Source organism: Nomascus leucogenys, chromosome 2 (assembly GCF_006542625.1).
Source record: "Nomascus leucogenys isolate Asia chromosome 2, Asia_NLE_v1, whole genome shotgun sequence".
Classification (NCBI taxonomy): domain Eukaryota; kingdom Metazoa; phylum Chordata; class Mammalia; order Primates; family Hylobatidae; genus Nomascus; species Nomascus leucogenys.
The window spans coordinates 154,956,086-155,062,193 of NC_044382.1; the positions used below are offsets into that span (position 1 = coordinate 154,956,086).

Sequence of the window (106,108 nt, forward strand, 5' to 3'; positions counted from 1 at the left end):
CACAGAGCAACCGCTACTGGCACCGGGCCCAGCCTTGTAGAAACTGTGCACCCAGTGACCCCACTTGGGAGGACCAGACCAGTTCCACTCTTAAAGACGAAGTGCTGGAGGCTCAGAGAGGCTGAGAGATTTACCCAACCACCGGCCCAATGGTGCTCAGCAGCAGAGCCAGGACTGGAAGCCGCATGTGACTATACACAGCTAGGGGTGAGGCGACAAGAAACCAGGCCAGGCAGGGCTCCCATCCCACCGCCTCCCTTGCTCTGCAGGCCCCAAGCCCAGCAGGCAGGGAGGAGCACACAGCTTTCCTGACTGGGGGCTCGGCTCCCCACCGCTCACGCAGCTGCTGGGCTCAGGGGCCACACGCGCCCAAGCCTGAACCTCAGCAGGGCCACTCTACAAGTGCCCTGTGACAGTGTCCAGCAGAGGTCCCAAGCTAGCCATGGGGGTCCCCCTCAGCCCACAGTCAGGGCAGGGCCATAGGGAGGTGCCAGGTGGGACAAGGTTGCAGTGGTGACACTAGTGGAGCCGACGTCCAGATGCACGTCCACCTGCAGCCCCAGGCCCTCCTGAGACTCTGGGCATGGCTGTCAGAATGACCATCCCTGGTGCCACTGATTCCCCAGATCCAGCACCTATGTCCAGCACTAAAGTCCAAGTCTGTGTCCAGGCTGGGAAGGGGGGCCCAAAATCCCAGACGTCTCACGGCAGCGAGTGGCTGGGGGTTGGGACAGCTGAGTGGCCTCCTGTGGCTTAGCCACCAGCTCGGAATATACTTTCTTTTTTTTTTTTTTTTTTTTTTTTTTGAGACGGAGTCTTGCTCTGTTGCCCAGGCTGGAGTGCAGTGGCGCAGTCTCGGCTCACTGCAAGCTCCGCCTCCCGGGTTCACGCCATTCTCCTGCCTCAGCCTCTCCGAGTAGCTGGGACTACAGGCGCCCGCCACCACGCCCGGCTAATTTTTTGTGTTTTTAGTAGAGACGGAGTTTCACCGTGGTCTTGATCTCCTGACCTCGTGATCCGCCTGCCTCGGCCTCCCAAAGTGCTGGGATTACAAGCGTGAGCCACCGTGCCCGGCCTCGGAATATACTTTCCACGTGGACATGAGGCCCAGGTGCCAATAACCAACAGCCACGCTGGAGGTGAGGGCCCTGGGAGCCTACTGGCCCCTGCTCACGCTGCCCTGCAGGCCCCAGACCACTGGCAGGTGGCAGAGGGCATGGCTTCCTCCCTCATAAAAAGGCCCGTGCCCGGCAGGGCACAGTGGCTCACACCTGTAATCCCAGCACTTTGGGAGGCCGAGGCAAGCGGATCATGAGGTCAATAGATCAAGACCTTCCTGGACAACATGGTAAAACCCCGTCTCTACTAAAAATACAAAAATTAGCCAGGCGTGATGGCGGGTGCCTGTAATCTCAGCTACTCGGGAGGCCGAGGCAGGAGAATCGCTTGAACCCGGGAGGTGAAGGTTCCAGTGAGCTGAGATCGCACCACTGCACTCCAGCCTGGCCAAAGAGTGAGACTCGGTCAAAAAAAAAAAAAAAAGGCCTGTGCCCCCTCCTCCCTGTTCTCTGAGGGGATGCCCGTAGCAGCCCTGGCTCAGTCTTCATGTCACCCCCTTGCAAATGTGCGAGCTCCTGAGGCCGCAGGCTGGGGTGGGCCATGGCAGGCCAGCCTCCCCTCCAAACGCCCACGGGACACGTGAGTGGAGGCACATGGCTTCCAGCTGGCCCCAGGGGTGCCTGGAAGACTGTGTGAGCCTCTGGAATGTGAGGCGGCCTGTCTGTCCACCCAGAAGCTTCTGGCACTCCAGGGAGCTCGAGCTCGCTGTGCTCTGGAGGCAGCAATTACTCCTCCATCTGTCACCAGCGGTTCCAGCCAGCCCTCAGGTCCACGTGCCTCCTTCCTCCTGGGTCTCATTGATTCAGGCTGAGCCTCCCCCTCTGGCCCCCTAGTAACTCCTGGCCTCAAGCCCGGGCCCTCACTCAGCGGATCTGAGCAGAGGGGAGGCCTGAGACAGGACAGCCCTCCAAAAGTAGGGAGCCAACGAGGGACCCCCTGAATAGAAACCGCAGAGGAGGTCTGCCCACCCGGCATGGGGGCCAGGGAGAACGTGGGCAGGGAGAGGGGCCTTGCCCGAGACCAGAGGTGGCCGGAGGCCGAGGGTCGGCAGGAAGCCAGGCAATGGGTGCAGCGCAGACTCTGCCTCCACGTGGCCCTGCACGGCCCGGCCTCACTAGGGGAAGGGTAAAGACAGCGGCTGGCGCTTCCCCCCCAGAAAAACCCGGGGGCTCAAGGCCACCCCTGACGTCTCCAGACTTCTAGGGACAGGGCCTGATAGGGAAAAGGCTGACAGGTAGGTAGGGGGAGTGGACAGCAGCTACCTATTGGGGGAGAGGGATCCAGCCACCCTGCACCCGGGGTCCTCCTGGGTGGTCTTAGGAAGAGGGTCACTCGACCCCAGCCCCCCAGTGCAGGACCCCACCAGAGCTTGCTCTGGGCACTTCTGGCCCTGCTGAAAGTCCCCTCAAGTGCCACCATCCCTGACCACCAACACCTCCCTGCAGGTCCCCCGAGTCCCTTCAGCACCGCAAGCCTCCTCCCCCCAACACTGCTGACCTTCAGAGATTGGGGCCCCTCCGGGCCTCCCTCTCCTCTGGCTGGGAAGGTCTGTGCCCAGTGATAAGCTCTGGGACGCAGCTCCCAGCACAGCAGGAACCAGTCGCCAGGCAGGGCTGGGTGGGCGTGGCCTGAGCCTCGAAGCGCATCACTGTCACCTCCTCCTGGCCTCTGCCTGCGCCCCCTTCCCACCCACAGGATGGCGACGCCCAGTGACTCCCTGACCAGCCTGTAATAATATAAACTGGAGGTCTAGCCTGGTGATACATGCCTGTAATCCCAGCTACTCAGGAGGCTGAGGCACGAGAATCGCTTGAACCCAGGAGGCGGAGTTTGCAGTGAGCCGAGATCGTGCCACTGCACTCCAGCTTGGGCGACAGAGCGAGACTCTGTCTCAATAAGTAAATAAATAAAAATAATAATATAAACTGGAGAAAGACACCCATGGGTGCTGAAGGGGAAAACAGGCCCCAGCTGTGATAGCCAGGACAGATTGGGGTCAAGCAGACTCACTCCTGGGCTCCAGAGTCCCAAGCAGCGGCCCGGGCACCTCTGTACACCGCGTGGAGGAGAAACGGGTGGGCATCGGTGGCCCAGCTGCAGGTCTGAGCGGGGGTCCCGGGAAGCCTGAAAAGGAAGCCGGCAATCCCGCGCTGACCCCATGAAGAAGGGCCGAACAGACAAGGACAAGGCCCAAGGGCAAAGGGACCGCTTGTCTCATGCCACAGTGGCTGGGGAGAGCACTCTTGGGGTACATGGGGCTCCCTGGAGGATTCCACAAGAAACACGGCACCCTGGATCCAGCTGCGCAGGAGCGAACGGTGCCCACACGGTCTAAGATACTTCAGCACAGTCTCTTGGGCACCGAAACCACCCAGGCATTCCGAGACGGTAATGCAAGGCCTGGGAATTAATCCCAGGGGAACCACTCAAAGGAAGGAAAAACAGGCGCAAAGATAGTCGCTACATGACGACAGGGCGGTGCTGGGAGGCCGGCTCACTCTGCACGGACCCAAAGGCACCCACTCAATCCAGCAGACACCCAGGGAGGCCCCGGCCCAGACAGTGAAGATGACAGAGTTCCCAGCCATACCCGTGACACCCAGGACATAAGTGAGTGAGGGGCAGGGGCTCCGGAGCATGGCACAGGGGCCGTCCCTGACCCCGACAGGACGCAGGCCCTGGGGAGAGGCCTGGCTCCTGGAAGGTGAGCAGGAGTGCCTGGCACAGGCTAGAGCAGGAGGCAGAGGCACCCGCACGGGACACAGAGGACGCCAGGCCAGACCCAGCGGCCAGGAGCCAGGCAGAACAAGGCCCAGCGCAGGCTGGATGCCGCGGCCGCCCACGCAGGCAGAGGACGTTCAGTGGCAGGTGGAGCCCCTGACCAGAGCCCCACAATAGCATCCAGGCTTCATCTGAATGAATGCCTGCTCTTAAAAACACATGGCAGGGGCCCGGCACGGTGGCTCACGCCTGTAATCCCAGCACTTTAGGTAGCCAAGGCGGACGGATCGCCTGAGGTCAGGAGTTCGAGACCAGCCTGGCCAAAATGGTGAAACTCCGTCTCTACTAACAATACAAAAATTAGCCAGGTGTGGTGCTGGGCACCTGTAATCCCAGCTACTTGGGAAGCTAAGGCAGGAGAATCACTTGAACCAGAGAGGCAGGGGGTGCAGTGAGCCAAGATCTTGCCACTGCACTCCAGCCTGGGTGACAGAGTAAGACTGTCAAAAAAAAAAAAAAGAAAAGACAAGACACGGCGAAGGGCAGGACAGGAGTGGCAGCCATGGCAGGGAGAGTGCATGCAGGAGGCTGGCTGATGGCACCAACAGGTCAAAAGACAAAAGACCCCATCGTTTAAACAGCTGGGAGACTTGAGGAGACTCCTCAGAAGAAGGCAATGCACACGCAGAGGCAAAGACCCTCGTTAGCGCCCAGGTCATGCAGATTAAAGCCACAGGAAGCATCAGCCAGAGCCGAAGCCTGGCTCCAGCACGTACAGCACAGGCCGTGGGGCAGTCGGGGCCTCCGAGCCAGGCCCACAGGGTACCAGCTGGGGAGCGCAGAGATAGTTTCCTTTCAGGTTAAACACGTGCCACCCAGGACCCGAGATCCCACACCATGGTGCATAGGAGGGACGAGATGAGGCCAGGCGCGGTGGCTCACGCCTGTAATCCCAGCACTTTGGGAGACCAAGGTGGGTGGATCACGAGGTCAGGAGATCAAGACCATCCTGGCTAACATGGTGAAACCCCGTCTCTACTAAAAATACAAGAAATTAGCCCAGCGTGGTGGCGGGCGCCTGTAGTCCCAGCTACTCGGGAGGCTGAGGCAGGAGAATGGCGTGAACCCGGGAGGCGGAGCTTGCAGTGAGCAGAGATCGTGCCACTGCACTCCAGCCTGGGGGAAAAAGCGAGATTCCGTCTCAAAAAAAAAGGGATGACATGCAGGGCCAGGACTGGTGGCTCAGTTAGGGCATTGCCCGGGGCCCAGCTTCCCTTGGAGAGGCCCTGCTGGCTGCCCAGCCTTTGAGCAGCTCCTGTGTGCACATCTGGGAGGAGAGGAAGGGGAGAGGGTGTGTGCTCAGGGGAGGCGAAGCCATGGGAGGTTAGCAGGGAATGAACACAGGAGGGAACTGGGGGGCCACACACCAGGGGCAGAGCAGGGGATTTAGCAGACGGGATTGACTGCGGATGGGCCAGGGCTTGGGGACAGGACTGTGGGGCTGGACCCTGGCTCACAGCGGGCCAGTCCAGTGCTGATACCCTCTCTGCCACCCACGGCCCCTGAGCCTGCAAGTCCTCGTGTGTGCAACAGGACTGCTGCTGCTGTCTGTCCCGAGAGAGGAATGTGTGTGCTCATTCCCCGCCAGGCAGGAGATCTGAGCCCCATTCAGTTCTTGGCAAGGACTAGAGGGAGGGAAGGGCCCGCACCAGGGTGAAGCATCGGGATTTTCTTCTTCTTCTTCTTTTCTGAGATGGAGTTTCACTCTTGTTACCCAGGCTGGAGTGCAACGGTGTGATCTTGGCTCACTGCAACCTCCGCCTCCCGGATTCAAGTGATTCTCCTGCCTCAGCCTCCCGAGTAGCTGGGATTACAGATGCCTGTCACCACACCCAGCTAATTTTTGTATTTTCAGTAGAGACAGGGTTTTGCCATGTTGGCCAGGCTGGTCTCGTACTCCTGGCCTCGGGATCCGCCCGTCTCGGCCTCCCAAAGTGCTGGGATTACCAGCGTGAGCCACCGCGCCCAGCAGACCTGCTCTTTTAGGAAAAGCACAAAGGCGCACCTACCAAGGAGGGAGAAAGTGAAGGCAGCGGAGGCTGGGGCAGAGCCTTGCAGGCCACCCGTCGCGGGGTCCTCGTTGTCACTGGCCCACAGACAGGAAAGGAAAGGCAAATCCCTGTTGCGGCACGGGCAGTGGGATGGACGATGGCTTCCCTTTTCCAAACTCCCTTTCATGTTGCTTTAATGATGTGTTGTTTTAAACGGTACTTTAACCATAAACAGAAATCAAGTAAATGAGGGAGCAAGGGCCGCTTGGTGGCTGAGCTGCGTAGAGGCAGACAGTGGGGGTCCCAGGCGACAGATTGCAAACTGCAGGCCTTAGGGGGTCCAGGAGGTGAGTGACACCAAGACCAGACCTGGGGTCCTTGAGGCTCCTCCCGGGCAGGAGGCCCCAAACCCACATCCGTCCCCTCCTTTGAGGCCCCTCCTGGGCAGGCGGCCTCCCCAAACCCGCGTCTGTCCCTCCCGCATGGCCCTCCAGGTTTGGCCACAGCCGCAGGCCTCCGGGAGCTCCTGCGGGGCTGGGAATCTGTTTAAGTCACGGTTGAGTTTCATTGTTTTCCCCGAGGCTAGAGGCTTCTAGACACACAGGAGGGAGGGTGGACAAACACACCCGGGCACTGCGGGGGTCCAGGACTCCCCTGCCTGAGGCCGCTCCCGGACCGGTGTGGCTCACAGATGGGCATGGCCCGAGCCCCCTTCCTTCTTTTGGGGGTAGAGCTGTGGCACCCAGAGCCGGCCTTGTTCTTGACTCTTCCTGGGCCCATTTTAGCCGCCCATCCACAGGCAAAGGAAACCACAGGGGGTGGCTGAGGCGGCTGCTGTCCCTCTTTAGCCTGAACCTAAGGAAGGAGAAGCGGCCCCAGCTATATATATACACAGAAAAATAGTGTGCAGATTGGAGCCTGGTAAACAGCCGGCAGCCAAACCCTGCCGGCCCGTCAGAGGGAGCCTGAAATACTCCCTGTAATTATGCTATTAAAACACACCCGAAAAATTGATCCACCCCACTCGGCAAAGGCTCCTGAGACAACGGCGAGGAATCGGGTGGCCACGCACGTCGGCCTAAGGGGCCCTGGCAGCACCCAGCAGGACAGCTGTCCACTGCACGCCTCAGAGACGGCACCCGGGACGGTCAGCGTCCCCATAGGCCCGGTGCCAGCAGCTGCTCAGATCCTCACCTGCACACAGGAAGGGTCCCTGCAACCCAGCGTCCACCGTGGAGAAACACGAACGTGAGCAAAAATACGGCCTGCGGTGGGTGTGCGACCCCACACAGAAGGGCGAGAGGCTTGTGTGCCATCCCACACACTGGGAGCCACCCACACACTCAGGCATCCAGCAGCCACCGAGGCACAAGGCTGTGGCCCAGGGAAGGCACCTGGGGAGGCGGCTGTTCCAGCTGGGAGACAGACCCAGAGAGCGGGGGCAGGTGGGGTTCATGGCGTGTTCACCAGAGGCCTCCCACTGGAAACAGGGGAGGACAGAGGTTCAAAGGGTTAAAAAGGGAATTTAATCTGATTTACGACTTGACTTTTTTTTTTTTTGAGACGGAGTCTCACTGCCCCCCAGGCTGGAGTGCAGTGGCACGATCTTGGCTCACTGCAACCTCTACCTCCTGGGTTCAAGTGATACTCCTGTCTCACCTCCCCGGCTGGGAATACAGGTGCCCGCCACCATGCCCAGCTAATTTTTGTATTTTTAGCTGAGATGGGGTTTTGCCATGTTGGTCAGGCTGGTCTCAAACTCCTGACCTCAGGTGATCCACCTGCTCGGCCTCCCAAAGTGCTGAGATTACAGGTGTGAGCCACCATGCCTGGCAAGGGACCCCATTTTGGATGGCGTCAGGGGGAGCCCCATTTTCCTGGCACTTGTCACACTTTTCTTTCCCCGCCTGTGCTCAGCATTGTGCTTTGTGAATAAACAGCAACGGTGCATCCAGAACCATGTAGGGCCCCCCAGCCTCCTTTCCTGGGTAGCTTGGGAGGGAGAGCAGGGAGCTCCAGCCCCACCCCAACACCCACCTCTACTGGCCCTGAACCAGAAGTTGGACTTCTGGCTGCTGCCCAGAGCTCTGTCCCACAGGACCTGCGTGAGAGGATGCACGAATGCATGTGAGTGGTCAGGAATCTGCAGTGGGGTGGGCTGGCTGCAGACACCCCTGGGGACAAGCTGTGTGCGCAGCATGAGGGATGCCGACAGCCCCACAGGTCCCGAGGAGCCTGTCTGCCCCACGACTGGGTGGTGAGTGGCCCCTTCCCCTCAGCTCCATGGAGGCCCGACGGACCCCCGGCCACCGCGGCATGCAGTGCAGCTGGGAAAGCACGTGTTCCGGGTCTCCTGGCCCCATGACTGTGCGAGGAATTCTGAGCCTTCCAGAGGGACGGCTGTCCCACCCCTGCCCCCACCCAGCCTGGGTGCGAGATCCAAAGCCCGACAGACCTGAGACTTGGAAGCGGCTGTGAAGCTTTTACGGTGTCACTTACAGGGGAGGAAATCCAGACCCAGAGAAGGGGGTGAGGGCTCCGCACATTCAGAGCAAGACAGGGTCTGCTGCTGCCCAAGAGCCGCCACCAGGTTGGCCATACCTCTGCCTGCCCACGTCCTCCCAGTGACCCTGTATCGGAAGTCCTCTTCAGGTGCCTCGGCCAGCAGGTGTGGGACTCAACCGCCAAGGAGAGGAGAAGCGTTCACCCTGGGCCTGTCCCTTCCCACCAGTGTGATCTTGGGTGTGTGAATTAACTTCCCTCACCCCAGAGTCCTAATCCAAAATACAGGCTCAAAAGCCGCACCCTGAAGCCGGCAGAGGAGCTCAAAGGTCAAGGGCAGGACAGAAGGCAGATGCAGAGGATGTGGATGGGGGTGGGGGAAGGGGGGTCCCGCCTCACAGTCACCCAGGAAACTCAGGCCTCAAGGCAGGCTAAGGCAGAGAGGGGCAGTGGCTGGCTGGGAACAGCTTGCCTTTCAGAAGAACACAGGACAGACACCCAGCAATGGTCCGTCCGTGCCAGATGTGTGTGTGGGATGCTGTGCTGGCTTCTGAACTGCTCTGTGAGCTAGGATTCTCCACCACAAGGAAGGGCAAACTTGCTTTTGGAACCAGAAGAAAAAGCATATATAAACAAAGAAGCAAAAACCTAACTGTAAGCCAGGTGCAGTGGCTCATGCCTGTAACCCCAGCACTTTCGGAGGCTGAGGTGGGCAGATCGCTTAAGGTCAGGAGTTCAAGGCCAGCCTGGCCAAAGGGCTGAAACCCCGTCTCCACTAAAAATACAAAAATTAGCTATGGTGCTACACACCTGTAATCTCAGCTACTCAGGAGGCTGAGGCAGGCGGATGGCTTCAGCCCTGGAGGCCGAAGTTGCAGTGAGCCAAAATCATGCCACTACACTCCAGCCTGGGTGACAGAGTGAGCCTCTGTCTTGACGGAAAAAAAAAAAGTCTAATTGTCTACTTCTAAAATAGCTAAAGAGAAGACTAACATTTGGTTCAACTGAAAAGGGGATTTCTGAGGCCAGAGAGGCCAGGAATGGCTTCCTGCAAGACGCGGCTCTCACAGGACTCTGGAGACTGTGGTGGCCCCGTCTCAGGAGCGGGCTGCAGAGGGCAGACGAGGCCGTCAAGGCCCACGGTGGTTCCCCTTCATCTTTGAGCACTGAAAGCAAATGCACTGCCGAGTCAGCACAGGAGAGACACCGCCCAGGAAGCTGCCTTGGGGCCAGGATCAGAGACTGTGCACCCCCACCTGCCCCCAGAGGACACTTCCTCTCTATGGGACCCTGGCAGCTGGGGCTGGAGCTCCCTGTGTCCTGGGCACCAGTGACCCACTGTGGGACGACCACCCGCTGTGACCCATCCTCAGCTCCTGCGCAGTCCCCGGCCCCTTCCCCAAACACGCACACATGTGCACACTCACACCTGCAGCCCTTGGTGCCGTAAGGCAGGCCCCCACACTCTCCTGCTGACTCATCCAACCTCCAGGCCCAGCATGGAGACACGGTGCGCCCCTCTGCCACACAAGAGAGCTGATGCTCAGAAGAGGCCCCCAAGCCACAGAGGAAAGCAGCTCCCACCCTACTCTGCCACGGCCATGCTCTTCCCAGCACCCTCGGATGGGACAGGCCAGGGTTCTGTGCAGGTCCTGAGACCCCGGCACAGGCCTCCGAAGGGTGGCTCTGCCATGCTGGGCTCGGCGGGTCTGCACTGCTGAGCAACTGTGAGCCAAGCGCCTGCTGTTCCCCAGCTTCTCGGCTGCCTCCCAGGGGTGCTGAGACTCTGATGGTGACAATGGTCTGAAAAAGGAGGAAGCATCCCTCATGCTAGCTGGTGACACTTCTCAGTGACAATTAGCCTGAAGGAAGTGACGCCCAGATTGCCGGCCGTGGGTGTGCCCCTAGGCTGTGCCACGAGGCACCCTGAAAAGCAGAAGCCATATTGTCAGCCCACGTGGGTGTCCCCCAGTCAGTGACACAGTCCTGCAGCCCGGTCTAGATTTCCCGCTGATAGAACTGGAGGTGTGGTCCTGTATTATCAGAATCACAAATGCCGTTTTTTTCTTTCTTTTTTTTTTTTTTGAGACAGGGTCTGTCACCCAGGCTGGAGCGCAGTGATGCAATCATGGCTCACTGTAGCCTCCACCTCCTGGACTCAAACGATCATCCCACCTTGGCCTCCTGAGCACCTGGGACTACAGATGCACCACCACCATGCCCAGTTACTTTTTATACATTTTTCGTAGAGATGGGGCTCTCTACGTTGCCCAGGCTGCTCTTGAACGGCTAGGCTCAAGCAATCCTCCCACCTTGGCCTCCTGAAGCTCTGGGATTGCAGGTGTGAGCCGTCGCGCCCAGCCCTGTCCTGACATCTCTCTAGAAGAGATGGGCCCTGATCCCCCAAGGCTCTAGGAACACTAGGTGAGGCTGCTGAAGGAGGCCCCTGCTCCCTGTGGGCAGGGTAGCTCCCTGCCAGATTTTTGGGTAATGATCCTGCAATGGAGGGGGAGGGCGTGGGAGCCAGGGGCACCCCAGGATGACTCAAACCCTCACCAGGCACTGTCTGAGCCAGCAAAGGCACACAGTGACTAATGCCTTCTGAAGGCCTCATTCATTTCCAAAACACCGTAGAAGTGCTTCCAGCCAAAGCTCGCCAGAGAGGGAGGGGGCACTCCAAAGAGCAAAGCCAGTGTCCCACCTCCGGCCAGGCCAGCTGAAGCTGCACATCGAGGGTCCGTCTGGAGCTGCCCACACCCCAGGGCCAGAGAGCCTGACTCAGGAGTCCCGGCCAGCAGGCAGGCAGGGTTCTTGGCCGGCTCCACTTCCACCTCCCCCAGGCGACTGAGAGAAAACACTGAGACCCAGGCCCCATGCCCCATCCCCAGACAGAATCAGTGTGGGGTATGGCCTGGGCTTCAGCATCTTTCACATTAAGAGACTTTATTTGGGGCCAGTTTTAGGTTGATGGAAAGTGCTATACAGTCAGTCAGTCATCATTATTCTTTAAAAGTTTCATAGAAGACTGACACGTGGCCTGGGGTGAGCACCCCTGGGCTACCTCCCCATCCTCCCCAAGGAGGCCAAAAGCAAGAAGAACAGTGATCCCTCCCCCAGATCCCCCACGCGGATAGCAATCGAGGAGGCAGAACCCAGGCCCCCTGACCAACGCCCAGGGGGCAGCAAACCACATGTGCCACAAAATCTGGCTCAACACCTGTTTAGGTACAGCCCATGAACTCAGGATGGCTTTTACATTCAATGGCTGGAAAAATACCAGAAGAAGATTTTGTGACATGAAAATATTTACCATCTGGTCACTTAAAGAAAAACATTGCCAACTCCACCCAAGGAGCAGCCGCCGTCTGAGAGGGGGGCATTCCCTGCAGGGAGGACCCCCGCTCCCACTCAGACACAAGAGGAAATGGAACGATCGGTGTGAACGGGACGTTTCAGAAGCTTTCCTGTTTCCCTCTCTAAGGCCTGTCAGCTCTAGACTCTGCCTCTGTGCCAGGCCGTCCTGCTTGTTTTTAAGGCACAGGAAGGAACACAGCCGGGCCCTGTTTACGGCCCATCTGACCCTGCACTGGGAGCAGGTCCCAGGCTGCCCAGTCCACACAGGGCTGACCACACTGAAGACAGTTGCTCAAAACCTCTCCTCTCCGGCCTCAATGGTTTTCATTGATTCCTGTCTAGAAAATCTTCCCCAAGTTCCACCACCTTTCTGTGCGACCGATCAAAACGCAGTCTGTCTGGGAGCCTCAGGCAGGCGGCTCTAGATCCCCAAAGCTAGCGCTGCGCAAGCTCCCACCTGGAGCAAGGACTGTGGAAGGGCTTTTAGAATCAAAACGCCCCACCTGCCGTGTCCATGGCGGACTCCCAATGCAAACCATCCCACTTGTCCGTGAGTTAGTTTCATCTGACTGCTTCCCAGCTCAGTCACACGTGGGGAGCCCCCGGGCAGAGGGCGCGGGCCCTGGGTCCCGGGTAGGCCAGGGTCAGGGAAGGGATAGGGGTGCCAGGCCGTGGAGCACCGAGCCACCTGGGTGTGCTTCGCGAAAGGGCACCACTGCCCAGCAAGTAGGGGACACAGATGCCAGGACTGGGACCCCAGCCCCGGCCTGACACCAGGCCACAGCCTCCGAGGGTGTCCCCTCCCCCAGACCAGGGCACAGGCCAGCCCACGCCCCTGCGAAACTGAGCCCGGTAGGGCAAGGGAGGAACCCACACTATTTTTTTCCAAAGTGTGGGACCGCCTCAGTCCGGCAGACGGGGGTGCAGTGGTGAGCGGGGCTGGGCCCTGGGCACGGACGTTCGTTGGGCTCGGGAAGCTCCAAATTAAACAGCTCCAGGCAGGAAGCCCGCCTTCTCCCAGATTGTCAGGAAGTCCTGATGCAACTTTGCGCTTTTTTTTTTTAAACCCGAAAGAGAAAAAGAGATTCGTGCTCCCCCAACCACCGCTCCGGCCCTTCCCACCCGGACAAACACCGCCTCCCCCGGCGGCCCCCTCTCCGCAGCACCCCGGCGGAGACGCCAGCAGCGCTATCCCCGGCGCTCGCTCGACCGCCCCCGTGGGCACGCGGTGCCGTCTCCCCCACCCGCCGCCGCCCTTCCAGCCCGGCCCTGGGACAGGAGCCCCGCCGCCGCCTGGCGCGCTCATGCTAAAGGAATGCGGGCACCCGGGTCGCGCGTCCCTGGGAATCTCCGCGCCCGCTCGCCCACAGCCCTTACCCCGGCCGGCGTCGTCCGGTGTCCAGGCCATGGGGAGCCGAGACGCAGCCCCCTCCCGTCGCCCCCAGGCGCCCGCCCCCCACTCACCAGCCAGCAGCCCGCAGGGCAGCAGCAGCCAGTACAGGACCGCGCCGAGCACGTGCGGCTCCATGGCTGGAGGGCCCAGGGCCCGGCCCGGACCGAGCGGACGCCGCGGCGCTATGGGGCGGTGCGGGGGCCCCGGGGCCGGCGCGCCATGGCTGACCCGCGGGGACCCGCGCGCCGCCTTCTCTTCCTCCTTCTCCTCCGGCCGCGCCGCCGGTGCCGACGTCCCAGGCCCGCGCTCGCTCAGGCGTCCGCCCTGCCCCTCGGCGGAGCGCAGCGTTCAGCTCACTGGGGCCGAGCTGGGCCGGACGGCGGCTCCCGCCCTCCTCCGCCCGCGGGCCTTTATAAGCTCGGCCCCCGCCCGCCCTCCCCGGCGTGCCCGCCTCCGCGCTTCCCCGACGGCCCGGCGCGCCCAGGCACCCCCTCCGCTGTCCGGCGCGGCCCGTCCCGCCTCCGGCCTGCCCTGGTGCGTTGAAGCCTGGAGACCCCCGACCGGCGCTGGCCCGGAGCGGACCCCTCCCCTCCTCTCCCCTCCCCTCCCGCAGCCTTGGCCCCGCGGTTCCGAGCGTGCGCGGCGGTGGGCAGGGGCGCTTCTCGCTGGGTGGGCCGGGGCTGGGGCCCGGGCGCTACATAAGGGGTCCCGGGGCCTCTGGCTCCCCCAGAAAGCGCCCCACGCGCAACTGCACCCGGCGTGTCCGAGCGACTTTCGCTTTGCTCCCCGAGGCACGAGCACGCAGCGCCCCCTGGGGACCGTGGGGAGGCTCGGAGTTTCCGCGGCGGCCGGGCCTAGTGGTCCCGGAGGGAGCACGCGGGATGCTCGGGTCCCAGCAGTGCCGCGTTGCGCGTTGGTCTGACGGGGGCTCGGGGGCTGCTCCCAGCCAGGCTGGCCACCGCGCGCGGCTTTGCCCGGGTCGCTCTGGCGTGAGACGGTGAGAGTGACAGCCACGGCCTGTGCACCTGCTGCCGCGGCGCCCTGCCACGGAGAGGCAGGGTCTGAATCCAGGGTGTTCAGGACCCTCACCCAGGCCACGCCAGTTTGGCCTTCGTCTGCCCTTGAGGTGGGCGCAGAAAGAAAGAGGGAGAAGGGCCCTACACCGTTTAATTGGGCTCAGTCCATGGCTCCCAGACTCACCTGCGTAAGGCAGTGAGTGGGGCTGGGGGGACTGTGGCCACTGAGCCTCAAGGCACTGGCAACTCATGAGACCCCAGCACAAGCCCACACCCTCCAGCTCAAAAAAAAAAAGATGGCGGGATAGTGGCTCAGGCCTGTAATCCCAGCACTTTGGGGGGCTGAGGCAAGGCGGTAGGAGGTGGGGGGATCGCTTGAGGTCAGGTGTTCGGGAACAGCCTGGCCAACATGGTGAAACCCCATCTCTACTAAAAATACAAAAATTAGCCGGGCGTGGTGGCACGCGCCTGTAGTCCCAGCTACTCAAGAGGCTGAGGCAGGAAAATCGCTTGAACCTGGGAGGCGGAGGTTGCCGTGAGCCGAGATCATGCCACTGCACTCCAGCCTCAGTGACAAGAGCCAAACTCCATTAAAAAAAAAAAAAAAAGCAGGAATGGAGATTTTCATGGGAAGTCTAGTGTTTAAAGGCTGATATAGGCCGGGTGCGGTGGCTCACCCCTGTAATCCCAGCACTTTGGGAGGCCGAGGCGGGTGGATCACGAGGTCAGGAGATCGAGACCATCCTGGCTAACACAGTCAAACCCCATCTCTACCAAAAATACAAAAAAATTAGCCGGCCATGGTGGTGGGCCCCTGTAGTCCCAGCTACTCGGGAGGCTGAGGCAGGAGAATGGCGTGAACGCTGAAGACGGAGCTTGCAGTGAGCCGAGATCGCCCTACTGCACTCCAGCCTGGATAACAGAATGAGACTCTGTCTCAAAGAAGAAAAAAAGAGGCTGATTTACTTTCTCTGCAAGTCTCGCCCTCTGGTCAGGCTTTGAAAAGTTGCTGCAGAGGTGGGGAAGTCTGGGAGCTTGCCCTGCAGATGGACTTGCAAAGGTGGAGGATGTATGTGTCCTAGAATTGTTAAAGTAGCAAAAAGCAGAAAAACTCTCCACCCAGAAAAGCCTGTCAAATAAATGATAGTGTGTCTCACAGTGGAGTGCTACGCAGCAGGTAAAAAAGAGAATCTGGCTACGTGTTTTGTATCAACATGAAGCTAAGATACAAAGTTACCATGCAGCAGCAGTTAGAGAGAATCCTGCAATTGCCCTGTTATCCAGGAGGAACAATTGCTAAGTTACAGTGTTACAATTGGGAAAAGCAAGCAGGTACACTCAGGGCCACGCTCACCCACTTGGGGTGGGAGGGAGACCTGGTCTTCACCTATACCCTTTGGTGCTGCTTTAATATTTTGCTTCATGTATAATTCACTTATTCACAAAATACAATTAGCAAAATGGAGACAAATACTCTGAAAAAGATCTCTGCTTGCCAACCAGGGAGAGGTGGGGCGGGCAAGGGCAGGGGAGCCCACCTGTGCCCAGTCCACTGCCCGTTCAGGAATTTGGACCGTGTTCTAACTCAACCCCTGTTGCAGAAGAGGATGCTAACGGCCAGAGCGGGATAACCATTTGCCAAAGGAATAAGACCGGCCTTTGCACCCAGCTTTCCAGATTCCACGTCCAAAGCCACTCCTGTCCCACTGCCCCACAGCTGGGAGCCCTTTCTCAGCTTGCTGTTGCTTTTTATTTTTGTCGCTGTTTAAAACAGTGATTTTTTATTTTATTGTATTTTCTTGAGACAAAGTCTCCCACTGTTGTCCAGGCTGGAGTGCAGTGGAGCAATCTCGGCTCACTGCACCCTCTGCCTCCAGAGTTCAAGTGATTCTCCTGCCTCAACCTCCCACGTAGCTGAGATTACAGGCGTGTGCCACCACACCTGGCCAACTTTTGTATTTTTGGTAGCGATGGGATTTCAAAATGTTGGCCAGGTCTTGAACTCCTGACCTCAAATGATCCAACTGCCTCGACCTCCCAAACTGCTGGGATTACAGGCGTGAGCCACCGCGCCCGGCCAGTGACTTCGTCTTGGGAGAGCAACAATGGTCAGGTCCCCTTGGGAGAGAGGAATAGCCAGGGCAGGAGGGGTCAGAGGGACTTTAAGCTTTATCACGCAGGTTGTAACTCTTTCCCCAGTGATATAATATAGTCATCATTAGTTGTCTATACTTAAAAATTAATTTCAGGCTGGGTGTGGTGGCTCACGCTTGTAATCCCAACACTTTGGGGGGCTAAGGCAGGAGGATGGCTTGTGGCCAGGAGTTGGAGACCAGCCTGGACAACACAGCAAGACCCCATCTATACAAAAAGTAAAAATTAGCCAGGCATGCCAGCCAGGCACGGTGGCTCATGCCTGTAATCCCAGCACTTTGGGAAGCTGAGGCGGGTGGATCACAAGGTCAGGAGTTTGAGACCAGCCTGGCCAACATGTGAAACCCTGTCTCTACTAAAAATACAAAAATTAGCCAGGTGTGGCAGCAGGCACCTGTAATCCCAGCTACTCGGGAGCTGAGGCAGGAGAATTGCTTGAACCTGGGAGGCAGAGGTTGCAGTGAGCCAAGACCACGCCATTGCACTCCAGCCTGGGCGACAGAGCGAGGCTCCGTCTCAAAAAAAAAAAAAAATTTTGCCAGATGTGGTGGTGCCTGCCTGTGGTTCCAGCTACTTAGGAGGCTGAGGTGGGAGGATCTCTAGAGCCGAGGAGGCGGAGGCTACAGTGAGTAGTGATGGTGCCACTGCACTCCGGCCTGGGCAACAGAGCAAGACCCTGTCTCAAAAATAATAATAATTTTGGCCGGGCACTGTGGCTCACACCTGCAACACCAGCACTTTGGGAGGCTGAGGTGGATGGATCATTTGAGGTTAGGGGTTCAAGACCAGCCTGGCCAACATGGTGAAACCCCGTCTCTACTAAAATTACAAAAATCAGCCGGGCATGGTAGTGCATGCCTGCAGTTCCAGCTACTCAGAAGGCTGAGGCAGGAGAATCACTTGATCCCAGGAGGTGGAGATTGCAGTGAGCTGAGATCATGCCACTGCACTCCTGCCTGGGTGAAAGAGCAAGATCCTGTCTCAAAAAAAAATAAAGTAAATAATAATTTTAAGAGGAAACAACCCCAGAGTCTGTTAACGGAGCGTAGAAACAAAATGTGGTCTGTTCATACAATCTGATATCATTTGTCCATAAAAAGAAATGAAACTCTGATGTACGCTACAACAGGGATGAACTTGTGTGTGTGTGTGTGTGTGACAGGGTCCCACTCTGTCACCCAGGCTACCAGGCTAGATTGCAGTGGTGCAATCATGGCTCCCTGTAACCTGGACCTCAGACTCAAGGAAGCCTCCCACCTCAGCCTCCCAAGTAACTGGAACTACAGGCATGCACTGCCACACCCAGCTAATTTTTTTTTCCCATAGAGATGGGGTCTTGCTGTGTTGCCCAGGCTGGTCTCAAACTCCCAGGCTCAAGCAATCCTCCTGCCTTGGCCTCCCCAGGTGCTGGGATCACAGGTGTAAGCCACCACGCCAGCATGGGGCTGGACCTTGAGCACAGGACATGGAGGGAAGGGGGCCAGGCACAGAAGGAAGGCACCGTGTGGCTCTGTGAACTCTGAGAGCAGAGGGTAGTTACCAGGCCAGAGGGGGAAGTGGGCAGCTGTTGTTTAACAGTGGCAGAGTTTCTCTTTGGGGTGATGAAAAGATTCTGGAAATAGTAGTGTTTATACAACATTGTAAATGTGCTTAATGCCTCCAAATTGGACACTTAAAAATGATTTAAAAGGTACATTTATATTATGTATTTTTATCATGATAGAAAATTTTAAGAAATATGTACATAGTTAAAACAATTTTCAGGCTGGGTGCAGTGCCTTGTGCCTGTAATCCCAGCACTTTGGGAGGCTGAGGTGGGAGGATCACCTGGTATGGCGAGTTCGAGACCAGCCTGGCCAACATGGCAAAACCTCGTCTTAAATAAAACTACAAAATTAGCTGGGCATAGTGGCGCATGCCTGTAATCCCAGCTACTCGGGAGGCTGAGGCAGGAGAATCGCTTGAACCCAGGAGGCGGAGGTTGCAGTGAGTTGAGATCGTGCCATTGCACTCCAGCCTGGGTGACAAGAGTGAACTCCGTCTCAAAAATAAACACAAACGAGAAACAATCTTCATGCAGTGGACACTATGCCTCCCTCGCAGCCAAGATCCCTCCCCAGAGGCAACCACAGTCTCTGTGTCTTCCGCATACTGCTTTCCTGACTCCTTGTCAGGGACTGTGAGATTCGGGGACTTCTTGTTTTATTTCCCTGAGTGAATTCCCATTGGGTTCCCCAGTCTCCCTTTCCTGGAAACCAAGAACAGGAACTGATCAGCGGGGCACAAACTCCCACCTGCTCCTGCCGAGGGACCTGGGTTCTTCTAAGGGGTGGTCCCAGCCGAGGCACCGAGCTGGGGGCTCTGCAGACCAAACAGGCAAAAGGCCGTTTCTTCACAGGCAGCAGACAAGTTCCCACTGCCCGTACATCTGATTCCCCACCCCCGCCCCCGCTCTTTTGCAGCCCAGCCGAGGGAGGAAGCCTGCGGTCACTGCTATCGCTGCCTGCCTCTGTGGGAGCCAGGCCCGGTCCTCAGGGAAGCTCTGAAGCTGGGCAGCGTGTGCCCAAGCCATGCCTCTCACTGCCTTGAGGTCTTGGACAAGCTACAGAGCCCCAGGAGCCTCGACCCCCTCCTCGCCTGTAAAGCGAGGGTCCTGCCTGCTGCTGCTTGGAGGAGGGTTGAGTGAGACGCCCGTGTGGAACACACCTGGGAAACAGCATGTGCTCTCCTGCCTTTTGGGAGGACACAAACTTCAGGTACTTCACAGACATCGAACATACCAGCTGTGATATGCCATGATATCCCACAGGGAGGAGAGGGGAGTGGAGGGGGGGAGGGGAGGGGAGGAGAGGGGAGGGGAGGGGGCATAGGGGAGGGGAGGGGAGGGGAGGCCTCACTCTCATCCTCCATGGCTGGCCTCAGTAACCATCCTCCTCTCCCACCCACCTGCCCACCGGGAGCTGACCTGTGGGCCCCTGCCACCCGCCTGCCTGAAGCTGGCATTCGGCTCCATCCATGCTCAGGGTGCTACCTTGCTGACGTCAGCAATGGACCTGCCTGGGCACCTGTGGCTTGAAGTCCGGCCTGGAACCTGCCTGCTGGCCTCAGCGGCCAGCTGAGGGTTAGAAGGTTGGCATTAGGACCCTGGAATGTGGCCAGGAGCCCTGTGACAAACCCCTACCAGCAGCGAAGGGGGCACTGAGGCCCCTAAGCTGTGGCGAGGAAGCTGGGATGAAGACACCGATCTGTCCCTGGCTCTCACCATCCCCACCTCACCCGTAAAACCAGAGCCCAGCTGGATGCGCTGATGGGAAGGACACGGCCAACACTGACCTGCAGACCAAGGGCCCAGGCCGGAGCGCAGACACTGCCCTGAGTGAAGATGAACCACGCACTCTCCTGCAGCCACCCATGTGGTCTTGTGGCCCCGCGTGGTCTCGTGGAGTAAGTGCAGTGCTCGGGGCTTCAGAGACAGGCACAGATGGGCTGGAACCACGATCCGCCCTGCCTTCCAAGCTCGGCCCCCAGTGGGGTCTCTGAGGAGCAGAGGTGGCTGCTTGGGCCCTGCTCGGGAGGGTACAAAATTGCTCACTGCTCCGGGCAGCAGTGGGGATGAGCTGAGCATCACCTGGGTGAAGAGAAGGAAGTCCTGGAACCAGCCTAGGCCCCAGCTCAGTACTCGCGGGTGCCTCTGCCCTGCTGACTCAGCCACCCCCGCTCCTGGCCCACCCAATGGCTGGCTTTCCTGGGGGCCTGGTCAGAGCTGAAAGAGGAGCGACCGGCCCCCTGCCGCCTGCCATGTCCTGCCCACACTTCTGGGTCCAGACCCTCCGGGCCACTTGAGGGTGGAGCAGGTGACACGTGGCCCTCGGAGTCCTGGCTTTCAGGCAGTACCCAGGACAGAGGAGGTTTTCCCAGAGAGCCTTTCCTCCTCCAGCCTGAACACTCTGAGGCTCCCACGCACATTTGGCTCTGGTGACTCTGGCCCCATGCCGATGCCGCAGATGGAGGTCACAGTGAGGCGCAGAGCCCTGTGTGGGTGGCGTCCTGTCATGCCCTGGGGCTCTGGTTGGGAGCAACAAAGGGAGAAAGGAGGTCTGGGGGCATTCAGGCCCCAGGCAGCAGGACAGGGACCTCCTGTCTTCAGTCCCCTCCTCTCGGCTCAACACAGCGGCCACACCCCCTCCTTACTGCTCAGTCCCCCCACTGCACCGACCACACAGGGCCACGGAATCCCCCAGGGCCATTGTCCTCAGTCCTGCCTCCCCTTGGAATGCTGTCCCCCACCTGGCGAATTCCTCCTCCACCTTCCAGCAGTCCCTGCCTCTGAGCCCTTCCAGACTGCCTGGAGCTCACCTCACTCCGCTTTGATCCCCTGAGGCTCCCCTAGCATGTCCTTGGGGTGTAACCATCTGTGGCCCTGGGGCTCCCTGGAGCTATGTCTCAGGTGACTGTATCCCTAGGGCCACAAGGAGGTTCACTCCGTGCCTGACGAGTGACCATGAAGTCAGTGGCCACTGCAGATGACTGACCCCTCACCACAGCCACTGAGCCACAGCTCGGCATGTCCACAGGCAGCGACGTCACATGGGCCCTGGCCGAGCCCTTCCCCTGCCCACTTCTGCCCGTGCCTTCTGCTCAGAGCTTGTGTTGCCAGGGAGGCCGAGATACCCAGGACCCACCCACACCCATGGGCGCCATCCAGAGGGGAGCACAGCTGACCCTCTGTCAATGAGAGCTGGTGCAGAAACGCTTCTCCTCCTCCCCTGCACAGCACGACGTGCGTTCCACCCGCTGCCTGGAGGACCCCCATGTGTGACTGCGTGGTCGGGTGCACGCGCCGTCCATGGGCTCCTGTCCATCCTGCGTCACTCTCCCTGCCGCTCATGCCGCTCTGGGCTTGCCCACCCCAGCAGGAAGCCTCTGCCTCGGGCTCTGCATTCCGGGCATTCGGGGTTGAGAGAGCCCCCATCAAGAAAGCGTGTGTTTCCAGGGCACTCCCAGCAGCAGCTGGTCTGAGGACAGCGCAGACCCCACAGCCGGGGCCCCTGGACAGAGATAAGGCCCCCCACACCCCCAGAGGGCAGCTCTCCCCATACACATGTTCGCCACATGGGCCAACCACCCTCACGTCCACTGGGAACCTCCCTCTCGGGTTCCTGTGGGCTTCCCGGCCTGACCTGCTGACCTCGGCCCCAAGCTGGCAGTTACTGGGGTGGAGCTCAGCCCGGGGAACACTCCACACCTGCAGCAGGGCCACATTTCCCACCGACAAGCCTCGAACCCGGGGTGTAAAGCCGTGACAGTCCATGGGGGGTTTTACCTGGGAAGTCTCCTGGTCCCATTAAAGAAAGCAAGCAAGCAACCCAGGCCTCCTTATATTCCCACCAATTCCCTACGCCCCCTATATTCCCATCCATTGCCGCTTGAATTGCTCCTTTACAAGGAGAGTCATTGCCCCAGGGGCGTGAGTTATATCACCTGGGGCTAGGATCATATCACCTGGGGCTTGGGTTGTATTATCTGGAGGTAAGATTATATTTTATTTTATTTTATTGATTTTTGAGATGGAGTCTCACTCCATTGCCCAAGCTGGAGTGCAGTGGTGCTATCTTGGCTCACTGTAACCTCCACTTCCCAGGTTCAAGCAATTCTCCTGCCTCAGCCTCCTGAGTATCTGGGAGGCGCCTGCCCCCACACCTGGCTAATTTTTGTATTTTTAGTAGAGACGGGGTTTCACTATGTTGGCCAGGCTGGTCTTGAACTCCTGGCCTCAACCAATCTACCCTCCTTGGCCTCCCAAAGTGCTGGGATTACAGGCAGGAGCCGCTGTGCCCAGCCTGCCCCCGCCTGCTTTGTTTTTTTTTTTTTTATAGGCAGGGTCTTTCTTTGTTGCCCAGGCTGGAGTGCAGTGGCACAATCACCACTCACTGCAGGCTCAGCCTCCCGTACTCAAGCAGTCCTCCCACCTCAGCCTCCCAACTATCTGGGACCATAGGTGCATGCCGCCTCTCCTGGCTAATTCTTTTTTTTTTTTTTTTTTTTTGAGACACAGTTTTACTCTTTCCCCTAGGCTGGAACACAGTAGCATAATCTCAGCTAGTACAGCCTCCGCCTTCCGGGTTCAAGCAATCCTCCCCTTCAGCCTCCTGAGTAGCTGGGATTACAGGTGTGCGCCGCCATGCCCAGCTATTTTTTGTATTTTTAGTAGAGACAGGTTTTTGCCATGTTGGCCATGCTGGTCTCGAACTCCTAGCATCAAGCAATCCACCTGCCTCAGCCTCCCAAACTGCTGGGATTACAGGCATGAGCCACCGTGCCTGGCCTTCTTGTTGGGATTACAGGTGTGGGCCACCATGCCTGGCCCTCTGCCACCTTTGCTAACCATCAGTGGTTTCCTGTTTCTTTTTTTTTAAGAGGAAGTCTTGCTCTGTCACCCAGCCTGGAGTGCAGTGGCATGATCTTGGCTCACTGCAACCTCCACCTCCCAGGTTCAAGCGATTCTCATGCCTCAGCCTCCTGAGTAGCTAGAATTACAGGCATGTGCCACTATACCTGGCTATTTTTTTTTGTATTTTTAGTAAAGATGGGGTTTCACCATATTGGCTAGATTGGTCTCGAACTCCTGACCTCAAGGATCTGCACGCCTTGGCCTCCCAAAGTGTTGGGATTACAGGCCTGAGCCACCACACCCGGCCTGGCTTCCTGTATCTTGAGGGCTGCCTATGAGGCAGGCACACTGCAGGTGTGCCCCATGAACCCTTATGACAGCTTCCTGGGCAGACACGACGGTCTCCTAAGTGGGACCAGGTCATGGGCCCACACCATATGTGAACGTCCCTAGAGAAGCCAGCATCTGCCCTCATCTGGAGTCCATTCACTCCCTCATCTGAACACCATGGGCCTTTGCCCAGGTCGCCCAGCTCATTCAGGCTCCTCCTCAGACACAGAAATGTTAAAACAAGAAACCTAGTCTTGCAGGGTGCAGACTGTGGGCTCATGCCCATAATCCCAGCACCTTGGGAGGCTGAGGCAGGAGGATCATCTGAGGCCAGGCATTTGAGACCCTTCTGGGAAACAGAGAGAGAGCATGTCTCTACAAAAAAATGTTTTAAAAGTCCAGGCATGTTGGCTCATGCCGATAGTCCCAGCATTTTGGGAGGCCAAGGCAGGAGGATCTCTTGAGCCGAAGAGTTCAAGACCAACATGGGCAACATGGCCAAAGTATAAAAATTTGGCCAAGTGTGGTGGCTCACGCCTGTAATCCCAGCACTTTGGGAAGCCAAGGTGGGACGAGCATCTGAAGTCAGGAGTTTGAGAGCAGCCTGGCCAGCCTGAGGAACCCTTGTCTCGACTAGCAGAACGTGGTGGTGCACGCCTGTAATCCCAGCTTCTTTGGAGGCTGAGTTATGAGAATGGCTTGATCCTAACAGACATAAGTTTCAGTGAGCCAAGACTGTGTCACTGCATTCCAGCCTGGGAGAGAGTGATCTGTCTCAAAATAAAAAAACAAAATACAATTAGCTGGGCATGGTGGCTCTTGCATGTAGTCCCAGCTACTTGGGAGGCTGAGGCAGGAGGACCGCTTAAGCACAGCACTACGAGGGTCAACTATGATTGCACTCCAGCCTGGGTGACAAACACAGTGAGACCTTCCTGGGTAAAAAATAATAATAATAAAAAGACCTGGTCTTGCGTGTCTTGAGTGTAAGACTCCATTCCCCTTAGGGGAAGACCAAGTGTTCCCTGAGGTTGAAACCCCTGAAACAGCCTTTCCTATCTGCACCTCTTCCTCACTGCCCAAACCCAGGAACCAGCCTAGCCCCCTACTGCCAGGAACAGCCTCTCCCCCAGGCTGACAGCTGCCTGCCTGCAGCTTCAGGCCCCGGGGGAAGTTAAGTTCACAGTTCTCTGGAGAGGCGTAAACCAGCCTGTTTGAGGTGCGCTGCCCCGCTGGAAGCTCACCATGACTCCCCGGGCTCCCAGCACAGTGCCTGGCACATAGGAGGTGTTCAATTCATGTTCTTCAATGAATGATCATCTTCCTCCAGCCTGAGTCCTCGAGCACTAAGCTAACCTTCATGTCTGCCAGGAGAGGAGTCCTCAGTGCAGGGCCACATCTTATTCACCCTGGACTTTTGGAGGCATCGGCTGCCCCTGGTTTATAGTAGGGCCTTCAAAGTTGTGAAATCAAGGAACATCTACGAAGCCCCTCAAATGCAGACCACCTAGGGGTGCCTGTTGGAGGCAGGTCAGATGCCCACCCTCACCTGTGGGTGCAGGGGAAGGAAGCCCTGGGTGCGCGTTTGCTTCGCACATGCTGGGAAGCAGCTGGAGCTTCCTCCTGGGGTAAGCACTGCAGCTCTAGAGGGTAAGCTGAGGGCGCCACCCACGCGTTATTTTTTGTTATTTATACAGTTACAGCATTCTGCTTAAAGTGCCTTTTTTTCTTTTTCCGACGAAGTCTCGCTCTGTCGCCCAGGCTGGAGTGCAGTGGCGCGATCTCGGCTCACTGCAAGCTCCGCCTCCTGGGTTCATGCCATTCTCTTGCCTCACCCTCTCCGAGTAGCTGGGACTATAGGCGTCCGCCACCACGCCCGGCTAATTTTTTCTATTTTTTTTTTAGTAGAGACGGGGTTTCACCGTGGTCTTGATCTCCTGACCTCATGATCCGCCCGCCTTGGCCTCCGAAAGTGCTGGGATTACAAGCGTGAGCCACCGCGCCCGGCCCCTTTTTTTCTTTTGGACAGGGTCTTGCTGTGTCTCTGTCCTGGGCTGGAGCAGAGCGGCACCATCATAGCTCATTGCAGTTTTTACTCCTGGACTCAAGTGATCCTCCCACCTTGACCTCCCAAAGTGCTGGGATTACAGGCATGAGCCACCATACCCAGCCGTGAATAACTTTTTTTTTTTTTTTTTTTTTTGAGACGGAGACTTGCTCTGTCGCCCAGGCTGGAGTGCAGTGATGTGATCTTGACTCACTGCAAGCTCCGCCTCCCCGGTTCAAGTGATTCTCCTGCCTCAGCCTCCCGAGTAGCTGGGATTACAGGCACACGCCACCACGCCCGGCTAATTTTTGTAGTTTTAGTAGAGATGGGGTTTCACCATGTTGGCCAGGATGGTCTTGAACTCCTGACCTCAGGTGATCCGCCCACCTTGGCCTCCCAAAGTGCTGGAATTACAGGCATGAGCCACTGTACCCGGCCTAATTCTACTTTAATTACTTTTAAACGCTATTTGATTATTGAAAAACTTTTTAGCATACTTAGAACAAGTTGAGTGTGTCAATCCACTTTTCAAGATGTGAATTTTATGAAATCTACATCAAAGATCAAATAGGCCAGGCGCGGTGGCTCACGCCTGTAATCCCAGCACTTTGGGAGGCCGAAGTGGGCAGATCACCTGAGGTCAAGAGTTCATGACCAGCCTGTCCAACATGGTGAAACCCTGTCTCTACTAAAAATAGAAAAATTAGCCGGGCGTGTTGGTGGGCGTTGTAATTCCAGCTACTTGGGAGGCTGAGGCAAGAGAATCGCTTGAACCCAGGAGGCAGAGGTTGCAGTGAGCTGAGACCATGCCATTGCACTCCAGCCTGGGCGACAAGAGCAAAACTCTGTATGAAAAAAAAAAAAGGATCGTATAATTCCATGATAATGTAGCTTCCTGGAAACTGAGGTGTGCTGTAAGTGTAAAATACACACTAGATTTCAAAGATTGGTATTTAGAATTTGTGATTATACTTAGAGATTATGTCATTGATGGTGTGATAATGGTGGTCATGGTGATGATAACGAAGGTGGTCATGATGGTGATGGTTGTGATAATGGTGAGATGGCACGATTGTGGTGATGATGGTGATGATGGTGATGGTGGTGATGGTGAGGATGATGGTGATGATGACAGTGATGGTGGTGGTGATGATGGTGAAGGTGGTGATGATGGTGATGATAATGGTGGTGATGATGATGATGGTGATGATGGTGATGATGATGATGGTGGTGATGACAGTGATGGTGGTGATGGTGATGATGATGGTGATGATGGTGGTGATGGTGATGATGGTGATGATGATGGTGGTGATGACAGTGATGGTGGTGATGGTGATCATGGTGATGATGGTGATGATGGTGGTGATGGTGATGATGGTGATGATGATGGTGATGATGGTGGTGATGGTGGTGGTGACTGATGGTGGTAATGATGGTGATGGCAATGTTGGTGAAGGTGGTGGTGATAATGGTGATGGTGATAATGGTGATGATGGTGGTGATGGTGATGATGATGGTGATGGTGGTGATGATGGTGATGGCAATGTTGGTGAAGGTGGTGGTGATAATGGTGATGGTGATGATGGTGGTGATGGTGATGATGACGGTGATGGTGGTGATGATGATGCTGATGGTGAGGGTGGTAATGGTGGTCCTGGTGATGATGATGTTGAAGGTGGTGATGGTGATACTGGTGATGATGAGGAAGATGACGGTGATAATTATGATGGTGACGAGAAAAACAGTGTGAAATATCTCATTAATAAATTTTGGCTGGGCATGGTGACTCACACCTGTAATCCCAGCACTTTGGGAGGCCGAGGCGGGTGGATCACCTGAGGTCAAGAGTTTGAGACGAGCCTGGCCAACATGGGGAAACCCTGTCTCTACTAAAAATACAAAAATTAGCCGGGCGTGGTGGTGGGTGCCTGTAATCCCAGCTACTCGGGAGGCTGAGGTGGGAGAATCGCTTGCACCCCGGGGCGGCCAGGCTCTTGGCAGGCACTCGTGAATACCAGCTGATCAAATGGATGGAGGCACAGACCCTGGTCTCCAGGTTTCTCCAGGGTAAATGTCCACAGACAGGGGTTCTGGCACCTTGGCCATGATGGCTGTCTCTCCTGAAGGCACTTGAGCAGGCTAAGTCCTCTTGGCATCCCACACCCATAAGCCAACATGGCCTGTCTGGTGGAGCCTGGATGGAACAGAGCAGAAAAAGGCCTTCACCTCCCTTACACTAGACCTATATTTCTACTAATGCAGCCTCATATCAATCAACCCTTGTGACCATGCTTTAATTACAGCATCTTGGGTTAGAAGAGCTAGAAACCCACTCAGAGGCACTTCAGGGAAAAGAGGCAAATATATGGGAAGGAATAGGCTACTTCATTAAAATCTAGGGCAGCCTGGAGGGCTGGCAGGCCTCCCGAGAGACAACATTGGAAACTCTTTAAAGCCATCTGGGCTGGCTGCTGTGTCTGGCTGGCTCTGTCTTCACACCACAATGAGAGGCAGCCAATAGGTTATTACTCCTTGAAGCTCCAGTCCCAGGACAAGATCTGATTGGCTCAGCTGTGCACCCCTAGCCCAATCGTGACTGGGAGGCGGGGCTATACAGCATAAATGTGCGGCTGAATGAACTCCATCACTGCAGGTGAGCAAGGCAATTTTCCAAGGACCCCTCCAAGGCAGAAGTCATCCCGAACGGCCTACTCTCCAGGGGTGACATTGAAAACACTGAGCAGTTGCCATGGCTGGATCCTGAGCCACCATAATTGACAGGGGCCATGGCACTCAGGCCGGGCATGGCCCCCAAGGCACTGGGTGCCCTCTTCCAACCTGTTGGTCGTTGAGTCGTGAACACCGACCCCACCCTCAGCCTCCCAGCTCCTGACACTTCTGAAGCCTGGCCCCTTGCCCCACACAGGGCCAGACCCAGGCTACATTTATGCCTGCACTCTTACCAGCCCCCTGTGCATTGTACTTCCGGGTGCAGCTCATTCCAGAGCCTGCTTCTGCCCCGGGCCGGAGCCCCAGGACTGGACACGACGACAGCAACTGCCACGGCCACTTCCCTCCCAGGAGGCTCCGGAGCCACCTCTTGAGGTGAGTGGTGACAGGTGCTGCTGTGCTGAAGTCAGGAAGGGAGCCCCCATCCTGAGGTGGTCTCTGGGAGCACCTCATGACCATGGGCCTAACCTTGGCCCCTGGCATGGCTCCAGTCCAGCGCAGTACCCTGTGATTCTGGCTGGTGGGTGGGCAGGTGGCAGGAGAGAAGCAATGCTGGACTCGGCTTGTCATTTGGAAGGCCTTTGAGAGGCCGCTGGCAGCATCCCGTCCATCAGCTTATCTATGGAAGGCAGGGACCGGGCCAAACGGTTGCACCAGCAGCCAGATGGGGAGCAGTTGCTTGTGGTTAAGTGCAGCTAACGCTGCTTCTCTGAGACCAGCTGTTTCTTTATTCTCAATGTGAGACAAAGTGGGGAGCCGCCATGTCACCAGGGGAGGTGACAGCTCCCTCCTACCTGATGAACGGTTATGATGCCAAGGATTTATAAGGTGCCCTTACTGCAGTTGGTCCTAAGGAGAGGATGTGTCTATATTTATGCTCCCGTTATAGCTCTAACATTTTACATGTTTTCCCTCTTTCATACGTAGCCGACTTCTATTTGGTTTGTGTTCCACTATGACTCCCAGATCACTTTCTGCCCCCTTTGAGAAAAGCCAGGATCCCCATCTTGATTAGAATGGAATGGAATATTACAGCTGAAGAGAGTCACAAGCAAGGGTCGCCACGCAGAGCTGTGCAAGCTAAGGCATGCGCAGGGGTTCCTGGTCAAGACGGCAGCGGGGCCTGAGATCCCTATGGCTCCACTTGTCAAGCTGTTTTTCACAAAGGTGCCTTATGAGCTAACTATCCTGCTGGAGGTTGTCTGGTCCCAGGGTCCTTCAAACTCGTTTGTCCAAAACCCACAATGCGAAATACGCCTTTTCAAGACATTCTATTTTCAAAAATTTCAAACATCCGGAGAAGTTGAATCTCATTTACCCCTCAGACTCTATCTTAATGTTCTACACTGTTCTTTTTGTTATTGTTGTTGAGATGGAGTCTCGCTCTGTCGCCCAGGCTGCAGTGCAGTGGCACAATCTCAGTTCACTACAACCTCCACCTCCCGGGTTCAAGCGATTCTCCTGCCTCAGCCTCCTGACTAGCTGGGATTACAGATGCCCGCCACCACACCCAGCTAATTTTTGTATGTTTAGTAGAGATGGGGTTTTTTTGTTTTTTTTTGAGACGGAGTCTCGCTCTGTCGCCCAGGCTGGAGTGCAGTGGCGCAATCTTGGCTCACTGCAAGATCCGCCTCCCAGGTTCACGCCATTCTCCTGCCTTAGCCTCTCCGAGTAGCTGGGACTACAGGCGCCCGCCACCACGCCCGGCTAAGTTTTTGTATTTTTAGTAGAGACGGGGTTTCACCGTGGTCTCGATCTCCTGATCTCGTGATCCGCCCGCCTCGGCCTCCCAAGGTGCTGGGATTACAAGCGTGAGCCACCGCGCCCGGCCGAGATGGGGTTTTACCATGTTGGTCAGGCTGGTCTCGAACTCCTGACCTCAGATGATCCACCCGCCTCGGCCTCCCAAAGTGTTGGGATTACAGGTGTGAGTCATTGCACCCAGCCTGTCCATCTTATTTGATGCATTTTAAAGTGTCAGACACCTGTTTTTCCTAAACACTTCTGTATGCATGTCACTGACTAGAGTTCAATATTTGCTGATAATTTGGCTTTTAGATAAATTTACATACCATAAAATACACAAATCTTAAGGTACCCTCAGATTTTGATAAATTCATACTTATGTGACCCAAACCCATCATGATATAGACCATTTCTATTACCCTAGAAAATTCCCTTGTGCTCCTTCCAAGTCAGTTCCTGTTCCAAACTGCAACCAGTTTTGACTGAAGAAATACATGATATTTGTTTAATGTGTGGTGTGGTGTGGCCAGGTGTGGTGAATCACGCCTGGTAGACCCAGCTACTTGGGAGGCCAAGGCAGGAGGATCGCTTCAGTCCAGGAGTTCAAGACCAGCCTGGGCAACATGGTGAGATGCCGTCTCTAGAAAAAAACAAAAACAAAAAACAAATATTTAGCCACGCGTGGTGGCTCACGCCTGTAGCCCCAGCTACTTAGGAGGCCAAGGCAGGGGGATCCTTTAAGCCCAGGAGTGGAGGCTGCAGTGAGCTATGATCGTGCCACTGCACTCCAGCCTGGGTGATCAAAAAAAAAAAAAAAAGTTATATTTTGCATGGTGGCCCAGAGCACGTTTACCAAAACAAAACTTTTTAACAAAACGTAGCTTTAAAAAATGTGGGTCTCAGTATTCCATATTTATTTCTTGACCCAATAAAATTTGCTACCAGCTGTTTGCAAAACACAGGTCTAGGTGCTGATCCCCTAAATACAGATGGAAAACAAAGGCCTCACTACGCCCCCACCCCCCTTTATGAACCTCCTCACTTTTGAGGTGTTTTGTTTTGGAGATGGAGTCTCGCCCTCTTGCCCAGGCTGCTGGAGTGTAGTGGTGGGATCTTGAGCAGCAGAGATTACAGGTGCCTGCCATCACGTCCAGCTAATTTTTGTATTTATTGTAGAGAAGGGGTTTTGCCATGTTGGCCGGGCTGGTCTTCAACTCCTGACCTCAAGTGATCCGCCTACCTCGACTTCCCAAAGTGCTGGGATTACAGGCGTGAGCCACCGTGCGGGCCACTTTTGAGGTATTTTGCAAGCACCAGTTGCATCATCAAACCGGTTTCTATTCCTTTAATTAAAAAAAAAAAAATAGGCACAATTCATGCTTTTTACAGAAAACTTGGAAAATGGGAAAACAGAAACCCTCCTCTCAGCCCTGGCCTCCGCCACCCGCGTCCCCTTCCCTCCCAGTACTCCAGGCCCCGGTGGCCCGCATTGCTTTGCAGGGGACTTCCGCGGGGCTGCGCCTGGCCCTGCTTATTGGCGTCTGTGGAAGGAGTAGCTGCGGCTCGGGGTCTCCAGATAACCCGCGCTCTAGGCCGTTTCCCAGATAAGAGCGCTATAGGATTTAAGAACTAAAAGTTTAAAATCTCAGCCATGCTAAAGGCAGTTTCTTTTCTTTCCTTTTTTTTTTTGTTTTTTGAGACGGAGTCTCGCTCTTTCGCTCAGGCTGAAGTGCAGTGGCGCCATTTCGGCTCACTGCAACCTTCGCCTCCCGGGTTCAAGCGATTCTCCTGCCTCAGCCCCCCCAAGTAGTTGGAATTACAGGCGCCCGCCACTACGCCTGGCTAATTTTTGTATTTTTAGTAGAGAGGGAGTTTTACCATGTTGGTCAGGCTGGTTTCGAACTCCTGACCTCAGGTGATCCGCCTGCCTCGGCCTTTCAAAGTGCTGGGATTACAGGCGTGAACCACCGCGCCGGGCCCCTTTTCTTTGCTTCCATGTAATAGCTTGATTGAGAAATAACTCACATTATCAAATCCACCCTTTCAAAGAGCGAGCAACGCGGGGCGCGGAAGCCACGCCTGTGATCGCAGCGCTTTGGGAGGCGGCAGTTCCAGGAAGGCGGATCACTGAGCCGGGGAGTTCGAGACCACCCGGCAACGTAAACTCCGCGTCGATAGAAATAATTTTAAAAAAAGAAATAAAGAGCGTGCGGCCCGCGGGGGCAGCGCCTTTACCAGCCCGAGCCTGCAGCCCCGCTAGGCCGCGCCGTCCTCTGCTCCCCCGGGCGGCGCCGGGGTTTTGTCAGGCGCGCGTTGCTGTTTGCCTGGACTCTGACCCTGAAGCCAGCGGCCCCACTGACACGCCCTGAAAAGTGCGAGCCACACCCGAGATCCGGAGACCGCGCTAAAGCCCCACGCACCACGGCGCCCCCCGGCGCGTCCCCCCCCTCCCCCCGCACGTCAGCGCATGCGCGCGGCCAAGCCGGTCCTCGCGCCCACCAGCGCGCATGCGCGCCCCGTCCCGTTTCCACCGCCCCCCCCCGTGCTCTACCCCGATGGTTCGGTCCGCGCCGGGGGCGGGGCCAGGGCGCCCGCGGGAAATTTGGCGGGAACCGCGCCCGCCCCTTCCTCCCTTCCTTCTTTCTGTGCTTTCGCCGCGCGCTGTGCCGCCATGGAGCAGCGCCGCGTCACCGACTTCTTCGCGCGCCGCCGCCCCGGGCCCCGCATCGCGCCGCCCAAGCTGGCCTGCTGCACCCCCAGCCCCGCCAGGCCCGCACTCCGCTCCCCGGACTCCGCCACCAGCGGCAGCCGCAAGCGCGCCCGCCCGCCCGCCGCACCCGGGCGCGACCAGGCCGGGCCACCGGCCCGCAGGAGGCTGCGGCTGTCGGCGGACGAGGTGAGGAGCGTGGGGAGACTGAGGCCGGGGGGTTGGGGGCGGGGAAACTGAGGCCCGGGGAGCGGGTCCCGGAGAGACTGAGACCGGGGCTCCGGGGCGGGGAAACTGAGGCCCGGGGGGCAGGGCTCGGGGAGACTGAGGCCGGGGAGTTGGGGGCGGGGAGACTGAGGCCCGGGGGGCAGCTCTCGGGGAAACTGAGGCTGAGGGACGGGGGCAGGGAAACTGAGGCGCGGAGGACGGGACGGGGCGGAGAGCAGGGAACTCTGGGACAGGTCGGGGGATCCTGGGGGCGCCCTGCCACCACTGGGGACTTGGCTGGCTCCTGAGATGAGCAGGAGGCACTGGGGGGCATGCACCGGGATCTGATGATGGGGCTGGAAGTCCAGCTTCTCTGCGAGGCCAGGGTAGGGGTCCGACCTGGAAACGGCCCCGGAAGACGAGAACAAGGCTGTGTCCCCGGCCAGTTTTAGCACAGACCACCTTCTACGGGAAGCCCTAAGCCCCCCAGCCATGCCCATCCCAGTTAACTCAGAGCGGCTTCTGATCCTTTGGGGTCCTCTGCAGAGCCAGGAGCACCAGGTCTTGTCATGAGTTCACCCTTGGGGTCCCTCCCACCAGGTTCCCAGCCCCAGTACCCCCGAGGCTCCTGACTCCCCCGACGCCCCAGACATCCCAGCCTGCCCTTCTCTGGGCCAGAAGATAAAGAAATCCACCCCCGCAGCAGGTCAGCCGCCCCACTTGACATCCCCGCAAGACCAGGTGAGGGGCGGAGCCTGGGGCAGATGCTGGAGGGCTGAGTGGTACCGGCCTGCCTGCCTGCCTGATGGCATCATGTCCCCTGATCCCCCTGAAGGACACCATCTCTGAGCTTGCGTCATGCCTGCAACGGGCCCGGGAGCTGGGGGCAAGAGTCCGGGCGCTGAAGGCCAGTGCCCAGGATGCTGTGGAGTCCTGCACCCCAGAGGCTGAGGGCCACCCTGAGGAGCCATGGTGAGTGCTGGGTGAGCGGCCACGAGGCCCCGGCAGAGGACGGGTTGGTGGGAGGCGTGGCCGGGCGAGCCTGTCAGAGGCCCAGGTCTGCTCCTTCCAGGGAGGGTGGTGGTGAGGTCACCAGGGCGTGGAGCCAGACCCCTGAGAAAAAGGTCCCGGACACTGCTGGCCCTGTGCCCTCGGTCCCTCCTGTGGGGGGCAGCTCCTGCCTTGGGGACTCTGGCGGATTTCAAATGCTTCTGATGCACTGTTATGTTGTCTGCCTCTGCCCCTGAGAGCCGACGAAACTGGGCTGGGGAAGAGGGCAGAGCTTCCCCGGGGGAGCCGCATGGACACAGCAGAGCTGGGGTGTGGAGCCGGGCTTTCCCGTCACCAGTGCTACCCTTAACGGTGCCAGTGCTGGTGGGTGTGCAAGGGCCGCGAAAGCCGTCCTGTGTGGCGTGGCAGGCCCCATCGGAGGGTCTCCCTGGCCGAGGGGCCTGCTGTGGCGTTGGAGGGGTAGGGCCTACTGCTTCTCATGAGGCTCCTCCCTCCCTGACAGTGGCGAGAAGGCGCCCGCCTACCAGCGCTTCCATGCCCTGGCCCAGCCTGGCCTGCCGGGGCTCGTGCTGCCCTACAAGTACCAGGTGCTGGCAGAGATGTTCCGCAGCCTGGACACCATCGTGGGCATGCTCCACAACCGCTGCGAGACGCCCACCTTTGCCAAGGTCCAGCGGGGCGTCCAGGACATGATACGTAGGTGAGTGGCCGCGGGTGGGCTGGGGCTGTCCTGGAGCTGGGGATGGGCCCAGACCTGCCTCCTGAGCCGGCCCCTCCTCCCATAGGCGTTTTGAGGAGCGCAATGTTGGCCAGATCAAAACCGTGTACCCGGCCTCCTACCGCTTCCGCCAGGAGCGCAGCGTCCCCACCTTCAAGGATGGTGTCAAGAGGTCAGATTACCAGCTCACCATCGAGCCACTGCTGGAGCAGGGTGAGTGCTGGGTGCGGGACCTCGGTTTCCCTATCTGTGACCTGCACGCTTTCCAGGGTGGGTGTGAGGCGCTGGGCACCTGGCCCAGGACTGGTCATGGGTGGGTGGCCTGGTGGGCACTTAGGCCTGGACTTGTCCCACAGAGGCTGACGGAGCAGCCCCCCAGCTCACGGCCTCGCGCCTCCTGCAGCGACGGCAGATCTTCAGCCAGAAGCTGGTGGAGCATGTTAAGGAGCACCACAAGGTGAGCGGCCCCCGGCCCTGCTGTGTGAAGGTGGTGGCGCCAGCACTGCCTCAGCACCTAACCCTGTGCTCGGAGCATCCCTGCTACCCACAGCTTCTCCCGGGATGGAACTGGGCTGGGTTCACCCTGAGCTGAGGGCTGGTGTGCTTCGGGTGCAGCCGCAGGCACTGAGGAGGTCCCCAAGGCGTTCAGCGAGTGTGGACCATGGGAGGCCTTGTGCTCTCCCTCCAAGGTGAGCACTGGGCAGAGGCTAAGTGACTTGCCCGAGGGGGCCCGGCTGGGACGTAAGCATAGACAGGCCTACCTCACACAGTCTGCCCTCGTCTCAGATGTGCCCAGGGTCACCCATCTACTCCTTCTCCCCAGGCCTTCCTGGCCTCCCTGAGCCCCCCCATGGTGGTGCCGGAGGACCAGCTGACCCGCTGGCACCCGCGCTTCAATGTGGATGAAGTGCCGGACATCGAGCCGGCTGCGCTGCCCCAGCCACCTGCCACGGAGAAACTCACCACTGCCCAGGAGGTGCTGGCCCGGGCCCGCAACCTGATTTCACCCAGGGTGAGGCTGCGAGGCTTGGGCAGCCCATTTCTCCCGGGTGGGTGGGCCAGCCTGACCCCAGGCGTAAGAGGTGGAGCCTTGGCGATGAGCTTGACGCCTCATCTGGCTTCCTCCTTGGCTGGGGGATCCAGAGAGTTGGTGGCATTTGCCCTCTGTCCCCAGCTACAGCCTCTAAGCCTGGCTCTGCCACTAGCCCCATGTGGGGAGTTGGCCTGGGCAGGCGATGCTGCACACTGGGACACTGCATTGACCAGCAGAGACCACCCAGTGTGCTGGGTGAACTTGTGCCTTGAGAGATACCGGGGACTCCTGGGCAGAGAGCCTGGGGCACGTTGCATCTTGTGACCTCTCCGCTCCAACCTGTCCCTCCCGCAGATGGAGAAGGCCTTGAGTCAATTGGCCCTGCGCTCTGCTGCACCCAGCAGCCCCAGGTCTCCCAGGCCAGCACTGCCAGCTACCCCACCAGCCACCCCGCCTGCAGCCTCTCCCAGCGCTCTGAAGGGCGTGTCCCAGGATCTGCTGGAGCGGGTGAGTCGTCCCCAGTGATGGCGAGTGGGGGCCTGGTGACCTGCTGCCCACTAACCAGGTTCCGGTACCTGCTGCAGATCCGAGCCAAGGAGGCACAGAAGCAGCTGGCACAGATGACGCGGTGCCCGGAGCAGGAGCAGCGGCTGCAGCGCTTAGAACGGCTGCCTGAGCTGGCCCGCGTGCTGCGCAGCGTCTTCGTGTCCGAACGCAAGCCTGCACTCAGCATGGAGGTGGCCTGTGCCAGGATGGTGGGCAGCTGTCGCACTGTCATGAGCGCCGGTATGTGCAGGGCGGGGTGAGGGGTGTGTACGGTGGAACTGCCTGGTGCTGCAGCCGTCTCCCCAGGTTTCTGACCAGGGGTGTCTGTCACTGATCTGTTCAGATGTGCAGTGGGCGCTGGCCTCTTGCACTGGTGTGTCCTGGGTGTTCTGCCCTCCTCGGAGCCACCGCTGAGCCTCCGCTCGGCCCCTCCACACCTGCAGCCTCTGGAGGCAGCTTCCCCCTCACAGCTTTGGCCCGTTTCCCTGACTGCCTGCAGTCCTTGGTCAAAAGGGGCCCCACATGCACCCTTCACTGCCTCCCAGGCCTCTGATCACCAGGCCCTGAGCACATGGGGGTCCCGACGCTACAGGGCACCCCCTGCCTCAGGGCTTTCATGGGCTGGCGGCCTCCATGCTCGGTGCGTCCTCACAGGGCCTCAACTGCAGGCCTGGCTCCCTCCGGTCACTGTTCACACCACCCAGACCTGGGCCTCTGATCAGAACCACCTCTGCCCTAAGGCCTGGTGATGGGGCTCTGAGGGCGACCAGGCAGGCACAGAGGTTAGATGGTTAGGCTGGTTTAAAGTGCTGCCCGTGTGGGGCTGGGGCCCAGCACCAGCCTTAGTGTCTTCCTTTCCTCCCACAGGGGAGATGGAGAAGCACCTGCTGCTCCTCTCTGAGCTGCTGCCGGACTGGCTCAGCCTCCACCGCATCCGCACCGACACCTACGTCAAGCTGGACAAGGCTGCGGACCTGACCCATATTACTGCACGCCTGGCCCACCAGGCACGAGCTGAGGAGGGGCTGTGAGCCTGGGGGCCACTGTGGACAGACGTGGGCTTCAGGTTCGCTGGCCTGGGCCCACCAGCATTTTCTTTTATGAACATGATGCACTTTGGTTTTCCTTTCCCCAGTGCCCCTGAGGGCCAGAGGCCGATGTGGGCTACAGGCTGCACAGCCCGAGGGTCTCTGGCTGTGGGTGGTGGGCCCCTTCATGGGGCTCACCTGGTGGATTCACATTAAACCGGTTTCTGTGGGCACCTCCGTCCTTGCTGCTGGTAGGGAAGGGAAGCCAGATCCCAGCGCCCCCTGGGGGGCCGTCGGGAGTGTGGCTGGGGGTGACGGGGGCTCTGTGGCAATACGGGGTTGGGTAGTGTGGGTGGCAGGAGGCCATCCCTTCTAATCCCAGAACCTCTGAATATGGGGCCTCCCACAGCAAAGGGTGACTTTTGTCATTAAGAATTTCAAGACTAGGCCGGGCATAGTGGCTCACGCCTGTAATCCCAGCACTTTGGGATGCCAAGGCGGGCAGATCACGAGGTCAGGAGATCGAGACCATCCTGGCTAACATGGTGAAACCCCGTCTCTACTAAAAGTAAAAAAAATTAGCCGGTGTGGTGCTGCCTGTAGTCCCAGCTACTGGATGCAGGAGGATGGCCAGGAGACAGAGCGTGAACCGAGGAGGCCGGAGCATTGGAGCGACGGATCAGGAGATCGAGACCATCCTGGCTAACAGGTGAAACCCCGTCTCTACTAAAAATACAAAAAATTAGCCGGCGTGTTGGGCGCCTGTAGTCCCAGCTACTCGGGAGGCTGAGGCAGGAGAATGGCGTGAACCCCGGGAGGCGGAGCTTGAAGTGAGCCGAGATCGCGCCACTGCACTCCAGCCTGGGGGACAGAGCAAGACTCCGTCTCAAAAAAAAAAAAAAAAAAAAAGACTGGAGAGGTGATCCTGAATCGTCCAGCTGTGCTCTATGTCATCACAGGAGCCTTCGAGAGGGCCAGAGCCAGCCAGCTTTGAAGATGCACCCCTGCCCCTGATACAGGCAGCCTGGAGAAGCTGGGCAGGACAAGTAGGACATCCCTGGAGCCTCCGGAAGAGACTGGCCTCTGCCCTCACCTTGACTTCAGTACTTCTGACTTTCAGTACTTCTGACCTCCTGAACTCTAATAAAGTCATGCTTACAGCCACTAGGTCTGCAGAAGAGCCCTTTCAGTAGCATCGGCCGCCTCAGGGTGGGACCTGCATTGACAGACTTAGTTACCCCCGAGCCCTCGCTTGCTCCCCTAGAAGATGGGCCCACATGGCCTCTTCCTGCAGTGCCTGGAGGGTTCCAGCTCCTGAGGTGAGAACCAGGCCAGACTCTGCTGGGCATCACACCAAGCAGCACGTGCCCACAGTACAGCTGAAGTCTGGTGTTGTCCTGGGGAACAGAGGACAAGAGACGGCTCTTGTGGCAAAGCTGTTTACTGCCTTCTCCCTCTGTGTGTAACTGGGTCCAGGGTGGCTGAAACACAGCTTTGCCCCACGCTTTGGCACTTCCAGCCGCAGGAGAGGCGCTGAACCCCAGCAAAGGAATGTGTTCCCTGTGGGCAGCCGGTGCCCCTGGTGACTGCAAATGTCACTGCAGTTGCCCAAGGCCGATATTTCCCTGGGATCCAGCTGGAGATGCTGGGCTGGGAGGCCCTGCGGTCACTCATACTGCAGGAGGGAGAAGAAGGGTACAGGTGCCAGCTTCTCCCTGCCCTTAAGCGAGGTCAGCTCCACCAGGCTCACGCACTCCAGGACCTCAGCCTGCAGGCGGCCCAGCAGCTCACAGGCGGCGTTCATGGTTCCTGGGGATGGGAGGGTGAGGTCCCCAGTTGGCCTGGGCTGTAGAGAGCAGGTGCTCCAGGCCAGCCCCTGGGTTGGGGAGGGGAAGGTACGGGGAGAGGAAGGTGTCGGCCTGGCCACCAGGCGCACTCTGGACAACAATAAGCTGTATCCCATGTCACCCAGCGAGGTCCTGTCCCACTCCCACCAGGCCCTTGGAGCCACAGCAGTTGGCTGTGGGGAGACCCTTACCACCAGTGGCCAGCAGATCATCCACGACGACCACCCTCTGTCCTGGCTCCAGGGCGTCTTTCTGGATCTCCAGCTCAGCCTGGAGTGGGAAGTGGTGTGTGGCCCTCAGCCTCCCGCAGAAAACAGCTTTGTTGCAGAGCTTGGCAGCTGCCACCCTAGGCCCTGACCCCAACGCCACCTTGCTGTTACCTGGCTGTGTGAGCTCAGCCTATGTCTCAACCTCTTTGAGCTCCCAAGGCCACTCTAACCACAGCAGCTCCACTTGACATGCCTGGTAAGGCCTTTTAGAGTTGGGGGAGAATGGCCACAGTGGCCTGGCCCTGCCCTTCCTCTGGCCACCCCAGCCCTCTTACCTTCCCGTACTCCAGGGCATAGGAGGCCCACACAGTGGGGCCTGGCAGCTTCCCCCGCTTTCGGATGAGCACGCAGCCCAGTCCAAGCTCCTGGGCCAGGGAGGGGCCAAAGAGGAAGCCTCGGGAGTCTAGGCCTGTCAGGGTGAGTGACAGGAGTGACTGGGCAGCATGGGAGTCCCCAGGGGCCAGGGTTGGCCGGTGGCAAGGGGTACCTGGCTGGCTCCCAGCTGAAAGGCCAGTGACGTGCACCATTTAAGGAATGTTACCCATCACCTACCTGGAGCTGCTTCCAGGTCAGAGTGTAGACCTGGGTCTGTCTTTTAAGGGACCACTTCTTAGCTGTGTGTTCCTAGGGGAGTCACCGCCCCTCTCTCTGAGCTCAGCAGCCCACCTGTAACTGGGCTGGTAGAAAACTGCCAGGCCTCAGCTTACTCTCAAAGGCAGCTCTGCCCCAGGGCTTCTGTCTAAAAAGGGAGTCTCTCGAGGTGCCCTGAGCTGTGATGGTTGGGGGACGCTCAGGGAAACCCCGCCCCAGCCTGGCAGGAGGGCAGGGAGGGCTTCCTGCAGGAGGTGAGAAGGGGGCTCTGGCAGTGTTGTGGCTCCAGCAAGAGCTGGCGCTTTCCTCAGGGCAGTGTCCAGGGAGTGGCTGTCACACCCTAGGAGAGGCAAGACCGGCAGGAACACTCTGTTCTCCCTGGGCTACCTCTTGGGCTCTCCCGGAGGCCTCCAGGCCTCCCTTCCCTGGGTGGGCATTCCGTGATCTTTACCAGGGAAGGCCTGGCTCGTGGCAGGCGCTCAATACCAGCTCGCAGAAGGAACAAGAAACAAGGCAGCTGGGCCCTGTGGATTCAGCTTGGGCACTCCAGGGAGACTCGATCACGCCTGTCCTGGGCTGGGGACCCGGAACCTGCGGGCAGGGCGCCTGCACAGCGCCGCGGCCTCGGGGGCTCAACCTCACAACCCCTCCCAGGCGACCCCAAGCACGGCGCCCGTCCCGGCGCCCCCGAAGGACCCCGAAAGCCCTCCCCCAAGCAGACGCGCAGAGCCCACGTGCTGCTCTCGGCGCGCGCGGAGGCGGAGGCGCCCTAGACGCGGCTACGGGGCACTCGCCTGCGATGTAGTCGATGCGGCCCCCGTGGGTCGCCTTCAGGTGTCGCGCCAGGAGGCCGATGGCGGCGCGGAAGGAGGCGGGGTCCTTCAGGACGGGCGAGATGTCCCTGGACCCAAGGACAGGCCTGGTGACGCCGGGGCCGAAGGAGGGCAGCGGCCCCGGGGGCGAAGGACGAGGGTTCCCGCCCCGCCCGCCCCGCTTGCCCGACAGTCCCGAGGTCGCGGGCAACGCGCTCCCATCCGTAGGCCCGCAGGTCGGGGCGCCACGAGGGCGGCCTGTGCTTGCACCTGAATACCACGCCTGGGGTGGGGAAGTCGGGGAAGCTGCGGACCCGCTGCTCAACCAGCTGCAGCTCAGGGTCCGCCATAGCCGCGTGCGAAAAGCCAGTGGCAGCTCGAGCGCGCCTGCGCGGGGACTGGCGGGACCGCCACGAGGGGCGGGGCATCTCCCGGAGGGCGGAGCGTGGGTGAGGGGCGGGGCTTCCGCGGGGAGGGGCGTCCCTCGCCGGAAGCATGTACCGTATTTCATGGACTCCAAGGCGCCATCGATTTTAAGACGCTCTCGCATTCCACGCACCACTGAGCAGAACGTTCGAACCGGACAAAGGTGCGAGTCAAGGCGCCCTTCCTTGTCTCGGGCTGCGCCTCTGACGGCAGCCAGGCAGCTGTGGACCGGGGCCTTGGCGGCTGGAGGAGGGGCGTGAGCTGGTCTCGCCCACGCACCTGGCGCGCTTACGGGCCGTGCCCTTTCTCCGTTATTGGCCGAGATCCCCACGCTCGCGCAGGAGTTTGGCGCGCGGGGTGGAGGAGGGCGGGAGGAAGCAGTCCAAGTAGCAGGAGGGTGGTGCAGGGCCCGGAGGGAGCAGCCCAGGGCGGAGGCGGCGGGCCTGGGCTGGACCGGCCGGGGGCGCTGGCCTCTCGCGGATGGGCCCTGCCGTTGAGGCTGTTCTTCCTCGCCAGGACCCGGGGGAGGGAGGCCGGAAGGTGTGGCCAGGCCAGGGCGCGCATCCGCGAGGGCAGAGGCCCTTCTGTCCGCCTGCAGATGCCAGGTGACCCCTTAGCCTTGGGGGTGGGGAGCTGTGAGCCCCCTGGCTGCCCGAGGACTGGTACCCAGGGGGTTGTGTGAAGCACAACTCCCCCCAAACACAATTTCCTTTCAAAAAAATCCCCAGAGCTAAAATGCCTTCTGCTCTATTCCAAGACTTTTCTTCATTTCGCAACTTTTTTTTTTTTTTGAAGAGTCTCCCTCTGTTGCCCAGGCGGGAGTGCAGTGGCGCCATCTTGGCTCACTGCAAGCTCCACCTCCTGGGTTCCGGCCACTCTCCAGCGTCAGCCTCCGGAGTAGCTGGGACTACAGGCGCCCGCCACTACGCCCGGCTAATTTCTTGTATTTTTAGTAGAGACTGGGTTTCACTGTGTTAGCCAGGATGGTGTCGATCTCCTGACCTCGTGATCTGCCCTCTTCGGCCTCCCAAAGTGCTGGGATTACAGGAGTGAGCCACCGCGCCCGGCCCATCATTTCGCAACTTTTACAATTCAGCTTTGGCCTGAAATTGTGTTTGGGGGGAGTTGTGCCTCACACAACCCCCTGGGTACCAGTCCTCGGGCGGGACTGGTACTGCAGAAGGGAAAACCCACTCAGTGGAAGGCAGCATCCAGGAGCCTTCGGAGGGGGAGGCCGGAGGCTGCATGCGGCTGCTGGGGCCCCGGTTCCAGGGTGGGTGGGGGACCCATCCTCTGATGCCGAGGGGCGTGGCAGGGGCGGCTGCCTCGCAGTGTGCCGTGGTCAGGGCTGGCAAGGCCTGGGGCCTGGGCTCCAGACCCCTAGGGAAGGTGGAAATGTCGGACCCTGACATCGTCACGTCCCCGGGGAAGCTGCCACATGAGCCAGCCCCACCGGTCCAAGTGTGTGAGCTACACTTCAGCCGTCCACGTCCAGCCCAGGAGGCCTCCGCCTTCCCCCTCCTTGTTCCTGATTCTGTCTCCCAGATGGCCCGAGGGGGGACTGGGAAGGTGGGGGGGGGGGCGCGTACTGGAGGAGGGGCCTAGGGAGGATTCAACACAGAATTGGCCCTGTCGCCTCCTTCAACCCCGGGCTGTTGGGCTGGCGTGGGAACAGCAGGGAGCCCCGAGTCCTGCCCTTCAGCAAGGAATGCGGCGCTGGGCTCCGGAGAAGGCCGGCCGGGAGGCAGCGGGAGCTGGGCGCCTGATCCTTGGCAGCTGCTGGGAAGGTGTGAAAGGAAAATAAATCTCCGGACCCCAAAATGACTAAGCCAAGAGAAAAGTCAAGCAGGGAATTAGGCAAATCTGCTTCCCGTTTTATTTCTACATGACATAGCTACAATGATAAGAAGCTACACGCCTCCCTCATAATTAACGCCCAAGGAAATTCCTTGTGGACAAAGGACAGACGGAACTGGAAGTCATCCCTCTGGGGCTCCCCTGAGACAAACGCTTATCTGATTGCTCCATTCCCTTATTGTTGACATAAAAATGCGGATTCACTGGGCCAGACTCAATCGTGTATTCAGTGGAAGTCTGACTGAACCAATGTACGTCACACACATACTGATCTTATGTCTCCCTAAGATGTATAAAGGCAAACTGTATCCCCAGCCACCTCGGGCACCTGTTGTCAGGACCTCCTGAGGCTGTCATGGGCGCATCCTTAACCTTGGCAAAATAAACTGAGACCTGTCTCAGATATTTGGGGTTCACAAAGGCGTGAGACGGCAGAGTCCTGAGGTCTGAGGCCTGAGGCGCTGTGGGCGAGGAAGGCCGAGCACACCCCAGGGTCAGGTCCGGCAGGTGGGGCTGTGCAGCCCCCCCGCGTCTGCAGGGTCAGGTCCTGCAGGTGGAGCTGTGCAGGGCCTCTGCGTCTGCAGGTGCCGTCTGTCTGGCTTGGGCAGGGTTGGGGGAGCACCGAGGCCAGAGCCGTCCTCCCTCCAGGCACTTGCAGGGCCAACCGGAGATTCCAGGCCTGGCCTGGGTCCGCGCAGGCGCTAGTGGGACCAGAGGCACTTCTTGGGAATGGATTCTGGAGGAGTCAGACACTTCCCTAACTTTTCACAGCCTGGAGGTGCCCAGTTCTGGGAAATGAAAATTGAGAAAAAGAACATGCAGTTATTCCAAGCTCTTGTGGACCCAGCAGCAACGAGCATTTTGTTGTTGCTGTTCTGTTTTGAGACAGTCTCGCTCTGTCACCCAGGCTGGAGTTCAGTGGCACGATGTTGGCTCACTGCAACCTCTGCCTTCCGGGTTCAAGAGATTCTCCTGCCTCAGCCTCCCGAGCAGCTGCTGGGATTACAGGCACGTGCCACCACGCCTGGCTAATTTTTGTATTTTTAGTAGAGATGGGGTTTCATCATCTTGACCAGACTGGTCTTGAACTCCTGACCTCGTGATCCACCTGCCTTGGCCTCCCAAGGTGCTGGGATTACAGGTGTGAGCCACCACGCCCAACCATTTTTGTACTTTTAGTAGAGACAAGGGTTCCCCAAGTTGGCCAGGCTGGTCTCAAACTTCTGACCTCAAATGATCCGCCTGCCTCGGCCTCCCAAAGTGCTGGGGTTATAGGCGTGAGCCACCGCGCTTGGCCTCGAGCAGTTTTGATATGTCCCCTGCCCAGGTCAACCCCAGACTCCCAACCCATTGGCCTCAGTGGAGACCACCTCGGTCCAGGTGGGCAGCTACACAGACGCCTCCCCCGGAATCATGGGAACTCAGGAGATGGCGCCCTCTCGACTCGGCCTCTCAGCTCTGAAGGCCGCCGCTGGAGGAATGAGAACTTGGCGGGGAGGTCCCGGGTATGGGGGATGCAGCTGCCAAGTGGCTGAGGGCCTCCGTGTGGCCAGTGGTGTTAGAAAGGGCAGGCAGTCCTCCCAGGAGGGCCCACCCTGAGCCTCTCAACTCATCACCCTCTCCTGCAGCTTCAGCCTCTCAAGAAGGCTTTCCCAGGGAGGAGCCGGTCCCTACTGCACCACTGGGCTCAGTTCAGTGCGGTGCTGAGCGGAGCCCGCACCCCTCCACCGCCTGGGTGTGTGTGGACCTCACAGCGCAGCCTCGCTTAGTGGAAGCCTTGCTTGGTGGGAGGACACTTTTCCTGGCAACAGAAAGGGAGGCTTATGCCGCTAAGAGGAGCCTTCTTGGCTGAAATGAGTGCAGTATGATTCTGTGTCCCTGTCCAGGCCACCTCTGTGCCACGTCAGATGCCGCATGGCCCTGAGGGCACTTTCCTGGGACAGACTTTGGATTCTGGGTGCTGCTCAGAGGACTAAGGACACTCTCCAGCCCTGGGCGGCAGCCGGGGATGCCACATGAGTGTCCCTGCCCCCTTGGCCACCAGAGCAGGGGTGGGTTTGGGTGAGGAAGCTGCTCCCAAACTCCAGGGGCAGCAGAGGCAGCCGCAGGGTGTGTGTGTGTCCGGGTGGGGGATCTGCATTTCTCGAAGGCTGCTCAGCTGTCCCGGGAGCAGGGGTCCAGGTGGCCAGACTCCGTCTCCTCTGTGCCAGAGACATTACTGAGCCCCTGGCCTGAGGCTGGCCTGGAGTTGGCGGGGACAGAGGGCAGGGAAGGGGTGAGGAGGGCGAGTGGCCTCCAGGCTTCACACGCGTGTCTGTGCATCTCCCCCGTGGCTCTGCTCACGGTGGCGTCTGGGCCCCTCAGACCCCAGTGGCGCAGCTCGCCAGGTCTGAGTTGGCACCACTTTTCCCCCTGCAGAGGGCACAGGTGTGGCGGTGGGGGCAATTCCCCCAGTGCCCAGGAGATGGCAGCGGCAGCCAGGCCGTGTGCGCCACCTCCCCTGCCCTGTGCCCACTGTCTCCATGGCTGGTGTGGCCTGCGCCCGGGGAGCCACTGCAGCCTGGGTCGTAGAGAAGGACCCAGCAGCACGGACTGGGATTGGGTGTGGAGGGCAGAAGGCCAGGGCTCCTCCACGGCTGGCGGCCCTGGGCTCCCGGGGCCCGAGACTCAGGGGTCCTGAGACAGGGACCTGGCTGCTCCACCACTGAGTCCAGAGGCGGGGACGCCAGCTGCCCAGGTCCCTTTGAAGGAATGGCCCTGAATATCTTCCTATGAAACTTGCCAGGCACCCCGCCCCCGCCCCACAACTAACAGAGGTGGCCCTGCCCAGTCCTAAAGAACCCCTGCAGGGTGGACCATCCCTGGGCAGGGACAAGGCCATCTGCCCTCCATGGTGCTCACTGCTGGGAGGTGCTCCCGATGTCCGGTGCTCTCCTGTTACACGCGCCGGCCCACGCTGTGGCTCCCTGGCTGTTCAGGGCCACCACCTTCCTTCCCACGGCACGGCGGGCACCCAGCAGCTCCCACGCTGCAGCCGGGTCTGGCCCTGGAAAAAGGCTTCAACTGGGCCTTTTTGCCCGCACAGCAGGAGCCCAGGCTGAAGTCTGCAGCTGCCGAGGGGCCCTCTTCCCGAATCCTGCGGTTTCACTCGGCGGATCCAGGGGCTGTGGGCAGCCACGCCCAGCCCGTGTAAACAGGTGAGCGACGGCCCAGGGGCCCAGGGGCCTCGAGGCTCGGCCATCTCCACTGTGCTCGGTGGGCTCTGGGCACCCAGGAGCGACACTGCAGACCTGTGTGTGGCCCGTTTTTGCCGACTGGAGTGAGCGCCGCATGTGTCCCAACTGAAGGAGCTGTGAAGGCCTGCCCTGCTGGGACCCACATCAGCTGTGCTGGGAAACAGGCCTTGGCCGTCCACACACCACCCCATGGGACCCCCAAGCAGGGGACAGAAAAGCTGCTCCTGAGAGGCCCTGACTGCTGCGGCCCCAGGGCTGGACAAGGAGACGCATCCTTTGTGGCTTGAACACAGACTTCAGTGAAACTTTGGAGGCACGTCTGTGCTTGTGTTTCTGGCTGATGCTGGTGTGATGAGGCCGTTTCTCTACTGGAGGTGAACAAGGCCTGGTCTTGTCAGGCCGCACGGAGGTGCTGCTCTGGGTGCCCATGAGTGGGATCAGGTCTGACGCGAAGGTCCCTGGGGCTGGCCCAGCGTGAAGGAGGCACAATGGGAACCTTGCAGGTGGGCCCTGGGGTCGCAGCAGTGCAGCACCAGCCCGCCCGGGACCCACCGGGCAGTGCCGTTCCTGCCTCCGGCACCAGCCCACCCGGGACCCACCGGGCAGTGCCGTTCCTGCCTCGGGCACCGCACCAGCCCGCCCGGGACCCACCGGGCAGTGCCGTTCCTGCCTCGGGCACCAGCCCACCCGGGACCCACCGGGCAGTGCCGTTCCTGCCTCGGGCACCAGCCCACCCGGGACCCACCGGGCAGTGCCGTTCCTGCCTCGGGCACCGCCCACCGGCCCACCGGGCAGTGCCTTCCTGCCTCGGGCACCAGCCCACCCGGGACCCACCGGGCAGTGCCGTTCCTGCCTCGGGCACCGCCCACCCGGGACCCACCGGGCAGTGCCGTTCCTGCCTCGGGCACCGCCCACCCGGCACCCACTGGGCAGTGCCGTTCCTGCCTCCGGCACCGGCCCACCCGGGACCCACCGGGCAGTGCCGTTCCTGCCTCGGGCACCGGCCCACCCGGGACCCACCGGGCAGTGCCGTTCCTGCCTCGGGCACCAGCCCACCCGGCACCCACCGGGCAGTGCCGTTCCTGCCTCCGGCACCAGCCCACCCGGGACCCACCGGGCAGTGCCGTTCCTGCCTCGGGCACCGGCCCACCCGGGACCCACCGGGCAGTGCCGTTCCTGCCTCGGGCACCAGCCCACCCGGCACCCACCGGGCAGTGCCGTTCCTGCCTCGGGCACCAGCCCACCCGGGACCCACCGGGCAGTGCCGTTCCTGCCTCGGGCACCGGCCCACCCGGGACCCACCGGGCAGTGCCGTTCCTGCCTCGGGCACCAGCCCACCCGGGACCCACTGGGCAGTGCCGTTCCTGCCTTGGTGCCTTCAGAGCCTGGGAGTTTGGATGTTATCACAGGGCCCCCGCAAGGAGAAGCTGCCCGTGTGGGAGTCGAGGACCAGGGGACCCCGGCCCCTCTCACGCTCCCTGCTGTCCCTCAGTGACCACTTGCGGGGGACAGGAGAGGGGCCTTGGAGTTCCCCAGTCTCAGCTCAGCCAGGCAGAGGCCCGGGTGGCCGGCTCTGGACCTGTGGCTGTCCTGGCGCAGCGTTGTTCTGGTCCCCGAGTTGCTTGGCTGCAGCCCCCTGAACCCTGGACGCCGCCGTGTGTGACGGAGGCACAAGGGCCTTTACCACCGGCGGAGGAAGGGAAGCGCGCCTGCCTCCGCCCTGTGCTGGCCACAGTTCATCCTGGGGCCCCGGGTGGGTGGCTGCAGCCCCGGCAAAGAGACAGCCGCACACACACCAGCCACTTACCATGACCGCCCAGTTGCACACGTTGAGCTGGGGCTGCCCGGGGACCAAGGCCTCCTGGTGCTGCTGGACGACTGACGCGATCCTGCCGAGGGCCTCCTGGTACTCGGCGCTGACAAAGCTGGGGACAGAGAGCTCTGGTCACGTGGCTGTGGCTGCAGGAGTGCGCCTGGGGCTGACAGCGAAGGACGGAGAGGGGCTGGCCTGGAAAGGCTGAGGCTGCAGAGGTCTAATGGGCTGAGAACCACAGTGGGCAGTCACTGTGCACCACGTGCTCAAGCCTGTAGCGGCCCCAGGCCTCGCTAGGACAGGCAGCAGGCACCCGAGCCATTCTCTGCCCTCAGACTCATGGGCAAGAGAGGAAATGAAGGCTCGGGAGGCCAAGCCCTGGCAGAGAGGCTGTGAGTAGAGCCGTCCCATCCTGTCTCTGCCTGTGACCAGGACCTGGGACGTGTGGGCTGGGGCCTGTGGGTCTCCCCAGCACTCACTACTGCGTAAACATTTACAAATATGACACACACTTCTTTGATTACAAAAGCGACATCATCCCATTGCCAAAAAAAGTGGGAAATGGAGGGGAACGGCATCTGTGGTTCTAAAATTCCAATGCAAGCATGCGGCGTGTTTGGATTCCTTTCATTTTCACGAATATACGATTACACAGCTCAATAAGGCACCGCATTTCGCGACGTTAGGGCCGCAGTTCACGATGCTGCGAATCTAGGGTCCACGGCGCCTTCATGCCGTGCTCCGAGGACACCTGCAGAGATGATGCCTTTTTACCATTTTCAATCACTTCTAATATCGACAACATCCACATGAAAAGACACCTGCCATCGCTGCCATAGCGGAGATGCAGGGAGGAACTTCCACGAGAGTGTGGCTGAAGCTGGAGTTTCTCAATGCCCAGGCCGGGAGCCACATTGCTGCTGGTGGGGACATGCACCAGAGCCGCCGCTCGGGAAGGCAGTGTGGCAGCTCCTTACAAAGCTAGAGACGGGGTTACCAGGTGAGCCAGCTCCCCTCCTGATGGCAGCACCTGTCCAGGCCCAGCACCTGCTGGGAGGTGAGCCCGGACCCACTGAAGCCCAGTCTGTCTGCCTTGGATGCTCAGCAGGCTGTGAGAACTGGCTTTTTGCTCCAGAACCTTCCCTAAAAATGGGGTTTCATACGGAAGCTGCAGGCAACAGGGACGGGGATGCGCCCCCCTCCCCAGCCCCGGCCACCCGCCCCAGCCTCTTTCTGCTCGATCCACCCACTCCCTGCTTAGGCCTCAGCCCTGGGGTTGCAGCAGAGGGCGACCTCCAGGAGAGCTGGGGTCCTTCAGGGCTCCTCCGGTTGGTGCCCGCGGAGATGCCTGCCCTGGTCCCAGCCTGGGCTTCACACAGCGTCCCTGAGCACAGGGTCCATTTTTAATCCAGGAGGGTCTCGGGTGCATTTCTGTTTTTGCAGGATTCTGTGGCCAAATACTTCTGGTTGAGAACCAGCGAGAACTGCACATGCACCTCCTGATGGTGAGTGTCCCCGAAGGCCCCGGCCTGGCTTGTTGCTTTAATCTCATGTATTTTTTAGAGACAGGATCTTGCTCTGTGACCCAGGCTGGAGTGGTGAGAGGCGGCTCACTACAGCCTTGACCTTCCGGGCTCGAGCGATGTTCCTGCCTCAGTCTCTTGAGCAGCTGGGACCGTAGATCACCATGCCTGGCTAATTTTAATTATTATTTTTTGAGACAGAGTCTCGCGCTGTCACCTAGGCTAGACTGCAATGGCACGATCTCAGCTCACTGCAACTTCCGCCTTCCTGGTTCAAGCGATTGTCCTGCCTCAGCCTCCTGAGTAGCTGGCATTACAGGCGCCTGCCACCACGCCTGGCTAATTTTTATATTTTTAGTAGAGACGGGGTTTCACCATGTTGGTCAGGCTGGTCTCTAACTCTTGACCTCATGATCCGCCCACCTTGGTCTCCCAAAGTGCTGGGATTACAGGCGTGAGCCACTGTGCCTGGCCTTAATTTTTTATTTTCTGTACCAGTGAGGTCTTGCTGTGTTGACCAGGCTGGTCTCAAACTCCTGGGCTCAAGCGATCCTCCTACCTCGGCCTCCCAAAGTGCTGGGATCACAGGTGTGAGGGACCATGCCTGGCCCTGTCGTCTTTGTTTTTTTAGACGGAGTCTTGCTCTGTCACCCAGGCTGGAGTGCAGTGGTGCGATCTCAGCTCACTGCAACCTCCGCCTCCTGGGTTCAAGCAATTCTCCTGTCTCACCTTCTCGAGTAGCTGGGATTACAGGGACCGACCAACACATCTAGCTAATTTTTTGTATTTTGGTAGAGACGGGATTTCACCATGTAGGCCAGGCTGGTCTCAAACTCCTGACCTCAGGTGATCCACTCACCTCAGCCTCCCAAAGTGCTGGGATTACAGGCATGAACCATGGCAACCGGCCACCCGTCTTTAATTTAGAGAGGCTCCTGGCAAAGCGACATGTGTGTCTGTGTCTTAGAAGCAGCCCGGGGTGAATCAGGTTGTGTCATGGGTGTCTGACCTCGGGGACAGTGGTTCTCAAAGGCATGGCTGACAGCTGGGTCTCCTTGTGACCCCCTCGGGGAAGCTCTGCCTGCTGCCTCGGTTTGCTTTAAAATAACCCTGCCTTCTCCAGCTGTGAGGGCGGGGCTGGGTGGGGTTTACTTTAAAATAACCCTGCTTTTTCCAGCTGTGAGGGTGCGGCTGGGTGGCTGTGGTGGGTGGGACCGTGTCTCTGCTCTGGCCTGGCTGGAGGGGCTCCAGCAAACGCAACAGGTGGGGAGCAGCGGCCCTGAGGACCCCCCTGTGGATGCCAATCACGCCCAGTGGACGCGAGGGGGCACAGCCATCAAGGCTTTAACCTCGGGTGGTCCTTGGAGCGAACAGACTGTGGGGGGTGTGGCGGGCACCGGTGTGACCAGCAGCTTGTTCTGTGTAACGGGCCTGCGATCTGCTCCCCGTGCTCCCCCTGGGACGGCCCTTCCAGCCAGGGGGCTACTGGCTCCTCAGTGACTTCTGCGGGCACGGGGCTCCCAGATGGCCCCTCCAGCTCTACAAGGCCCCAAGCTCCAGGCCTCCCATGGTTTCTGGTGATCAGAGTCCCCCGGGGGTATCTGTCTCTGTATCTCGGCACCCCCACGACAAATGACCACGAACTGGGGCTTAAAACAATAAAACTGCAGACGCTGGCCCCTCACTTTTCCGGAGGCTAGAGGCTGAAACCAAGGGTCTCAGGGCCATGCACCCCCGGAGGAACTGGGGCTCCTTCCTGCCTCTTCCAGCTCCAGTGGCCCCAGGTGACCCCAGGCTGGTGGCGCTCGGTCCAGTCCCCGCCTCATCCCCTGTGGCCTTCACCGTGTCTGTGTCTCCTCCCTCTGGACTCAGGGCATTTGGCCTTTGACCCAGGGCCACCTGCTCCAGGATCACCCAGTGCCACCCATGCCTTAATCCCAAGGCAAAGGCCCTACTTCCCTTCAGGCCAAGCTGGGAGGTGTGGGTGGGCCTGGGCCTGGGGACACCGCTCTGTCCACTCCAGGCTCCATGCTGCCTTCCCACAGTCACCATCCTGGGCTTCTAAGCTGACGCTCGGTGGAGGAGAGGCGCTGCTGAGGAAGTGCCCAAGGGATCCCTGAGGGGCTCCAGCCCAGGAGCCTCACCACAGGCTCAGCCCTGTGGGAAGGCGGCCGCCCCGTCCAGAGGGTGCAGGAGCCTCAGGGGACCTTGGCGGTGGTGCTGCCACCCTCGGTCCTGTACTGCTCTCTGCTGCCTCCCACTGGCCCTACTCAAACCCAGGGCCATAGGTGAGCAGAGAACTGCCTGGGCAGGGAGCAACTGCCGTGCTCAGGCCTGGTTCTGCCTCTGCACAGCCACTCCCGATGCTCCTGGGTCTTCCCAGGACCAACTCCCTAGGGCAGGAATGTTGGAGACCACTGGGCATGCACGTGCCCCAGGACCCCCAGGCCAGGAGCAGAAATTCGGGACCTGCTCATCCTGCTGGGGTGAGGTGGGGAAGCCTCCAGGTAGCCCTAGCCCAGGGAGATAGGTTCGGACAAAAGAAAGGAGCCAGGGCGGGGTCTCCAGCCAAGTGTTGGGGCCTCTGTGTCGCCCCTAAGGAGCTGCCAGCACATGGGTTTGGTATTGGCGACCATGACCCTCCAGACTCCCAAGGGTAAGGGGAGGGCTTCTCTGAAAACTCGCAGGAGATGGCACAGACTCCGGCATCCTCGGTGGGGTGAGGACAAGGCCCAGAAAGCAGAGGGTGAAGCTGGCGCTGGCGGCTTTCTGCCATTCCTCCTGCTAGCTGACCTGTGTCCTTGCACCTCCTACTGGCCAAAGGGCGTGGACCCCTCCCCTCTGGCCTTGGCCATCCCCGAAGGCAGCTCAGAGTAGAGGGTACATCACTGGGGGCCAGGTGGACAGTGGCCCAGAAGGGGCAGAAGTGGGGAGACCACCAGGGTGGGCAGGAGCAGGCACCCTGAGAGGAGGGCAGGCCACCAAGCATATGTGGGTATGAACAGGAGACGCAGGCAAAGGGAGGTGGCGGGCAGGGTGCAGAGGGCTCTGTCCCTGTGGAGCCTGCATTTGGGGGAGTCCGGCTGGCAATGCCCCAGCAGCCAGGAGGCCCTGCACCGACTCACCTGAGGGGGAACCTCTCCCCTGGGTCCCGTCCCAGGTGGAAGATCAGGGGCAGCTTCGTGTGGTCTTCCAGGTTGTGGGTCGTGACCCCTGAAACGTTCTGCCCAGGGCAGAAATCAATGCCCTGCAATGAGAAGAGGAGGGAAGGTGTGTTCTGGAGCCCCTGACCCGCGGCCGTGAGGGGCCTCGTCTGCCTGGTCCTGGAGCTCCTAACTGGGGGACGTGGGGGGTCTCGTCTGCCTGTGCCTAGCAGCGTCCCTGGTACTCGGCGTGGTGCAGCGTGCTGGCTAAACGCTGAAGGACTAGTGGGCCCATAAGCAACCTGTGCAGGAGGTGGAGCCACCCGCTCTGGGCCCCTGAGATGCGGAGCCGGCATGCCTCACGTACCCCGTTTTCATGTACCCCTCTTCTTTGTGGGGCAGGTGAGTGTATTTAAAACACCTTAGCCAGCCTCACATCTGGACTGCCACTAATTTCATGGAGGAAAGCCCCCCCCCCCCGTTTTTTTTTTGAGACGGAGTCTCGCTCTGTCGCCCAGGCTGGAGTGCGGTGGCGCAATCTTGGCTCACTGCAAGCTCCGCCTCCCGGGTTCATGCCATTCTCCTGCCTCAGCCTCTCCGAGTAGCTGGGACTACAGGCGCCTGCCACCATGCCCAGCTAATTTTTTGTATTTTTAGTAGAGACGGGGTTTCACTGTGGTCTCGATCTTCTGACCTCGTGATCTGCCCGCCTCGGCCTCCCAAAGTGCTAGGATTACAAGCATGAGCCACCGCGCCCGGCCTAGGAAAACCCCTTTTAACACCCCACTCTCTGCTGGGGATGGGATGGAAGAGGAGGGGAGGGGAGGGCCTGCCCTGGGAGAAGGGAGAGCCACAATGCTCAGAATCCCCATACAAACCCTGAGACAGGGAGGAGCAGGACCAACATGTGAAAGGCAAGAGAAAACACAGAAAACAGAAACAGACCCAGGGAGCTGACGCAGATTCACACGCTCAAGAAGGGCGAGGATTTCACAGTAACCGCAGTTCTCTTTCTGCTGCCCCCTGGGCTCCCTGATTCGGGAAAGGGGAGGTATGCCTCTAACATCCCCAGAGCAGGTGCTGCAGGCCAAGGGGCTCGTCGGAGGACTGTGCCCAGGACAGCCCTCGCAGGCAGCAGCGCTGGGTAAAACCGAAAGAAGAGCGGGTGCGGGGCCGGCACAGGGTGGGGAGGAGCCAAAACACTCCTGGGCATCGTTGCCCTCCAGACGCTGCCCCATGAGCAGCTTCCCTCCTCAGCCCTCAGCCCCAGTCCTCACTTCCAGTCTTTAGATTCTCCATTAAACTAAATGATTTTCTTCCCAATTAAGGCAGATTAGCAGGGGGTTCATATCTCAAGACTTTGATGCTGGGAGTGGGTGGGGCTGAGAGAGACCCCTCAGGAGGGGCTGGGGGATGCTGGTGCGTCGGCATCAGCAGGGGCCAGAGAAGACTGTGGGGAGGGAGCAGGACGCTCAAGGCGGCGAGGGCTCGTGGGAGAAAGCCTGGCACTGACGATGCTGGGGTAGCCCTGGGGCGGCAGGAGCCCCAGGCCCTGTGCGTGTGGCGTTTCACCCTCCCACACTGGGGGTTGCTGTGGTGATGCCGATGCTGCGGCCCCCACGTAGCACCTGGGCGAAGCAGGCCACGCCCCTGTCGCCTCCAGCCTGGGGTGTGGGGGAGACTCAGATGCCCTGGCAGGATGGAGACGCCCATGGGGGCCACCTGACCAGGGTCTGTGCCAAGCCTGTAGCTATCCCGTGGGGCTGCTGTCATCACGTGGGGCAGGAAGAGGTCCCTGCCTCACCTCCAGCCTGTCAGCTGCTATGCCCTGGGCCACGCTGAAGGACTGGGGGCCACGCAGAGGAGGCTGTGAAGGGGTAGAGCTCCTGCCTGTCTCACTCTCCTCTGCCTCCCCCAGGACGGTGCCCAGGGGCCACGTCTGGATAGAGATGGGTGCAGCTCCGCCTGCGCCCACGTCCCAAGCCCTGTACCTGTCTGAAGTTCTCCCAGGAGTTGGTCCAGGTCCAGAAGTGAGCCTTGTGCTGCCCAAGGGTGGCCGCCATCAGTGTGTCGCCGCGGTAATAGAAGACGGGCCTGTGGGATGGGAGGGGAGGACCATGTAACGACAGGAAGGACACGCTGGCTCCACCTGGGGGCTCTGGGCTGCGTCTGTCATCAGTGGCTCATGTCTCCACGTGAGGTCTTGGCTGATACTTTACAAAGATGATCGAAAAGTAAAAAGGCCCCACAAGGTGGCAGGGCTGGGGCTCCTGGGCAGCCAGGGCTGGGGTGCCTGGGGCTGGGGCTCCTGGGCAGCCGGGGCTGGGGTGCCTGGGTGTCCAGGGCTGGGGCTCCTGGGCAGCCGGGGCTGGGGCTCCTGGGCAGCCGGGGCTGGGGTGCCTGGGTGTCCGGGGCTGGGGGTCCTGGGCATCCGGGGCTGGGGTGCCTGGGGCTGGGGTTCCTGGGCATCCGGGGCTGGGGTGCCTGGGGCTGGGGTTCCTGGGCAGCCAGGGCTGGGGTGCCTGGGTGTCCGGGGCTGGGGCTCCTGGGCATCCGGGGCTGGGGTACCTGGGGCTGGGGTTCCTGGGCATCCGGGGCTGGGGTGCCTGGGTGTCCAGGGCTGGGGCTCCTGGGCAGCCGGGGCTGGGGCTCCTGGGCAGCCGGGGCTGGGGTGCCTGGGTGTCCGGGGCTGGGGGTCCTGGGCATCCGGGGCTGGGGTGCCTGGGGCTGGGGTTCCTGGGCATCTGGGGCTGGGGTGCCTGGGGCTGGGGTTCCTGGGCAGCCAGGGCTCGGGTGCCTGGGTGTCCGGGGCTGGGTCTCCTGGGCATCCGGGGCTGGGGTGCCTGGGGCTGGGTCTCCTGGGCATCCGGGGCTGGGGTGCCTGGGGCTGGGGTTCCTGCGCAGCCGGGGCTGGGGTGCCTGGGTGGCCAGGGCTGGGGTGCCTGGATGTCCAGGGCTGGGGCTCCTGGGCATCCGGGGCTGGGGTGCCTGGGGCTGGGGTTCCTGGGCAGCCGGGGCTGGGGTGCCTGGGTGTCTGGGGCTGGGGTTCCTGGGTGGCCGGGGCTGGGGTGCCTGGGTGTCTGGGGTGCCTGGGCAGCCGGGGCTGGGGTGCCTGGGTATCTGGGCGGCCGGGGCTGGGGTGCCTGGGTGTCTGGGGTGCCTGGGTGGCTGGGGCTGGGGTGCCTGGGTGTCTGCGGTGCCTGGGTGGCTGAGGCTGGGGTGACTGGGTGTCTGGGCGGCCAGGGCTGGGGTTCCTGGGCAGCTGGGGCTGGGGTGCCTGGGGTGCCTGGGCAGCCGGGGCTGGGGTGCCTGGGTATCTGGGCGGCCAGGGCTGGGGTTCCTGGGAAGCTGCAGCTGGGGTGCCTGGGTGTCTGGGGTGCCTGGGCGGCCGGGGCTGGGGTGCCTGTGCAGCTGGGGCTGGGGTGCCTGGGCGGCCGGGGTTGGGGTGCCTGGGTGGCCGGGGCTGGGGTGCCTGGGCGTCCCCTCATTGCTGGTCCTTGGCGAGGCTGGACCAGGCCCTGGGGAGGGTGGGCAGAGAAGAGGATAAGCAGGTGGCACGGGGTCTCTGGACCATATTGCGCCTGCGAGGCAGGAACGCGGAGTGGGGGACGCAGCTGGGCACTGTCTCTCCCCAGTGTGACCAACCACTTGTGCCAGCTCTTGAGAGGGGAGAAGCGAGCAAAACCCCCCTCTACCCGGCCCCAGAAAGCCGGAGGCAGCAGCTTTGGACACCAAGGATTTGGACAGAAGATAAGAGCCGGGCCATGGACTTGGCAGAGCAACGACTTGGATGGAAGGAAGAAGGAAGCTACAGGAAGCCATGAGGCACCGAAAACCAGGCAGGGCAGGGAACAGGGGTGGGGCGGGCAGCCGCGGCGTGTGCCTGGATACAGGCAGGGATGAGGCCCCTCTCCTGGCCTTGCCCTCCCTCCTAAGGCTTTCCTGAGAGCCAGGGCCTTGCTGTGCTTGGACCCTCCCAGGATGGCCCCCGCCCCACAGGCAGGTCCCCCTCCTCCTTCTGCCCTGGGCACATGCACGCCTGTGTCCTCTCGTCACAGGCACCCCCGCCTCCTTCTGCCCTGGGCACATGCACGCCTGTGTCCAGAATGAGGAGGGCAGCTGGGCCTGGGGGTTGCACCTGATCAGCAGCTCTGGGCTTCACCACTTGGATCAGGGGGGAGGGGCCGGGGCAGGTCTAGCACCAACCTCTCCATCAGCTGGCCCTGCAGGAGGGTGGGAAGGAGGCTGAGGCCATCAATGGCCCTGTCGCTGGGTGGTGTCAAGCCCGCAAGGGCCAAGCTGGTGGTGAAGAGGTCCATGATGCTGCCAAGCTGGTGGCTCACCTGAAACACACAGCAGCAACATGGTCAGGGCACTCTGCACCGACCCGATGGGGCTGGGGGCCAATCCCTGGGGGTGCATGAGCCCCGCTGCCCAGCTGGGTCTACAGATATGCACAGATGCTCACATGCCCACAGCAGAGACTGGGCGGGGTCACAAGGCCTGTGAGAGGCAGAGGGGCCTCAAACCAGGCCCGAAAGACCCCAGAGCCAGTCCACGCCCTCACTCCCTGGCACCCTTCTCTGCCCCTGTGGATCAGATGAAAGGAGAATTACAGCCCTCCCAGGGAGATGCCAGGAGGTCCCACCTCTCCAGGCCCACCTGTCTGGAGAGGATCAGCCTTGCTCTAACACTGAATGCCCTAAGGCCACTGTGAGCCCTGCCCCTTAAGTCAGAGGAGCAGGTGGAGAAAAACCAGATGTGGAGGGGCAGCTGAGGCTGGACAGGAGCAACTCCGAGCGGCTGGGGTGGGGACGGCTCCTGACACGCCCAGGGAGCTCCAGAACAGGCAGGAGGCTGTCTTTCCCACCGCACCCCGACCTCCGGAGAGCATGGGCACTGTTGACCAGCCATGACCAGAGCGTGCCATCTGGCTCCCCTCAGTGGCCCTGTCTGATTATTTTTTTAATTTTTTATTTTTTTTGAGATGGAGTTTTGCTCTTGTCACCCAGGCCGGAGTGTAGTGGCGCGATCTCAGCTCACCGCAACCTCTGCCTCCCAGGTTCAAGCGATTCTCCTGACTCAGCCTCCCGAGTAGCTGGGATTACAGGCATGTGTCACTACGCCCGGCTAATTTTGTACTTTTAGTAGAGATGGGGCTTCTCCATGTTGGTCAGGCTGGTCTCGAACTCCCAACCTCAGGTGATCCGCCCGCCTCAGCCTCCCAAAGTGCTGGGATTATAGGCATGAGCCACCGCGCCCAGTGGCCCTGTCTGCTTCTTAACTCGGGGGCTCCGGGCTTGGGTCACTGGGCGGGGAGACTGGGGAGGGGGTGGAGACACAGCCCTGCCTGGCAAGCACAGCCCCTGGGGCAGCTGGGCAGGGACCACCATCCACTGCCAGGCCCTGGAGCTCCCACCCAGTGCCGACAGCCCTCCCCACGGTCCAGGGGCACCCTCGTCGCCTGCAGTCAGCTCCTCGCTAGGGCAGAAGGCGATCGCCAGCTTCTCCAACCCAGGAGCCCTGGCCTCACAGGGACACTCACTGAGCTGCAGCTGCTCATGGGATCTGGGGTCTGCAGCGCCCAGTGTGCGGCAGGGAATGCAAAGGTCAGCGTTTGCCGGGAAGGTTCGGGAAGCTTTGCAGAGGGTGAGAAGCTTCCCCAGGTCTGGTCAGCAGTGTCTGCGCGACTGCTTCCCATCCTTCCCGTGTCTTTTAAAGGACAGAATAAAAGAAAGAAATCCAGGGCCGGGGGCGGTGGCTCACGCTTGTAATCCCAGCACTTTGGGAGGCCGAGGCGGGCGGATCATGAGGTCAGGAAATCGAGACCACGGTGAAACCCCGTCTCTACTAAAAATACAAAAAATTAGCGGGGCGTGGTGGCGGGCGCCTGTAGTCCCAGCTACTCGGAGAGGCTGAGGCAGGAGAATGGCGTGAACCCGGGAGGCGGAGCTTGCAGTGAGCCGAGATCGCGCCACTGCACTCCAGCCTGGGCGACCGGGCGAGACTCAGTCTCAAAAAAAAAAAAAAAAAAGGAAATCTAGATGCTTTTGTCATCTGAAAAAATAACTGCGGAGCAGTGCTTGTGGTGCCGGCGGGGCGGGCGGGCGGGAGTGTTGTCTGCTGGTCACCGCATCACACGGGCAGGGTCCTCGTGAGGCGTTTTTGAAGAACTCTCCAGGCAGCGATGCCTTCCAGAAACGTCCAGAAACGCAGTGGGCAGCGCGGCCGTGGGAGAAGTCGCTGAAGCCGTTATCAGCGCTTTCGAGACCTCACTCGGAATCCAGGGCTGCAGTGACTAAAGCCTCCCCTGCCCAGAGGGGAACCGTGGGGACAAACGTCAGGTGCTTTGACTAAAACCCTGTCGTGCTGCCGCGGTGCACAGGCCTGATGCCGTCGAATTCAATTGCAGTTTGTGGCCCACGGGAAACGGCAGCTCGGTGGCTCTGGGGAGGGGTCTCCCTTCCTCAGGGAGCGAGGCAGGCGGGAAGCTTCCCAAACGCTGAAGTTGGCATTTTTCTCAGCTGGAGCCTTTCCATGGGCAGGTGGGTGGGGAGGTCTGTGGGGTACAGACATCCCTGAACCAACTGGGCATGGAGCCGGGCAGGGCTGGGGTGGCTCCCCTCACCTTCCCCAGGCTGCTGCTGAGCACAGCCATGGGCGGCTCCCAGCCTGGGGGGCAGAGCCCCAGCCCTGTCCTGGCCTGGTGGGCACCCGCTGCAGTGGGGAACCTCACATCTCCCAGACCTACGCGGGTCCCGGGTCTCATGCCAGCATCTCCCAGACCTACACGGGTCCCGGGTCTCATGCCAGCGTCTCCCAGACCTACGCGGGTCCCAGGTCTCATGCCAGCGTCTCCCAGACCTACGCGGGTCCCGGGTCTCATGCCAGCGTCTCCCAGACCTACGCGGGTCCCGGGTCTCATGCCAGCGTCTCCCAGACCTACGCGGGTCCCGGGTCTCATGCCAGCGTCTCCCAGACCTACGCGGGTCCCGGGTCTCATGCCAGCGTCTCCCAGACCTACGTGGGTCCCGGGTCTCATGCCAGCGTCTCCCAGACCTACGCGGGTCCTGAGTCTCAGGCCAATGTCACAGCGTTCACTGAATGACCACCGGCCACTCCCTGCAGGTGCCCCCACACAAGAGACCAAATGGCCCATCCCTACCCTCAGGAGGACGGCGCTCAGGAGAGTGGAGGGGGCGGCACAGCTGCAGCCTGTCCTAGGGGCACCCCACACCATGCAGGAGGCTGTGCCTCCACCCATGCTTCTCCTGCACAATAAGGCGGTCACTCTCACGGCCACTCTGCCCTTCACAAGGAGCCGCAGCTGCCTGATCAGTGAACCATGGGGGTCCTTCCACCTTCAGGGTACTGGGAACTTGGGGTGGCCCAGGAGTCCCATGTCAGACAAAGGCTGCCCTGGGCAGAGGGTCTGAGGGAGGCCCAGACAGCTGTAGAGAACAGGTGCCCTTGGGAGGTGCCACCCCCAGTCCCACTGGCTGCTGGGGACACAGGGGACTGCCCAGGCATGGTGGGCAGGACTGCAGGCTCCACAGCCAGGCACCTGCTCCCACCTCTGCCCCCTAGTAATTGGGGGGCCCTGACAAATGACTTCCTCTCTGGCCTCAGTTTCCTGATGTGTAGAATGAGTGGGGAAGAGGAGGATCTGGCAGAACAGCAGCCAATCCCCGGGCCTGCAGAAGCGCAACCAGGCCAGGCAGTTGAGGTGGCAGACACAACGCAGGGCACGCGTCAGCGGGGCTCGAAACAGGAAGGCCAGCCTGGGCGAGCAGAGGGTGGGGTGGGACACAGCCACAGGGTCCTCAAAAGTGGAACAGGGGCTGGGTGCAGTGGCTCACACCTGTAATCCCAGCACTTTGGGAGGCCGAGGCGGGCAGATCATGAGGTCAGGAGATCGAGACCATACTGGCCAACATAGTGAAACTCCAGCTCTACTAAAAATACAAAAATTAGCCGGGCTTGGCAGAGCGTGCCTGTAGTCCCAGCTATGCGGGAGGCTGAAGCAGGAGAATCACTTGAATCTGGGAGGTAGAAGTTGCAGTCAGCCGAGATTGCACCACTGCACTCCAGCCTGGGCAACAGAGTGAGACTCCATCTCAAAAAAAAACAAAAAAAAAAGGTAGAACAGGAAGGCCAGGGACAGATGCCTGCGTGCTGCTGGCTTTGATGGTGGAGGGGCCAGGAGCTCAGGAATGGGGCGGCTGCTAGGATTTGGAAAAGGCAGGGAATAGAATATCTCCTGGAGCCTCAGGAAGGAGCTGGCCCCGCGCACGTCTTCACTCAGCCCCATGAGCCCCGTGTTGACTCTGGCTGTCGTCATGTGTGATGTTCCAGCTGCCACTGGGAGCACCCCCATCCTCGTGGGGCCACTTGAAGGGGATGGCTGCCTCTGCAGGCCATCGGGAGGGCAAAGGACTAAGAAACAGTGAAGAAACAGCTCTCGTTGACAACCACCAGACTCAGTCCCCGTGTTGATGGGCATGTCTGGCTCAAGTGCCCGTTACAGAAAACCACACGGTGTGATTCTCAGCCGAGGGGCAGCTTCCTGGGCGGGGGAGATGCAGTGACAGCATGAAGGTGGTCAGGCTGGGATGGCAGGATGCACCCTCGCCCAGCCAGGGCCCAGGCCACCACCGAGGTCTGCACCCCACGCAGCAGACACCAACGGTCCTGTGTCGCGCTGCTGCTGTTCTCTGAGTGTCCTTAGGACACTGGCCTGAGATGTACTTTGGGGAAAAGAAGACCGATTCTGTAGTAGACAGACGGGTTTTTAAACACTCAGCCTGCTCTATGCCCCTTCTAGAAGCTCATGGTGCCCATCAGCATGCTAAAGGCACTGACAAGTCCTGCAGGGAAGAAACCTGTCTAGCTCCATTTAACTCAGCACTACTGCGGTGACTGGACCACGGACGTCACCTTCCCACACAGTCATTACCAGCGCCCATGTGACACATGGCAGGATACGTGGCTCCAGTCCCCACCGAGAGCCTTCCTGTCCGTCTGACCGAGCACAGCAAGCCCTACGCACCCTGAGAGGGACCGAGAGGGACCTGGTTCCGAGGAGAGTGGTGAGGCTGAGCACAGGGTGCATGGGGAGGAGAGTGCTGAGGCTGAGCACAGGGTGCGTGGGGGTGGTGGCCAGTGAGGGGTGCACATACCCTGGGATGGCCGTAGGCCTGGACCTGTTGCCCGGCAGACGCTGACTCACCTGGCCTGCGGCGACGTGCCCCGGCCACCATGCGAGGGCAGGCTCCCTCATCCCTCCTTCAAACGTGGTTTGCTTCCCACACAGAAAGGGGCCGTTGCTGCCACCTGGGAGAGAGGGGCTCCACGTCAGGCCACTGGGACCCAATGTCCCCCGGCCCTCCCCCTCCCTCTCCACTGAGTCACTGAGACAGGTCATGGGGACAAAGGGCCCAGCCAAGGCACTGTGGCTGGAGTGCAAGATCCCAGCCTCAGGGTGGCTCTCCAGGGGCTCATCTGAGGTGCCATGGCTGCAAAGTCTCCTGGAGAAAGTGGGGACATCACGCCCACTGAGGAAATGGAAATGCAGCCATGTGGTGTCAGCAAGACTCAGAAACGTACCCTCCTGCAGCAGAGGCCCCGGGCACCAGGTGCGCGGCTGCGGGCTGGTGCTTCCCGAACGTGAATGTTCACAAGCCTCCTGGTGTTTGGGGTACTTAAAATGCAGCCAACTTCTGGCCCCCCCATGGTTCTGACTCAATCACGGTGGGGTGCAGGAATCTGTGTTTCTGACAAGCCCCCAAGACCGGGTTTTGATCTCTGAACCATCACTTGTGGGAAGTGGTCACGGGGCAAAGGCCAGCTCAGGTGACTACACCATCCCCAGCTCACTCCCAGACATGGAGGAAGGGGGTGGGGGGCCCACATCAGGGACAAAAGCCATCCCTGCTACTGTAGCCTGAGCCACCTGAGGCTCTCTCAGCTTCGGGTCCCCTGAAAAAAAGGGAAAAAGGAAATGAAGGGGCCAGCTGCGGTGGCTCGTACCTGTCATCCCAGTACCTTGGGAGGCGGAAGCAGGGGGATTGCTCGAACTCGGGAGTTCAAAACTAGCCTAGACTGGTTTCTACCAAAGAGAGACCACGGTTATACCCCATCTCTATTGTCTACAAAATACAAAAATTAGCTGGGTGTGGTGGACGCAAAGTCACCGCAGCTCCCTCCTGCACTGCTATCCAAACCCCCCCGAGCGGCAGCGTGGGGAAGCCTCTGAACAGAACCTCGCAGGCAGCTCTGCTCACAGAGTCCCTCATGGGCAAACACACCAACACCTAGAACCTGGCCTGTCTCAGGGAGGGCTCTGCTCACAGCGGCAGAGCCACAGAACCTGTGAAGGGACAAAGGACACTGAGCTGGGGACAGTGGCCACTTCTAGGGAACACTCAGGGCTCACAGGAGGCCATGCTATGCTTCTTCCTTCTTCTCTCCCTCCCTCCCTCCTTTCCTTCTCTCGCTCTCTCCCCTCCCGTTTTTTTTTTTTTTGAGATGGAGTCTCGCTCTGTCGTCCAGGCTGGAGTGCAGTGGCATGATCTCGGCTCACTGCGAGCTCCGCCTCCTGGGTTCTTGCCATTTTCCTGCCTCAGCCTCCCGAGTAGCTGGGACTACAGGCGCCTGCCACCACGCCCGGGTATTTTTTTTGTATTTTAGTAGAGACGGGGTTTCACCGTGTTAGCCAGGCTGGTCTCAATCTCCTGCCCTTGTGATCCACCCGCCTCGGCCTCCCAAAGTGCTGGGATTACAGGTGTGAGCCACCGCGCCCGGCCCCTCCCTGGCTTTCTTTCTCTGGGATGTTCTGTTTCTAGTCTTGTGCTGGGTGCTGGGTGTGTGGGTTCTCGTCTTCCTACAAATAGGTAAATATGCCATTTGTTTGCATGAAACATTCCATCATCTGGACATGAAGACTCAGGTCGCTGGGGCCCTCGCCACTGCTGGCTGGTGGTTGTGGGTGCTGGTGTCGAGGTGGGCCCCCGGGCTCCCCATGGGGAATGGCGGCCAACATCACCCTCTCCCCGCCCAGCACCCTCCCCCACGCCCAGCACCCTCCCTCCTAGGAGCTGCCTGTAACCCTCCACACGTGGGTCTGTGGGGGGCCTCGACTAGTGGGTCTGACTCCAGTGGGCGGGAGATGGAGCTGTCCGGAGGGCCTGCACGAGAGCCAGGCTCACCCAGTGGAGCCATATGGTGGGATGTGGCATGAGGGTGCCTATGCTTCTGTTTTGGCTTTCAGCTGTACTGGTTTCTATCACTTGAAACTCTGAAGCCCCCTCTCCCCATAGCACTCTGGGCTGCAGGGCCCCCCCACGTGGTCTTGGAAGAGGCTACAGGGCCCCCCCCCGCGTGGTCTGGGACGAGGCTGCAGGGCCCAAGCGTGGTCTGGGAAGAGGCGGGTTCAGGTTTGTTGGCGCTGGGGACGAGTCAGGCATTCATCAGTGCCGAGCGGGGGAAAGGCTGAAGCTCCATCCTGGAACCACTTGACATGGCTGTGGTGGGGGCAGGAGCCCATCCTCACGGAGGCAGCCCGGCCCCTGGGTGACCAGGTTCAGGCCACACTCACAGGGCTGCTTGGGGTCTTCGGTGCCGGCCCCCACCTCAGCAGGGACACCCTGCTCCACCGGCCCTGCTGTTTCCATGCGGCCTCCAAAGCCTCCAGCCTCCGGGGTCAGTCACCCTTCGGGAGGCGTCAGCCTCTTCCAAGAGAAACCGTCTCCCTTGTGTCACCTCCTCCCCACCCCCAAGTTCAAGGTCACTCCTGCTTCCAGGTTAGTCCTGGGCCAGAAGGGCCTTGCTCAAGGCTCAGTGACATCTGCTCCTCCCACTGCACCCAGAGGGACCCTTCATGCTCTGCCCACCACAGATCCTGTGGGCACAGCCAGTCCAGGTGCTCTTTGCCGACATGCTGGCCACGGGGAAACTGTGAAAAGTGGTGAACACTCACCTTGTTCAGGGGCGGAAATGAGGGCAGCGCCGTTGTCCGATGTGAAGAAGACGAAGGTGTTGTCCGCGATGTGCAAGTTGTGGAGGAGCTCCAGCATCTTCCCAATGCTGTCATCAATCTCCCGGATGGCGTCTCCATACCTGGAGAATGGTGACAAAAGGCATCTCCATACCCAGAGGACGGTGACAAACGGATAAGCCAGCCAACGGCATACTGTGACTCATGGAGTACATTAAATCGTAACTTCACAGACGACAGTGAAACTGGCCAGCCTCTTCCCGGAAGAGGAATGGCTTCAGTTCAAGTTCACGTGGCTCATGAAGGACAGAGCCAGCACCCTCACTGCAGCCCTCCTCTGCCGATCCCAGGCCAGCGGACAGCTTCAAAGGGGTGGGGTTGCTCTGGCCTTTCCATAATTGGCACTAAATGCCACGGAACTGAGTGCTCCGACTCAGGAGTCATCAAGCACAGCTGGGGCCTCCAGCGCGGTCTGTGCTCCTTGGAGCCAGGACTCACCGCCCTCGCTGACTGGTGCCCAAGAAGGGTTTGGAGGCATAGACGGGTGCATGCGTGGCGTCGACAGCCCAGTAGAGGAAGAAGGGGTGGCGCCGCGCCTGTCTCTTAATGAAGTCCAGGGCTTCCTATGGAGAGAGCCACACCGTCGTCCTCCAGCCTCAGGCCGACCTCCCCACGACTCCCACGGGGCAAGGTTGATGTGGTCCCGGTCCCCACGCGTCCCACAGGGCGAGGTTGGTGCAGTCCCGTCCCCACGCGTCCCACTGGACGAGGTTGGTGCAGTCCCCGTCCCCACGTGTCCCACGGGACGAGGTTGGTGCAGTCCCCGTCACCTGCAGGTAGATCTGGGTGAGGTTGGCTTCCCCTGTCTTCAGATTAATAGGAAATTCTTCATAATATCTGAAAAGAACACAGATCCAGACAGACGTCAGAATTTAGGCCAAGAAAGTCCCCTTCTCCCTGACTTCACCAGCAAAGCCATGGGCTTCATTTAAAAGAAGGCTGGGGCTGGGCATCATGGCTCACGCCTGTAATCCCAGCATTTTGGGAGGCTGAGGAAGGTGGATCATGACGTCAGGAATTTGAGACCAGCCTGGCCAACATGGTGAAACTCTGTCTCTACTAAAAATACAAAAATTAGCTGGGCGTGGTGGCGTGCACCTGTAATCCCAGCTACTTGGGAGGCTGAGGCAGGAGAATTGCTTGAACCCAGGAGGCAGAGGTTGCAGTCAGCCGAGATTGTGCCATTGCACTCCAGCCTGGGCGACAGAGCATGATCCTGTCTCAAGGAAAAAAAAAAAAAAAAAAGGAAGCCTGGAAATGAAATGTCCACTCAGGGAACAGACCTAGCTGGACGTGTCCCTGGCTCCCCCAGGGCATGGTGTTGCATCTGATGACCTGGCTGAGGCCGGTGCTCTAATAACCTGCCATGTGGGAAGATGGGGGAATGGGGCCGAGGGCACGACACCAAGGTGAAGGCAGTGAGGCGGCTGTGGTCCCTCGGCTGGGGCTGGGAAGCCACCGCTCAGGCCATGGGGCTGGTTCTGAAGCAGCTGCAGTGCTGGCTGTCCCAGCCTGCGACTACTGCCAACCACAGAACTGCACACATCAAACAGGGGCTGCGCGGTGCGACTCCTACACCTCCAGGGAGCTCTATCTAGAAAGGCAGCAAGCTGGTGCCGCTTCTGGTCACCATCACGTAACGAATGAGCACTTCCGCCAAGAAGAGTCAAGTTAAGAAAAATAAAATTCACAAAAGATGAGGGTCCCTGAGCAGGCGCTGCCCCCACGCCCAGCACCAGGACGGCTCCGTCTCGACAGCGGCGTTTGCTCCTGGTGTGCCTCCCGGTGGGGGCTTCATCCCACCTCCTGTGCTGCCCATGTCCCTGGACGTCTGGAGCACAGCCAACCTCCCCACTCGTAGGCCGCACGGGCAGTGCCCTGACAGCCAGGGCAGCCTGTGTGGGCTCACTCTGCTGGGGCCTTCCTCTCAGGACAGCTAAAGGGATCTACGACTCTGAAAAAGTGGGAAACCCCAGGCGCGAGTCTCATAGGCTCTGGGGCAAAACTTAGTGGGACAGAAGCCACCAAACCACAGCCCTCGGTGCCCGGGGACCCAGGGACAGCCCAGCCTCCGTGAGTGGCGGCTTGAGGCCACCAGCGCTAGAGGCGGGGGGCAGGCACGCCGGGCACAGCAGTTCAGGACGTGGGAGGGGAAGGGGTGGGGCTCCATTACCTGCCAACCATCTCCCAGTCCCTGTACACAGGGATGTTGGGCCTGGCCTTGTTGTCATAAGGTCCAAAGTGGCAGTTGGGGGATCCAAACCACTCATCAAATCCATGCTTCAGGGGGTGGAACTGGGGCCTGTGACCCAGATGCCTGGAAACGGGAACCCAGGACACTTCAGGGACCCCATGGGGACACTCTGAAGTTCTGAGCAGCAACAGATCCACCACCTTCACAAAATTCTTGGTAAGACGAGCACCCTCTAGCACTGAGTATGGGCTATGCCTGGGCACGGCAGGGACAAAAGACCAAGGCCTCACCCCACGGAGGGTGCTGGCACTGTCCGCCTACGCTGCAGAGCATCTGGGCACAACCGAGGGCGGCAGGCACGGTGGCGGCCAGGGTTCCCTGCACCGTGAAGGGCGGTGCGTCATGAGGAGCCTCCCAGCCACCTGGAACCCGCCTGACGTGCCCCTCGTGGCCCCGGCTCCTTCCTTCCACTTTTTCTGAACTCCCAGGAAAGTTTCACGGGTTGTGTCTCGAACCCAAGTGTGTCTCCTCTGGGTTTTCTAGGACACAAAATACTTCCTGCCAGGTAATTACTGGGTCTCTACACACTGAGGCGCTCAGAGTCTCATCTTCCAGTTCAGGGCAACGGCCCTAGGATGACGACTGGGTGGAGCATTGTGTGCCGTGCGGGAGCCCCGGGCCCTGCCAGCTGCGCCCACATCCCCAGGGCCCTGACAGAGGCAGGGACTGGAGTGACAAGAGAACGTGGCAGTGTGGCCACACTGGTGACCTCCACTGACCACTCTCCTGGGACCGGGGTTCACCTGCTGGGAATGGCCGTAGCCAGGCATCACACACCAGGCCTGTGGGAACCCCTTCAGACCCCGCCCCGCACTCCCCTTCTGACAATCCCCCGCAGACCTTGTGCTCCCACCCTCTGGTGGCACCTCATCTCTTGTCCTCTGGCCCACAGCAGCCCTGCATGCCACACCTCTGTGCCCACTTGCCCCGGCCCCCAGGCCAGCTGTCCAGGTTTCCCTGCACGGCCTGTCCTATCCTAGAAGGAATCCACCTTGCGGCTGCTTTTCAGAACGGGCTACAGAAGAGGTGGTATGAGGTGGCTTCTAGGCACGGCCGGGGGTGGGTCTCACGTCAGTTGCGTGTCGTCTGAGGAAAGTCTTCTGCAACGATGGCTTTGAAAGCAGCATCCCCGAGGCAGATTTCACCAAAGCAGATTTCTGCTGCCTCCCTGGACATGGCCTCTGCACCCTGGACCTCCCGAGCTGCCTCTCCCGTCTCCTCTCTCAGGTAAGCACACCTGGGCCTCTCTGTGACCTCAGAGCTTCCTTGACTGCCAACTCCGGGCTGTTTCCTTTGGGTCTTCAGCACTTGGGCCCATTGCTAGAGCACCCCGACATCCCTGAACACCCTGGCAGGTCACCGCCCGGCCACAGGGGATACTCGTGCGTCCATGTCCGCAGGCCGCCGCCCGGCCACAAGGGACACTCGTGCGTCCATGTCCGCAGGTCGCCGCCCGGCCACAGGGGACACTCGTGCGTCCATGTCCGCAGGTTGCCGCCCAGCCACAGGGGACACTAGTGCGTCCACGTCCGCAGGTCGCCGCTCGGCCACAGAGGACACTCGTGCGTCCACGTCGGCAGCGCAAAGGCCTTGCTCACAGGAAGCACACGGGCAGGATGCTAGACAAATTAAGCTGTCGGCTCAACGTGCTTGTCCCAAAGTAGCAGTGGGGCCTGGCACTCACCCGCAGGTGACCTGGAGCAGGGAGTGTCTGCGGCCCTCTGGGACTCGAGTCCCTGCCCTGCACACCCGTGTGGCTTCAGGCATATCAAGCAGCCTCTTTTTGAGTCCAGCTGAGGGGCCTCAGGGAAGTCTGAGTCACGGCTGACAACACCCCTACTGCCCTGAGAGGGGACCCTGCTGGGATGGGGACCCCCACCTGACTGAGCAGCTGCTGCAGGACCCAGCCTGGGCCATCCAGACACTGCACCATGTGCTGAGCCTAGGAGGAGCCTGGGGCGCTGAGGCCTGCCTGGCTCCTGCTCCCACTCCTCAGGGTTCCCTCCCTCCCGCTGACGGCTGTTCAGGAGCCTCGAGGCCTCTATGGACCCACTCCCTGTCTAGCTCTGGCCACCGGCACCAATGACCACGCATAGGAGGCCGCTGGGCCCAAGACAGAGCTGCCAGGCCAGGCGGAGAGCTCCAGTCACTGTGGGGCTTGTCACTTGGAGAGGCCACCGGCTCTTCCTCCTGTTGGCACAGCGCTGACGCGCTCCAGTGGCCCTCGGGGGCTGACTTCCACCATGGCCCCTGGCACTGGCTCAGGGACTATGCAGGCTGCATGGGGCCCGACCTCCCTGTGGTGAGGACTCCGCAGCTGCTGTGCCCATCAGCTCTGCCCTGTGCTTTCTGAGAGCTCAGCTCGGCAGGCTGCTTCCTCTCGTCTGAAGAGTGATGAAGTGCTCCCTAGGCAGCCTCTGGGTCCTCCTCATCCAGTGATCAAGCTCAGCAGATTCCCGGCTGCCATGACCACCTACATCCAAGGAGCATCCATCCGAAGGGGACTGGCAGGAGCCACAGGCAGCCGACCGGGGATCACAGAGGCTGGCAAAGCAGCGACGGCTTCCTGGAGGAGGAGGCATGCGGACCTGACAGGCGGGGAACGCTCCAACAGGTGGAGAGAAACGCGGGACAGGTGACTCCTACCCAACCCTCTAGGCTCACTCATGCGTCCCAGGGAGTAAAAGAAATGAAACATCCCGTGCGCCTGAAACCGCGGCCTGGGGGCTGTGTAGCACCCAAGCTCTCATCAGCTCAGGATTTCATCAACTACTGGGCTGCTCCTCTCCTTCCTGGTGGCTTCTTTCTGGTTTAGACCAGACCTTTCACCATCCAGCAGGCCCCTAGGGTGGACAGGCAGCTCCTCTACCATGGCTCCTGTGTGTAATGACGTGGCCCCTCCAAGGACGACGTGGCAGGAGGCAGCCAGGGGGCAGTGGTGGCGGATGCTGGGGACTGTGACTCGAGGGACGACGGTGACGGGCCTGAGGAGTCTGATGCTGCAGGATGCTTGCGGCTGTGGGCCCAGCCTGGTGACCTGAGATCCTGCTGGCAAGGTCACACCGGCCTGCACAGGGACGCTGGAGACACCTGAACACACCCAGAATCAGCTTCTGTTTCCCACCCGAGATGCCCTCCTCGTTTGGGAACTTGTGGCCATGTCCCTTGCAACCAAGGCCAGGAAGTGGGTGGAGCAGGACGCCTGGGCAGGCGTGGCCGGGAGACTCACCACTTGCCGACGATCTTGCTGACGTAGCCGGCCTTCTTCAGAAGCTCCGGCAGCAGCTGCTCCGAGTCTGGGACGCCGCCCACGATCTCCTGCGGTGTGTAGGCTGGAAGAGCAGCGCTGGGTGACCCCGAGAAGACCCCGAGAAGCTGCCACCAACCCCATCCTAACAGGACACTGGGGGCTGCGTCCACACATCCTAACAGGACACTGGACCCTCAGGGTTCAAAGGCTGTGCCTGGGGGCTGCGTCCACACATCCTAACAGCACACTGGACCCTCGGGGTCAAAGGCTGTGCCTGGGGGCTGCGTCCACACATCGTAACAAGACACTGGACCCTCGGGGTCAAAGGCTGTGCCTGGGGGCTGCGTCCACACATCCTAACAGCACACTGGTCCCTTGGGGTCAAAGGCTGTGCCTGGGGGCTACACGTCCACAGGGCATGACACTTCCCAGGATTTTTCCAGGCACCCCTCAGAGCCAGTGCCATCACCAAAGGGTGGGGACGGGGCAGACTCCGTGCCCCCCAGCGCCTTCCTTGGGCCTCCTGCCCACCCTCAGGCCCTACCCTGCCTCGTCTCCAGGGGTCTCTGGAATATGCCACGTGACGCTGCATTGCCCCACCCCTGCCTCCCCTGTCCTTCCCTTTCCTCAAATGCCACTGGAAATCCTCACTTCCCCTGTGGGATGCCCCTGGGGAGCCCATACAAACCTCTCGAGCACAGCGATTCCAGAACATTCCAGAATTGCCACTGACGCCACAGCCCTGGCCTCCCTGTGGGCGTGCGGCTCGCCCGCCTGGGGAATGGGAGCTTCTGGGGTGGGGGTGCCAGCTCAGCTCCTTAGGCCAGACTGGGTGCCCTCCGCTCAGTCCCCACTGGGCCGGGGCAGGGAAGGAAGCCAGCTAGGGGGAGCCTGCATTTCCACCTAAGTCCCAGAGACCCAGGCACCACCAGTACCCCACCTGCCACTTGTCACCCGAGTCCCAGAGACCCGGGTACCACCCGTACCCCGCCTGCCCAACCCTGCACCCCAAGGGTGTCCCTGGAGGCGGCAGGCAGCCTACCGTTTCTGGCGTGGGCGTTGGTGGTGTAAAAGCCATTGCGGATGGGCAGCCGTCCTGTGAGCAGTGCCGCCCTGGCTACGTGGAGGTGACAGAAACAGAAACTGGATGAGAAGGCTGAGGCTTAGACCCTGCGCGCCAACAAGAGTCCCACCGAGTAGAGAAACGCGTGACAGATGAGGCACGCGCACGGTTACAAGGGGCTGCCACGCCTGTCAATCCCCGTTAGCGTCTCCACCACCTGGGTGGGGCACAGTACCCACTGCACTGAAAGACGCGTGGCCCTTGGGCCCTGCAGCTCAGCGTTGTCCCCAAGACCCCGCCTCCTCTCACAGGCTCCCGGGACACCCACTGGGCGTGCAGGTCCACATGCCCCCATCCTCGAGCACTGGCCCCGTGCCCTGCCTTCCCCTCTTCCTCACGATCAATGCCACGTTTCTGTCTCCAGCAGGAGAGACTCTCCCCAGGGAGGGAGGGAGTGGGACTCCTGCTTCCCAGGTACCCTGAGACGGAGCCACACTGCAGTGCCTCTCCCCAGGCGGCCACAGCATCCGACTCTGGGAAACAGAGAACAGCAGCCACCAACAATACCTCAACTTCAACCCTGAAAACCCAGGACATGCCACACCCCACACAGCACGGAGCCGGGCTGGGACCTGATGAGAAAGGCCTAAGCCCACCTGCCACCCTCCCTGCAGTAGGAGGAGTAGACAAGGTTGATGCGGCCGCCCAGAGTCAGGGCTGGAAGGACCCGGGAGGCCTCAGCCTGCTGGGCTCACCCCTTCCTGGGGTGGAAGGCCCCACTGACTTACAAGGCGAGCACAGAGGATTGGCAGAATAGAAGTTTGGGAAAAGCATCCCTTCTGCAGCCATCCGGTCCAAATTGGGGGTCTCTCTGGAGGGCTCTCCATACACCCCGAGGTCGCCCCATCCCATCTGCAGGGAAGAGCACAGGAAGGAGGAATGAGCGCCTTCTGCAGGTGCTTCTGGCTTGGGGAGCTGCCCCTGGTGCCAAGAGCGTGTCGGGGACCATGGGAGCGACCGCCACCCTGTGCCCTACCAGCGGCAGAGCTCGGCCAAACCCCAGCATCGCCTGCGTGCATGCACAATGGGGCCGCCGCACGGTCAGCCCAAACCGCAGCATCGCCTGCGTGCGTGCACAATGGGGCCGCCGCACGGTCAGCCCAAACTGCAGCATCGCCTGCGTGTGTGCACAATGGGGCCGCCGCACGGTCAGCCCAAACTGCAGCATCGCCTGCGTGTGTGCACAATGGGGCCGCTGCACGGTCAGCCCAAACCCCAGCATCGCCTGCGTGCGTGCCCAATGGGGCCGCTCCACAGTCAGCCCACGCTGGCTTTCGCCTCCACTTCTGCTTGGTCTTCATGTGGGGAATGCGTCCGTCTGCCTCCTCCCAGCCTGACACCAGCATCTGCATGCTCGCAGGGAGCTGGCCTCTAAACACGTGCATCTATTTTCAACATAAATACACAGGCCCTCGTATGTCTGTACAAATCTAGATGTCAAAGTCGAGCAGTAACCGTCCCCCAGAAGTCTAGTTATCATGGGACCCTGCAGTTCCACGCTGCAATTCCACTCCTAGCAATACACCCAAGAGACCGAAACTTACATCCACACACAGACCTGCATACGAGCGTCCAGGGCAGTGCGACTCAGTGGCCAAAAGGCAGGAGCACCCCGGGCGCCCATCGGCGGACGACAAAGTGCAGCCCGCGTGTACTGCGTGGGTGTGGCCGCATTTGGAAGTAGGGTCTTTACAGATGTAGTGAGCTAAGATGAGGTCAGGCTGGGCCCAGGTGGGCCCTCAATCCTATGACGCGGCCCTTAGAGATGCAGACGTGCGGTAGAGATGCCAGGTGAAGACCGAGGCCGAGACTGGAGTGGTGCAGCCACCAGCCACAGGACAGCAAGGTCCTTCCCAGAGAGCCTCAGAGGGAGGGGCCCGGCTGACACCTCAATTTTGCACTTCTCGCCTCCAGAATCTGGCAAGAATCCTTTTCTGCTGTTTGACGCCACCCGGCCTGTGGTAACGTGTTATGTCTCGGGAAACTCACGCACGTACCGCGGCACACTACCCAGCCATCAAAGGAAGGACGCCCCACACCGTGCACGGCCCTGGAAAGCTTCACGTGAGGAAAGGAAGCAGACACAAGGGCCACACGGGCTGTGATTTGCTCTTTTTTTTTTTTTTGAGACGGAGTCTTGCTCTGTCGCCCAGACTGGACTGCAGTGGCGCGATCTCGGCTCACTGCAAGCTCTGCCTCCTGGGTTCACGCCATTCTCCTGCCTCAGCCTCCCGAGTAGCTGGGACTACAGGCGCCTGCCACCACGCCCAGCTAATTTTTTGTATTTTTAGTAGAGACGGGGTTTCACCGTGGTCTCGATCTCCTGACCTCGTGATCCGCCCGCCTCGGCCTCCCAAAGTGCTGGGATTACAAGCGTGAGCCACCGCGCCCAGCCAATTTTTTGTATTTTTAGTAGAGACGGGGTTTCACCGTGTTAGCCAGGATGGTCTCGATCTCCTGACCTCGTGATCCACCCGCCTCGGCCTCCCAAAGTGCTGGGATTACAGGCGTGATCCACTGCGCCCGGTGATTTGCTCATTAAGCCTCCGGAACAGGCCGGTCCACAGAGGCAGGAGGTGGCTGAGTGGCTGCCGGGGCTGGGGGTGGGCGCTGGGGAGGGCCTGCTGATAAGTACAGGTTTCTTCTTGGGATGGAATGTTCGGAAGCAGGTAGAAGGAATGGAGGTGCCACGCTGTGAATGTACTGAGCGCCTGAGTGGTGCACGTTAAGGTGGCTGTCATGGTCAATTTTACGTTCTGTGTATTTTATAATAAAAACCCCAAGCAAGAGGACGGGTGAGCACAGGGCAGGAAGCACGGAGGCCGGGGTGATGCCAGGTGTGATGGTGCCTGCACAGCAAATGCACACCGCAAACTCTGGGGGGGAGTGGCGGCGGCGGTGTTCACTGAAAAATTCTTCAAACTTCGCAGTGTGTATTGTTGAAAAAAGTGCTTTTAAACAGGCAGTGGGCCAGGACTTTGCTCTAGAAGGAGAAGGGGAGGGCACCGCCTGGGGCTTTGGCTCTCCTCGGATCCTCCAGCCGTCTCCCTGAGCGCCCACCTCAGCAGGAGCCTGGTGGAAGCCAACACCCCAAGGCCCCTCCGCCCGGCCTGTCTTCCTTCCCTAAGGACATATTCCCTCCTGAGGTGCTCCAAGCACCAACCAAGACATCAGTGAAGTGACTGTGCCTGCCTGGGCCCCTGCCCTCTACAGGCCACGTTCAGCAGCACAAACACAACACTGGGGAAAGACACCGAAATCTAAACACAATGACCACGTTCACAGGCCCAGCTGAATTCAACCATCACGTTCACAGGCCCAGCTGAATTCAACCACCACGTTCACAGGCCCAGGTGAATTCAACCACCATGTTCACAGGCCCAGGTGAATTCAACCACCACGTTCACAGGCCCAGCTGCATTCAACGCATGTTTATTTCTGAAACCAATTGGAATGCAAATACAGATATTTAGAGCTGGCATCAGCAAATGCATTACGTAAAGGGCCTCACAGCAAATCTTTTCAGCTTTGTGGGCCATATAGGGCTGTCACAGCCCCTCAGCCCTGCCACAGCCGGCATGCGAGCAGATGTGCACACTGTGTGCCAATAAAACTTTATCCATCAACATCTGAATTTCATATAATTTTTCATGTCACAAAATATTCTTTTGGTTTTTTTGAACAATTTAAAATTATAAAATCCATTCCTAGCTTATGGGTTTAAAAAACAGCAGGTGGTGGGCCAGGAGCAGTGGCTCACGCTTGTAATCCCAGCACTTTGGGAGGCCGAGGCGGGTGGATCACGAGGTCAGGAGATCGAGACCACGGTGAAACCCCGTCTCTACTAAAAATACAAAAAAAAATTAGCTGGGCGTGGTGGCGGGCGCCTGTAGTCCCAGCTACTCGGAGAGGCTGAGGCAGGAGAATGGTGTGAACCCGGGAGGCGGAGCTTTCAGTGAGCCGAGATTGCGCCACTGCACTCCAGCCTGGGCAAGAGCGAGACTCCGTCTCAAAAAAAAAAAAAAAAAAAAAAAAGAAACAGGGTTGCCGCAGATATGATTCAGTAAGATGAGGTCATTAACATGGGGGTGGACCCTCATCCCACACGACTTCAGTCCTTATAGGAGACAGGGTGAAGGCGGCTGTGCGGCGATGGGGTAAAAAGCGGGAGACAACAGCCATGGGCTCCAGACGGCTGGGGGCCCCCAGAAGCTGCAGGGGCAAGAGGCCCCTTGTGGTTCTCCGAGGGAGTGAGGTCCTGCCCACACCTTGATCTCAGACTTCCGGTCTCCAGACCGACAGAGAATGCATTTCTGTTTTTTGTTTTTTTTTTTGGAGACAAAGTCTTGCTGTTGTCCCCCACGCTGGAGGGCAATGGCACGATCTCGGCTCACTGCAACCTTTGCCTCCCGGGTTCAAGTGATTCTCCTGCCTCAGCCTCCCGAGTAGCTGGGATTATAGGCGCCCTCCATCACACTCAGCTAATTTTTCTATTTTTAGTAGAGACGGCGTTTCGCCATGTTGGTCAGGCTGGTCTCGAACTCCTGACCTCCAGTGATCCGCCTGCCTCGGCCTCCCAAAGTGCTGGGGTTACAGGTGTGAGTACCGTGCCCGGCCGTGTTTCTGTTCTTTGAAGCTCCCACCCCTGTGTGTGGTCCCAGGAGGCTCCTGGGATGGGTGAGATGGGGGTGAGGCCAGGGGTTACTGAGAAGCCCACTTAGTGTGAAAAGACATCCACAACACCCGGTTGTGTGGACACCTGTGGACACACGTGGATGGCAGGGAGGGAAAACCTCTTAGGAAAGCAGGTATCTGCAGCCCAGCCACGTCTGGGAGCCAAAGCCTTCAGGAGGAACGCAAACAGCTCCACCTGCAGCTCTGAAGCGCACTAGAGACTACACTGATGGTTCTTTTTTTAAATCTCTAAAATACTTTTCTCTTTCGTTGACCAGCCTGGTCAACAAGGTGAGACCCCCATCTCTATAAAAAATCAAAAAATTAGCCGGGCACGGTGGCACGCACCTGTAATCCCAGCTACTTGGGAGGCTGAGGCAGGAGAATCCCCCGAGCTCGGGAGGCAGAGGTTGCAGTGAGCTGAGATCGCGCCACTGCACTCAAGCCTAGGTGACAGAGAGAGAACCCTGTCTCAAAAAAATAAAAAACAAAAACCTGCCACTTTTCTCCGAATTCACCCCATCCAGCCTCCTCCTGCCACGAGTGGCCCCGGGACTCACCCACAGAGTAGGACTGCCACCTGCATGGACAGCAGGGACCTCGAGGAGGGCTGCGCCTGGAGGCCAAGTGGGCCTCACTTGCCCATCGGGCCTTTGTAAAGTTTCCACCATTTCAAATGACCCCAAGACAGGCTCCATGGGCTCTGGTGCTCCAAGAGCCGGAGAGAGGCTCACTTTGCTGCCTCCACAGTTCACCACGACAGGAACCAGAGTCTGATCGCTGATTGTCTGGAAACTGGAGCCCTCACACGCCACGTAAAAACATGACACGCAGCACCTGGGGAGAGGTCTGGCGGCGCCACGCAGGGTGGCCACGCTGCCCGGCAATGCCTCACTGGTACACGCCCAGCAGAACTGAAAAGTGTGTCCACGCGGAAACCTATGCATGAACCAACACCCACAGCAGCTCGCTCCCCGGCAGCCGAGCTGGAAACACACGGATGCCCATCGATGGGCGGAAGCCTCAGCCACACGTGGTCCCTCCACACGGTGGACCATGACTCAGCCATGAAAAGCAATGGAGTCCTCACACAGGCTGTGTGTGTGAGTCCCCACCCGTGTGAGGGGAAAATAGGCACAAGGCCCACGCGCCGTCAGATTCCATTCACCTGACACGTCAGAAAAGGCAGATCCTTAGAGACAGAAAGGGGAGAGGGACGGCCAGGGGCTCCGGGGACCACAAGGGAGTGACCCCCATCAGGGCTGGGGCTTCCTTCCGTGGTGACGAAGATGATGTGACAATGTGTGGTGGCAGGACGACTCTGAGAACACACTAAAAACGACCCGCACACTTCCACCAGTGAATTCCGTCTCAGCAAAGCAGCTATAAAAGATGGAAGGGCCAGGCGCGGTGGCTCACGCCTGTAATCCCAGCACTTTGGGAGGCTGAGGTGGGCGGATCACGAGGTCAGAAGATCGAGACCGTCCTGGCTAACACAGTGAAACCCCGTCTCTACTAAAAATACAAAAAAATTAGCCAGGCGTGGTTGTAGGTGCCTGTGGTCCTAGCTACTCAGGAGGCTGAGGCAGGAGAATGGCCTGAACCTGGGAGGCAGAGCTTGCAGTGAGCCGAGATCGTGCCACTGCACTCCAGCCTGGGCGACAGAGTGAGACTCTGTCTCAAAAAAAAAAACAAAAAAAAAACAAGAAGGATGCGCGGGCATCTTGGTTTTCTGCAGATGGACCAGGGGCTCCCCTGACACTCCTGGGTTGGGGCTGGTGGGCGTTTGACTTGCTGGGTCCTGGTAAGTCAAAGAACAAGAAGCCTCGGGGCCTGTGTGAAGTGACAGGCGTCTGAACAGAGGGGAAGCCCTCAACGGGGTGGGCGTAGCAGCGTGCTGACTGGGTACGGCTGCTGGAGGGACAGGCGCTGGGCCCCGGGGACCATGGGAGGACAGTGGGCCGCTCTGGGGGCACGTGGGTGGCTGGACATCCAGGTCTGCATGGTCACACCTTGGTCTTTATCTGGATGCAATGATCAATTTCCCCGGTGGACAGCAGGCTACATGGCCCCTGCCTGTAAGGCTCAGCTTGGCAGGGTGGCTGCTCCTCGCCTCAGCCCCTCCTGACGTGTGGAGTCCCAGAGCTGGGCCAGGTCTGGGCTTTTTCCTCTCAAAGGCCCTCCCCGTCTCATGGGACACAATTCTGTTTGGCCCTTTTAGCTTTGGGTCCCTTTTGAGATGGTTTATTTATTTTTTTGAGACAGGGTCTCACTCTGACAAAAAGGCTGAAGTACAGTGGCGTGATCTTGGCTCACTGCAACATCTGCCTTCTGGGCTCAGGTGATCCTCCCACCTCAGCCTCCTGAGTAGCTAGGACTACAGGCACACGCCACCATGCCCAGCTAACTTTTTTTTTTTTTTTTTTTGAGATGGAGTCTCACTCGGTCACCCAGTTTGGAGTGCAGTGGCGTGGTCTCGGCTCACTGCAACCTCCGACTCTTGAGTTCAAGCAATTCACCTGCCTCAGCCTCCTGAGTAGCTGGAATTATAGGCGCTCACCACCACGCTCACCTAATTTCTGTATTTTTTGTAGAGATGGGGTTTCACGATGTTGGCCAGGCTGGTCTTGAATTCCCGACCTCAGGTGATCCACCTGCCTTGGCCTCCCAAAGTGCTGGGATTACAGGTGTGAATCACCGTGTCTGGCCAATTTTTTTGTATTTTTGATAGAGATGGAGTTTTGCCACGTTGCCAAGGCTGGTCTTGAGTGAACTGAGCTCAAGCAGTCCACCCGCCTCCACCTCGCAAAGTGCTGAGATCCCGGGTGTGAGCCACCATGCCCAGCCCGGAGATGGTTTATTTTGAAGTCACTGAAATGGCTTTTCTGAGGACAATGGAGGCTGGAATGAAAGGAGGCACCTGGAGAGAGGTGTCCCCTGAACCTGATGAGGAAGAAAGGCACGTGGGAGGAGAGGGGGCAGGACGCCCGCAGAGCTGCTCACGGGCTGAGAAGAGAGCTTGGGCTCAGTGGCATCTAGTCACAGTGGGTGAATGCGCCCATGTCAGGGTGAGGTGCATCCCGCTGAGGCAGCAGAAACCTGCAATGCAGGCCGGGACGGCGCAGCTCCCTGAGGCCAGCCTGAGGGGGACCGGCCACACACGCCCAAAGCTCCTTGCCCTCCACATCTCCGCGTGCAGATTCATCCTCCCAGGTGGCTTCTGCACTTCCTGCTGTCTCCAGTCCAGGTGGGAGAGTACAGAATGGCAGGTGGGCCGGGGGCACAAGGCCTGGGATGGGAGGGAGCAGTATGTTTCACCCGTTACACTGTCTGCCCACGCCCAGGACCACTGCTAGGCTCCCTTCAGGCTGGGAGTGAGGCTGCACATCTGAATACTGGGTGCCATGTGCCCGACCCTCCCTGCAGGCTGCATCCTGAGGCTTCCCAAGGCGGGTCCGGCCTCCCCAGAAGGTCGGCAGTCAGCAAAGCTGCGTCCGGGTCTGCTTGTGCTCACCTGGGTCATTCTCCTACCCGTTCCAGGCCACAAATAACATGAATGGATGCGGCAGAAAATGCTGTAAAGGGAGTGGGCTCCACGCTCATTACTGACTCAGAAAATACTGCAGGGGAGGAGTCCCAGGGCTCGAGGGAGTAGGCTCCATGCTCACCACTGACTCAGAAAATACTGCAGGGGAGCATTCTTGCTGGGAGGAGTCCCAGGTCTCAGCGACAGTCCCACTCACTGCCATGACTTACAATGGGGAGGGCATCAGCCAGGGGAGAAGGTGCGGACGGGGCCGGGGAGACCGGCCGCAGCGTGGAACCCTCCCCAGGCGGAGCCACACGGGACGCTCGGGCTGCAAGCACAGGTGCCGGATGCTGACGGGGAAGCTGTGCGACACTCAGTTCCCAGGGCTTTTGCCTGGGCTGGCTGTGCGGCCGCCTCTGCCTGGCATGTGCCAAGACTCTTGATGCCCAGGAGGAGGGTGCTGGGCATAAATCGTGGCATCTGCAAAAACAGTGTAGCAAGGTGAGCTGCTCATGTCAGCAAACAGCGGGGGCACCTCCTGTTTCCAGACATCAGCCGAGGGCAAAAACTTCCCACACATGGGCCTTCTGAGGACAGCGTCCCAGGCTGCTGGGCCAACTCTAGTCTGCTGAATCCGTGCTTTATTTATTGGCAGCTTTCTCGGCTATGAAAAGCAGGTGTGGACAGCCTCCCTGAAGGGTGAGCGGGTTACCATGTGAACATCTACAACCCCCACAGGGCACCACGGGTGGGAACCACCTTTCTTCTCTCCCTTAAAAGTCCTAAAAGGGCTGGATACAGTGGCTCAAGTCTGTGATCCCAACACTTTGGGAGGCTGAGGAGGGAGGATCGCTTGAGCTCAGGAATTCAAGACCAACCCGGGTCTCATACACAGACACTGTCACTAAAAAAAACCTTTTTTTTAATTAGCCAGGCATGGGGATTCCATTCCAAGATGGCCGAATAGGAACAGCTCCAGTCTGCAGCTCCCAGCGTGACTGACGCAGAAGACGGTGATTTCTGCATTTCCAACTGAGGTACCTGGTTCATCCTATTGGGACTGGTTGGACAGTGGGTGCAGCCTATGGAGGGCGAGCTGAAGCAGAGCAGGGCATCGCCTCACCCAGGAAGTGCAAGGGGTCAGGGGATTTCTCTTTCCTAGCCAAGGGAAGCCGTGACAGACTGCACCTGGAAAATCAGGACACTCCTGCCCAAATACTGCGCTTTTCCAACGGCCTTAGCAAACGACACACCAAGAGATTATATCCCGTGCCTGGCTTGGAGGGTCCCACGCCCATGGATCCTTGCTCACTGCTAGGCAGCAGTCTGAGATCCACCTGCGAGGTGGCAGCCTGGCAGGGGGAGGGGCGTCCGCCATTGCTGAGGCTTGAGTAGGTAAACAAAGTGGTGGGGAAGCTCGAACTGGGCAGAGCCCACTGCAGCTCTGCAAAGCCTGCTGCCTCTGTAGACCCCACCTCTGGGGGCAGGGCATAGCCGAACAAAACGCAGCAGAAACTTTTGCAGACGTCCCTGTCTGACAGCTCTGAAGAGAGCAGTGGTTCTCCCAGCACAGTGTTTGAGCTCTGACAACGGACAGACTGCCTCCTCAAGTGGGTCCCTGACCCCCGTTGTAGCCTAACTGGGAGATACTTCGCAGTAGGGGCCGACTGACACCTCTTACAGGCGGATGCCCCTCTGTGACGAAGCTTCCAGAGGAAGGATCAGGCAGCAATATTTACTGGTCTGCAATATTTGCTGTTCTGCAGCCTCCACTGGTGATACCCAGGCAAACAGGGTCTGGAGTGGACCTTCAGCAAACTCCAACAGACCTGCAGCTGAGGGACCTGACTCTTAGAAGGAAAATTAACAAACAGAAAGGAATAGCATCAACATCAACAAAAACGACATCCACACCAAACCTCATCTGTAGGCCACCAGCATCAAAGACCAAAGGCAGATAAAACCACAAAGATTGGGAGAAACCAGAGCAGAAAAGCTGAAAAGTCTAAAAACCAGAGCACCTCTTCTCCTCCAAAGGATCGCAGCTCCTCGCCAACAATGGAACAAAGCTAGACAGAGAATGGCTTTGACGAGCTGACAGAAGTAGGCTTCAGAAGGCCGGTAAGAACAAACTTCCCCAAGCTACAGGAAGATGCTTCAATCCATGGCAAGGAAGCTAAAAACCTTGAAAAAAGATTAGACAAATGGCTAACTAGAATAAACAGTGTAGAGAAGACCTTAGATGACCTGATGGAGCTGAAAACCATGGCACGAGAACTATGTGACGCATGCACAAGCTTCAGTAGCTGATTCGATCAAGTGGAAGAAAGGGTATCAGTGATTGAAAATCAAATTAATTAGCCGAGCATGGTGATGGGCAGCTATAATCCCAGCTACTCAGGACGCTGAGGCAGGAAAATTGCTTGAGCCCAGTAGTTTGAGGCTCCAGTGAGCTGTGATCGAGCTACCGCACTCCAGCCTGGGTGACAGAGCCAGACCTTGTCTTAAAAAAAAGTCCTGGCTGGGTGCGGTGGCTCACGCCTGTAATCCCAGCACTATGGGAGGCTGAGGCAGGCAGATCACCTGAGGTCAGGAGTTCGAGGCCAGACTGGCCAATATGGTGAAACCCCGTCTCCACTAAAAATACAAAAATTAGCTGGGCACAGTGGTGGGAGCCTGTAGTCCCAGCTACTCGGAGGCTGAGGCAGGAGAATTTCTTGAACTTGGGATACGGAGGTTGCAGTGAGCTGAGATCACACCACTGCAATTCAGCCTGGGTGACAGAGTGAGACTCCATCTCAAAAAAAAAAAAAAAAAAAAAAAAAGGGGCCTAAAAGCCCCCAAATGATTGTCCATGTTCAGTGAGCACAGCTGTGAGCCATGGATCAGTATCCTTGAGAATTTCAGAGTTTTAAGAAATGCAAAGTCTCCATTCCTACTGGTTGCTATGGGATTATTAAGATGAGCAGGCCAGTGCTTGACTGTTTCCAACGAGGGCCGCTGAGCAGCCCTCCCCCGACTCTGGTGGCTCGACGAGGCTGCTGTGGCAACAGGAGCTGGCCTGGGCAGCCCTGACTCTCCACTTCCTCTGTGGTCAGGGTTGACCCTCCTTAACCCTATTTTCCAACTAAGGAGCAGAGACACAGAGTGCTGCTGACCCTGGGAGGCAGGAGCTGTGTGTGGGCCGGAGTGGAACTTGTCACTGGGTCTCACCTGTCTCCAAGGCCCCAGAAGCCGTGGAGAGCAGAGCGGGACACGCAAGTTTCCTCGCTCACGCAGCAGGTGCCCAGGGTGCGGCGAAGCCAGGCTGCGCTGGAACGTGCGTCAGTGAAAGGCCAGGGTAGGGCCGTCCTGGGGAGTGCAGGTGGACCTGTCCTTGCCCTGGCCGGCTCAGCTCCCCCTGGACAGGTGGGGGCTCCTGCCAGCTGCTCTCACCCTTGAGTCCCAGCTTCCCATTCTGGTCCCGACTCTGGGGGCAGTGGTTCTCTCCCCAGTCAGTGTGACCAGTTGGAGAGTGGCTTCTGGCCATGAGGGCTGCAATAAGCTAGTTTTGGGGACACCCCTTTTCTGAAACTGCACTTGCTTAGATGAAAGGGGGGTCCAGGCCCCCCACTGCCCAGCCACAGAGGACTGGATAGGGGGAGACTGGGCTGGAGGCAGCCGGTCCATGAAGGGCCATGCTCCAAAATCTGAACTTGAGACACGCACACTCGTCCTCAAGTGGTGCCGGGCCCAGGGCTGTGGGTCACCAAGCCATCCCATGTCATGCCAGAGCCCGAATGACCTGTTGCAGGTTCAGTCACCAGTGCCCTGGCAGAAACAACTGGTCTGCAGTCCAGGAAGAGGTGTGGACAGGGCTGCGGAGGAAGCCCCGGACTCCGAGGAGAGAAGACAGCCTGTGAGGACCCATTGCACCCTGGGCCACGTCAGGGCACCTCGGGGCTCCACCGCGAGCTTCTGTGGCTCTCACCTGCCAGCATCCCTGCCCCGTCCTGGTAGCTGCACCATGGGCCCTTCAGGGAACCCCCTCTGTGCTGGGTCCAGGCAGATGAGATGATCAGGGGGAGTCTCCCTTCTGGGGTAGGCCCGAGGCTCTGAGGCCTGGCTGGACAGCTCAGCATGCGCCCCTCCCCCAGTGTGCTTGGCGCAGGGCCGAGACCCACATCAGGCTCACATGACACAGGGGCAGAGCCAACCTCCCACTGGGTCTGCTGACTGCAGTGGGTGACTTGGAGTCACCTAGGACCATCACAGGCTGAGTGAGGATGTGGCCAGTTCAGAGACAGCAGAGCCACGAAAGGGGAAACTCGCCAGGCGGCCCTGGTCTGTCGAGTCAGAAGGGCCAGGAAATTCCCACTTTTGCTTGTCACTTTGACTTCATTTTCTGCTGTCGGCATCAGAAAGTCCTCACAAGTACACCTACAGGCCAGGACAGAGCTCCTCTGGGGTTCTTTAGGCGTCAGCTGCCAAAGGACCCCACAAGCCACACAGAGGAGACCACAGAACAGGTGCCCAGGTGGGCGGCACTTATCCTGTCACCCTCCCCCACACGTGCCCTGGTGGCCACACCCCACCCCTCCACCCTGCACGCCTGAACCCTTGCTGTCCTATGGAAACACAGGGTGAGACCACATGCAATTCCGTATTTACCAGGAGCCACGATAGAAAAGCAGAAGTAGGTGAAATACAGACTAACTTTATATTTTATTTAACCCAACATATCCAAAATATTATTTCGACAAGTCTTCAACATAAAAAATTATTCATGAGCTGCCCCGCCTCAGCCCTCTGTCCTCTGAGAAAATCAGGAAAGGCAGAAGCTGAACAGGGAGGCTTCACCTATAGAGCCCAGCTCACCCAGCGAAGCTATGCTGGCCCCGAGGGAGTTACACAATGAAAAGAAGAAATTCTGAAACAAAGTATCTATACTGGCCCAGAGGAACTTACACAATGAAAAGATGAAATTCTGAAACAAAGTATCTACACTAGCCCAGAGGAACTTAAAAAGTGAAAGGATGAAATTCTGAAGCAAAGTATCTTTAGGAAAGAGATACCACTCAGTGCTGAGAAAGGCCTGCCCACTGCTGTCAGGACACGGACCCTTGGGGGCTGGAGAGCGTGCTCTGGAAAGCAGTCAGTGCACACAAATAGACATATGAGATGGAAAAGCAGCTGCCCAGGACTGTCAGCTGTCACCCTGGGTGGGGAAATTATGGATGGTGTCTGTTATCTTTTCAAGTATATCTTTATGATAAAAAACCATTAATTTAATAAAATTGTTAAGCTCACTTCACATTTTACATTATTTTTTTTTCACCAAGTCTTCTAAATCTGTGTATTTTACACGACCAGCACCTTCCAATTCCGACAGCCATGACTGCCCAGTCCTAGCGTGCAGCCTGTGGCCCCCACTGGTCAGCACAGGTGGGTCTGAAGGCCCCTGTCAGGGTCTCTGCTGGTCTGGAGCCAGCACACAGGGGCTGAGCGACATCGACGGCCCAAAACTGTCTGGTATTCGGTGTCGTCCCAGTCCTCACACACAACGTGAGCACAGCGGGACAGGTGTGACCCCCCCAGGTGAGGCGGCTGAGGTTCAAGAGTGGAAGTGACCCCCCAGCTTGGAGACACCCCAGGTGTGTCTGGGGTCCTGCACGGTGACCCGTGCCCCAGGCAGACTCATTCCTGAGTCTCCAGGGGGCTCCCACAAGGAGTTAGGGACGGAGGCCTCCAGGCCGGCTCTGTGACCCCGACCCCGCACCTGCCCACCAGGAGACATTCCAGCCTTTCAGTTCTTCAGACCTCAGGGACACCTGACCTTTGCTCAGCGTTCTTCAGGGAACAGAGACAGCCACCAGGTAAGACTGGAGCCCAGCGGGGGGACCCGGAGGCCAGAGGTGGCGGGAGTGATTCCCAGGGCGACGCAGCTCTCAGGCAGAGCGGCAGGAGCAGCCCCTTCCTCCCTTTGGGGAGGCCACGCTGCGCGCCCACCTTCCCAAGAGTAGAGAGCGGGAAAGGTCAGACGGGGGAGGCAGGGCCCAGTAGCACGCCGGCCACCCACCTGCGAGGGAGGACGCTGTCCCGGTCACGCTGCAGTTGCAGCGCGTGTGGTGACCGCTGACCGCCGAGACCCCACGCCTGGATCCCGCGGCCACTCCCCGCGGGGCCTCCCCCCACCCCGCAAGGGGATACCCCCCTTCCCCTCCTCCCCGCGCGGGACCCCCCCACCTTCCCCGCACCCCGCCCGCCCTCCCCCCACCCCCCCCTCCCCACCCCCCACCCCCCCCTCCCCCACCCCCCCCCCCCCCCCCCTCCCCGACCCCCCCCCCCCCCCCCCCCCACCCCCCTCCCCGACCCCCACCGCCACCTCGCTCCACCCCGGCCCTGCCCCGTCCCACCGCCCGCACTCACGTCGTCCATGAGCAGGAGCAGGATGTTGGGGGGCTGCGGGGCGCCCGAGGCCCCCATCCCCGCGGCGCTGAGCACCAGCAACAGCCGCCACCACCTCGTCGCCGCGACAACCGCCGCCATGGCAACCACGGGAGCCTCGGAGCCCGGGCCAGCGAGCCGACCTAGCGAACGTCCGCCGGCCCTTCCGGCTGGGCTGCGGGGCGGGGCCTGGACGGCCACGTGACCAGAGGGGCGGGGCCAGAGTCCGCGGAGGGACGGGAGGCGGGGCCTGGACCTACTCGTGACCAGCGGGGCGGGGCCTGAGCCAGCTGCGTGACTGGCGGGGCGGGGTTTGGGAGGCCGCGTGACCAGCGGCGGGTCACGTGATGCGGTGCCTGGCGCCGGGCCTCCCAAGATGGCGGTGTGCATCGCGGTGATCGCCAAGGAGGTGCGTACGCGCGGCGTGGGGCGTCCGGGCCCGCACCATCCTCGCCTCTCCGCTTTCTTTCCCCTTCTTCCCTGGGCCTAGAAGGCACCTTAGGAAATGGGACCTGGAGGAGGCCTTCCCCGAGCTCCAGCGGTCAGGGGCTTCGCAGTGGACGAGCCGCCAGGCAGACCCTGAGACCCCAGTTCCGCGCTCGCCCGTCCCGCTGCTGAACGCACCCCTCGACGCCCCAGGTCTCCTCCCCGCCAGGACCCACCAGAAACCTAGGTGGTCCCGGGCACTGCCTCCGTCCTCCGTCCTCAGCAGGTTCTGCCCGTTCTCCCGTCCAGCGCTGGTTCCCCGCGGACGGCGGCCCCGGCCCTCCTGCCAGTATCCCCGGAGCCGAGTTAAAAACAAATCGGATCCTGTCACGCCTCTGCCTGAGACCTCTGCAGTGGCTTCTCGTTGCCTTAGGATGGTGTCTGAATAACCTGGTCTGGGATCCTTTCCCCCCCATAACCCTTGGCACCCTCCGCTCCAACCAAACAATTCTGCAGCTCCCTGGACATGCTCTGCCCTCTTACCTCTCAGCCTTTGCACGCGGAACACCTCTCCCCAGCTCCCATCCTCTTTACTGGCCCACATATATTTCAACTGGAAAGCATTTTCTGAAGGCTAAGACTGACCTGGGTGGCTGTCCACCCTCCTGCTGCACGGAGCCTTCGTTTCCTAGCCAGGGTCTCCCCTGAGACCGGACTCGAGGCCGCTCCCTGCTGGGCGGTGACTGCTGCTAAGCTGCTCATGGGCTTCCCTCTTGGCCACAGATGATCATTTGCTTGTTTGTGGGTTTATTGACTAGGTATCACTCCCCACGAGGGTAGCGAGGACTCTTGTTCACTGTATTTCTGCAGGACCTAGTGCTGAACAGACAGGGTAAATGGCGGTGTGTGAAAGCCCAAGAAAGAAGCTGTTAATGCTGGTCTTACAATGGTCAGAAATGCAGAGATGAAGGGAATTTGAGCTGAGTCTTGAAGAGTTTAGTAAAAGGGCCGCTGTCAAGGTGAAGAAAAGCCAGTATTTAGGGTGCTGTATTTGGGTGACCCATGCAGAGTTAGAGGTGGGCTGAGGCAGAGTGGCCTCCAGGAGAAGATGAGAGGCCTGCCCAGGTGCCAGGCTTGCTCGGCAGGCTGTGCTCAGGCCCATTTTTCTGATTCATTTTTTCTTTTCTGCCCACCCTACTGCTGCTGCTTTGCAAACAACACATAAGTCTCTTTAGGTCACATGGGATTCCCTGAAGGCAGTGCCCACTGCGGCATGGAGAATGAAGCGGTGGGCCTTAGAGAAGGGGAATGCATTTCCCAGGTGGCTGCAGGTCATGGCTCTGCAGCCTAGTTCGGAGCTGGTGTGCGCTGGGTGGAGTCTTGTCCTTTCAGTGGCCGTCATCCTTTCTTGCAGAATTACCCGCTCTATATTCGCAGCACCCCTATGGAGAACGAGCTGAAGTTCCACTACATGGTGCACACGTCTCTGGACGTGGTGGATGAGAAGATCTCCGCGATGGGGAAGGCCCTGGTCGACCAGAGGGAGCTGTACTTGGGCCTGCTCTACCCCACGGAGGACTACAAGGTGTATCTTTCAGGGCAGGGTGTGTGTCAGGGAGGACCTACAATTGCAAGGTGTACTTTAGGATCAGATAACTTGAAACTTTTGAGAAGAAAAAAAAAAAGAGGTGAGAGTTTTTAGCCAGCCAGGGAATTAGGGAAGCCTGAGGTGAGTGAAGGCCTCTAACTCTTCTCTCTCTTTTATTGGAAGAGTCATTTGGGAAAAGCAAGGCTAGAATTCCCTGTAGGATGTTTTGGTTTGCATGTGTCCGTTGTCTGGTTTGCAGAGGAACTGGGACACTTCTGCTTTGTACCTGCAAGGATTTCTTTCTGTGCTTTTCAAGGGGAGCCACCACCTTTGAGCAGGGGATAACAGTTTCATTTATTTTCTTAGGCCTTGCCTCGTACGTCACTAGACACTCTCGTCTAGTCCCTTGGGACAGATCACTTGAGGCCATGGAGTTCAAAGACCTTCCCAAAAGCAGTAATGTAGCTTGTCCATGGTGACATTTGCTAGTAGCCACTATTTTACAAGATAATGTGGCCTCTAGAGATGGGATCTGCCTTGTTTATGAAGCCTCTGGTTTTGCAGTTAACTTTCTGGGCCAGGCATTGATTCATAAAGAGGGTGAGGTGTTCCAGACAGACAGAGTCTAGGTGGTTCGGCTCCTGGAGTGTGAACTGGGTAAGGCTTGGCTGCCTGCTCTTTGCTTCTCCTGCAAACACCAGACGTCGCCCTAGCAAAGTATTTAGGCTTGTACCCAGCACGGCCACTGCAGGACCAGCCCAGCCTGGGCATTTCCTGTGATTCAAGGTTGCCACGTTTCTCCAAAGTGAGGGCCCGCAGAGGGCCCTCCGCCGGCAGTCCCTGTGTTACGAGTGCCTTCCCTAACCAGCTGTGCAGATACGGCTACGTCACCAACTCCAAGGTGAAGTTTGTCATGGTGGTGGATTCCTCCAACACAGCCCTTCGAGACAACGAAATTCGCAGCGTAAGTTGGGGTTGGAAGGCCGTGCCCGAGTGGGCGTTTTGTTTTTCCTTTTTCACTTTGTTTTGAAATGCTGAGAAACCAAAAAATCTTGCACTGGCTGTGTGTACGTGGCAAGGTCACGGTTTGCTGGGTCTTTTTCAGATGTTCCGGAAGCTACACAACTCCTATACGGACGTTATGTGCAACCCCTTCTACAACCCGGGGGACCGCATCCAGTCCAGGTGGGCCCTACTTTCTGTGTCTTGCCGCCTTCTTTCTGTAGGACCTGCCTTGCCATTTTGGTTGCCAAAATGCAACCATTTGGAAAATAAGGGAGGAAAGGTCTTTTTAAGCTATGAGCACCATCCCCCTAGGGCAGAGGTTTTAAAGCCACAAAGCCCTGTTTCTCCACATCAACTCTTACAGAGATCTCCAGCGCATAAAGTGGATAGAGTGTGTGTGGTGCGGGGAACAGAGCTTGCCCATTTGTCTTCCCAGGTGTGCCCAGTGGGTACCTGGGGCGCCTGCAGGACTCAGGCCAAGCACATGGGCAGTGGCTTTGAGGGATCACACATCTTCTTGCAGCTACCTGATCTTTTATGTTGAATTTGAACAGTCGGGAACCTGGTTTGCAGGCGTCTTCCGAATAGTCCACAAAGTCAACAGATTTAACTTTTGAACATCGTGAGGGAAATGTGGGGTCCACGCCCACACTCCAGACTTGCTTCCAGTGAGTCCCCAGTTCTAAGACATCATTCCCTGTGGTTGGCAGGCAAGAGGACGCTGCAGTGACCCAAGCCAGGCCCTTCCCTCCACCAGGACACTGTCTCGGGGCCATCCTGGTCCCAGATGGGAGCAGGCAGGCGAATGTCCACGCAGACTTGCCTCCTGGGCTGCCCAGGGCCGTCCTTGTCACACCACCGCCTGTGGGCGGCAAGCCATCCGGGCGCTGAGGCAAGAGACCGGGGACGCGAGCTGTTCCGGTATAATAAAATATAAAACAAGAATAGTTATACCACATATAGATCTTAGATATGATTATATATGAATATCATTAATCATTAGTTGGTAGTAATTACTCTTTATTCCAATATTATAATAATTTTCACTCTATAATCATAACCTAGGAAAAACCAGGCCATACAGAGATAGGAGATGAGGGGACATAGTGAGGTGTGACCAGAAGACAAGAGTGCGAGCCTTCTGTTATGCCTGGACAGGGCCACCAGAGGGCTCCTTGGTCTAGCAGTAACGCCAGCGTCTGGGAAGATGCCCATTGCCAGGCGGACGGTCTCTAGCAGTGGCGAAAAGTGTCAAGGAACAACACCCGCTACTTAGCGGGTATAACTGTTCTTGTTTTATATTCTACTGGAACAGTTCGTGTCCTCGGTCTCTTGCCTCGGCGCCTGGGTGGCTTGCCGCCCACACCGCCCTGCCTGCCCACACTGCTCCCTCCTCCACCCCTTCCTGGGGCCTTGGGAGGCTGCACAGGGAACTTGGAGGCAGCCAATGGGATCTCAGTGCCCTGTGGGGCGGGAGTCCTGTCCTGGCCTGTCAGCAGAATTCACATTTCTGGACCCTGGAGAAGTCCCCCAGGGTCCTATGGACGGAGCCATGGTGCCCGGCCTGTCTCTGTGAGCAGAGGGGTGGAAGGCCTGGCCTTCCTCTGAGTGGGTCTGTTTCTCTTAGCAGGGCCTTTGATAACATGGTGACGTCGATGATGATACAGGTGTGCTGAATGAGCTGTGCTGCCAGCCATCGCAGAGGAGCCTGCACGTGACTGTGGTGGGGCCGTCGGTCTGTTCCCATCGCCTCTTCCTGAATGGGACGCCCGGGGTTTTCAGGGCAGGCAGCTGTGCATGTTCTCTCAACTAAAGGTCTTGTGAGATGGGATTTGGCTTTTTCCTTCCGTGTCAGCCAAGGATTTAACTAAGAAGAATTCAACTAAGGACTTTCAGGGGTGTGGGCAGAGGTTTGGGATCAGATGGCGCAGGTAGCCTGTCCCCAGTTGTCCCAAAGGGGCAGAGGCAGGGGCACCTGGAGCCAAGAGTTCCTGAGCCTGCAGGACCTGTGACCATGTGGGTCACCCATTGTCTGAACAGGTGGGCTGGTCTGGAGGGGGCGGCATCCTGAGCCGAGAACCAGCCTAGGATCTAGGGGCAAAAGGGGAGCCGGCGTGCCTTCCCACAGGGGAGGGCCCTCCTCTTTCTGGACTTGGCCTCCATTCTTTGCATCTGGCCCAACGTCTGGATTCATCCTGGCCTTAAAAGGAGCCCTTGTGAAACCTGGGATGCCTCGCGGCCCTGCGGCGTTGGCTCAGCTGCAGCCCTGGTCCTAAACCCTGGAGCGCAGACTTGAGGTGCCCCTTCCTGCCCGTTGGTGCTGAGGGGGTTGGGTGCTGCGTCACTTGATGACACGGCTGACTACCACCCAGGGCAGTGGCTGAGCCCATAGTGACGTCGTGCCGCCGTCGTCCTCGGGGTCCAGTAGTCAAGGCTCAGCCCGCTGAGGAGACGTCCCCGGAGTTGGTTCCAGCACTGGTCCAGGACTGGAGAGTTTCTCTAGGACCTTGAGGACCCCAGAAGTCCCTGCAGCAGGAAAGGCTGTGAGGGGGGGGTCAGCCTGGGGCAGGACACAGGGAGGGGAACTTTCTCGATACGTATTTGCCTTTTCATCCCATCCAGCAAACACAGTGTTAAGTTTATAAATTATAGAAGGAAAAATCAGCAAGGAGTGTGTGAAAACTGCATGCCCCAGGCCTCCGCTGCCCCAGGGTGAATTGGAAGTCCTGGAATGGGCCGAGGCACACCAGGCAGCTGATCTGGGTGCATGTGGGCCACAGGCCACCCTCACAAGGTTAAATCTTTAACAAGAGCCTCATGTTTGTTAGGAGAAGGTGGGACCCCAGCCCAAGCACCTCCCCACTGCAGCCTGGCAGGAAATCTTTGCCTTTTAGTGGGGATCACTCCTGCCTGAGTCCTGGCCGTGGTGGGGACTCTGCAAGTTGCTAACCCAGCGTCCATTCTCTTTCCTCCCTACTAACAGAACCCCAATGCCTCTGCCCAGTTCCAATAAGGGGCAGACGAGAGCCATGTCCTGGCCTCCCTTGCAGCCCGGGGTGTGCAGCTGTGGCGTGGAGGTGGGTGGTGCTGGGAGAGACTTGCAGGGAAGCTCCCGTGAAGGGGGCCCAGCTGCCACATGCAGGACCCTCCCCCTTTGCCTTCTTCCTGCCTGGAACGTGGATGTGATGGCTGGTGCTGGCACAGCTGTACTGAGAGCATGAGGAAAGAGTCACACCCTAAGGACAGTGGAGCAGAACACGGGAAGGACCCTGGGCCTTTGCTGACGTACCAGCCCCGGACTGCTTAAGTTCAGCTTTTTTTAAATGTGAGAAAATAAATGCACCCCTCTCTGCTTTAAGCCACTGATACTTGGGTTTTCTGTTAGGTGCAGCCAGACCCACCTGTAAGAACTTTTTACATGAGGGAGTTTTCACAAGCGTTGTTAGGCAGCATCCCCATTTTAAGCCCAAAGAAACAGAAGTCATCTGCTCACCTCTGATGTGACAGAAGAACTGTCACGTGGCACCTTTGCGCTGTCTCCACTGTGGGGCTGGCCTCACGGAGGGCCACAGCCCGCCTGCCCGCTCCTTCCTTGACCCCAGGTGACTTCTGCTGGACACCACATAGGGCAGCCCCTCCTCCCCTTCAGGCAGCAGCGATACTGCCTCTTCTCCCGCAGGCTGGGGAAGAGGGGCCTGTTCTTGTTAGTTGCCCACCTGAGCCAGCCAGAGCATCTTTCTCGACGCAGCCACAAAGGCCTCCGCAGGTCCTGGCGCAGGGTCTCATCACCTGTAAGGGCCACGCCGAGGGGTTCCCCCAGCTCTTCCTCCACCTTGGCCTGCTCAGGCCTGAAGTCCACAAGAAAGGAGGGACTCCGCAGGCTCACTCCGCTGTCTCCTTGCAGTGGCCACACAGAAGGCTAAAGACGGACAGGAACTAACCTGTGACATGGGCTAGAATACCACCAGGGACCCGACAAACCCATGGGCGTGATACCCACATCAAGGCCAGCAGCAACCCCTCACTGAGGGCCGGACCCTGGGCCTGGGTACTGAGCAGGCAGGGGCTGCCATCTGCAAAGGGCTGTGTGTGCCTCAGGTCCCTCTTGCAGTCCCCAGCTGTGAGCAGTCCGCACCAGGCCCCGCCCTAGACGGCTGGGCAGCTGGACCTCCCTTCTGGGCCACGCCTGGCTCTCACTGACACTGAGACAGCCCCCTCAAGCCCACCCTGAAGCCAGACTCCCTGGCAAACCAGCAGAGGCCTGGGTAGAGCAGCTCATAGACCACAGTGCCCACGGGCCCCGGAGTGGACCTCAGGCAGATCAGGGCAGATCCTGGAGGGCCGTGGTGGCTCCTTGGTCGAGTATCCTGATAATGAGGCCAGAGAGCTCAGTCTCCAGGGCTCCACTGTAACAGAGCACCACATGGAGGGGCTTCAAACCACGGGAATGCATTCCCTCCCTGCGCTGGAGGCAGAAGTCTGAAGGCTGGGTGTGGCTAGGGCTGGCTCCTTCTGGAGGCTCTGGGGCGGGTCTGCTCCAGCCTATGTCTGCAGCCACTGCCGGCACCTGTAATCCTCGGCACTGCTCCAGCCTCTGCCTCTGTCCTCACGCGGTCTTGGAGCGTCTCTTGGTCTCTGTAACCAGTGTGTGGTTGGGTTTAGAGACCACAGGGAACCCAGGACCGTCTCCAGACCTTTTGCTGAATCACATCTGCAAAGACCCTTTCGAGAGAAGTCCACATTTACAGGTTTTGGGGATCAGGACACGGACATATTTTGGGGAGCATCATTCATCCCAGTACAGAGGCCAACACTGACCCAAGACCCCAAGATTGGGTGTGGGGCTGGTTTGGGGAAGAGGCTGGTGTAGGTGGGGAAGAAGGAGGGTGGCTCATTCCCGGGAGCAGCATCTGGCCTGGTGCTGGAGGAAGGTGGCTGAGGGGTGGGTGGGCACCAGCCCACTGAATAGGAGCTGGTCTGCACAGGGCTCCAGGAATTAACACACAGCCTGATGAGGCACAAAGGGGAGGCGCTGCTAGTCGTGGAATGCTGGAGTCAGGTGTGTGCACATAAGCAGGGCCTCCGTGGCTGTGCATGCAGCCAGAGAGCCTAACTGGCTGTGCTTTCAGAGGGGACAGTCGTCAAAGTGCCCAGGACAGAGACCTCCACTTCTGCTCCCTGAGCTTCTGACAAGCGCCAGCGTCCCGGGTGTCTGTGTCACTTGGTGGGGGACATGTGGTGCCAGGGCAGGGTTACGAGGTGGGGGGCACCTTGACACATAGGCAGTCGCAGCCTACCAGGATGGCAGTGACATTGACACCACCTCAGCCTGTGCACACTGCCCGCCTGCTGTCCTGAGGGGTCTAGAGCCCTGTCCCCGTCCCACAGCCACGGCCCACCAGCCGCCTTCTGTGTCCTGTCCCAGGGGAGACACAAAGGGAACTGCGTGTCCTGTCCCAGGGGAAGACGCAAAGGGAATTGTGTGTCCTGTCCCAGGGGAAGACGCAAAGGGAACTGTGTCCATGGGGGGAATGCACAGGACTGCTGCTGCTATTTGCTTTTAAAAAGTGCCCAAGTTTAATAATTTATGCTTCACCATTAAGAGACATGTTTCTATTTTTCTTAAAATGACTTAGTTGAAGAGCCGAGCAGGCCAACCCCAAGCTGGCCTGGCACTGCCTGGGACTCTGCCCCTCCCTTCCCTCACCATCCAGAGCCCCCTAGATCCCCGTGGCGCCCATGCCAGGCCCACCACTGGGCCGTGGCTGTGACTCGTGGCTGTGGCCGTGGGTCTGGGCCACCATACAAGGCCCTACTGGGCCACCCCCCGGCCAAGAGGGGGCCAGCGGCTGCTCTGGACACCCCTCTCCTCTGGCCTCATCCCCGCCCCACTCCCTGCCCCAGCCCCAGGATGGAGCACAAGTGGTTTACTCCTGACCCCGTCCCCAGCCCCCAGCCCCCAGCCCCCAGCCCCTCTCTCAAAATCGGGCCTTCCCTTTAATACGGTGAAAACCATGGTGAGAATTTTCCACGGGCCCTGCATGGAGAGAGAACACGTGGTGAGTGGCCTTCCAGAGGGGAAGGGGTGGTGGCCCAGGGCCCCGGGGGGGCAGCAGGATAGGGACGCAGGGAGGTCACCTGGCTGCTCAGGAGATGCCCCAGGGGCCTTTCTGGTGACTCCCAGCTGCTCTCTTGGGAGAGCCCCACGAAAGGGAAAGGCAGCGCCAGGAAAGCCCCTTGGGGCAGCTGCAGCCCACCCCGGAGCCTTTGTGGGAACAAGAAGGGGTCAACCTCTCCCAGCAGAGAGGCTACAAAAAGTACCCGCCTCCCCAGCTGACGCAGCAGCCCCAGCCCTCACCCAGGCCCCGCCAGGTACATTCCTGCAGCCCCATAAGGAACGAGCTCAGGGACCCCCTCCCGCCCCTGATCCCCAGGCCCCGATGCCCCCCCATGGCCCTCGCCCCCAGGCTGCCCCCACAGGCACCCACTCACCGATTCTGCCCTCGTGGTCTGAGCCGGGGCCTGCCCTGGAGGCCGCTGTGGGGGAAGGGTGCCCCCCTGGAGCCTGGGTGTCCGCGAAGGCCCCCGCGGTCTGTGGAGCTGATCCCAGGGAAGTTGGTTCTTTTCGGCAGTACCTGGGGCAAAGGCCTGTTTCGAGTCCTCCTCAAGGGGCAGCCGAGACCCAGCCTGCAGCCCCTGCAGCCCCCACCACCCTGGAGCGTGGGGTCCTGCCCGGCTCAGGATGCCATTCGGGCCTACAGGGTCCCCTGCCTTTGCCTACCATAGCTGTCGTTATGATACCCCGTCACGGCAGCACCCCCGCAGAGGGGGCTCCCCCCGAGAGGGGACACTTCCCCACCACGCCACTGCAGACCAAACCCAGCTTCAGGTCTGAGGGTCCCGCCACATCCTGTCCAGGCCCAGCCAAGCACCGTGCCTGAGACATGTTGTGCAGAGAGGAGCCAGCTGGTGCTGCTGTGTGTCCCAGGGCCAGTGGGCCAGCCCCTCTCGCTCATGTTCCTGGACCTGGGGAGCACCGGCGCACCTTGATGAGCCGGCCCCGGAAGAGGCTCTGGTCCAGCTCCACGGCGGCCTGCACGGAGCCCTTGGTGGCAAACTCTATGTAGGCATAACTGAGGGAAAGGGCAGGGAAGGGAGGGGAGGGGTGAGGCCGGGCCCTGTCCGCACGGCCAGTGCCCCCACCAGGCCCCACACTGACCCCTTGGGGTGTCCAGAGAACTTGTCGCACAGGATGGTGACTCGCTGGACCTCCCCACAGCGGCTGAAGTGGGCCTCCAGCTCCTCGGCGGAGCCCCCGTAGTCCACCTGCACCCAGACCCAGACCCGCACGTGAGGGAGACGCCTGCCCTGACTCGGGGCTTTCTTGTTAGAGGTGGGGAAAGAAACCCCACGGCTGGGCCCCGTGGCGGGGATGGCCCCAGGCCTGCACCCCACACCCCTGCTGGGGATGGAGGGAAGAAAATAAAGGGTATCTCGTATGGAGCGCTTCCTTCTGGAGGGTTGGAGCCTTTTAAAAAGCTTCTCAAAAGTGGAGATTTCAATTGCAACCCTCAATTCCAGCTCATGTTGTAAAAGTGGAATATGTGCCCAGGCCAGTGTTTCCTCCAGGGGATGGGGCTGCCCCCAGTGTCAGAGCCCCCTTCCCAGCAAGGCTGCCTGGCCCATGGCTGGACGCAGGACCCCCTGGAAGAGATGGGGCCCCACTCACTGCCTGCCCCCCACCCCGCCCGGCACTCACGTTGCCCACGTAGACGGATCTGTGGTCAGCCTCCACCTTCTCCTCCGGGGTCCCAGGGACGGGGCAGCCTGCGGAGAACGCAGCTCAGGCCCGCAGGCCCTTGGCTCCTTCCTCACTCCTCTCACGGGGAAGGTCGCCCAGGCTCATAGGGGAGGTGACACCTTGGAGCCTGCCAGGCCCAACCCTCATGGAAACTGTGGGACCCTCGCTCAGTGGGGGGCTGCCTGTGCCCCTGGTTCCTACCCATCGTCTCAGGGTTCAGCAGCTGCCCGGCTGCAGTGCCCTCCTCTTCCTCGGCCCGGTGCTGCACTCCCGGAGGCCGCGGTGGCCCCTTGGCCTGCTCCATGGCACACACCTTCATCTTGATGGCCTCCAGCTCCTGCCGACACATGGCCCTGAGCGGGGCAGGCAGCCTGCAGGCTCTGCTCGAGGAAGGTGGGTGTGTGGCCTGCCAGCTCCAGTACAGGGTCACAGCCCCAAGGGGCAGCCCTTCTCTGGACAGGGACATTCCTTCCTGGGGCGGCTGGCTGGGGTGATGAACTCGCCCCTGCAGAGAAGCCCCCAAAACTGCACCTCAAGGGCCCTTCCCCAGGCCAGAAAGGCCACCTTGACCCTGCAGTCTGTGTGGCCAGGGGCGGGGGGGTCTCCTTGCCACCTTCGTCCAGGCAGGTGGGCAATGGCCCTCTCCCCTCCTAAGTCAGCCGTAGCCGTCCGTCACCCAGACCCCATGTCTCCACCAGCCCCCGTGTCTCCACCAGCCCCTGTGCCCCAGGTCCCCTGAGATCCCCAGGGCCTGCACACAGCTGTTACCTGGTCAGGCACTGGGCACTCAGCCAGGTTCTCCTGCTCCAGCAGAGACAGCAGAAAGCCTGCATCCCCATCCTGGTCTTCCTCTGCCTCATCTTCCTCCTCCTTCTCTTCCCCACCCTCTGGCCCCACCATCTCCTTGGTCTCGTTCCAGGCCCCCCAGCCCTGGGCCTCAGGGTCTGAGGAGACCGTCTGGAGCCAGGCCTGAGTGGGGGGTGGGAAGAGAGAGCGGTTCGGGAAGGGCCACATGGTGGAAGGGCAGAAGGAAGGTGGGCCAGGCGAGGCCTCCCCTCCACTCCCCTCGCGTCCGCACCTGCCTGGGCTCTCCTGGAGTTTTAAGCCCTTCCCTGAGGCCAGCTGCTCCCACTAGAGCATCTGCAAAGGCCGAGTGGGGCTGAGCTTCCAGCCTTGGCTCCTGGCCCCGCCCCTTCCCTGTCACTCAGACAGGTACCTCCAGGACACTCCCTGGAGGAAGGAGAGGCTGAGTTGAGTGGGGGTCACTGGTCTCTTCTGCTTCTGCCCGGCCACGCTGTGGCTCACTGGAGCCTTGGTCCGTCACAGGGTTCCCACCTCAGCAGCATCCACACGGCACGAACATCACACGGCATGAACACCCAATCCAAGTGGGAACACGGCAGTGGTTTCTTCTAGTACCAGGATCCAAGCAGGCTGGGGAGGTGGCTTCCGACCAGGGGAGGCAGGGGCTGAGCTGGTCTGGGGGGAGGGAAGGGCCTGAGCAGGGACCGAGGGTAGGTGCATGGGATGGGAGGGCCGAGGCAGGTCGGGGCGGGGTCCTGGGCCCAGAGGAGGGGCAGCAACAGCTGTCTCTGCATCCTGACCCCTATGGAGTCCCCAGGGACCCTTGCCTCTCTAACCCTCATTCCGGGCCTTTTTTTTTTTTTTTTTTTTAGGCAGGAGTCTTGCTTTGTTGCCAAGGCTGGAGTGCAGTGGCGTGATCTCGGCTCACTGCAACCTCTGCCTCCCAGGTTCAGGTGATTCTCCTGCCTCAGCCTCCTGTGTAGCTGGGATTACAGGCACCTGCCACCACGCCCAGCTAATTTTGTTTGTATTTTTAGTAAAGACAGGGTTTCACCATGTTGCCCAGGCTGGTCTCAAACTCCTGACCTCAGGTGATCCGCCCGACTCGGCCTCCCAAAGGGCTGGGATTACAGGCGTGAGACACTGCACGTGGCCTGGGTCATCTTTTAGATGGGTGCCACTTCCATGAGGCCAGAATTCTTCTGCTGTGGGGTGGGGGCTCCGTGGGGAGTGACGGCGTGAGTTACTGTGGGGTGGGGGCTCTGGGGAGTGACGGCGTGAGTTACTGTGGGGTGGGGGCTCTGGGGAGTGACGGCGTGAGTTACTGTGGGGTGGGGGCTCGGGGAGTGACGGCGTGAGTTACTGTGGGGTGGGGGCTCGGGGAGTGACGGGTGAGTTACTGTGGGGTGGGGGCTCCGGGGAGTGACGGCGTGAGTTACTGTGGGGTGGGGGCTCGGGGAGTGACGGCGTGAGTTACTGTGGGGTGGGGGCTCCGTGGGGAGTGAGGTGTGAGTTACTGTGGGGTGGGGGCTCTGGGGAGTGACGGCGTGAGTTACTGTGGGGTGGGGGCTCTGGGGAGTGACGGCGTGAGTTACTGTGGGGTGGGGGCTCTGGGGAGTGACGGTGTGAGTTACTGTGGTGGAATTCCTTGGGCATCCAGTGGTGTCTGCACCTGGCTTCACCCATGCAGGGTTGCAGGAGAACGTGACCCGGTCTGCCCTCACGCCTCCCTCTGCATCTGCCACCGCGGCTGCTGGAGTCTGCTCTGGCCTCCGTCTCCAGTGCTGCCGTCTCCCACCCACTCTGTGAAGGACTTGGGGCCAGGGAGTCATGCATGGCTCTTACCCCTGCCATCGGTGGTGGGGGACGGGGTCCCCTGCACAGCTGCCACCCCCAGGCCAAGGCCATCTTCTCTGTGACTGCACCCCAGTGTTCAGTCAGTGGGGCTGGGATTCCTGGGAATTTGGGACTGGGGGAGGAGAGAGAGACACAGCGTGGCCTAGGCTGGAGCCGTACTGCTGCACCATGTACCACCCACCCAGGGTGGCCCTTCCTCCACCTTGGGCTGGGGGCTCAGGGGGAGCAGGTAGTGACATGGAGGCTGCCACAGGCTGGGGACCCAGGCTCCTGCACCCACTCTCTTCTCACCTCTGTAAAAGCCAGAAGGTGTCTGAGATGGGTCTCAATCAATTTAGAGGTTTATCTTGCCAAGGTTAAGGGTGCACCCAGGAAAAAGGAACACGAAGCCACAGGCAACATCTGTGCTCTGCTTTTTCCAAAGAGGGTTTAGAGGCCGGGCGTGGTGGTTCACGCCTGTAATCCCAGCACTTTGGGAGTCCGGGCGAGGTGGCTCACGCCTGTAATCCCAGCATTTTGGGAGGCTGAGGTGGGCAGATCACTTGAGGTCAGGAGTTCAAAACCAGCCTGGCCAACATGGTGAAACCCCGTCTCTACTAAAAATACAAAAACAATTAGCCGGGCATGGTGGCGGGTGCCTGTAATCCCAGCTACTCGGGAGGCTGAGGCGGGAGAATTGCTTGAACCCGGGAGGCAGAGGTTGCAGTGAGCCAAGATCACGCCACTACACTCCAGCCTGGGCGACGGAGTGAGACTGTCTCAAAAAAACAAAAACAAAAAAACCCAAAGAGGGTTTGGAGGCTTTTATATTTAAAGGGAAAGAGCGGGCAGGAGGGGAACACAGGAAGGAAAGAAAAGGGAGGGCGGATAAAAGGCAAGCGGTAGCGTTTCTTTGAATCTCTCATTGGCAGTCACCAAATGCACATTTTGAAATATGGAAGGTGGGGGTAGAGGAGTGCATTACGTAGCCCCACGCTCAGCAACCCTGCGTTTCCACAGAGGATAGAACTGCCACAGGGAATAGGAAGCTGGCAGGTTTGCATTCGCCTCCGGTGAGTGGAGGGTGATGTTAGCTCTACCCTTTGTCCCGTACCTGGGAAGATAAGCTCCTAGATCACAGTGTCTGGGTGGGATCCAGCAGAACTGTTTCAGAGCCAAGATCTTGGGACCCACAAGGAATTTCCCTGCAAGCGCATTGAGGGGGCACAGGCTCCTTCATCATCGTAGCTGTCCAATTAGGAAGAAAGTGGGAGGCAGGTGTGTGTGACTCGGCTCCCAGCTTGACTTGTCCCTTTGGCTTAGTGAGTTTTAGGTCGTGAAATTTTGTTTTCTTTTCACACCTCCAGGAGGCTGACTGAAGACCATGCTGTCACCCCATCTGTTCACCACCCAGAGGATTTTCTGGGGCAGGCTCATAAGGTCAGGGAGGAGCGGGCCTTGTCTGGAACCCGGCTACGGCCCTGGACGCCCCTTCCCCTCTCCCTGGCTCCACACAGCCACGCACTTACGTGTTCGTGGTCCCTGGACACCTCCCCCTGCGCACGGTGCCACTGTCTCCGGGAAGCCTGCCGGGCTGCTCCTCCTCCCTCCAGAGCCGCTGTCCTCACGCCTTTCCTGCTGTCCGTCCAGTGTTGATGACTTGGCCAGCTCTCCCCGTATAAACCAAGCTCCTCAGGGGCAGCGCCCACGTCTGCACTGAGGACAGGAGCGCTGGCCAGGGTTGGCCAGACGAGGGTGGAGTGCGGCCTCAGCCTGGGCCCCTCCTGCTGGGATGGAGCCCCCTGCCCCGTGTGTCTGTGCCCGTGTGTCAGAGGGTCTGCCAGCACCCGTGCCTCCACCTCCCTGTCAGAGGCAGGACTGCAGCCAGTTCCGTCCAAGACCAGAGCCTGCTGGACTCGGCCCAGGCCCTGACGCATGCCGCTCTGAGCTCGGGCCCTGGCCATGGAAAACCTTGTCGTCCTCACCCTGTCTGAGATTGCTGACACACCAGGCCTGGCCAGAGATCCTGCCAGCTGCCTGGCAGGGGACAGACGGCATTGGCCTTCCCAGTGACGCTCTTCAAATACACCCTGTCCCAGAGCCGGGCCTGAGGATTCATGGCAGCCTGGCCCCAGGGGCACCAGCGCCCAGCCCAACTCCTATTCCAGACAGGATCCAAGTGTGACCCAACACCAGGGCCCCATGGGGATGGCTGAGAGGGGTGAGCCATCCCTTCCTGTGCTATCCACCCTCAGGTCCCCTCTGTCCCCTCAGTTTTCATTTCTTTTTTTTTTTTTGAGATGCAGTCTCACTCTGTTGCCCAGACTAGAGTGCAATGGCGCGATCTCGGCTCACTGCAACCTCCACTTCCCGAGTTCAAGCGATTCTCCTGCCTCAGCCTCCCAAGTAGCTGGGATTACAGGCACCTGCCACCACGTCCAGCTAATTTTTTGTATTTTTAGAAGAGATGGGGTTTCACCGTGTTGGCCAGGCTGGTCTTGAACTCCTGACCTCAGGCGATCCGCCTGCCTCAGCCTCCTAAAGTGCTGGGATTACAGGCCTGAGCCACCTCGCCTGGTCTCCCCTCAGTTTTGTCTGTGTCCTCTGAGGTCCCGTGTCCCCCATCGGGGTCGGAGTGGTCATGGTCCCAGCCTCAGCACTGTCTGAGGGGGTGCTGCTCAGGCAGGGGCTCCAGTCTTGGAATCCTCAGGACCATCTCCCGGGTGTAAAGTCAGGACCCCCCGAACGTCCCCTTTGCAGGCTCAGCTGTTGCCAGCCCTGCAGGGGCCCTCGTGGCTGCGGCTGCCGCTCCTCCCCGCCTGTGTGCTCCCGCCCTGCCTCTTCCCGTCGCCCCAGCCGCACGTCACACACTGGCCTGTTTGTTCCTGCATTGTGCGTGGTGCATAGGGAGGCCCGTCCCTGCCGGGCACGGAGAAGCCGCAGCAGGTAATTAGTGAATTCACGGGTGAGACGAGGCGCAGCCGAAGCCTCCTGGGACCCAAGGAAAGGAACAGCCAGGCGACAGCGAACGTTCGCTTTATTACACGGACACGGCGCTAACCCGACCATTGCATTTCACAGCGTCTACAGGCCAAACCCATAGTATATCAGACGGGGCGGCGGGGGCCACCTCGCAGCCCTGCACAGCCTGCAGATCCGCGGCATGGGCTTCTCACAACTACAGGAAAACAACTCAACTCCTTTGGGGGACTCAAAAAAAGAGAAGGAGGAAGTAGAGAGTAAGTCCCCTCCCCACCAGGCTCCACGTGGCTGTGCCACAGCCTGGTCCTCACCGGCCCGACCCCCTTGGCCCTGGCAGATGGGGTTGGGGAGCTGACACCTGGCCTGGCTGGGCTCTCCACCCTAGGCAGGTGGGTACAAGGGAGGCCTGTTGCCGTCATTCACATATTTCAAAAGCAGGCTTCACTCTGAGTACTGACGCTGAGTTCCCGTTCCTCGGGGTCTTTGGGAAGCTACTCCGGGGCTTGGCTGGATTGAAACATAAAGAACAGAAAGTGTCCAAAATGGAGTTTCCTAGAACTTTGGGAAAACAGAGCAGGGGTTGTCAGCAGTGCCCTGGCCTTATCTCTGAAGTGTGCACGGGAGCTGGCGGGCCTCTGGGAGGCCAGCGCCATGGACTCCCCCCTCCTCACTGTCTTCCTCTCTGGCCAGCACGCTCATCATGCAGGGCAGGGAGACTGCAGAGGACCCTGGGGGGCCCCCACCACTCCTGGCGGAATTTATCCAGGCAGGTCTGTTCCTAGAAGTCCCCAGTCTCAGGCTGTAAGGACTCAACTCTGAGGCATCTGGGATCCCTGGAAAGGGGACGCGGGCCTGGCACCTGTGAGTACACCCCGAGGAGTGGGGCTCCAAGAGTGCTGGGGTCTCAAGGAGGCTGCATGGGGTCAATCCTCCTCTCCTGGGGACACCCCCTCCAGGCACTGACCCCTGGAAACAAGGAGGAGAAGAGGGCGGCCCCGCAGCGTCTCGGCCCTGCCGGGGAATGTGCTCACCCTGGTGCCCTGGTCAGGGACCCCGGGCAGGTGTGCGGGCCGCCACCCAGTGTGTCCTCCTGGCCCCCGGCCACCCACCTCGAGCTCCAGGTGGCCCCAACTGGCCAGAGCTGTTGCAAGCTGTTGGTCCCACCTGCTCACAGCACCTGCAGCAGAATTTTATCTGCCCCTGGAGGTGTCTGGAGCAGTCCTGGACTGGGCTGGGGACGGGAGAGGCTGCCGCCTACCAGCAGGTTCCCTTAGGGCAACAGCTGAGGTCCTGACAGGAGCAGCCCTTGTCACTGGCACACGATGGGGGACAGCTGGTGCCACTCTGGGGTCCGTGGGTGGAGAGGGTGGGGTGGGATGGAGGGATGGCTGTGTGGGTGGCCAGAGGACACACAGAGGACACGCTTGTGGGGCACGTGGGGGTGCAGGGGTTGGGGGGGAAGGGTGGGGGCTGGGGGTGGGGAAAAGTGATCTCTGGGATACTGGACAGATGGGTCAGAAGAAAAAGTGATGAGAGAGAAGAACCAGTCACTGGGGGCCGGGTGGCGCCAGCACGAGGCCGGAGGGGCTGGCGTGCACATGGCTGGGATGGATGGGGGTCGATGCCGGAGTCAGGCTTTGGTGTCAGCTTGAGGATCTATTTGGAAAAACTGGCAAATAGGAGCCCTTTAGGCCCGTCTTGATCCGTTACTGTGTCGTTTGGGTGAACCCTCCCCCGCCACTGGCTCTCCCGCCAGCCCCCGCATCACTGAACCTCTCGGCCTCTGCGGCCTGTCCCCACCGGGCTGGGCCTCGTGGGCCCTTCCGGGAGGCTGGCCCCTCCAGTACTGCAGCCTCACCCCTGGTCAGGTCCTGGGGCGGCTCTGGCAGGCAGAGGGGCTTGGGGGTGTCCATCTGGCCCCTCCCAACACCTACTCCTTGAGCGCCATGGGAGACGCTGGTCTCTCCCTCGTTCAGGTCAGAGGACTGGCCTGGAAGGAGCCCTCTGGGTGCACCGCCATAGCACAGAGCTGGGCTCTGCTGGGGACTGGGAGGCCCTCTCAGGGTAAGGCTTACTGGGTCCGACGCTGGCCAGGACCAGGAGCAGTGAGAGGAGGGGTGGGAAAGGCTGAGGGGCGTGCATCATGAGCCTTTTTCCAAAGAGGTCACGTTGGTTCTGCTAACCCATCAGGCCATCCTCCAGCCGGGCCTTGGGGCTGGGAGCCCCTCACCTCACGGCCGTCCTGTCCTGGCTGTGGTCTCAGGATGGGAGATGCAGCTGCCGTTTGGTTTGGGGTCTGAGGAAAAGGCTCTGAAGAGTGTTTGGCTTGCCATGGTCCTGTCTTGACGGTGGCTGGTGGGAGGACACCTTGGCAGGCTGCACCTCTGGCCCGTGATCTGTGAGCTTGTGGAGGTGGCAGCCGGGAAGGGGTAGAGACAGGGTGACTCTCCCCAGTCCAGGTGTGGCCTCTGCCCAGACCCTCTGTCCAGACCCCCCTCTGCCTGGCGGAAGAGAGGCAGATGCCTGCAGGTGCAGACTGCAGGTCGGAACCATGGGCACGGGTGTTCATGGCCACCAGGGGGACCACCCCTAACACAAGAATGCCGCCTGTCCCTGTCCCCTCCCCAGAGCTACGGGTTCCGCCTGGTTTGCTGAGGTCTTTGGCCACCAGGGCCTGGGCATATGAGCTACAGAAAGGTGGGCCTCTGAAGCATCGGAGGGGGCCCCAGAGCCTCCCTGGGTGGGAGCTGCCTTGCTTCATGTGACCCGGCCAACACCCGCCCAGGGTTCCCTGACACAGCGCCCCCAGGACATCTCCCTCTTCTGTCTCTGGGCCTCAGTTTCCCCAGCCGTCCTGATTTCGTGTGGCCCTTGGCCGCAGGGCTCCGTCTGCCTGGTCTCTGGCCAGGTCCTCACGCCAGGTTTTGCATTCGTGCATGGCGGGGGGCTACGCAGGGCAGATGGCATTCGTCTTTGGCTCGAGGGCTGACCCCTTCCCAAGATCTGAGGTGGGAGGGCCTGTCTCACCCTCAGCCTTGTGGTCTGGCCCCTGGAGGCTGCTGGCCAGATCGACACGGCCAGCTGGTGAGCATGCCACTGTCCCTGGTACGCCTGTGTGTCCCCAAAGAAGGATCCAGGGAGGGGAGGGAAAAAGAGGAGGCTTTTGCCCACAAAGTAAACTAGTGTCTCCTCCACGCTCCCCACCATAGTCCTGACCCCAGGGACCTGAGTAACCAGGGAAGCTGCCCATGGGTCCATTTGCCCTGGGGCTCGGCGCTCTACAGAGACCACCGGTTCACCGCACAGCCTTGGAGGGCCTGACTCAATTTCCCCCACAGCACCATGCCCATTTCCTGTCCCCTAGAGCCTTTGATCACCACAGCCAACTGCCCTGCCCACCTGGAAGGGCACTGGAGTGTGGGTGGGGACAAGATGGAGGCCCAGTGGGGGAGAGAGATGAGAAGAGTCCCAGGACGCCTACCTCCGAGGGAGGCGGGTCCCCTTCGTGGGCACGGGCGTGTCCGCTGCTGCTGCTGTGTGGGTTCGGAGCTGGAGAACCGCAGCCCTGGAAGGAGGAGAGGCGGGCTTCTGCCACTTCACCGAGAGCCCCAATCCCAGACCGGTCCTTGCTTCTCTGAAACCCACAAAAGCAAACCTTGGGGAGTTTGCTGGGCCTATCACTGAGGAGTGGAGGTGCTGCCAGGGCCAGGGCACTGTCTGGAGGACAGACTCCATCTTGACTTTCAGAACGAGGTTTCTGTTGTCAGGCTTGGTCCGGATGGTACCTGGCTGGTGGTGACCCGACAGGATCCATCCTTACGATGCTCAAAGAATGAATTTTTACCACCGTGAAAGAACGACCAGCAGGCAAACCGCTCCTCCCCTCAGGGCCACTGTTCGGATTTCTTTGAAAATCTGTTTCCTACACTTTGCAAACTCCCGCGGTTTCTTTTTTATTTGGCAAACATCTCTTCTTTATTACCATCATGAATATTATTTGGACCTCTGCAAAGACTATATACATTCACATTAAC

The 106,108-nt window shown here is 59.6% G+C and overlaps 5 protein-coding genes across 19 annotated transcripts; 2 read left to right on the top strand and 3 right to left on the bottom strand.

Moving 5' to 3' along the window:
- The first annotated feature begins 32,077 nt into the window (after positions 1 to 32,077).
- CDT1 (chromatin licensing and DNA replication factor 1) lies at positions 32,078 to 38,154 on the top strand. Of its 2 annotated transcripts, XM_030820257.1 has the most exons (11): positions 32,078 to 32,450; positions 33,069 to 33,209; positions 33,304 to 33,440; positions 33,982 to 34,179; positions 34,265 to 34,410; positions 34,554 to 34,654; positions 35,021 to 35,209; positions 35,585 to 35,737; positions 35,815 to 36,016; positions 36,644 to 36,842; positions 37,764 to 38,154. In XM_030820257.1, the coding sequence occupies exons 1-10, from the start codon at positions 32,226 to 32,228 to the stop codon at positions 36,805 to 36,807; spliced, it is 1,656 nt and encodes a 551-aa protein (XP_030676117.1). In that variant the 5' UTR covers positions 32,078 to 32,225; the 3' UTR covers positions 36,808 to 36,842; positions 37,764 to 38,154. The 2 variants fall into 2 exon arrangements, with proteins under 2 accessions (XP_030676117.1, XP_030676111.1); XM_030820251.1 differs by lacking the exon at positions 37,764 to 38,154 and having other exon boundaries at positions 36,644 to 37,037.
- Positions 38,155 to 38,229: 75 nt separating this feature from the next.
- Positions 38,230 to 40,722, bottom strand: APRT (adenine phosphoribosyltransferase). Of its 2 annotated transcripts, XM_004087465.3 has the most exons (5): positions 40,594 to 40,722; positions 40,306 to 40,412; positions 39,196 to 39,329; positions 38,843 to 38,921; positions 38,230 to 38,613 (listed from the first exon to the last, which is right to left on the bottom strand). In XM_004087465.3, the coding sequence occupies exons 1-5, from the start codon at positions 40,671 to 40,673 to the stop codon at positions 38,471 to 38,473; spliced, it is 543 nt and encodes a 180-aa protein (XP_004087513.1). In that variant the 5' UTR covers positions 40,674 to 40,722; the 3' UTR covers positions 38,230 to 38,470. The 2 variants fall into 2 exon arrangements, with proteins under 2 accessions (XP_004087513.1, XP_030676137.1); XM_030820277.1 differs by lacking the exon at positions 39,196 to 39,329 and having other exon boundaries at positions 38,511 to 38,613; positions 40,306 to 40,722.
- A 1,867-nt stretch (positions 40,723 to 42,589) lies between these two features.
- GALNS (galactosamine (N-acetyl)-6-sulfatase) lies at positions 42,590 to 85,846 on the bottom strand. 3 transcript variants are annotated; one of them, XM_030820289.1, is made up of 14 exons: positions 85,615 to 85,821; positions 71,732 to 71,855; positions 70,923 to 70,997; positions 69,860 to 69,962; positions 66,550 to 66,693; positions 65,147 to 65,213; positions 64,815 to 64,939; positions 64,299 to 64,438; positions 61,551 to 61,654; positions 56,528 to 56,664; positions 54,313 to 54,415; positions 52,304 to 52,425; positions 47,650 to 47,767; positions 42,590 to 43,394 (listed from the first exon to the last, which is right to left on the bottom strand). In XM_030820289.1, exons 1-14 carry the CDS (start codon positions 85,732 to 85,734, stop codon positions 43,308 to 43,310), a joined length of 1,569 nt encoding a protein of 522 aa, XP_030676149.1. In that variant the 5' UTR covers positions 85,735 to 85,821; the 3' UTR covers positions 42,590 to 43,307. The 3 variants fall into 3 exon arrangements, with proteins under 3 accessions (XP_030676149.1, XP_030676157.1, XP_030676155.1); XM_030820295.1 differs by lacking the exon at positions 42,590 to 43,394 and adding an exon at positions 46,067 to 46,306; XM_030820297.1 differs by lacking the exon at positions 71,732 to 71,855 and having other exon boundaries at positions 85,615 to 85,846.
- Positions 85,847 to 85,923: 77 nt separating this feature from the next.
- On the top strand, positions 85,924 to 92,009 carry TRAPPC2L (trafficking protein particle complex 2 like). 7 transcript variants are annotated; one of them, XM_003280611.4, is made up of 5 exons: positions 85,924 to 86,041; positions 87,473 to 87,645; positions 88,523 to 88,610; positions 88,752 to 88,831; positions 90,279 to 92,009. In XM_003280611.4, the coding sequence occupies exons 1-5, from the start codon at positions 86,009 to 86,011 to the stop codon at positions 90,325 to 90,327; spliced, it is 423 nt and encodes a 140-aa protein (XP_003280659.1). In that variant the 5' UTR covers positions 85,924 to 86,008; the 3' UTR covers positions 90,328 to 92,009. The 7 variants fall into 7 exon arrangements, with proteins under 7 accessions (XP_003280659.1, XP_012360980.1, XP_012360981.1 ...); XM_012505526.2 differs by having other exon boundaries at positions 85,926 to 86,041; positions 90,282 to 92,009; XM_012505527.2 differs by having other exon boundaries at positions 85,933 to 86,041; positions 87,496 to 87,645.
- A 2,195-nt stretch (positions 92,010 to 94,204) lies between these two features.
- PABPN1L (PABPN1 like, cytoplasmic) lies at positions 94,205 to 101,389 on the bottom strand. 5 transcript variants are annotated; one of them, XM_030820321.1, is made up of 9 exons: positions 99,405 to 99,575; positions 99,102 to 99,225; positions 97,221 to 97,949; positions 96,654 to 96,789; positions 96,411 to 96,478; positions 95,871 to 95,977; positions 95,697 to 95,784; positions 95,144 to 95,286; positions 94,205 to 94,688 (listed from the first exon to the last, which is right to left on the bottom strand). In XM_030820321.1, exons 3-9 carry the CDS (start codon positions 97,464 to 97,466, stop codon positions 94,649 to 94,651), a joined length of 828 nt encoding a protein of 275 aa, XP_030676181.1. In that variant the 5' UTR covers positions 97,467 to 97,949; positions 99,102 to 99,225; positions 99,405 to 99,575; the 3' UTR covers positions 94,205 to 94,648. The 5 variants fall into 5 exon arrangements, with proteins under 5 accessions (XP_030676181.1, XP_030676188.1, XP_030676173.1 ...); XM_030820328.1 differs by lacking the exon at positions 95,697 to 95,784; XM_030820313.1 differs by lacking the exons at positions 96,654 to 96,789; positions 99,405 to 99,575 and adding an exon at positions 100,622 to 101,389 and having other exon boundaries at positions 95,697 to 95,977.
- Between the last annotated feature and the right edge of the window lie 4,719 nt (positions 101,390 to 106,108).

What these genes read in the sequence shown, in the direction of transcription:
- CDT1 (XM_030820257.1), top strand. Translation starts at nt 32,226, where the DNA reads ATGGAGCAGCGCCGCGTCACCGACTTCTTCGCGCGCCGCCGCCCCGGG. An exon ending in ATGTTAAGGAGCACCACAAG is followed by an intron (nt 34,655 to 35,020) that starts GTGAGCGGCCCC and finishes CCTTCTCCCCAG; the next exon opens with GCCTTCCTGGCCTCCCTGAG. An exon ending in CCCAGGATCTGCTGGAGCGG is followed by an intron (nt 35,738 to 35,814) that starts GTGAGTCGTCCC and finishes TACCTGCTGCAG; the next exon opens with ATCCGAGCCAAGGAGGCACA.
- APRT (XM_004087465.3), bottom strand. Translation starts at nt 40,673, where the DNA reads ATGGCGGACCCTGAGCTGCAGCTGGTTGAGCAGCGGGTCCGCAGCTTC. An exon ending in ATGCCCTGGAGTACGGGAAG is followed by an intron (nt 38,922 to 39,195) that starts GTAAGAGGGCTG and finishes TTCCCACTCCAG; the next exon opens with GCTGAGCTGGAGATCCAGAA. An exon ending in TGATCTGCTGGCCACTGGTG is followed by an intron (nt 38,614 to 38,842) that starts GTAAGGGTCTCC and finishes TCCCATCCCCAG; the next exon opens with GAACCATGAACGCCGCCTGT.
- GALNS (XM_030820289.1), bottom strand. Translation starts at nt 85,734, where the DNA reads ATGGCGGCGGTTGTCGCGGCGACGAGGTGGTGGCGGCTGTTGCTGGTG. An exon ending in GGCACCAGTCAGCGAGGGCG is followed by an intron (nt 64,439 to 64,814) that starts GTGAGTCCTGGC and finishes ACCATTCTCCAG; the next exon opens with GTATGGAGACGCCATCCGGG. An exon ending in CAGGGCCAGCTGATGGAGAG is followed by an intron (nt 54,416 to 56,527) that starts GTTGGTGCTAGA and finishes CCCATCCCACAG; the next exon opens with GCCCGTCTTCTATTACCGCG.
- TRAPPC2L (XM_003280611.4), top strand. Translation starts at nt 86,009, where the DNA reads ATGGCGGTGTGCATCGCGGTGATCGCCAAGGAG. An exon ending in TCGCGGTGATCGCCAAGGAG is followed by an intron (nt 86,042 to 87,472) that starts GTGCGTACGCGC and finishes CCTTTCTTGCAG; the next exon opens with AATTACCCGCTCTATATTCG. An exon ending in GGGGACCGCATCCAGTCCAG is followed by an intron (nt 88,832 to 90,278) that starts GTGGGCCCTACT and finishes TGTTTCTCTTAG; the next exon opens with CAGGGCCTTTGATAACATGG.
- PABPN1L (XM_030820313.1), bottom strand. Translation starts at nt 97,466, where the DNA reads ATGTGGCCCTTCCCGAACCGCTCTCTCTTCCCACCCCCCACTCAGGCC. An exon ending in AGTGCCCAGTGCCTGACCAG is followed by an intron (nt 96,479 to 97,220) that starts GTAACAGCTGTG and finishes CGTTCTCCGCAG; the next exon opens with GCTGCCCCGTCCCTGGGACC. An exon ending in GATCCGTCTACGTGGGCAAC is followed by an intron (nt 95,978 to 96,410) that starts GTGAGTGCCGGG and finishes GTCTGGGTGCAG; the next exon opens with GTGGACTACGGGGGCTCCGC.